This window comes from Ixodes scapularis, unplaced genomic scaffold (assembly GCF_016920785.2).
Source record: "Ixodes scapularis isolate PalLabHiFi unplaced genomic scaffold, ASM1692078v2 PGA_scaffold7__128_contigs__length_106722199, whole genome shotgun sequence".
NCBI classification, from domain to species: Eukaryota; Metazoa; Arthropoda; class Arachnida; order Ixodida; family Ixodidae; genus Ixodes; species Ixodes scapularis.
In genome coordinates, this window is record NW_024609882.1 from 27650483 (window position 1) to 27759818 (window position 109336).

At 47.5% G+C, this 109336-nt stretch overlaps 2 protein-coding genes across 2 annotated transcripts; one reads left to right on the plus strand and one right to left on the minus strand.

Moving 5' to 3' along the window:
- Positions 1–11920: 11920 nt before the first annotated feature.
- LOC8024753 (histone-lysine N-methyltransferase SETDB1-B) lies at positions 11921–87963 on the minus strand (the record flags this gene model as incomplete). The annotated part of the gene is made up of 22 exons (XM_029973644.4): positions 11921–12833; positions 13431–13519; positions 16950–17113; positions 20581–20661; positions 20800–20996; positions 25100–25174; positions 27513–27673; positions 28387–28704; positions 29983–30126; positions 30510–30735; positions 35259–36353; positions 38637–38764; positions 41846–41898; positions 42822–42883; positions 43285–43357; positions 48169–48455; positions 78827–79016; positions 81489–81637; positions 84911–85010; positions 85824–85942; positions 87685–87840; positions 87920–87963. Coding segments are annotated over 22 exons (4029 nt in total), but the record flags the coding sequence as incomplete, so codon positions are not given.
- Positions 87964–94252: 6289 nt separating this feature from the next.
- LOC121833325 lies at positions 94253–97879 on the plus strand. Its single transcript, XM_042286519.1, has 2 exons — positions 94253–95548; positions 96122–97879. Exons 1-2 carry the CDS (start codon positions 94253–94255, stop codon positions 97877–97879), a joined length of 3054 nt encoding a protein of 1017 aa, XP_042142453.1.
- The last annotated feature ends 11457 nt before the right edge of the window (positions 97880–109336 follow it).

The window sequence follows — 109336 nt, forward strand, 5'->3', positions numbered from 1 at the left end:
CAATAATTTTTATTCTGTACACTACGTAAAAGTGGCAAAGAAACCCCAACAAAGCTATGTATAGACTCCGTCATTTCAAACTCTTTCCGAAGACGCTTTTAACGTTCCCGGGACTGGGCTTAAAAGGCGCGAAATTATCGCTGTACGGAATCCCTAAGCGTCCTTGATGCAGTCCTTGTATAGAAGCTGCTAAGATCACCGTCTCCATAGTCTGAGCACCCGTCTCGCTGGAAAGAGACAGCCGTTCAGAAGGCAACAGTCTGCCGCCGCGCGAAAGATTTTGCCTCGGCGTCCCTAGCTACTCCTTCTCTTCAAAACAAGTAAATTCTCGTTCTGTCAACAACAGAAAGGATAAACTCTAAGTTTGGAAACGTTGACGTTCCTACGCTTGGAACAAAAACAAGTGTGTCAGCGGTGGCCGGGTGCTGATGTTTGTTAATTGGAAATGCGACGTTGGTTTGTAAAGGAATAAAATAATTAATTTTACCGTATTAGCTTTGATTACATGAAGAGGTTTATTTTCTGTCTGTTATGTTGCGTGGCGTGCATCTGGTCATTCTTTTCGGAGCGGTTTCTTCCCAGGCAGGTGCTATAAGCAAAATTCAATTCTCCGACTCACTCTCTCGAAGCGTCACATGTCCAAGGATGTACACTGCACATCCTGCCGAGGCCAGAGAAACAAGCAGGGCTAGCTAAACGTGTTGAGGATATACATTATAGTTGTGCAAATCATGCTCTCCAACTGTCACGTGCTCGAGGATATACATTACACATCGTGCCGAGGCCATACAAGCAAGCTGGCCCACCTAACAACTGGCAAGGTTATGGCAGCATTGAACCGTCGCCAGAAAGATGTCACCATCTTTTAAAATCCCTGCCTGCTGTGCTGTTTGTGTGTGCTTCCAATGTATAAACGTGATCTGTACCCCACTCCTCAGCTGTAATGCTCTGGCACTGCAGAGTACAAGTAAATAAATAAATAATCACTCTGAACAAGTGTATTTTTGCCTAACTTTATAGGGGCAGTTTATTCTAAACAGCTGTCATATATTAACAGTGAAACACAAAGTAACGTCAAACTAGCATAAAAATAATGTCCGTTAGTCATGGAAAGTAATGACACCGGTATTTCGTTACACTTACAAAATGGTAACAGAGCTCTGTAACGCATTAACTTTTTACCAAGATTTCGTTACACTTACAAAATGGTAACAGAGCTCTGTAACGCATTAACTTTTTACCAAGATAACGAGTAATGCTATTTCATTACTTATTTTTGGCAACGGATACAACACTGGTCCTTGGTCATCGTAGGCACATACTTAATGCTAAAAATAGACAAGGAATATGATATCCATTTTTTGCGGCTTGTAAAAAACTGTAATATGTTGATTGAAAAAAAAAAAAAAAAAAAAAAGTTGCACAGCCACGTGATTTTAGGTAACTTTCTCCTCCTCTGTATTTCTTCCTCCCCAGTCCAGTTTTGATTTCGAGCAGTTGCGTTTTTTACTTTATTAAAAATATATGTGTTGCTGTAGCAAAATATTGATGGGGTACTTTTTTTACACCATAATAAATCGCCTGGCAAAATATAAAAATAATTTTTGGGGGTGTTAGTATCCCTTCAATGTCCCCAGGCTAGCGGTTGTACAATTGCTCATCTGCAGCAGAGACACCAGACGTCCACTGAGGCAAACTAAGTTCCAGCTGTATAAACATAGCCGCACCAACTTTTGGGAGGCATACGGCTACCCTGTTGTATTTCTTTAGACATGTTTGAAAAACAGGTCGTGCGCACTTGCGCCAAGCTAGGCAGGGTCCTCAAGAAATTTTTGACGTTTCACGTTGTATCTGCGTATATGCTAGCAGATTCTGGGACATTGCACCCATGTTGTGACCACACGACGCTGTAGGGGACCATAAGACGGGGATTTTGTACACCAGCATTGAAAGAATGATGTGAATGCTCCACAGTATATAACCGGAGCCTGCTCGCGATACATAACTCTTTTGGTGAACACAGTTAATCAACAGGAAACGCAGGGCGACCGAGGGATGACTACCCAGTGCTAGCTTCAAGAATTTGATGAAACAGCCTGGGCACAAAAGGACTTGGTCTCTACTGCAAAGCTAGCGGAGTGGTGGAGCCATCCAGGGAAAGTACTTTACATCTGACACTGCGGAGCAAAGACTTATAGAAATTTATGAATGCCGGTGGCACAGGGTCTTCGTGGATAGGTCCGCTTTGGCAAGCTCGCGACAATGCTAAGGAAGCATTCCAACCTGTGGTCGTCTTCACTGTTAAGCAGGACAAAATTTGAGCGAAGAGATCAGGAGGCAAGGGTGCAGATATCAATCTATGTCGCAACTTAAACCTTGGGGTTTTGACGGCACCACTGGCAACGAACCAGCATTGCAGGTTCCGCTGGCAAGGGACGAGCCCCCTGCGAGACTGGAAGAATAGACTATCTGCCAAAATCCCAAAAGGCAGCATGCAAAGCAGACAATAAATTATGGGAATGTCCTGTATGCTGTTCCTTGCCCCTCAGAATTTACCATGTGACACTGAAGAGAGCAAGAAAGAAAAAGGTTAGCACAATTGCTCACCTGCCCTTGCCTTCATCGTCTAGTACATTCGGCTCTGTACAACCAGCTCCCAGCATTCCTTTTAGAGCCGCAGATTGCGCTACATGCTTTACCACAGGTCTGTTGAATCCAATGTTGCTACCTTTGGAGGTAACATTGAAACATTGGTTTGTATGCTGCCTGTGCGACATATATTTACAACGACGACTGTTTGGTGAAGAAAGTTTTTTTAAAAAGCACATAACGTGGCACTGTGGACAGAGAATGCTGCTCGTTACCAGAAGGATTTGAAAGTAGAGATCATAGATTCACAGGACCTGGAAATGAAAGACGGTATGTAGACAGGCAGATGATGGGGAGAGAAGAACGCCGGAATCACGGAGATGTTACAGGTGCCAAGAACAGCATACTGCTGCCTCCTGCAGGTTTTCAATGTGCAGCATAATTTTTGCTACAAAACGAAATGCATAGAAACAACTTGCTTTGCAGAAACACGAATCGAGCGACATTCGTGCTACACCTTATCTGATTGATGAAGAAAGAATATCCGATTCTGACAACAAATTCCCTGGAACTTTGGTAGGTTAATGCGAGCTTAGTGCAAGCACCAAACGCGTCGCCCAAATTCATTGTCTCCTTCATGATTGAAGGTCAAGCCATGGAATTCAAAGTAGACTTGCGGAATGGCCTGTACGCTCTGGTATGTATGTGCCTCGTGGCAAAAAAAGTGTTGAGCACTCTCCTCTCTGCAAGGTCACATTATCAAAAACAGGTTTCCCAAACACAGTATTTTTGCAATTCCAAGTGCAGGTGCAACCCTATTCTGCTGCCTAATGGCAGAGTAACAAGATTCTGGAGACAAAGCACACTGTCCTCGGCCAAGGCTTTTTTGCTCATTGGGGCAATTATCTTACTGTTCCTGAAAAAATTGTCCCACCTGGCGAAAATCGCTGTGGCCCATTGAGAACCGGCTCATGGCCACTGATACGATGGACGTTGACGATGCGTTGTGGCGAAATGTGAACTTTAGAGTGGGGTTGGAGCCAAGACCGTTGGACGTTTGCTCAACCTTCATTGGCTGTCAAACATTCCCCTACACTCCTGGGGACTAAGGAAAAAGGAGACCCCTTAAAAAGGTGGAGCGAGCTAGACTGACGATTGCCATCGGAATGCTTTTCTCACTAGTTTAATTACGTAAATATGCAGTGTTTATTCGAGAGGGACCTGGTGCATGTCGTTTCCACTCGATTCCAGTCCTGTGCGGGCCCAAGCTGCCAGGGACACTGCTGTGTCGCGACACTTCGTAGGGAACACCTGCATGCCAATACAAAATCACAGCCCGTTTATTTATTTGTACATTTACCCTTAAAGGGATTGTCCGGTCGAAACCGGAAGTACTTAAGTTCTTGTGCTCGTTACGTCGAGGAAGCCTTCATATAGACAAACATCATTTTTATTTTGATATATGATCTCCGGTTATTAATTAAACCTTTCATGATCCTATGTACGAAACTGCACCCCGAATTTCGCCAGTGTCAATGGCTGACATCCGTAGGTGCTGCGTGACGTCAAAAAACGCAAAGGTTTGTCGGATGGTCGGGATAACAAGCGTTGGTCGATGGATGTCTTGTATTTTGTTTCAAATTATATAGTCTCCTAGGCAGTACCCTACTGAAATACGGTTCTTTTAATGGAGTTCCCAAGCACGTGCAAAAAAAGTCACGCCTTTTAGCAGGATATTACTCGCAGACAGCCATAAGCTTCGAGCAAACGTATGCTGTTTCGCGCAAACACAACCGCAACGGACGCCGATCGAACTAGGGGCGCTTGCAAAGCAAAGGATGCAGATTTCGCTTCTGAAGCGGCAATTATTTACACGGAGCGGAATCTGGGTACACATTTCGGCGAATCCACTGGATCGGTGATGAGGCTGCGGGTCATTCCCTCAGAGGCGACGTCCGTGGGTCGAAGGCAAACGGCAAACCGTTCAAATGCATGTCGTCACTTGACTTGGACGAGTTTGGTGAATCGTAGCTACGCTCCATTTTCACACGCGGGTCAAACAGATATTGGGCTGCACGCATGCTGAATACAACTTCTGGTATCCTTTCGAGATGGCCAAGCTGTTGGTTTCGGTTTCGCTGCATAATCAAGGTCTGTTCGATTCGGCCAGGAAGTTCTGAACTATAGTCGGTTAGAAGTCAAGAAGGTAGCGGCAAATGCCCCTCAAAGGGAATCTTTGCATTTCGACGATAGGTTCGCGGCATCAGGATCATTTGGCGTCGGGGGAGTCACTGGCGGCAGCACGCGGTCGGTATACCGGTCACCTCGAAGACGAAGGCCTGGCGATAGCGTCTTGGCCAAGACAATTATCGATTGTAACTTTGGAGTCAAGTTGAAGCGAGAATCGGCAAAAAAGAATGCCGATTCTCGGTGTTTTTCCCAGGCCCGTTAGTGGGCGTCCACAGATACCAGCGGACAAAGCATGCAGTATTATGCTCAGCTACGGCGACATGCGAGTGCCAACGCACTAAATCCAAGACCCCTGCAATGTATCGGAGTCGTCAATATGCATCCAAGAGCAACTGAAGGCGGAGACCATCAAGAAGGCAATACCTTTCCCGTGTCTGTAAGTAAGAATATCAACACTGTGGATCCCCGCATAGTATCAAAATGAAACAATTTATGTGAGCCAATATTTCAACACTCACCACGGGGAGCCAAATCTACGCGAGCAGGTGCCTAAAACGCTTTTATAATGTTTGTTAAAACAGAAGTTCGGGCGAGTTGGTAGTTCATGACGCACGAGGACACAGCGCACCCGTAACAAACACTAGGACAACGTTCACAGTCACACCAAAAGAAAGGGACACTTACACAGCGCTGACTTCAACTCTTTGTATATTCCCGCCTTTTCTCTTCTTTCACGTCTAATGCATAACCTAGGCCTCATCTTTTTCTTTCTTTGCTAAAGGTTAACTGTAAAAGTTTTGAGCCAGAAATTGAAAATTAAAAATTAAATGAAAAATTAAATGAAAATTAAAATTGAAATTACTGTAGATCAATGATGCAAAGCTAAGTAATCCAGCTCTTTTTGTGACAGCGCTATAGATGGATTACTAATACACCTGCCGTTTTGCCTGGCAATGTTCTCCGCTTCTATTATTTCCCTTGTAAGCTGGTCTCGGCAACAACGAGACAAAAATGCTCGCTTTGTGTTTTGTGACGTCAGAGCTTCAATGTTGCCAACGAAAGCAGCGTTTATGCTAGAATGAGATTGGAGCAGTATAGACGCTTTCAGGCAGCTGTGAATGGGCGCCGCCATAACCGACCTTCAGTTTTTGTTCCCACTTATTCCGTTCGCTTCACTCCATCATTACCACAGCAGGACAGGTGATTGCCGTTTTAAGTATTGCCACGTCCTTATCCCCAGCATAGGCCTTTGTGGAGACTCGTCAACGCCCGCTTCAGTAACTCGGCATCTCGGTAAGACAGGAAAAGGTCGGCTATGGCGGCTCAATCTGGCGCGCGCTGAAAGCGTCTATAAATTCAATTACTCACGCAGAGGGGCATATAAAAATCGGATATTGCACGTACAATGCTTCTCGAGGCAATAACAATGATATTCAACTATTTTCTCGAATACAAAATTTGACCGGACAATCCCTTTAAAGGCCCTATCAAGGGCAATACATAAAAGGGTGGAGGGGGAGCTGCATGGTTTAAATTGTATGTCTCTCTTCAGTTCGTCATCTTAGCTTGTGGCACTATTGCCTTTGCAGCCCAACTCAGGGCCATTTGAACGGCCTTTTCCAGTGTGAGCGGACGTCTCAAGTCCAACGATTTTGGGAATCGTCGGTTTGAGAGGTTTGGATAGAGAAAGTGTGTGCACAACAGAAGTGCGGGAGCACGAACCTCTCTCGAAAGCCTGTCGTGGTTACTCGCAACTCCGTGGGACGCAAACATGCTTTTCGTTCTAGAAACCCTGGAACCATGATTTCAAGGAAGGTGGGTTGGGCACTGGCAAGCCACAACACCATTCATTTCACCTTTCGTACGACAGGGTAGTCGTGACATCTCTGCCGAGCTGTGCTGCTCAGAACCCGCCATAGAACCCCCGCACGTTCTAGCCCTGGACGTCAATGCATCGGGGGTGGCAGCCGTCCACTTTTGCTGGGCCACCACCTGGAGCCACTGCCTTCAACGAAGCGAGCGAGCGCACCATCAACCGCCGGGGCTTTACCATCCAGAACGTCCATTGAACAGCCTACCGAAGGTCACCTTGGCTCGCTTGCCTACTGGCCTGAACCGCCGCCGAACCTCCAAGACTCGCGCGGCGGATCAGAAGAGCACGTCGTCCTGAACACCATCAAATCGCCAAGGCTTTCCCAGCCGCACGGTGAAGCCTCCGGACAGCACCCTTTGCCCAGGCACTTCTTACAGCTGGTAGAAGTGTCTTGGCAAAAACCCAACCTTCAAGCAACGGTGCTTGCGATGTTGAGAAGACCGCGTCGTCCCCCCCTTGTATATATCATCTCATAATCATCATCACTAGACGTGGCACCGCGGGCCTCCATGGTACGGGCTGTCGCCTTTCCGCGGTGCCACGGCTCTCCTGAGCCAATAAAGATTACGATTACGATTGAATGACCTGCACAGCTAGTGTTTCCCCCGGCACCTCACCCTTTGGCAGCACCAGCGAAGCGCCCAAAGACAAGCGAGCATCGGGGGAATCGCTATCGAGGTGCCGTAGAAAAAAGCACTCGCCCACCATCGCCGACAGTAGCCATGCAGCAAGTAAAACCACAGTCGCTTGCGGTTCGCTCTTGTTCTTCAAGACAAAAGGGCTGTAGCTTGAGTGCATACAGCAAAAGCTCGAATTGCAAAACCCAGAGATTCTGGGCTCAATCCCCCACCCGCTCCTGTTATAATTTGGATGAGCATCGTACCAGCGTGCAGTCGTATACATCACTATTGTGCGAGGCAGATCGAAGAAACTTTAGCAGACTGGAGTCGCGCCGTGTGAATGTCTAGCATCCGATTCGCTTGTTTGCGAAACAAGAGGAACTTGCGTTCTGCGTTTCTTTGGTTCCTAATCTTCTTTTGTCTTAAATCTATTTAAATTAACTCATTATCACGCTTGTACTGCCACGCTTGCCTTGACAACAAAGTAGTGATGCAAGAGACATTTATATAACAGGTGCCCCCTCACTCTCGAGGCACCTGCAACCAGCGAGCACAGGCGATAGCAGCGCCGCCCTACGGGACCTGACCCACTCTGGCCGCGCATGTGCCGAGCTCTGAATTTTCGGCAGAGACTGCGTATGCTCAAGAGTTCATGCTTCCAAAAGCCGCACAAACTGGCAGAAGTGCAGCGGTGTTGGTTTCCGGCGCTTCTTCTTGGTTGTAATTGGAATACAGTAAAACCTCGTTATAACAAAGTTGAAGGAGCGATTGTAATTATTTCGTTATAACCATTAGTTTGTTATAGCCAATGTCCATTTCTTCCCTATTAGCAAGCAAGGGGAATTATGATTGCTTTGTTATATCCATTAGTTTGTTATATCCCATTTTGTTATAACGAGGTTTTACTGTATAAAGTTTGCAATTATGGCTGCTGAAAAGTAATTGAACTACAATTACTTTTGGTCAAAACTAACGAACTACAACTGCAAATTGCTCGGAAAATAATTAAGCTAGCAATGTAAATACGGTATCGTAACTACCCCAAGTATGTATGCTGCTAAAGCATGAAATTCAAAATTTCCCCCATTATGCTCAATATTGAATAGACCATTCGTTATACTAAATAGACGTTCAGTCCTAGCGACTCTATACACCTCTGGAAGGTCTCCCAGAATTAACAATCAATTCGGAGTCGAGCCATACTGTCCAAAACTTGTTTTTAAGTACTCCTTTCTGCTCAAGATAATTGATGAGGGGAGTAGTTTGGATGTGCACCTTTTTGTTACTATCAAAAATTTGGAGACGTTTGAAAAAGTTTTGCTTGATTAGCATTCAAGTGCATCCTTGTTCACTTGAAATGGTGTCGTGGGACAGTTTTGTGTATGCTCATGTCTCCGGGAGATCGTCCGAAGGATGATTGTATTTGTGGTTGTTGGCTGCTGTACAGTTCTTGTTCTTTCTTCGGATTCGGCGGATTCCTCTAAGCACCGCGCCACGTTTTCTTATAGCACATGGTGCTCCGGCGGTGACATCGTGCTCCCCCACTGCGCAGGTACGACGAACTCCACCAGCTCCACGCCTTCGGTGATGGCGCATCTGCGTTGCTGCGCTTTTCTTTGCGTATTTTTATGAGGCGTATCCGCCTTGACCTTGAGCACCCCGCCGACTTCCGTGACGAAGCATCTGATATGACGCATCGCAGCCAATGGGAGCCATTTTAACTGCCGTTTATTTAGATGCCTGGTTTTCGTGGTCACAGCCAATGTCGGCTGTGCTCCATGGGACAGCTAATGCTTTCGCATGTAGAACTGGGGGATAGGCACTCCTTAGGTCAACAATATGTAGTGGTATGTCCCATGTGTATTTTCCAAATGTTACAAAGTCAAGGGGTGGGCGCTTATTGTGGGACGAACGGATGCTCGGTATTTTATGGTAGGTATACATGCTGCACATGCTCGCCTTCTATGAATAGAAGATGCAAACTAAATACCCAAAATAAGGCATTTGTGGGACGCACATGTGAAGTGCCACTTGTTTTAGTCATTTTTGCTTTCGAACAGTCGCTGCTGTAGACGCCAGCACAGAGCAGTGCATTTACCTACTTTCCCAGCCTTCCCTTTGAGGCTTGGGTAATGTGGCAAAAGGTCTACTGAAAAATCTTCATATCTGCCGATTCCTTTTTTTTTTTTTTAGTAATTTTTTTAATATAAAGCACCTGCTCTTTATATAATAGTTTATCAATTTTTTTTACATTTCAGAAGCTCATACCTGCGGTTCCTATGAATGCGTTCTAACCCAATGTCGGTTTTAGCTTTAGCTAAAGTGCCAATTTTTTTTGTTACCTGTATAGTACTCCGTTCACCCCCAAGCTGAGACTGCAGTGGAAGCTACGTCCTCGTTGGAGCAGTCCTACGCCTCTTCTTCGCCACATCATCACGCTCTTGGCCATACCCAGGCGCAGAGAGCCAGGTCATGAGCGACATAAGAGAGTGGCGGCTGATTGGTCTGGCAGGCACCTAGCTCCAGTACAGTCTCGGCTTAAAGGGATACTACAACGAAATTTCGGCGCTCATTTTTTGGTCTATATGTGTTCAAAAGAGCAGTATCACATGGAACATACCAATGTCTTGTTAAAAAAGTCACGAAAAGGAATTTTAAAACGAATTAAACGATTAGCAAAGAGCACCTGGTGGATGTCGCTAACGCCTCGTTTGTAATGCTCGTCTGGGAACCTTGACAGCTAGTGACGGAGGTTGTCTCGTCTCCAGCCACGACGAGAGAAGGGGGGAAGGAGGAACTCCCCTCTTCCCAAGAATCCCTTTTGTGTGTCGCAGAAGTCGCTATTGTCCCCCTAGAAGATTATAGAAGATTAACCCGTCACTCAAAATTCGTACAAAAGCAGCCGCTTCGGTGGCTGGAACGACTAGGCCATCCTCTCGACGTCCGCCTCGCCGTAGCTTTGCTCGTCTTGAGACGACCTACGTCACGATTGCGTTGGATGTCACGTGGTCTCCGGTGGGCCTTCTCCGAGCACTTGCCAGAGTGGGCCGTTTATAAGGAAAATTACAGCCACCAGGCTCAAAATACAAACGTGCGATTGTCTTTTACGGATACTGTGGATCACATTCAACCCATTTTTGAACACGACGGGAATATTTCAAATTTCGTTGAAGTATCCCTTTAAGGGTGAAAGGAGCGTAGTCCAAAGGCATCATCCAAATGCTGGTGGCTTCTCAATTCCAAAATGCTATCTCCTTTTCCCAGATTCATTCTAGTTAAGTAAAAAAGTTGATAATTAGATTGATGCCAAAAAGTAAAAAAATTGGTAATAGATTGATGCCGAAACCTCCATGATTTCTGTTTGCTTGGTTTCTTTCCCATTTTCTCCCTTTTTCTCCCCACCATCCAAATGCGATGTCGGGGGTGGGAAGCTTGCGGGACACTTGCATGATTTGTGACACGGTCTCTAGCTCCGAGGGATAGGAAAGGGGATTGTTAAAACCATTTGAGTTATAATACAAGCCCCCTTCTGGATTCCGGGAACATTGCTGTCAGACGTACACACTTCACTGCTTGTTCTGTGTAGAGAAATGTGTAAAACGGGCAGGAGTGTTGAACTGTGCTGTTGGCGTTCTTTGAACCAGTATGCAATCCAACGTACAGAGGTTTTACACTTTATTTCCTGCCGAGTTTGTTGAAACTAAAGAACAGAATTGAAGCTATGAGCATACTTCCTGAATGGTACATAAGGTGTTAAATGTTTAAAAGCGTTGGGGATCACTAGTGTTTGTATGTGATTGAGGCTAAATAGGCATAGAATGTAGTACAGTTGCTGACCAACTTTTTGGGCTTCGCAGGGACCTAAAAATGTATGAATAATAGAGCAGTCCAAAAAATCAGCAGATTAAAAAACTTGACTTCATTAAGTCTAAGCAGGCTTAAAAAAATCTGTCAATAGTGCCTTATTTCAAGTTACGTCTCCGCTTGCGTTTGGCCACTTTCTACTAGCTTGAGAATCGCTGCCTTTTTTCTTAGTGTTATGGTCAAGTACCTTCCGCACTTCTTAGCAACATTTCGCAGTGGCAGAAGAACAAATGGGGCCATGACGTCCAAGCCAGCGTAGTCTACAAACATAATTCACCAAGACGAGGTGAAAGTCGTAAGTTCACGACTGCAGCAGAATGGCAAAGGAATAAAGCAAAATGGTGACAATGATAATGATAATGATGCACAGCTAGAGAAAAAAAAGCATTTAGCAGTATGATTTAACAATACTCTAGTAGCGATGCCAAACTAAGCCAATTCATGTGCAGCCAACGTAGAACCTAAATAGTGACTTCTCAGTGGTGTTTCCCGCTGATCACTTGCGACAATTTTGTCCGAAAAATGTAACTTTTGGACTTCAAGTTGTCCGAAATATTGGTTGTGTATATATGTTTATCAGGTGGGTCATGGCTCTTCCTTTAGTTCCGAAATATTGAACAAGTCCGAATTATCGGAGTCCGAAAAATCGGTCAGCAACTTATCTGGTATGAAGCTGTTTGCCTTGGAGCAGCGCTTTCACTCGCATCCGGAATTCTATAACACCTACTTTGTGCAGTCCACTGAAGTGCCCTTTTCAAAGAAATAAATAGATAAGGTTAGAAAATCTAAGCAAACATCCTTTATTTACATCCACACTTGCTCCCAGGTGAGATTCACTGTGCTCATAAAACTCCCAAGTAAAAAAAAAATGTAAATACAGTGACGACCAACCACAGAGAAACAGACAAGCTGCCTGCTTATGCACTCACTCGGATCACTGCAAGATACAACATACACTCGCAAAAAAAACGCCTTCAAGCTCGTTTTTGGGCGGCGGTGGTCGTAATCACAATAGGTACATGTATACTTTGTACAAAACCCAAAAATAAGTGGACATCACTGCCCAGACAAAGTGGGTAGAGCGCTATTCAATCTGGCACCGTCCACACAAAGGACTCGGCCCCAGTGGACATGGACAGCCGTCTAAAGTGAACAGCATGCCCGCCTTACCCGCCCCACTGAGCATAGCTGTGATTCCGAAGTGGGTAACACTGACCGGCACTGTGTAGCACTGTCCACTCAAAATGACCAACACTGGACAGCATCTTCCACCCAGTGTGTAGCACTGTCTGCTCCATGTCATCAACACCGGACATCAGTTTCCACCTGGAGTCTGAAGCACTCGGCTAACACTGGGCAGCAGTTTCCACTCGGAGTCTGTGTGAAGCACTGTCCGCTCAAAGCGGCCAACACTGGGCAGCAGTTTCCACTTAAAGTCTGTGTGAAGCACTGTCTGCTCGAGGCGGCCAACACTGGGCAGCAGCTTCCACTTGAAGTCCGTGTGTAGCACTGTCCACTCAATTTGTAGGCAGCACAGGGTGGCATGTCCACTGTTCAATGGCAGGCAACAGAGGAAGTCCTAAATGAGGCGGCCCCTGCACTCCTCGGCACCGCACTGGCAGTACATGACCCGTTCCGGCACACTTCCCACGTCGTAGTTGTAATCCCACGTTAGCTCCATGCCGGCGCGGATGTACCTGCGAGGTGCGGGAAAACTCGTTACATGCTTGATTGGCATCAGTACACGGATGCTGGTGTTTTTTTCTTTAAATCTTGTGCCTTCATTATGCTCTCTCTTCTCCATACACTTAACAGGCTGCACGCAACGACCCGAAACCCAGGAATCGCTCAAACGAAAATAAAGTGCATTTTTTATGCATTTGCTTTTCTACCCCATCGCAGAATAAAGTGACTTTGGTAACTCTAATGATGGTCGTGCATAATTATAAAGATTTGCAACTCAGAAAAAGGGACAGGCAAACAGAGTGCCAACTAAAATGTCAAAAATCAATAGCAGCTCCAGGATGAAATTGCTGTCTGTAAAGTACTTCACTCCGTTTCAAGTTTTCACTTGAAACGGAGTGAAGTGAAAAGTTGTAAAGTTTATTTTGAGAGTTAGTGTATATTTCAACTACCTCACAAGCCTACATTATTGACAGGTACGACAAAAATGGTGAGTAAACAAAAATAATCTTCAGAATAAACAGTTAATCAACATCTGAGCGATAAGCCTGATGAAACCTGGTGTTCCGACTCCTTTGTTTCGTGATGACGCAGCAGGGAAACTCACTCACCTAGATGCAAAAAAGGCCACCCACGGAAACCGCAAGTCATGGCTGTCCACAAACACGTTTTGCACGTACACGTTGGGGCAGCAGCTATGCTGCAGGTGCAAAACGGGAAAGCAGAGTTTGCAAGATGAGGGTGAAATTCACAAATGGGGAAACAAAAAATGCCCGGTTGCCACGTTCCCTCAAAGAATTGTAATGCTCCTGTACCATTTTTGAACGATGCAAGCACCCCTCGATGGCAAGACTAATTGTGTGGCTGCAAACGGACTATACAACCAGCAAGTTGACCAAAATGCGTCTCTTCATGCACGAGGGAGAAGGCATGGAAAAAGTGAGAGGAATTGATCATAATTACGAACCAGCAGTTCGTAATTATGATCAATCCCTCTCACTTTTTCCATTTCCACTGCGTAATTTGAGCGGCGGACAGTCGCTCAAAAACCCAGACACAAAAAAATACACTCACTCAGCACTGTGTGAGTGTATGTATTTTTTTGTGTGTTTGAATTTTTGAGGGACTGTCCACCTGTGAGCTGGTTCGTAATTATGCCTTACCGACTCTCCCAATCAGCAGTATTAACAGGATTGATCATGTGTGCAATCAAGCCCCACCCCCAGCAGACTGCATTATTTTTGGTGGATAATTTAGTTAATGTCTCGCCCACAAGATCTTTGTTTACTGTGGTGCCTCCGGTAAATGTTGGTCAACAAAAACGGTGTGCCTTTCGAAGTATTTAATCTTCCTTTCCTCAAAGGCACAGTCTTCGTTCACAAAAAAACAATGGTTTTCCAACAGTCGCAGAAAAGGCAAGGGAACCGCTGCGACGACTAGCAGACGACGCCATGCGTACAAGCACTGCACCCTCCAATTGCAGCTTGGCACTGTCACCGCTTAGTCTTCTTACGAGGAGCAGACAAACTCGCCGTGCGTAATGCTGACACAATCAGAAATGCAGCTGCAGTCAACCATCTCCAACAAGCCAAAACCTCACCCTAATGTTTTTAGTTAGGCTAATTCTTCCAGTGATGAAAATAAAGATCAACATTAAAATGCCAACTTTGACACAGCAGACTTAAAGGAGCTGAACACCAATTTCAAGACTGCTAAAATAATTGTGGAAGTTGATGCCTGACACTTCTGAAGTGAACTACAGAAAACGGGTTTTGCCTGGTTTTTATTTTTACAAACCAGCGAAAACTAGGATACTAGGGTATCCTAGTTTTTTAAAATAAAAACTAGGATACCCTAGTTTTTATTTTTAAAAAAATAAAAAAGATCCAGGTTTTTGCCACCTCTCGACTCATTCATCGTCATCCGGATCATGTGCGCAGTGACGTCGATGGGGAAGGCGCGGGGTTCCGGTAAAGTTTTCTCTAGAGCCATCAGTGAGCAGCGAGAAGTCATCCGCTCGCGACCGCGTGACCACGTGCTGGCGGACGCAGCGCAAACAATATGGTGAAAGGAGGAAAGTCTCATCCGGGTCTGGCCATACCCGTCCGGCTCTGTCCCCCTCCCCCTCCAACTTGTGGCGGCTGTTCGCAGTAGCAGATAGAACTGACGGTTTTGTGGACCTAGGAGAGATGGCGCCACTAAAACTGTGTAATAAAAGTTTTGTCGATGATACCAGGTTTTTGACACATTTATATTTGTGTTGGAATGACAAGATTTATAGAAAAATTACCTTTTATCGAGCAGGTATTCGCACAACTTGCTATCTTGCTACAAGACCCCCCATTGACATCACGCCGCGTGTTTCTCATTGCTGCCGCTCGCAGCTGCAGGTCGGGGAATATTATAATTTTTGCCTCGCGATTACACAAATCGCAACATTTCGAAGGAAGGAGGTGTGTTTTCTGTCCTTTGTGACAAGATGAACAATGTGAAAAGTAGAAGATGCCAATTCTTTCAACGTTAAAATCGTTGCACAGCTCCTTTAAGAACTCTCCAAGCAAGACATTTTTACACCACCAAGCAGTGGCGTAAACAAGGGACGGGGGACGGGGGGGGGGGGGGGTAACCCCCCTCCCCCCCAAAATCATTGTGTTTGTTTGTTGTTCTTAAAAGGAAGACAAATATTGAATGACTACCGAATTGTTCCAGCCCACCGGGGGTTGGGGACGTCCATACCCGTGAATTGTACAGTATATGTACTACTACACCAGGGGTGGAACTCATGAAATGTACTTGGGAGCAGCCACGGGAGCAGCTGAAACAGCTGTTTTGGAGCAGGTTGGGAGCAGCTAAAACGATGTTCTGGAGCAGGCTAGGAGCAGCTCAGATCAGTTTTCATTGCACTTCAGCTTGTGTTTTAGACAAGCACGGGAGCAATTTCAGTTGTGCTTAGCAGCACAAAAGAACAACACAGATGGTGGTTAGGGACCTATGTAGGTGGGATAACAGTGTAACAGATGCGAAAACTTGAAACCTTGTGAGCCTTAATGAGAACCAAAAAGCAAGTACCATATGTTTCTGCAGATAGTGTCCTTGATATTTTCTGAGTGGCTTTCAGCTGCTCAAAATGCAAACCAGCACTGCTTATGGCACAACTCACACCTGTTCGAGATGGTAATTATATGTGCGAACCACGTGACGTGCGTGAGAAACGGACGTGCAGTTGCGCGGAGGAACAGGACAACAAATTCCGAGTTTATACTATTGTATAACTCAATATTGAAGCAGCAGACTACGATTAACGGAGTTATTGTGTTCTTAGCGATAAGCAGGAGCAAGGTTTGTCAAGCAAGATCTATCGCTCGCGTGAGAGCTGCTGGCCGGCAAGGTTTCGGATCGGACTGCGTTTCAGTTCTATCAAATCACGATTTATCTTGCAGGAATGCGGTTCCAACTTCTAAAGAAGAAGTACTAAAGGAATCGTTTGCTAATGTGTTTTCAACTGCCTGACGTCCGGAACCCGGGCCGCAGAGCCTCAGGTAATCTGACGCTTAACGGCTCTACCTCTTCTCGGCCGACTTGCTTAGCCGCTTATGGTTGAAGAAAAACAATCCAGTCGCAGGTGGTGTAGCACTTGGAATTGGAACCCCGAGTTTTTTCGCGCGCTTCCGACTCGGGAATTGGGATACAAAGGAAGAATAAACAGAACAAAGGATTGCAAGGCCGACCAAGCTAAACGCGCTCATTGTTGCCAATCGAGTCGATAAAAACCGAAACCAAGACAAAATGAAAAAAAAAAAATTGGGCGCACGTTCAGCGATTTGGAGCACAATGGCGCGATGTATTGGCTGTGGCGCAGTTTCCGCGAAATGGCGCAGGATGGCGCAGATAAATGCGTCTGGCGCAAAATGGCGCAAATGGCGCAGCCGTTCCACCCCTGCTACACGCAAAGATGGGAGAGACTCCCTTCCTCCCCTCTTCCCCTCCTCTCCTCCCTCCCAGTGTGAAAGAGCCTAAAAAAAGGCTTTTTCACACTGTGATGATAACTTTCCACACAAGAGACTAAATACTTGTACCACTGACACTATTACCGACAGGACGACGACAGTGACAGCACTCCCGCCACTTACATTGAGGTAGCGGCCAATGTTTCCACAGTTTTTGGCATCCATGATGTAGCAGTATTCCTCGTTGAAGAAGCTTCGAGTGGGCGGAAACCGCAGTCGTTTTCCGCCGATGCCGGGACTCTCGAGTGGCCCGGTCTTCACCTTGCCGTCACCTTTGCCTGCCTTATCTGCAAAGGCGACGTGGCTGCATTGGCTAGTGTTTGAACGGGGCACTGTGCGGAACACAAGTTTGTCTGCTTCTTTTGCAGGAATTGTGGTGACATCAGAATGCCCAGCTCCCATTGGCTTCCTTCGATGGAAGGATAGTGGGTAGATAGACCTCAAAGCAAGCTGCCTTGATGTCAACCCACTATCCTTCAGTCAGCCAATCGGAGCTCGGCGTTCTGACGTCGCCACAACCCCTGGAAAAAAAAGCAGACCAACTTGCACTCTGCATAGCTATGCTTGCAGTGCACAATTTGCCCAAAGAACCAACCAGCGCTATGCAAAAGCAAGCAGAAGGGCAGCAGCTTAGAACCTGTAAAAATGCACTTCCCTTCACTTATAGTTACCTGAATTGCTTTGACCATATATCTTTTGTGGACAGCTAGCGTTGGAGGAGACAGTCTCGAAAAATGCCACTGGCAGGTAGCGTTCCTGGCATCTAGAGCGTTGGATGCTGCGCAACTGATGTGAATGTGAATAGCAGTAGTAGCAAACCCTGCCTTCCCCTAGTGATGTGTAATTAGAATGAACCCCCCCAAAAAAAACGAACAAAAGATTTTAGCTATGCAGTAAACTGCCTACGTGTTCGCTTGCTTTCAGATGTCGCTGTCAAGTTTAAAAGAGACTTTTTTGATTCACACATTACATGCTGAATTCAGACCCATTGAGAATGTGTGCTGACAAACACCAAATTCGTAGAGAACACTGGAGCTGGTGAACTACCGATAGATAGGCCTCCTGCTCTGAAGCTTTGAACAAACTGTGGCGCCCTCATTTTGTGTAGTACAAGTTCACCTGATTGGGCCTCGCAATACTTATGGCATGTTGGCTGAGCTTTTTTCTTTGTGTGGTGCTGAAGAACGGAAAAACATCTTTGGACATCCAAAATCTGCTAGATTTAACGCCGCAAGACAATCAAAAGTGCCAGATTCATGCCACCCCTGCTAGGGTACGAGTCTCTTATCTCTAGGTGGTGACCAGGGTATTGAACCGTGAACCGAAAACTGGAAAAAAACATTATTTTTGCTCGAACCTGAGTTGAACCAGAACGAAATAATTTTTTTCGCTCCGGAGCGGAACCGATATGTTTTTCATGCGATTTTCGGTTCATACGCGAAGTCGGGTCGCATGAAAAGTGCGTGGCGAAAAACATAGTCATGGGCGTACCAACCAGGGGGAGGGGAGCAAGGCATGTGTTTTTCCCCCCCCCCCCCCCTGAAACAGCCGCCACTGGGCAGGGCAAACACTGGCCGGCGGCACCCAAGGGATTCCAAGGGCAATGCCCCCGGGCCTAAAGGGAGAGGGGGAGGTTCACCCCCAACTCAAAAACAAGTTGGTACGCCACTGAACACAATAATTTAAAAAATAAACCGAAAATGGAAAACAACAAAAAAAAAAAACTACTTATTTTCGTGCAAACCGGAGAAAGCCGTGCGCTTGTTAAGAAACTATGAGTCCAATATGTGTTATGTCCCTGGTCAGGAGGCTAGGATTGAAGAAACCAATGCTTGATTGTCCAACGCGGTGGATGTCCACGCTGCGTATGCTCACCAGGCTACTTGAACTAAGAGGCTTCATTGGAGAGTTGCTCTCAAAAGAAGAAAGTTACCAGGTCGACTGAAGACGTATGGGCAGGAGTCGAAATACTTGCAGTAGGTATCACTTCGCCCAGCAGACGTGGCGACGAACAGATTGCAGAAGGAACAGCTTACTATATGAGATTTCTACGGCGCATGGCTGAGATATTCCATGGACACTTCCAAGATATTGTCGCCGTTAGCAATGGTCCAGTCAATCAAAAAGAGGGAGCGACAACTTCTTGACACAGATGTCTTCTGTGCAGCAGTGTACATGAATCCCCCGCTACTGCCTTCTTTTCACCCTTTAGCAAAAGTACCGGGCCACATTTTATTTGACAAAGACTTGGAGGCGGATCACAGCTCTGCAATGCAAGCAAAATTCTACCTTGTCTTCTGAAACTGCGGCGGCTTCAGAAGCTCCGGAAGACGCCATGGAAGAGCTCCTCAAGGAAAAAGGGGTTGAGTCTGGCGTGCAGGTTCGAGGTACCAGTAGCCCACTTTCTATAACATGCCTCCTGGAAATGCTAGACAAGGAGCCGCGGCTTTCAAGGCACGCTAATGTGTTGCAGTTTTGGGAGGAGAGATGGCAGTGCCATCCAGAACTCTGCGCATTGGCGCAAGTAGCCCTGGGAGTGCCTGCGACCCAGGTCAGCGTGGAGCAAGGCTTTTCTGCACTGAGGTTCATTTTATCGTCTCGGAGGTGCCGTCTTTCTCCGGATATGCTTGACGACGTCCTGCTTCTTCGGTCAGTTGCCTGACATTGAACTGCGCTTTCACGCACGTCCCGAGGTGCCCGAGCACTAACTCGTTTGTTCCACACAGTAATCTGAGGCTTTGCTATTTAGATGTAACACTTTTATAAAATATGCATAGTCTTTTGCTGTCGTCAATTGTTTTTGTAGCATATGAGTACGAACCGGTTCGAACCTTTATTTTTTCACTCCAGAGTTGAACCAGAGCTGAACTGTTTTCCCTGGACCGGAACGAGAAACATTTTGGTTCGACACCCTGGTGGTGATGTCAAAACATCTAATGTTTCAATGCTTTTATTATTATTTTAAATTTTTTATTTCTACTTTGGAATGCATGAAACGGCGTCTCTGCTCTCATTCTTAGCGTCTTAGCTTTGACCTGTGCTTTGAAGGCATTAGAATTTTTGTTGTTTGTATGTATTTTCCTCATGATCTCGCATTCCGCACCAAAGCGGGCACGCTTCTACGGTACATGCGTGACAGTTTGAGATGCTCAAGTTTGCACTACCCAAAACAAGTTCTAACAAGTCCCTTGTCGCAGCAACCTCTGGGCAACGCAGAAGGCCTATTGTAAAAGTCCGCCGGAGCAGTAAAGGGGAAAAGACACTCAAAGACTTTTCTTTTCTATCAACTTTTATCTCTGCGAAATTAAAAAAATATACCTTGTTTGATATAAGTTTAAAAACAAGCAGCCCGAGGTTCAGTTCAGTTTTACGAAATTCGAAGTGCAATCTAAGAAAACCTAATTTCTGAAATCAGATCCGTATTATGTGCACTTACTCCTATCTAGTCCTTGATTCTTTTGTGGAGGTAGAATCCAGCTTAAATTTTTGTGCATAAGCTAACTGTTTTCTGCAACCCTATGCAACCAGTGTCCCCACCTCTACGCTGTTTCACCTTGAACAAAGCGGAAGATATGAGAGGGTGTCCCAGCTCGGGCGGGTCACAATGTGCATGCACACTCATGCTAAAAAGAGCTTTGGTCAAGGCAACATGTACATGCTTATAGCTTCGGGTTTGCTCACGTTTATAGTGCAACAAAGCATAACCACATAGAGGCAAGAACGAGCATCGACGCCACAAATGGAATCCACTAACCTGCCTCCTTCTTTGCTGTCTTCTTCACCTTAAGGGGCTTCTTTGGCTTCTCGGACATAGTGCTTGACTGACTGTCATCACCTGGAGGACACGCAAGTAGTCGAGTCAAAACCGGAACCGTGTTACAAGGCATTCCCAAACACTATCTTGAGTCATATCGATAATACCGCATCAGTTGCCTGAAAAATTTGATCAGATTCAAAAGAGGGGCCGTCATACCCGTCTGATCGGCCGACCGGCCATCCTGGCTCTTGGACTCCGAGGACTCGTCGTCTGTGACCTTCCTGGGGCTCTCCTCCAGCTTTGTCCCAAGCTTCCTTGGCTCCATTTTTGGCTTGTCCCTTGGCTTGTCCTTGGACTCATCTGTATCACCGTCCTCACTCTTCTCCTTCTTCTTCGGTGTCCGTTGACTCTTCCTACAAGTGGGCATCCCGCATCCGTTGCAGACTTTCAATCACTCTCTGACTCAGAATGCAGCTTGCGAAAATCATAATAATGAGAGGAAAGCACTAAACAGTTTGTTATCTCTCCATGGCACATTTCCCAGAGGTATACCCCAGGACCCCCAATCCTTAGCGATACTCTCCCCCTTTGACAGTAGAGTTCTTTTTGTCTTTTCCCGAAAGATGTTTCCCAGTGGTTGGGTTTTGTTTCCAAAGGAATAGTATAAAGAAAGAGTCGATGAAGAAGTGTTTTTCTTTCTTGCCTAGCGGGAGCACGTACAGTGCTTGCAAGCTGTTCAGGTTTAGAAGTATTGAATGGAAATATTGAAGGCAACAAGGTGCCACTCCTCTTCCGTTCGGTTTTATTTTGGCGCGTCCGCTTCTGCAACATTCCGGCGGTTTCAGATTCCAAACCAAAGGTAGTTTACGGAGCTTCTCCATCAGATGGTAAGCTTGCATCCTCTGAATTAAATTCTGAGAAGCGTTAAAAGTGGGAACCTAAAGACGCGGCGCTCCAGTCGCCACTATCGCCAGAGCGATAGATGTACGGAGCGACCATTTCGTGCTTATGCTCATAGCTCGCCAAAGATATAACAAGTGGCAACACATGCGGTTTCACGTTTGGGCGGTCATTTTCAAACATGTACTAATCGCAGCCATACAGTGAAACCTGTTTAGAACGAACCCACGTACAGCGAATTACTGTCGATATCGAACTCACGGAAAATTTAAATAAAAATGCAAGTAAAAAGTACTTTTTATAACGAACAACATATTGTCTATATCAAACTTTTTCCCCCTTGGAAGGCTTCCAAAAACGCACAAACAACCGACTTCTAGCCTGTCCCTTCACCCAAAAAAGAAGTAGGAAAGAAAGAAAATTTCAAAAGCTCAAGTTCCGAACAAAATTGAGCGAAGAGAAGCGATTCAGAAGGGGAGGTAAGCTCAAAAATACACTCTGCATGCACGCACAGAAAAAAAACAAAAAACTTTTCACCCCAAAGCGTTTCCCAACAAGAGAAGCGATTCAGAAGGGGAGATAAGCTAAAAGAACAAACTCTGCACACATGAAAAAAAAAAAAAAGCAACTTTTCTGCACGTTGTTACAAGGGGGAAGTGAAGAGATGAGAAAGAGATAGAAGCTCTCGCCTTAAAACGAATGCATCGTGAAAGTTCGTTGTAAATCGTTTTTGCTATATCGAATTGATCGTAACGTTTCCTGCTGTTCGTTATAAACGGGTTTGACTGTATCGCGTTGAAATCGTGTTTTTTTTTTTTTAACTGTCTGAAATGACCATGCGACACCCCTTGGCAGCATGAGCAACAAAATGTCACAATAGCTTTGTTAAAAGGTTGAACAGATACTCAACTTTATTTAATCTACAAATATTAAATTGGAAGAGATAAAAGCGGTGAGTTATTTATTAGCGTTTTCTTTTATCAATTGTATGACACTACATTGTGTAATTGCGGTAAACTATCGGTTTCATACACATAGGAGTTTTCTGTCGTTTGGTAATCATTGTAAATAGGCTGTTCGTCCCGCCGCGGCTCGCATTTGTCATGGAAGGCACTTGTGGAACCTCATTGTGGGTTAGAATTATAATAAAGCATAAAGTGAAGAAACCAGTGTGGATTAGAATTATAATAAAACATAAAGTCAAGCAAAACAAAATAATAATCGCAAGAGGATTCGAATCACTGATTTCTATGACAATTTTCTGGATTGCGCATCCCCGCTTGGTCGCTGCAGCGTGAGTGCGGCAACTGGAAGTTCCGTGAAAAAACAGTTAGGGCACAGGCGAGCTGGTGTAAGTTTACCATTTTTTAGACCACCTGAGACTGGGTGGAAAAAACACGACGACGTCTCTTGAGACGTCGTCGTGTTTCTTTCACCCAGTCTCAGGTGGTCTAAAAAATGGAAGTTCCGTATCGGCCATCTTTCAAGTACTGGAAGTCAACCTCTTAGACCGTTGTGGCGACTGGGCGGCCGCGTGCCGAAGACATGTTTTCCGCTTATTCGCCGTCATTTGCCGAAGTTTTTTTAAAACCATATGAAAACGGTCGTAATTGCCTTTGAGAAAGCGTGAAATTTTTTCGAAAGCGCAGCACCGGAGGAAAAAGGCACAACTCGTCAAACGCAAGTCTTGCAAGGTCATGAAAGCACATGCCTTGGCACGCTGATGTGCCGAGTGTCTGCCTTTGCACGCTTGCATCCTGTTGCATCAAGGGTGGCGCAGGGGAACGTATAGAACTGTTTATTACAAGATCGCGCGGAAGACGGACTGCGTCGTGCTACAAGATGGTGGGGCAAACAACAGTTCTGCACCTCTTTTTGCACGGGAAAAGTCCCCGAGAATACTAGCCCCCTGGTGGCCAAATACAACAGAGACCAATCAAGAATCGTTGCCGTGCAAATGATTCTGAAGGTGTGTCGTGCAACCAGGTATATGTGCCTCTAGAGCAGCGTTTCTTTTTACTCCAACGACCGTATTTGGAACATGCGGCACTCACAGGACAGAAACAAGCTTGATTCCGTGCCGACAGACCAGAGGGGGTACAGTGCGGCGGCGGCGGCAATCATTCTTTGCTGTCGAGATGTTTCTAGCAATCGATTCGAAAGCAGGGAACGGAAATCTATCTTTCTCGATCCCCCCAAACTCCCAGACATTTCCAACGCCCCTGGTCTGTAATCCACACTTAACAGCGTTGCTTTTATCTGCATTTCCATGCGACGTGAGTAGTTCAGATCCATTCGAGTAGATTTCGAGCATTGTTAATAGTGCATAATAGCAACTACTAATCAGTGCAGCTCACTGCAACAGCTGGACGATCCAGAAATCCACGACCGATATGTACGGTATGCGGCAAAGACGTCTACGCGCGACACACTTTCAAAACTTTCCCGAACGGAAGGCTCCAACAGCAGCGCGCCGCTGTTGGAGCGATATCCGACACTCTGGCTTCGCCCATAGAGTCCGGCCTATGTCGCCACCTTGCGCAGACAACGAAAATTCCCTATTAGTTACCTATCGTGAAGTATCTTTAGAACTCGAAGCGAAACGCTCCGGGAAATTGAAATTATCTTTTTTACGCTAGTAAATCAATCGGATGATCAAAAGAAAAGACACCAAATAGCTCTAAATTTTGAAAGGAAAAAAAAAAAAAAAATGTTTCACGACCTTGTTAAAAACACATCCAAATGTATTTGGCGCCCGCGAAAGCTGCCACGGGTCACGTGGTAGAGCTGTGCGTCGCCGCACGCCGAGCGTGGCGCGCTGCGGTTGAACGCGTCTCTCCACGCCACCGCTGGAAGGGAACACTCCGGTGCGCCGCTGCCGTCAATTTCTGCACGGCGCACAGGTCTATCACGTGGTGCTTGCGCTCTTTCAGAAGCTTCTTTTGGGCTCTAAAAGTTACTCATTAATCTTTGTTTTATTGTTACATTTGAAACGAAGTGTCGTAAGTTGGGCGAGTTCTGAAAGACACGCACTGCGTGTCTTTCAGAACGTCCTCCTTTTTTTTTCTTTTGTGTCTAAATTCAGTTGCGAGTCAGCACTTGTGTGTTGTGCATCTTCATTCTCTGTCCTAGTCTTTTTGTGCACTGTTCTGTTCAGTATGACTTCAAATAAAGATTAATGAGTAACTTTTAGAGCCCAAAGGAAGCTTCCGAAAGAGCGCAAGCACCACGTGATAGACCTGCGCGCCGGTCAGAAATTGATGACGGCAGCACGCCAGAGTGTTTTTTCCCGGTGGCGGCGGCGACGTGGAGAAACGCGTTCAACCGCCGATGCACCACGCTCATCGTGCGGTGGCGTCGCACAGGTCTACCACATGACCAGCGGCGGCTCCCAGGGACACAACCTACAAATTCGTTTCGCGCTGTAAATGTAGCTCTATACTTTTTTTCTCTGTTTTATGGCATTCTTTTTCTATCTAGACTGTTTAAAAAAAAAAATTTTCCTTTGCATGTGTTCTTTAAAAGAATGTGTCCTAAACTATTTTTAGAATAAAAATCTCTAAAATTAAGCATTTTGGTAGACTTTCAGACTGAAGGGAGAAACAAATTGACCAACCTAATCTTCCCGTTGGTTTCAGTAGTGTCGGTGTCGCCGTCCGAATCCGACATGTCTTCCTTGAGTTCCTCCTCACTGCGAGAAACCAAGGGCAGAGGAAGATTTTAGAGGTTGGGCAAGACTTGTCTGTTGCACCGAGTCTTACATACCTCGTAATCCACTTCAACAAAATTTCGTTGCTTTTTGTATATTTATTTAGACGGATGCCCGTAAAATGCTGCACAATGTGTCAATGAACCATTGCTCCATTGTCCTATCCTCTGCAAGCTTCGTTATATTTCTTGTGAAGTACGGTTAAGTAGGGTCTACGGTATTTATAGAAGGACGACAAATGTCAAGCTGAATATTATTGTTAGACAAAGTAGAAATTAATAAAAACTGAAAATTAGCTCAGCTCTTCGGCATTTGTTGTTACTTTGTTCTTCGCGCACCACGTACAACTAGCACACTGTTGTAGATACTGGAGAGAGAGTAACGCACTCTTCTTGGGAATCTGCAATTCAAAGAGACTGAGCAACCAGATGAAAAATGTCTAGCACCATTTTCTCAACTTCAAAATATTTTATTTGTCACGATGCTTCCGTGCTTACACCCATGCAGGAGAGATTCAATAAAAACTCCTACAGAGATAAATGCCAACCTAAAACGTAACTCTCCCATACAAAAAAGTTGGCGGTCCCGCGTCAACCCACGGTACGGTCACAGCAAAAGCTACAACGCATCGCGGCAAAGTCGTCAGACATTGACGTCACTCTCACGCACCGCAGGATCTTGACTGCAAGGAGTCTCGGTTCTCGCCAAGCTTCGGCACGTTTGCCGCTTGGGACGGTTCGGGGATCCGCCGACGACGTTGTAGTGCGCAGACACCTCTCTTCTGGGTGGTAATGAATGGATGGGTGCAACTAGACCCTTCTAGTCAGGCGGCAGCTCGCGCGACCCTGTCGAAGCTTTTAATTTCAACGATTGACTCCGAATAAATTGATAATTAATTAAGAACGACGAAGGATTTTCCGTGAAGGGGGAGGGGTGGTCAAAATGCATGTGTTTATTACAAGCGTCGGCTGGATTTCGGGGGGGGGCTGAAGTCCCATAAGCCCCCCCCCCGGCTACGCACCTAAAACACACTGCTATCACCATCACCAATGAGAGCGCCGTACCTCAGTAAATATTGCTCCTTCCTTCCATTGAACCCTCGCACAATTATGTCTTTTTCCATAAAGGTAAATCTGGAGTGCCAATTGCAAGCACAAGCATGCGTCCTGGGCACCCTTCGAAGTAGCCGATCGGCATACTGCCCAGCACTTGTCCTTGGCACCAATGCGCAGGATCTTGCGAGTGTACCATCCACCGATCACTGCATCCTCGCAATTCGCCTTGTAGTTGTGTCCGTATAGCCTTTTCGACCAGCCTCCATCACCGGCTACTGGGATCCTCCATAAACCCTCCTCTTCTTGACACTCACCACGCTGTTGTGTGGTCCTCAAGTGTTTTGTTTTCTCTTCGCTTCCTCATCCTACCGAGCAGTCCTCTACTTTTTCCATGGTGTTTCCTTTTTCCGGGATATAAAAACGTAGCCAACACCTTAGTCGAAAGTTTTCGTAAGGAAACAATTTCGCTCAATTCTTACCCTCTCCGGAAATGCAGAAAATTGGTTTACATTGAGCATGTTGATTATCGTTCCCCCGCAACATTAGTTTAGAAATGTGTACCAGCAAAGCCTATCACTGGAGGATGTTTTGCCACCAGATTCGTCGACAAGATGTCGAGGTAGAACGATTTTCAGCAGAGGCTTTACGAAAAATCAATTATTTTAAAAGGCCAAAGCTTGCTTTGTGGACCAAACGGCATTCAAGCTTTGTAACAAAAACAGCAATCTATAAAACAACCCCCCCCCCCCCCCCCCCCCCCCCAAAAAAAAAAACACTTAATGAAACGTCAGTCTTTGAAAAAAGTGTCACTTGCTGTGCCTGGAGGAATTTTGGATGCACACCGTAATCACAGAAGCAAGAAACCGAAACCTAAGAACAAGAAGGAAACAAAGATGCAACTCCTTTTCTCTTGAACCGCTAGAAGTTCCAAGTACTCAACAACGCAGAGATAAAGACTGTATAACTAGCTGTTGATTGGCTTTCTTGGGCACCACAAAAGAACAAGCAGTTTGTGACGTGGACAGTCTGCCCCACCGGGTCACCAGAAACCGCATAACGCCTAAACTGCTGAACGAAGCAGCCAGAGGTCTGCCCCTTTATATTGTTGTCACCTGTCTGGAATGCTGCCCCCGCTCTCTGACTATTGTCACAAAATTGCCTTTTTCGTTCATAAAATGAGCTCTTAGGCCATAAAAGGAGACTGCCTTTAAATTAGAAGATGTCTGTGACCACACGGCAAGAGGGACGTCAATAGTGGCACTTACTCGACGCTGTCGTCGTCGTAGTCGCTGACTGCTGCCTCTTCATCCCCCTCCTCCTCCTCCTCTGAGTTGACCACGTCGCTCTCGTAGCCCTCCTTTTGCTTCTCCACCACTTCGATGTGATCGAGCTCCGCCAGGTACTCGTCTCCGTACTGGTTGCCGTCCTGCCACCAAGACACATAACGAGCCAGAACCAGTCAAGCCAAGTACTCAACTTCACACCGGTTGCCGTACTACCACCAAGAAGCGTAACGAGCCAGAGCCATTCAAGCCAAGTACTCCACGCTGGTTGCCATACTACCACCAAGATATGTAATGGGCTGGAGATAATCGAGCAAGATGAGACTTCACGTTGCAGCCTTTTGGAATTTCCCATATATAATGACAATAATAATAACAATAATCTTATTTTCTGTGGCGGAGTACGGGACGGAGAAAAAAGCTGCCGTAGCGACTTGACAACGTCTCTGCCCCCTAACAGCGAGCAAGATGGAATGCAGCATGAAAAAACAACACAGAATTAGATAGATTATAAAGATAAGTGACTACAGAAATATAAACCTGCAACAAAATAAGCATACACAAAAAGCAAGTGCAAATTGTACAACAGTAAAAAAAAAAATATTGGGTAATTAAAGAAACAATAGAATAAAAAATAAACGTTCTATATGCATACATATTATACATAATATGAAGGCATTTCCTGATCACAGAGGTCATTTATCGATCTGAGCTGGGTCATAGCTGTACAATAACTGCAAAAAGAAAAGGCTATCTATGGCACTGGAGCAAAAGCAATAGGCGTGTGAAGACAGCCTCTGAGCCGTACAGTAGACACTTCGCTGCATTCCAATATCGCCGAGAGACTGCTGCTCACCTCGTTGGCGCCCTGTTCGGTGAGCAGCTGCCCCGCGTAGATGCAGACGAAGCAGCCCTGGGGCAGGTCATCCAGGCAGCGCACCCCCCAGCCGCGCTTCTCCGTGCGGAACACCTGGAGCCGGCACCGGAGGCCGTTTTGCACCACCCGGTTCTGGCAGCGCTTGGAGCACTTGCACTGGGCGTTGCACTCGTACACCCCCGTGATGAGAGGCTCGTGGAGGCGCCGGAAGCGGTAGCCCGCGCTCGGGTTCACGCCCGAGGGAAGGGCGCCCGTCGCAGCCACAGTCAGCTGCTGACAGCTGCACTTGTCCCGGTCCTGCGGAGGATGGGACCACAACACCGACGGATGGTCAGCAGCTCGGCCGGCCAATCCGGGGAGCAAGTCATCTGCTTCTTGCGCAGGAGTTGCAGTGATGTCAGAATGACGCCGAGCACTGACTGGCTTTGATCGAAAGGATAGTGCTAGATGCCTTGAGGTCTGCCCACTATTTTTTTCAAGCAGCCAATGAGAGCTCAGCATTCTGACGTCATTGGAACCCCTGTACAAGAAGCAGATGAACTTGCGCTCCGCATAAAGGCCTATGACTACGGTGACCGAACGTCCCATCTTGGCCGGGACAGTCTCTTTTAAGAGGTGCATTTCTGCCGTCCCGTCTTTTTGTCTCAACGAAGCCTCGTGTGCCATTTTCGAGGGAACGTGCAGAACAGTCGAGAAATTGGTACAGAGCAAGTGGAAGAAAAGTAAAAGAAAGTTTACTCGATACAGACATATTTTGTAAACATGAGCGTACAATGAAGACGTGACCTCCCACATAGTAAACATTTCTGGCTTTTCCTTCAGTTACGTTGGGCGATACAAACATTGTATGCGTAATGGTGCTTACGGGGACTCTCTTTGTCTTACTGAATTTGGCGCACTTTCATTGGCAACATTTCTTCCCCATTGTTTAAAAATGTGGAAGAAATTATACTTTGTTTTCAACAAAGAGTTCTAGAAAACTGTATATTTTCACAATGGAAGTCAGCAGTAGCACAGCTCTCCTCCCTGCCTCAATGCCATGCCCCCCTCCCGGCAAATTAGCGCATCCGCGTTGCGGTGACCACGGGAACGCCCGGTCAGCCAACACCGGGAGGAGAAACTCGTGACGTCATCGTTCAATTTCGCTCTGGCAAACAAAACGTAAGAATGACGTAGTCATGCCTCTGACGTAGTGGCTCAATGTTGGCCACTCCAACCCCGTCACATTGACTGCGCTGACGATTGCGCCTCACGTCGCACGCTAGAGTTGGCAGATTTCGGCGACTTGGCTCGCTTGAAGGTTTGCCGGCCAGTTTAATAAATATATAGGCAGAATTAGATTGTAATATTTGACATGGGGTCTTCCGATATGACACTGAAGAGGGCTATATAGTTCTCTAAATATCAAAAATGAAGCGGAGTTGCCCTTTAATTCGTTCTTGCTGTTGAATCGGTTTTAGCTGCTTAGCTGGCTCTCATGGCTAAATTGGTCCTCGCTGCTGAACAGGTTCTCCTCGGTGAATTGGTTCTCACTGTTCAACAAGTTCTCGCTGCTGGATTGATCACTCAACACACCTGACAGTCATCCTCGCAGTCGCAACCACAGAGGAACTCTTTGTCCAGGTTCAGCGTCACCCCTTTCCCCGGATACCGGGTCGCGGAGTACTCGATGTACGAGGGGTACTCCGTGCTGAGGCTGTTGATGCACGTCACGGGAACCTGCGGGGGACACGGAGGGAAAACAAAAGCCCCGCGTCGATTCCTCGGCCCTCAGTATTACGCGGTCGTAAGAGGCAAGCTGAAGAGTGTTCTCGGAAGAGTTGCGGCCTTGGTTGAAAGTGGTCCCAAAGCGTCGAGCCGCCAAAGAAACTCAAAGGGATGCTGACTTGGTGGAAACTATTCGAATTGGGCATGGAACGACTTGCAAACTGCAGACCGAGGAAGCCGAGAAACGCACACACAAAGTTTCTCCCACTCTCCAAATGAGGCTCTTTGACGCTCATAATTTGCCGTTTTTATACGAGCGGATACGCTCGTGACTTTAAACACTTTGATGCGATTATTTTGCGATTCTTCGCAACAAAACGGGAAATGCGACTCACGAGTTCCTTGCCGTATGTCAAGTCCTTGAGGGAGCTGAGGACGGTCTGGGGCTCAAAGTGAGCGAAGACATTCACAGCACTGTCGAAGCAGAACTGGTCCACGGTGAGCAGGCACTTCGACAGCACGAGGTACTGCGCCACCTCTGCAATGTTCCGGAGCCGGCGACCGCACGGTGCCGTGTAGAACACTCTCCGCTTGGTCTTCTTGCTCAGTTTGGCCAGTTGTCTGTGTGGCAAGGCCCACCATTACATCGCATCACACGGCCTGTAGCACGGCGATGATTTTATTCTTATTAAACTAAACATATACCTGAAGTAAATTTTCAGTTTAATAAAAGCATATTAAGAAGGTAGTTTTTGTGTAAACCTTAGCTGCCAGACTGGGTTGATGCACACCCTGTACTGCCAGAAAAACGCAAAATACACTAAAAGTACATTAAAGCCAACGTTACTAGAACAGCTCAGTTGAGGAACTGTCATAGAGAATGCTTTGAAAACGTGGCTCCGATCCATACTCGAGAACCGAACTAAAGGTGATCGCAACTCCGCCATTTCTCCCCCAACGGCCACACCAGGAGCTGCATGGCAGCACATCTTGGTTTAGGTCGAGTCGCACAAGGGCTGGTCGCGCCATCTCGCAGTGCCATTTCGCTGTAGCCATATAAATCAACTTTCATGTTTTAACTCGTTGCTAAACGTCAACGGTGTTATCATATTTAGCTTGGTCGCGGTAGAAGCGAGCAGTCCAAGTTTCAAGGGTGAGTTTCCCAAATGAGTGTTCTAGTAACGTTTTAGTTTTAGTAAAGCACACACCCAGCTCAACGCGCGTGGAGCAAAAGCTCGCACTGCAGAACCCAGGGATCCTGGGTGCAAGCCCCACCCCTGCCTGTTTCGATCTGGATGAGCATTGTACTGGCATGCGGTCATGTATCACTACTGCGTGAGCACGTTAAAGACCCCAGGTTAGCAGTCATACTGCACTGGCGAAATCGGTCATCTACAGTGTAAACTAGTGTCGCCCCTACTGGCAGACCGACCTTACGCTGTATAAATAACTAAAAACGTCCAATTTGATTTGGTTTGAGTACACTAAAGCTACACTTTTGAAGTGTACTTTGTTGTCATATAAAAATACAAAAACTGGCATACTTTCGGTAGATTGCATTTTGCCAAGGGTTGGCGTGGCAACAGGCAGAAGCAAATGCCCTATAGGGTCGTGTTTGTTCTACCTCGGTGCATTCGTCTTCCATCGTGCCAAGAAAAGTCAAGATTACGCCCCAATTATGCGAAGTATTCACACAATACAAATGCACCACCTTTGCGAACGTAAACTAGAGCCCTGCACGGGCCGGAATTTCTAGGCCCGGCCCGACCCCGCCCGGCAGAGGCACGGCCCGGGCCCGGCCCGAGCCCGACAGAATATATAATTTCTAGGCCCGGCCCGACCCGGCCCGGAAGAGACATAGCCCGAGCCCGGCCCGGGCCCGGCAGAATTTTTAGACAGAAGTTCGAGCCCGGCCCGAGCCCGATAAAAATGTTTTAAATATAAGCCTGAGTCCGGCCCGAGCCCGACAGTTTATATTCATGAGCCCAAAAACGTTTGCAGGCTTTAACCTAAAGACTGTCTAAGCATAAAGCGAGCATATTTGATTTAAATTTCTTTTGGACTTGGATCGAGATTGTTTGACACAATAAAAATCCCGACTTGGTGTATTTTCGAAAATATTGGCGAAATATGCAGTGTATAAGTGATTTAAAGAAAAAAAAGTGCCGTATTCTTTGTTTATGCATTTCTTGAACAGATATCGGGCTTTTCGTTGTTCGATACGTTTCAGAGAACTTTTCTCTCTACATGTTTTTGTGAAGAAATAATCAGAATCACGCTAATGCATACTCAAAAAGCTGTATAAGCATAAAAATATCTAGTTAGCTTATCTTCGGCGGCATAGTAAGGCTCCCTGCGTAAAAGCAAAATCAAGCTCACGTTGTTCTTCTTGTGTTCAGTTTGAAACGCAGAGAAAAAATACACTCATGTTGTACCCTGCGACTGGAGTGCCGTCGGTTTCTTGACCGTACTTTCCCACTATGGTGGAGGAATCCATACGTTTCCTTTTATCCACGTAAAAGCTTTCCAAGTGCAAAACGTCTTTTTTTTTTAACAGCAGTTTAGTAATTTTGCATTTCGCTTGTTTGTTTTCATTGAACCGAGAAGATCAATGAGCAGCTTTTTTCTTATCAACAATTTAAAATTTGTGGCACACGACTGCCCAGCCACGGCCCGGGCCGGCCCGGGCCGACACGGCCCGGAAAATATTTTTTTCAAGCCCGAGCCCGGCCCGGGCCCGAGAAAATGCGTGATACCCGGCCCGAGCCCGGCCCGCGGGCCGGGCCGGGCTCGGGTTTTCGGGCTGGCCCGGGCCCGTGCAGTGCTCTAACGTAAACTATGAACCAATATCCTCAGTTTTTAACAAAGAGGGGTTTATTTTAGAAACATAAATAAGCAGTCGTATTTTGAGTAAGGCTATCAGCTGCATTAGGCTAGGTTCAGCACGCAAAAACTACCAGCAAGCACTAAAACTCCTACCAAGAAGCAAAGAAGAAAAATTGGTCAGTGTATCGGTTTACTATGCCGCAGACATTTTTGTAGAACTACGACCACAGCTGAACAAACGTCCATGGGCGCCTGCCACACAATGATGTCGGGTAGTGATGGGACGAATCACCGGAGATTCGGATTCGGACAGATTCGGACATTTCCGAACTTCCCGCGACGAATATTCGGAGATTCGTCGCTGGTTGCAGACGACAGCGTGAACCTTGTCGTAAACCTCATGAATGCAGTCAGTGGTGCTTTTTTTATTTTAGGTACTGTTACTGCATATAACCAGATTTCGTCTTCTTTATTTCAACGTACGGTACGTACTGTACTGTCATTCTAAACCCTGACACGCGGCCAGGTCCAGCTGAGCTGATCGGCGTGGTTGACGTAGGCCTAACCAATGCATGGTCTCGGTTTTGCGGTGATCGGTAAAATGTAGCGAAATGCTATGTATTATACATAATGTGGCGCAACGCACAATAAATATATTCAGGCAAGGAAATGTTTCGTCTCATTCTCTAGAGCTGCGTATGTCTGTACGTAAGGCGCGAGAGCGAGATGAATGTTGCTCATCACAACTTTGACGGCGTACTGGCACCGGTGGCGTAAAAAAACTTTGCACTGTCGTTTCTCCGTTCTCGGCAGCAAGTTTTGTATACGTGAAATTTATTTGATGAAAAAGAAGCACAACACAGGGGTGTCCAATGCAACTTCATTTTTCGGAAACAAACACTAACTAAATCTGATATCATTAACCAAAAAGGTACAAATGCAGTACAGAAGACTAATAGTACGGCGCAAGGAGTTTCAGATTGTTTCCCGTCTTCCGATAACAATACCTCTTCAGTGGGCACACATTAAAGATAATTGAATTGAACATACTCACTTGTGTGGTGTGTGCCACTATGACCATAATTATGGGCACAAAATGGGTCTGTACCGAACAGCACGTACAGCATAGATCTCTTGCGGCGATGAAAACATGCGCTTGTATTTCCACACAACCAAGCATGCCTATTTTGGTCGTAATCCGGAACCGAAACCAATTTTCCCGCAATGTCTGGCTACCGTTCTCGACAAACACCCAAAATATTATAAACAAAGTGGAACATCTTATCAATTACTATTATATTATATTACAATATTATTTTGTGCACTTTGTAAAATTTATTGAATCTAATATGAAAAGTTTAAACACTCATCAACGTGATCTGGCAACCATGGCAACGCTCCGAATCTTTAAAAACTTTTCCGAATCGCTTGAGATTCGGCTACTCTTCCGAATCCTCAGATTCGGATGCGAATCTCGATTTGGATAAAGATTCGTCCCATCACTAATGTCGGGTGCACAAGAAGCAAATGCCCGTGGCTTGGAGCCCGACACAGGCAAATGTGCAGCCCCCCGCGCCACCATCTCCGAGTCGCACATGCAGAATTGCGTGGGGTTATTTTTAACGCATAGCCGAGTCGTGCGAGAGAGTCGCATGACCTGCCCATGGCGCAGAGAACACGAGCTCGGTTGCTCGGCCGCTGTTCAGAGCACCGTGGTCCAGAGTGATGAGCGAAGACTGGAATCATAGCTGCTGCACCAGCGTCTATCGCCATTTCAATCGGACCAAAGAGCGTCGCGTTGAAGCAAGCAATGAGCCAGCGGATAAGAGAGGATGCGCGCGTGCACTGTGCGGTTCTCGGCAACAGGCGGAGCGCCGTGTTATCTGTGCGACGTCACTTCCGTGACCAAGTTATTGTGACATTGACCTCCCAACTTTGCACCCCCTTCCAAGCGTGGAGAAAGACATAGTTCTACGTCAGAAAGGGACACAATGCTCTGGTCAAACGGAGTACCTGGTACTTTTACGCAAAAAGCCAAACCAAGACAATGCAGAGCGCAAGTTTGTCAACTTCTTCTACAGGGGTTGCGGTGACGTCAGAACGCCGAGCTCCGATAAGCTTTGATTGAACAAAAGTGGGTAGACCTCGAGGCAGCTTGCTTTGAGGTCTACTCCCTATCCCTCGATTACAACCAATCGGAGCTCAGCGTTCCGACGTCCCCACAACCCTTGCAAAACAAGCAGACGAATTTGCGCTCCGCATTACATGATAACGCCATCTCAGATGTGCAAGAGCAACAGACAGTGCCGGGCACCCACCTCTCCCAGCCCATGAGGCAGGGTATGCTGAGCGGGTTGTGCCCCACCAGCTTCTCCGGATCCTCGGGCTCCACACAGGTGGGCGAACACTCGTGCTCCAGGTAAATCTTCCGTCGGTACGTTGAAGACCCCTCGACGCACCGCAGCTCCCGCGTCCCAGCCTGCGACGCCGCCACCTCCGGCTCTTCCCAGGGCACAGACTTGCGATCCTGCGCTGCAGACTTGCGCGCAGCATTGCGCTTGTCGCTCGCCGTAATTGCAGCGGCTGCCTTCTTCGTCTCATCCCCCTTTGTCGCCGTCGCCGCGGACGAGCTCTCGTCCGCTTCCCGTGTGTACTCGACGAACGGCCGGTGCTGTTTCCCGGTCGCCGGAACCAGGTTTTGTCGCCGCACCCTCCCGCCCGGCGCAGCGCTCTGCTGCGCGGTGTGGCTGAGCGCGGTGTACAGCGGTGCAAACCGCGTTGACCCGCGATAGATCCACTCCGTTCGGTCATCCGCCTCGAACGCCATCTTTGCCAGGCTCGCGTCAACAGTGAGCACCCGGGCCATCCACCACTTGCCGTTCCACTCCGTCTTGACCGTCTGGCCCTTACGCATCCGAAGCATTGGGCGCTCGGGGTACTTCTGCAGGTAGGTCTTGACAAAGTCCCGCACGTCGCGGTACATGTCGTCCCACACGCCCGTCTTAGAGGTGCCGCACATCACAAACACCTTGTCGATGTGCACGTACTGCGCGTAGCCGTCGTCGAAGAACACCAGGTAGCGGTACCGGTTAAGTGGCTTAGGCGGTTCCGCGATGAGTCCTGCGTAGAGCGACTGCCGCTGGTTCCAGGACTCGTCGGTGTATGTTGCGACGACACGGGTTCCGATGGGGAGCACCACTGGAGGCCGGTCGGCATAGGCGAGCTCGCGCGGCGAGAACCACTTCGACTGGCGCATGCCCGCGTTGGGCTTGCGGGCTTCAAACTTGATGTGGTACATTGGTTCGCCGTCGTCAGTTTCCTCCGCGGGTCGCACTTCGGTGATGCGGGCCTTGAAGAAGACTCCCAGCGGGAAGTTTCGTGTGGCAAGGACCCTTGACGAGATGTCCAGCTCCCTGCAAATCAATGCGTATGAGTCGTCGTCGCATGTTTTCAGAGCTGTGTGTGGCTCAATGAAAGTGTGTAAGTTGGTATCATTACTCACACTCTAACTACTTTCTATGTTACAATGAAATTTCAGCCAATCTAAATGGAACAAGGTTAAAACCTTGCAGTAACTTGTAACCAAGGGTTGTTCGGTTACTTACCAAAGTAACATTGGCATCTGCAAAGATTCAGTGATTCACTCTCAACATCAACACTGTAGTGTTTGAGTGCACCTGTAGTAATTATGTCAGTGAAAAAACATGCCAGCAAGAAAGAAAATTGTAGAGCCCATCCACTTCACATGAAGATAGAAAACCAGCAAAGCTGTTATCTTTACAAAAACTGTGCTCGTCCGGGTTGCATGAAAGCCGCCAACGAGCGTTTTCGGCCTCCCGATACTGAGGATCCTGACAAGCAATGTGTTTCCAATCGGCATCGGCGGCCCGATTTTCGTCGGTCATTTTCACTCGGCGACGACATTCACCTTCCCGCTTCTGTTGCCGCTGACACTCTAGACGGGCACGTTCTTCGTCGGTGAGTGGAGGATTAATCGAAGCCTATGGACTCACACCATCGGCCGCACCACGTTGGGCCGCTGCATGTTCGGCCTCTCAACACTTTCGCACACGTTCGCACTGTCGAGAGCGCTGACGACTTTTGTAGGCGCGCTCTTCCTCTTCAGAGCGAACAGCACGCGGCTTACACGTGGCGAGTCCAAAAGGCAAGCGATAACGTCGCTAGGAAATGGCTATGTCAAGAGACAAAAAAACACAGCCATTGGTTGGTAGCTATTTGAGGTTTTACAGCGACTTTACAGCAAATTGCTATATCGATTAAATAAAGAGACATACATACATAAAGGCGATGAGCTCTTTCAATACATGACGTAAGTTCTAAACCCAATTCTTTTAGGCACATCTTGAGGACAGCTTTTCAGATTGATCCCAAATCTCTTTATCAGCATCGCGGAAGCAAAAGAAAAGAAGGTTAGATCGGCACATTCTGTTCTCGGCCTCGTCACAGCGCACTCTTAGCTGAGATAAGTCGGTGACCGTAGATGACAACAAAGAACCAGGGCCTGACTATCTAATAATGCCAAGGAAGGCCGACTCACGCGGGTTGCCCTCTCTTTTTATTTGTGCTTGCCACGACCAATTGGAACAAAGGAGCACCGTTTAAACTGTAGTTTTTTGTTAATATCCATGGACACATTTTTTTCCAGACCCTAGCACATAACAGCTTCGCTGTAAAAACAATATTGTCGTTCTAACTGACGAGTTCTTTCACTGAAATAAATGCTACACTCGCCCACAATCTCGAATGTCGGTACGATAAAAATTAGGCTTATAGGTAGGTAAACATCGGCTCATAGAGCATTTTGATTTCTCCTTTCGATCCAGGTAACGTCCTGCCATACTCATTCTGTCAGTGATACTGAAACACGGCAGTCATACAGACAGTTTAATGGAAACCAAATTATTGCCACTGTCTCCTGCATAATAAAATTAACCATCGGCGTGCGATTACAGTATGTAATTGTAACTAGATACTTTCGTAAAAATGTGAAGAAGCTGAGACTCCTGCTTCTTGCAGCTGGCTTCCTTTTTATCAACCTTGTTATTCACCTTGCACAGTACTGGACATGTAATTAATAATTTCAGGATATACAACGTTCGTGAAGGGGAGCGTTGGAAAATGCCGTTAAATCGTACCAATTACGGGTCCTAAACGCTAAAGCATAATCTTACACTTGTCCTAAATAAACTTTGGAAGAATCATTTGACAAATATTGGAAGACTGGATCTCGGTACAATTAGACATTTCTTTCTAAATTAAAATTTTGCATGCCTTGTGGGATTGAGTGTTCTGAGTATTTCCTTTTGCAAAACATATATTATCTTTACACTGGCTCTCATGTGTCTATTGTATTTTGTAATCTTTACTAGCCTATTAACTGTAATATATTAGCACTTAAAATGTCAATTCAAATCTTTTTTTACTTTTTGCCCCTACAGCCTATATCAAACTCTTGATGTGTAATAAAGTACTGATTGATTGATGGATAATATAGAGGGGAAGGCTGAACAAATAGTGAGGTAAGTCATTTGCTATTTCAAAAGCTTCTATTGGTTTGTCATCTGTCAACTGCCACTGTGGAACGTTCAGAGCCTTTCAAAAGTTTTTTATAAGGACAATGAGAGTTATTCTTTGAATGTGCATTAATTTTGCATATGTTGGTTTGGGAAACTCACTTGCGCACTATGGGGCCCTCTGGGGGAAGGTTGGGGACTTTCGGGGTGAATTTCCCCACTGGAATGATGTCGTCGGAACTTTTCTGGGCAGGTCGAGGACTGCCCTTCTGAGCAGGACTTGTCCTTACCTGAGGGGAAAGACACACAAGAGAAATGAAGCATGCACGTATTTCGTGGCTCTAGGAAACAATTATATTCCGTGTGAAACTAAATATATATATATATATATATATATATATATATATATATATATATATATATGTGCGTGCGAGCATGAAGCTTATCACAAGAATTGTGAAGAATAAAAATAAAAATGACTTAGATCGTTATTTAAGTCATAATTTAAATTGCACCGATTTCACAATAATGATTTGAATGAAATGTTTCCCTCAAAAAAAAAAAAATCCATTCAATACTTTTCATTTACATTTTGTCTATCACTTGACACTTTCTATATGCATTTGTTTTGTATTTATAGTAAAAAAAAAATCAAGCAAAAAATATTTTAAAAAAAACGGGACTCTATTAAAGGGCAACTCCGCTTATTTTCCAGTAGTGCAAAACTATACAGTTCTTTTTGTTATCATCTACAAAGCCCACATGGCAAATATTACGACGGAATTCCGCCTAGAAGTTCATTAAAATCGCTGTCAAAGTTTGACAAGCAGGAATCCGCTGATTTTAGATGAGACGTGCGGACCAGACAACACTGCCCGGCTGCATTTCCGCTTCCTCCAAATTCCCTCTCCCGGCACATCCGTGACATCATCAAGCATGCACATTTTTTTTTTTTTTTTTTCTTGGGGAGAGCATGGGTGGCGTTAGCGCCGTGAGAGACGTGAGCGACGCGCTCGGCCGGCTCGGCGCTCGACTATTAATACCCCACTGATATGCCCATCGCCTTGTTGAGCGCAGTGTGTGTCCAATGCGTATTGACGAGTGACGACACGTGCTTTGCAGACGACGCGACGATGACTGCGAAGCGCATGTCCCCGTAATAGATCACGTGGGTGTACATGCTTAGTGATGCCGAAGATACAATGTTGTCCGGCTTTGCCACCGTTTCGGTTTCGGTTTGCGATCATGGCTAAAATGAAATTGCACGAAAAATATTTTATTTTTTGCGAAACAAAGGATTGGAGATTGTTTTTGAGTGCTTCAAAAAGCAAAATCGGCCACTATCTCAAAACTTTTTAAATTGAGCGGAGTTGCCCTATAAGGTGGCGATGAAGGCGAGTTGGTTTATGACTAAACCGAGAAAAAAGGCGCAAAAAACACAAAGATGAGTAGGAGTGGACGGGACTAGCGCTGACTGACAACTAAAAGTTTATTGAAAAACACATAAGAAAACCAGGCACAGCAACCACCACTAAAATTATAAGAAAAAAAAAACGCTTAAAAACAATAAGATAAAGTCCCCAAGACGGCACGCGGGAATGACAACCTAAAAGACGCAGGAGGAGCACAGGACCCTACAGTCGCTGAAAAATGATGGCATCTTCGATTAACTTGCACCGGAATCACCCTGAAACCAGGGTGATTCCGGGAAATATTTTCTCATTTTTGTCTTTCTCTTATGCATTAAACAATGAGTTGTTAGTAAGCGCTTGTCCTGTTCATTCTTTGTTCTGTCCTTGTCCTTTGCGCTTTTGTAATTAAGCTGAAACCAGAACAGTGCACAGCGCTCCTTGGTCATGCAGCGTGAAGTCGGCGCAACATCGAGGACAAACTGCACCGCAGCAAGCGCCACCATGCGTCGCCTTGCGTTTTGTTAGGTGTTTTTTTTCCTTGCGTACATTCGTGGGCAGTGCCCATTTGCTGTCAATTTCTTCCGGCTTTAGACTCGCGGATTTAGCTGTCCCACCCAAATGAACATCGTGGACGTGATTGTCGATGGGGTCACGAAGCGGGTGACAATTCCACGAGTATATTTTGCCCATCATTGTTGGTTCAAGAAAGAGTACCACCAGATCATAGCCATACCTCGGTGTCATCGAAACGCCTCACAATGCTTTCGACAAAGCCCATCACTTTCGGGCGCTCCTTGCCACTGCAGCAATCATCAGTAATCGCGGCAATGGTAAGAAGCTCATCATTTTCACTGTCAGAAGAGCTGGGGAATTCATTGAGTGCCGCCGCGACGCGTGTTCGTTTTTGCAAGATCGTTAACTCGATCAATTGCGGGACGTGCATCTGCTATTTCCGCCACCTCCGTAATTCCCGCTCCTGGCCTCAATGCATGATGAGAATGCACCCTGGCACATTGTCGATTTTGTTGGTGCACGTTGGGGCAACAAAAAACCGCACCGGGAGGGTGCACTCTGTTGATCGAGGACGTCCGGTGCACACTGGTGCACTTGATCGAAGACGACGGGGCACACACTTCTGTGCCCTGGTGCAGACCGGTGCAGATGATCGAGGATGCTATCTAAGAAACTCGATTTCCTTTGAGTGCAGATCAACAGACGTCTGGCTGACGCAGCTACAAGACTCTACTAGGCAAATCAGAGCGTTGAGCTAACTTTCTGCTTGCCCCGCCCTTTATTCGTCAATTACGTCGTGTCCTATTGTAAGCAAATCGGAAAACAAAAGAGAAAGCACATAAAGCTTTTTCACCAACTAAAAAAACCAAGCTGCTTTTCTAGTATGGAAGGGTTTACATCAATGAAAAGTTGCTAAACTAGTTTAAATTTCCAGTATTTCTTTCTTTCACATAAATTTCAGTGATTGCACAGACTGATCTATCAATGTACATGTTTAAAATACATCTGGTGATAAAAGATCACTTTTCTTAGCTACAGTGATTTAAATAAAATTACATTGATTTATATCAAATAGATTTTGTTTCAGATAATTTCTTTTATTATTATTTCTGTTTTCTGTTTCCACTGTTCTCAAGATATGCCAGAGAGCTAGCCTCGCGTAAGATATCTTCTTGTTTCTTTCTAATCTTGGTGAAAGATGTTAATAACCGAAGTCATACCTCCAAGCTAGCAGATATCCTGCACAACTTTCACCATAAAACAGTCTTTAGCTTCCACTATTGCAGTTCGCAAGCATATCACATTTTACAATATAAGTCAAAGCAGCTTGCAAGTAATAAAGAAATATATGAAGAAGAAAAAAACAAGAAGCATTGTGTTCAATTGCAGGATTACCATAAAAAAAACTGGGAGGCGGTTTCACAACTTCAGGTTGGCCGCACTTACCACTGTGGACTGCAGAGCCCTGTTTGGCGACCCTGGCATCTTGAAGCGTGAATCTGCACAGAACATTAACGGCAGGGTGACCACACACTATATATTTCTGCAAACAAGCAGATAAGTGACCTGAAAACAAGCCTGAAAAGATCACATTTGTCGAAAGACCAGAGAAGTAGAAAATCGGGCGAGTGAGAAGTTTGCATGACCTTCAAGAAACTACTACAGCAGGACGGCAATGATGGAAGTGCTGCACCAAACTGCGCCATTTGAACAAGTCTGTTATATCTTGCGCCAAAGAGCCATTTTTGGTAATTGCGCCACACCTGCGACGAGACAAGCTTAAGCAAAGCAAAAATTAAAAATATTTTATTGTTGGTCAAGCCTAATATTTAGAGAAGTGGAAGGAAAGCAAAATGGTACAAATATGTACTTCACAGCGTTTCTACTTGCAGTATAGTTTATTTCATCTTAGGTCAGAGCACAAACAAAGGCTCAATCCACAAACACACACTAAAAGTGCAAATCACAGGATATTCGCGTCCCTTGGTTGGGCACTTGTAGCAATTATGTCGGTGAAAAATTAAGTCGGCGAGAAAGAAAACAATATTGTCTTTCTAACTGACAATTTCTTTCACCGCAATAAATGCTACAGACGCCCACAATCTCAAATGTCGGTACAATAAAGATTAGGCTTATAGGTGGACGTCAGCTCGTAGAGGATTTTTGTTTTTCCTTTCGATCCAAATAACGTCCTGCCGTCTTCATTCTGTCGGCGATTACAGCATTACACTCGGTCTGCTTGATTATGTTAAAGCGTCGAAGGGTGTGAGCTTGTGCATTGAGGGAAAAGCAACAGGAAACCTTTCACAACTGAAAGGTACTCAGCTACAGCCTCTCGTATCAAGACAGCATTGGCATGCATTGTTTGGCAAACAGGGATGAGAAAGAACTCGTGAGACGTATGACTGGAAGAAAGGCCTACCATTGATGAAGACATCAAAGAAGTGGACCTCCGGGATAATCAACGCATCTGCCTCATCCTTGCTGCAAAGTACAACATACAAAAAAGGTGATTTGCAACAATGAAACTCGGTAGTAGCTACTTGCACTTGTCAGAAGCGACATTACTAAGCTTCCATCGAATGGTTTGTCGCAGCAATGAGATTGGTCCGAGTGATTCCTGCTGCACCTTTGAGGGCAACCAAAAGTACATTTCGGAGCAGTGAAAAGGACCCTTAGAGTGCAAGCATGTGGTTAATTTTCAATCATTCCGCTGTAAATGCTGCGTTGAGACTTGCGCCTTCACCTGTCCAACTAAAGGAAGGTGTAAAGCAAAGTGCAGAAAAAGGCCCCAGAGTCGCTTTTTAAGGAGCTGCATGGTTCTGCAAAGGGTAATGAGCACTTATATAATAATAGAGTGCACACTGAACGACAACTGGTCTTACCTCTTCTTCGCCTTGAGTTTTTCAAGATCTCTTTCCATCTTGTCGAAACCAATGTCGATTTCTAAGAATTCCCCTGGAAGAGGAAACAATACAGGAAATTTCTCAGGTCAGCACATGCAAGCAGACAAGCAACCTAAAGACTGCATTTGGTCCTAGGCTTGTCACTTTCAGTTAAAGAATGACGTATACTTCGCCTTTTCTACTTATTTATTTACGAATACTACAGCCCCACACGGGCCCAAGCAGGAGAAATAGCAATCATAATAAATACAATACAACACTACACACAGCAAAACACAGGAACACAACACATACATATATAAGTCTGTCTAATACAATTTATCGTACAACATAAACAACACTCTGTAACCGGGATTATACAAATGCAAACTTAAACAACAAAAAAGTGCAGTTGGGGCCAAATAGAGGGGGGGGGGTAGCATGAAAAACATTAAACAGTGGAAAAATAAAATGAACAAAAGCGTCAAGAGCAAATAGGGTGTAATGTGATGACAGTGCTAGTTTGTAAGACTTGAAAGAAAAGTTCTCAGTTTCGAAAGACTCGTTCGGTACTTTATTCTAATTTTTGATGGTTCTAGGGGAAATAGAATTCTTGTACCGATTAGTTCTTGCAAATATAGGGGTTAAGGTGAGTGAATTAGAATGCCTTGTCGAACATGTGCCAAATAGTGAGATATAACTTTGTGGTTGAATGCCCAGTCTAGGGAAATAGAGGGAGCAAAGAAATTTTAACCGAGCTATTTGTTGTTGAGTAAGAGTATGAAGGTTGGACAGTGGTAGCGTGTCTGTCGGAGAACCGAGTCTATTAAACCGTCTGTCAATAAATCTCAGTGCTAAGTTTTGTATCTTGTCGAGATGTCCTATATCTGTCTTAGTGTAGGGATCCCATACATACTATGCTAGCATAATCTATGGCGGGTCGAACTTACACACTTGAGGCTGTTTTTATGTGACAATGGGACAGTAGCAACCTTAAACGTGGTCCCCGGGAGGGCTTCGGCCAACCTGAAAGGGCTAAATGTCGCCATCCTTGAACAGAAGGAAGTTAAAACCTTTCGCGGGCGTCAGGGTGGTTGGTCTTTGAGGGTCATTACTTTCCTTCGAGTACCCTGTCCAGGAGAGCTGCCTTCGAGCTACCATTAGCACTCCTGAATGGGAAAGGCTACGTACGAATTACCAACTTCGAAAACCTTTTGTTGCCATTCCATTCAGTGTGGCCAAGCCTACCACCTATTCACACTGAATGGCGACAAGCAATTGAATTTGATTCCTGGGATTTTTCATTCGAGTTTGTTTCTGTATGGTGTCTGAACCGACCAAGTCTTGCTTGCCAGTTTCGACCTGATCGGATGCATCACATGCACCGCAGCAAAATTTGTATGCCTTTTTATATTGCCTTTTTGCCTTTAACTTATTTAGTGCTTGTTTTTCTGGTTATATGTTAAAACAACCGAGTCGGGGTAAAAGTGTAGTCGGGACATAATTTGATAAAATAATCGAACTTATTGTGTAGGCCTTATTGTACCTCGCATTCTGGTGTAGAGATTTTTGGCAAGTGTTTCGTCACATAATAGCCGATGCACAAATTTCCTGTGGTGATCTCAAAATCTGAAATTTATTATGAGGATCTGAAAGAGATGTTTCTAATTGAACTCGATGCCAGTAATCAGAGGTTCTGTCGCACATGAGTAGGGTTCCGTCTTTTCGGTAAATACTAAACAACCCGAAAATTAACCTCTAAACTGGTTTGATCAAAATCAAAGAAAATGTGAAAAACCCAAATTGGAGCTGCCCTTAAGCATTACAAACCCAAGATTCATGGGAAGAAAACCTGTATACAGCTTTATTTTGTTTTGAACAGGAACACCGCCCGCACTGAACTGTCCGTGAGGCCTGCTTCTTCCTTTGGACTCCTTATTGCCTTTCTTTCTCTTACTGGTGGGAGATTCATGTGCCTGCTCCATTGGAGGTAAGGGAATCCTATGCCCTTTCTTCTTCAACTTAAGTCCTGATAAATTCTGACTTTCCGTGTGTCAGCCTCCTCCAGAGCGGCTTTTAGCTAGGCCAGAGCTTTCATTGCTTCGAGCGTGTCTCCAAGCGTTGGTACTGCCTAGCTCATAGGTTTGGTAGGGTCTCAAGTTTTCAGGGTTCATTTTTCTTGGGAGTTTGTGGATGCTTTTTCGGGGTTTATTTTTTCCAGCAGATTTCGTGTACTTCGGTGATAACTTTCGGTGTGTAACGAAAAAACAGGGTTTATTGAAGATTATGTTGTAGAAAATGGGGCATGCGAACCTCCGCAGAACATTCACGTGACCAAACTAATCTAGAGACATCTCCATACCGACAAGGAAAAGAAACGAGATGTTGGGATCCTGAGCAAAAACCAGCCTCGCAGACAGTTCATTGGAGGCAGTATTTTGTGCCAATAAAACTGTACACGCAGATTTTATTCCTGCAAAGGTTGGGATTTTCTTATTCAAGGACCGATTTTGATAAAACCGACTTGGGGGTTCATTTCTTGTGGTTTATCGGAATTTACCGAAAACACTAAGCCATATAGCCCTAGGTCATGCAAAGTGGGCACAGAGTTAATCAAGATTCTGTTATCCCCCACTTCGAAGCGGGAGACATCACAATCATGTCTTGAATTGCGATACGCTGAGAAGGAAAGGCCTCTCTCTATTATTTATATGTGTGTTTGAACAAAGATCCAACATGCAATGAGGTGTGCAGCAAATGTTCCCTCTCTGCACCCCCCCCCTCTTCTTTTTTTTTTTATCCTGGGTCTCCCCTTGAGGGCTCCTCTGGATCCACCCCTGGGTGCAGTGTTCTTTTAAGAAACCAGGACCAGTTGATGGCATATGCAGAAAAATTAAACACTACCGAGTCATCAGACGGCAAAGTGAGGGCGGAGTTCTGAAGTAAGAAAATCAAAACCAATGTCGTGCGAAGCCAGAAACACATATTATACATCCCTGCTTCACAAGTAATGTAAAGAAGCCATTATGAATGCTGCCATCACAAACATTTCGTCTACCCCTGCATTTTTGCAGAGTTTAACCCCTGTCATCACTATCAAAACGGCAGAAAAGATTTCATTTCCGAAATCCATTACACATATTAGGTGAGGGAAGCACTGTCAGGTATATTTTCTAAGGAGGCTGCAGAACAGAAATGGGTGGCGGAAACCAAATCACATCTTTTCTCCTGCATGCGATTATCTCGTTTTGGTACTTCTAGGGCCCCCTGTGTTCAACATATGACAGTCTCAACTATGGTAGGAATTCCAAGAGAATTCCTTCCCAATCTGTTTCGAAGAAGCGAGCCGTTTAGTCGGGGGGGCGGGGGGGGGGGGGGGGGGGGGGGGGGGGGCGGGGCGGTTGGAGACAAAATGCATGCAGGCCTCATAAATGCACCTCTTGGAAAATAAGACTTCACATCTGTAAACACTTATGAAAAGCAGAGTATGTGAACAAAAACCTGTTTTACACTTGTTAACATGAAGTGTATTCTGAGCACTGCTAATTAGCCCACATCAAAACTTGTTTCAAGGTCCCTTTAATTACTAAAGCATTACTTAAGTGAAAAACTTCCCTCATGATTGCTTTAACTAATAGCTTACTATAGTTAGCTAAATAAAAAGCTTGCTTCATTCTCCCATGAACTACTAACACTATAGGTTAGCCTAAGTCAAGAACTTGTTTCATGGTCCCTTCAACTAATAGTCAAAATTAAAAGGTTGTTTCATGGTCCCTTTAATAAGCACTACTAGTTAGCCAAAACAAAAACAAAATGTGTTGCATGGTCCCTTTAATAGGCACAACTACCTAGCCAAAACAAAATAAAACTTGTTGCATGGTCCCTTTAGCAGTCAGCACTGCATAGTTATGTTTCATTGTTTCTTTAGCTTATAACACATGTTAGTCAAAATTAGAACTAATAGCAATAGTTAACCAAAGTAGAAACATATTGCACTACCAGTTAGTCAAAGTGAAAAACTTATTTCATGGTCCCTTGAACTTAAAACATTACTAGTTAGCCGAAGTGAAAAACGTAATTCATTATCCCTTTAGCTATTAGCACTACTAGTTAGCCTAAGTAAAGCTTGTCTCATGGTCCCTTTAGCTAACAGCCTTAGTCAGAACTAATAGCACTACTAATTAGCTAAAGTGAAAACTAATAGCATCACTATATACCTGGCCAAAGTGAAAAACTTATTTCCTGGTCCCTTCAACCGAGAACACCACTAGTTAGCACAAATGAAAAACTTGTTTTGTGGTCCCATTACTTAACACTACTAGTTAGTAGAAAGCAAAAACTTGTTTCAATGTCCCTTTAGCTATTAGTACTGAAAACTGAGAGCACTACTAGTTAACCAAAGTGAGAACTTATTTCATGATCCCTTAATTAAAAGCGCTAGCTCCTAGTTAGCCAAAGTGAAAAGTTGTTTCATTGTCCCTTTAACAATACTAATTAGCCAAAGTGAAAAACTTGTTTTGTAGTTTCATTTGCTAATAGCACTGCTAGCTAAAGTGAAAGTCGGTTTCATGGTTCCTTTTATCTATTAACACGACTAGCCGGTAAAGTAAAAAAACTTGTTTCATGGTCCCTATCACCAAAGAGTACTCCTAGTTGACCAAAGTTAGATCTTGCTTCATTCTCCCTTTAGCTAATAGTACAAGTTATGTCAAATTAAAACTAATAGCACTGCTTGCTTCACGGTCCCTTTATACTAGCTAATGTAATATTTTGTTTTCATTTAATATAATAAAATATTGCTTATTTCCAGCCAAGGTTAACCATTTGTTTCATGGTCCCTTTGACTACGGGACTCTAGACGTCGCCACGGCAGCCACCACTCACGTTCCAGATCTTGGAGCACTCCCAGCCGCCGGGAGAACTTGGCCATCTCATCCTTCCAGGCCCGCTCGAGCTCAGAGCCGCCGATGACCTTGTTCACCGTCGCCGCGATGTCACAGTCGCAGACCACAAACTGCTCCTCCTCGAGTCGCGCGCACTTCACGCCGGAGGGTCCCTCCCCGTTGGCCCCTTCAAGGCCCCCCTCACAGTCCCCGTCCCTTTCCAGAGCAGACAGCGTCATCCCGTCACCGCCAACGGACGCCTTTGCTCCCTCGGCTATTATCTTCTTTCTGCAACCGAAAAAAAAAATTGTGTTGTTTTGTATGTTTAAGGTTTTAACCTTGACTGCTTCATTCCACACAATCAGGTTCACACGCTGGTTAATCCCCTCTTTATTGATGTAAAGATCAGTGATTTGCCTACACACCCCTAGGGGGGGGGGGGGGGGGTGTACAGGTGTACAGCCCCCCCCCTTGTTTTTCTGAAGCCTTAATTCACGACTCCTTTATTCTCAATGCCCCCTCCCCCCCTAAAAATTAAGACCCCCCTTAATTTTAATTTCTGGGGAAACCCTTGGTAAAGATCTAGCTCGCAGTCAAGCAAGACTTCAACTGAATTTACCCAAGCAGCAAGAACGACGAGGCAAGAGGTGTGCAAGGAGAGAAAACAAATGCGCATATCGGAAGGCGATGCATGTTGTGTTAGGTTGTGTGGCGGATGGGCCTGGAATGTCCCCGAGGGTTTTGCTGTTTGAACGTCGACGTGCAGTGGAACATTGCTCAAGAGCAACCGGCGCGTGCCCAGAGCCGTAACAGGCCCACCACAGCTCGTTCGGCCACAAACAGCTCCACACAGAATGCAGACCGAATTAAATTTCATGCTGATCATGGAGAGATCGCGGAGCAGAGAATATTCGACCACGTTTTTGCAAACGAGCTCAAAGATTCCGAGAGTCATAGAGGTTCCCTCTCCCATTATCATCGTACCCTATAAACCAAAGCGCAATGTGCAAACGCGACCGCAAGTGTGGGCACCACGCATGCGCAGAACCAAGATTTGCGCAAAATAAAGTGCACGCCGCATCGGCAGCAGAGCCACCGCAGCAATGGCATAAGTCATTACGAACAAGAATAAGTCATGATGTACTGCTCATCCTTCGTCTGTTTTTGCACTGTTTTCAGTTAAAAAAGAAACTGGAACAATTTTCGTACTTGGCCAATCAATTAACTGCGAAAATTAAAGAACATAAAACCTTTGTTTTTTATGCATTAAATAAAAGGTTGGAGTATCCCTCAACTCTCACGCCGTCTTTCGAGTGACGTCACTGGGAGTGCCACCTGGTTTATTGTTGGGTTCCGTGCGATCGAGACAAAAGGCGGTTAGCCACAAAGCTGACAGCGTAGCAGCAAAGGGAGGTTGACTTCAGTGCACTCCCTATGGCACTCCCAATGACGGAACACGGTGGTACCCGTAATCAGCACACACGCGTCATTGGCAGATCGGCAAACAATGCGTCGTTGTCTTTACGATATTACGCAGCGGAATCGCACCATTGCAAAAAAACGTTGGCGCTTTTTTTTTTTTTTTTTTTGTGCTTATAGATAAATTATATAAAAAAATTGTGAACACTTTCGCAACTCGTAAAGTGAAACACATCGACAGCTGAGGTGTGACGTCGGTGCCGCTAAGGTGTCATTTCGGAGCAGATGGACTCAATGAACGGTAAAGGTGCGAGCTCACCAGACTCCACATAGGCGTTTCGTTTTGCACGTCCACTTGAGATTTTTATTTTCCTTTTTTTTTTTTTATGTAATGTACACCAGCGGTGTAGACTTTCCATTTTCCCCGGGGGGGGTGCTGCTGCTGCTGCTGCTGCGCGTTACCTTTTCGCCAGAACTGGAGATTGGATCTAACGAAAGCACGCTGGGATTCCATTTCCCATGTATTTTGTTAATAAAGCAACGTGGGCGTTATTTTGTTTACATGCCTCTACTAGAAGCTCGTTACATGGCACGTAAGCAGCGTCTCGGTAAGGATCATGGCCCGGGTACGGGGGGGGGGGGGGGGGGGGGGGGGGGGGGGGTACGAGCCCCGATGCCCCCCCCCCCCCCAAGTCTACGCCTATGATCTACACACAAATGAATCGTACAAAACAACCTTATATATTGAAAAAGAGTTTTCACTACGAGAAAAAAAACAAATGCGCGTCGGCCCTGTTCCCACTGCGGACTGCAATAGTTCCCAACTTTGCGGTTCTGTGGAAGCCAGCAAAGAGTAGCACACCAAAAATTTTCTCGTTTCCTATAACGCACCAAAGTTTGTCAACCGCATGCAATTATTATGTCCTCTATGAGCTAAAAAAAAAATTGTAACTTTAGATCAGGTAAAACAAATACACTAATTTTGAGGCCAAAAAAAAAAAGCGTTAACGAGTTCGAAAATCTAAAAAAAATCCTGCAAAATATGAACTTCCGATAAAAATATCAGCATAAAAAAAAGTATTTTGAAACATCACATTTTCAACAAAAAAATACCCATATTAAAAAAAATTATCACTTTGGGGTACAACTTTCCTTAGGCCAGGCAATGTATTGCACCATTTGCTTGGTACAAAAGTTCTGACCGGTCAAAGTGGCTGTTACGAAACGTCTTGAATCCGACGCTTTCGCTTCTCCCCGCCGCTGGTCTCTGCACTCTTCGAATAAATTTACTTTTTTTACCTTGTCGCTCCATACAAGTTCAGTCTGATAGTATGTCTTTACACGAAACACCACAAAAGTTAGCGATGCTCCTGCCGCTTAGAACGGGCACACATCAAGTTAAACAAATTGTTGCTGGTTTTCCTGGCTGCCTTGCGTGTTCGAACTAATTTCAAAATGGCACATTCGCTATAATCAGATTTAAAAAGGTTGAATCGTAGCGAGCTCGGTTGCAGCAGTTCCAGCCACCGAGAAGACTTGACCTCACTGTCCATCTTGCGTGCAGATCCACACATGCCACGATTGTATACGCCTGGCACACGTGGCAAAGGTTTCCACTGGTCCGTCTTCTGCCGACGGAACTGCTCGACGGCTGCAACAGGCGCATAAACCAGTGAGGGTGACACGATCTTCAGCTTGTCGGTCAGCTGAGCAAGCACTTCAGGTGCTGACTGGATGAGGTTGGTGTTTCCTGACCTTAAGTTGAGCAGGGATGCGTGATGCTTGATGACCTATACCGTAAGAAGCGCTCTTCCCATGCCCAGTGGCGGAGAACAGCCATTTGGCGTTGACACGCCAAATGGCTGTTCCTGCCGCTTAGAACAGTTGACACGGCACAGCTCGTGCTCGCTGCACCATCGCTAACGTAGGTAACGTGCGTGTAGACGGGCGATGTTTCCCTCAAGAGCTCGTGCACCTTTCCTAGGGCATAAGAGGCGTGCGCTGAATCATGATGCAAGTCATTGCTAATAACGGCAAAGCTGTTAGTTGATTCTTTTGTAGTGACGATGCAGGTAAAGATAGAATGGTAGAACTGTGTTTCAGTCGGGAGGAAAACAGTCCAATTCTCTGCAAAATCAAAATGCATAACAATGCTTGCTCACTGTTCCCATTCCTTTGCCTCATGTATAGCCGCGGCTTGAGTGTGGTGTATGTAATCGTGAGAAATCCATTTGGTCACCCATTTGCCGAGCTCTTTCACAAAGCTGGTTGGGGACACTGTCTTTTTTACTAGGTCGCAGCGTTTCCACAAAATAAATGTAACCTCACCTTCGTCGACCGCTCCCGAACTATCCACGGCAAGGCCGTCGCCCAATGGGCAGCGTTCGCATTGACCCAAGAAACATTTTGTGGACGGCGAGCTGCAAAGGCAAAGCGCTTTCATGGCTTTCTATCGGTTTCTCTCTACCCGCTGTGTTTACGAGTGCAGAAACACAGGTGTTGGCATTGGTGCAGTAGGTGCAGACGCAGACTTCTGGCTGAGGGGCGTGCAGTGCCCATTTTGGGTGCAAAGTGTAGAACTTTGACAGACCAATTGAATTGCGAGAATGAGCTTCTTGAAATATTTGAAATGTTTCCCGTACTGAACGAATCATAAATCTCTTGAGACATACTCTCTTTTGCCATCGACGACGATGACAGAGGACACAACATCTTTTTTGTTCGGGCTATGCCGCGAGCACCCCAGTTCATCTTTTACGAAGTGGTCCAGTGCAGCCTGCACATCCGACGGACTCAATCTTGACCTCGTGTAGGGATCAGAAACTGACCCACACCCCGTGCTTCTCGCGCCAATTTGAGACCTCCTTAGCATGTATTTTGTGACAGCTGGAACTGCCTCCTGAAGTCGTTTCCAATTTTGAAACTTCCTTAGCATGTGTTCAACTGGAACTGCCTCTTGAAGTCGTTTCCCAGGGTAGTTCAGGTGAAAGCAAGGCGAAGACGCTCTTGGTAGGATGTTGAAGCCTCACAAGCTTGTTTAAAATTCCTCAGCCAACCAGTACATATGCCACATTCCTACTTCGTCTGTCCAGGGGTACTGGTGCTTCCATAGGCGGTTCTTAAACTTGAGCATATTTTTGTCAACACTTCCTTTTCAATCTCTGCCTGTTTTCTCTCCCCATAAGATTTTCTAAGCCGTTACCGAAAGGAAGATGTTGGCTTCAACGGAGAAACTTTGGAAAGTTGGACGTACCTGGTCAGGTCATTGACTGCTTTTTCTTCCTGAAGAGATGTTTCGTCGATTTCGTCAGGTGTGCCGGCAGATGAAGATAGGAGCGCCTTGAGGCGCCCAAAGCAGTGCTGGCAGACCTTGTGTGTATTCCGAAAATTACCAGATTCTGGTAGCAGTTTCCGCAGTGATTCAACATCTAGGAGATTGACACTGCGAAAATTTCTGTTGGAAGGTATCTTCTTGTGAACGCGGAAGTAATCTGCGCAAAAAAAAAAACTGAGTGAGCTATAAGCTGCGTGCATTGCGTGCACAACGGCGACGTCCGTCGCTTCTCCCGCTGCTTCGTCTGCGCCGCCAAACCGACTGAAGCCCAACAGTTTCGCAATGCTCTCTCGACCGAGGAATTCCCCCGCTGAAGACCATCGCCAGTGGCCACGAACCAGGCAGAGACAAAGCTCACGTGCAGTGAAGCTCCGCCTCTGTGCCTTTCCTGGGCACACACGCACAAACACACAGCTGTCCAGATGACATCACTGACACGCCGACACCAATTCTTGCCGCCGCGCATTCTAAAAGAGTCTAGCTGGACTGTCGCAGTAATCCACCTTGATGCGCTCAGAGTTCACTGGTTCACTCTCGCCGCGCCGCGCGGAAGTGACGTAGGGATGCCAGCACCGGTTGCTATGATACCGCCCCCGCGCGGCGTCCGTTTTCATCGCTTATGTGTCCCCTGCTGTAGCTGAAGACTGCTCGAGACCCGAGGACTCGAGCCTCGTTTATTAGAGCTGTAGAGAGTAAAGGAACGACGCCTCGGGTGCAAGGGTGAGGGGCGCTTATGTTACGGCGGAGCCAAGGAGGATGTATACATTTGCCCCGCGGTAAACGCGAGCTCAAACATCTTACCAGCTCCTGACAGCGAGAGCGACCGCGCACCACGTATACCTCGTGGTAAACGTAAATAAACCTCCTTGGCTTCGCCGTAACATAAGCGCCCCATAGCCTTGTAAACGAGGCGTCGTTCTTATATTCCCTACAGTTCTAATAAACGAGCCATGCGTCCCAGCGCGATCACGTTCTAGAAGACCTGCCCTGCCAAGACCCCCCCCCCCCCCCCCCCCCCCACACACACACACGCACACAAACACTGGTTTCTCCGAGTAAGAGCCTCGTATTTCGCTTACGACTTAGGACGCGCCGAAACACGAATCGTCGTTTCCTGTTTGTATGTTTCTCACAAATGCCCGGGGCAGCCACAAAACCGATGCGAACTATGCTGGTTCTCCGTGCACGCATGGGCGTAAACTTTCATGAGTGCCCGTATACGCAGCCACAAGCAAACGAAAATCTGGAAACATAGCTTCTCTGACAGCAAGCTACGACACATAAATTTCTTACATGTAACAAAAAAAGGCAAAACTGTCGGGATACAAATCCTACGTAGGCGAGGGGAAAAGCACGCAGGTGGCCACCCTAGTCCGGTGAAACGTCACGGCGGTGCGGGAAGAAGCCAAAAACGCCGGAGTTGAGACGCTTCGCAACCGCCATTTTGACAGGTCAGAACTTTTGTACCAAGCAAATGGTGCAACACTGGTGTTCTACGTTGTTTTTGTCTGGCCTAAAAAGAGTTGTACCCCAGAGTTTTAATAAAATCAAAACCTGGTTTGTTTGTTTTTTTTTTTTTTTTTTTTTTTTTTTTTTTTACGGGTATTTTTTAGACAGTTGTTTCAAACTGAGTTGTTTTCTATATTGGTATTTTTATCGGAGAGTTCATATTTTGCAGGAATATCTTAGATTCCCTGGCCTATATTACGTATAGTTTTCAAACTCGTTAATTCCATATATATTGAGGTAGAAGGCCTCAAAGTTAGTGTATTTGCTTCAACTTTCACCTAATCTAAAGTTAGGAATTTTTCAATGTATTTTTTTTAGTTTATACAGCACATAATAATTGCGTACACTTCACTTAAACTTCGGTGCTTTATATGAAACAAGAGACATTTTTGGTGTACTACTCTTCACCTGCCTTCCAAAAAGTTGACAACCATTGCAGTCCGCAGTGGGAGCAAAGCAATCGCGCAATCTTAAAGCTTTTTTTCGCAGTGAAAACGCTTTTTTTTTTATTTACAAAGTTGTTTCGTGCTATTCATTTGTGTGTATATCGCATGCTAAATAAATAAATAAATAAACATGTCGAATGGACATGCAGATTCAATCTCTCGTGGAATCACCCTAGAGAGCATTTCAGCTGTCTCCGTAAGAGGGGAGCGTGTTTTCGTACGTCACTTCGGTACAAAGAGTCACACGTGCGAAACGACAAGCGCCGAAGAAACAGAGACAAAAAAAGTAGAAAAGACGAAGTGCACTCTCAAATGAAAGTTCATTGAAACAAACGCGCACTAGTAATAACATCTTTCTAGCTATTCATTTAGAACATAAAACTTTATTTGTCAGGTGCATCGACGAGCACTCACGCACTTGCTTTCCCCTCGCTTTCAGATACAGAATGCATCGTAAAATTTAAGGCAGTTTTATCTGCGTATCTTCCGAGATTTGTTGTTTATGCTAATCCTGGGTCACATATGGGCACCTATCCCTGTGCACTGCCAGATTGCCCGGCGGGGACTGCTTTACTGCAGCCATGCATGGTATCATGTTACCATGCATGACCATGCATGTTACGTTGCTTGCTTGCGATCTTATTATCATGTTATCAGCGGCCCTTGGAATGTTTTGGCGGACTGCCGAAAACGGCACGCGTCAATAGAGAGTTTTCGTAGATCGTTTCCGCCGTCCCGCAACGGCTCTCCGCAACCCGCTGCGGGATCCGGGTTTCTTCAGTCAAGGCTAGCAGCGCGCAGGCGTAGTCGCGGTCTCTTCGTTGCGGATAGCTTAGCGGAGGGAGGAAAGCGGTTTTAATTAAAACTCTGTATACTACGAGACAAATTAATTGTACGCCCACTTTACGTTTCCTCTCGTCTTGATCATCAACACAAGGTTACAACCCAGGCGTTAACACAACTACATTTCATTCATCCTTTCTTCCTCGTACATCCCAAGAATGGAACCACCTTCCCGGTACAATTACTTTCATCGAGGACTTTGAGCATTTTGAATCTGCGTTAACTAACCATGTACTTGACTAGTGTGTCCAAACTGTATTTTTGTTTTTGTCGTAATGTGTTCCTGTTCTTTCTTAATTGTATTACTATGTTGTTGCTCTCCCCCTCTGTAATGCCTTCAGGCCCCGAAGGAACAAGAAACAAGTAAACAAATATGGAGCGCTGGCGAAGGCGCGAAACCGCGAAGTGTTCCACTAACAGCTACCGCTGTAAAAAAAAAAAAAAAAAAAAAAAAAAAAAGAAAGTGAGACGTTTACAAGTTTTTGTAAAGCGAAATTAGAGCGCTGCTCTTGAGAAGGGGGAGGGGATGGAGCGCCCCTCCTCCTCTTCATCCCCACTTCCTCTGCTCCTCGTCCTCCCCTCCTCCTCTTCCGTAACCTCCTCTCCTCCTCCTCCGTATCCTCCCCGTCCTCCTGCGTAACGTCCCATCCTCCTCCTCCGTACCCTCCCCTCCTCCCGCGGCTTCCCCGCTAAATTTAGCTGAAAAACTGACGCCACGTGACCTCAACAGCAATTCAATTCCCCGCTAAACTTAGAGTGGGAATTGAATTGCTGTTGAGGTCAGGTGACGCCAAGTTTCCCGCTAATAGCGCGGTTACGCCGAACGGGGACGCCGACACCGCGAAACACGGAAAAAAACGCCTAAAAAAATTGAAGGTCGGAATACTTTTTTTTAATTTTCACGCCGTATTTCGAAGGACATCACTGCACTTTTAAAAAAGGGGGTGGTACTCCACTGGCGTGTATCCATAGCCTCCTCTATAGAGGAGGCTATGGTGTATCATATATTGCTCTAAAAAGGGAGGAAATTTCCTCCTACAAAACGGGGAGGAAATTTTCTGCCTTAAGAAGGGAAGAAAGTTGCCATCTATTATTACTCGTGGAGAAAATTTCCTCCCCTAAAGGGGTATTCACACGAGGGAGAAATCCCGGGGATTTCTCCCCGGCACGCGCGCATCACGAGACGAAAACGCGAGGCTTTTGCACACCGCAAAGCCTGACGTTTTCGTCGTTGCATGCGCGTGCCAGGGAGAAATCCCCGGGATTTCTCCCTCGTGTGAATACCCCTTAAGAAGGGAGGAAAATTGCCACCTCTTTTTGCCCAATCGAGGAAACTTTCTCCCCTCGTGTAATTAATATAGCTTCCACCAGATGGCACTCAAAACGAAAACAAATAATGTGTGTGTGTGTGTGTGTGTGTGTGTGTGTGTGTGTGTGTGTGTGTGTGTGTGTGTGTGTGTGTGTGTATATATATATATATATATATATGTGACGAAGAGCAAGAGTCGACGACCGTTTTTATGTCCGCACTGTTTAAGCATCCTCGTCTTCCTCGGCCAACATGCTGAAAGACGATGAAGGAGACATCGTGAAGTATACACGTCACAATTACCCCCCCCCCCCCCCGGGGGGAGGGGGGAAGGGAGAGGTGGTTGGGGGCGGTGTCTGGGTGAAGTAGGACGCAGCGAGCGTCTTTATACACAGGAAGGCGGTATGGGTGTTTTGCAGTTGTATGGTGAGGAGCATCTCGGAGATTAGTGCTTGAGAGGGGTTGGCTGGGGCTGAGCGTATTTCTTTAGCCGATTTACATGAATAATGTCGTCGTTTCGGAAGCGGGCATCGGCTGGTGGTGAGAGCGGTTCGACATGGCATGTGACTGGTGTCGTTTGTTTGATGACGCGATATGGCCCGACATACTTGCGTAGGAACTTGTCTGCTAAGCCTTGTCGTTTGATGAGTGTCCACACCACGACGAGGTCTCCTGAGGCCAGATTCACGAAACGATCTTACGCCAAAAATGTGCGTAAGACAAAACTTAAGAACAAATCCGTATTCACGAAACGAAATTTTCGTAAGTTTTGCGCAGGTTACGACGAAATCCTACGACAGCTCCGAAGCTGTCTTACGCACTTCTTACGATCAAATCAGCATGGCCGACAGCGTCGCTCAGTTGGTCGCGACAACCAACGGATGTTTATTTTTCTACGTGCGCTTCTCACGCGTCCCGACTTCAAGCAGCAAGAAACAAGTAAAAAGTACTTGAAACAGACCACGACGAACGAACAAGAACGCTGGATCCACAGACACCCGGGAAAAACTCCAAGGGCCACGAGTACGGACTCCGACCGATCGGCAGATAGGCCTAGCGGGCACTCCGACTCGGCGCAGCGATGATTTGACGGTCCTTGGCGAAGACCGTCTGCCCACGACCGGCTGGCGTGCTGAGTGGAATATGCCCGCGCGACCCTTGTGAACCCTTCCCGTATTATAGTTTGATCGCTGACCTCAATTCTAGATTAAGAGGTCAATCTCTTCCTCTTGTCATCTCCTTGTTTTCCGAGGCAACGGTGACGAACGCTGTCGTCGAAAAGGGGCTCTCATCGATTCTATCTCTGTTTTGTGTGATATCAAGCTCAAATAAACGCCGTATGGATTACCTTCGCAATATGGTATGTACATACACTTTGTTATTAGTATTCCATTTTATTCTGACACGACTGCACCTCACTGTCGATCGCTGCAACAGTTCGTGGGTCGCAATGCCGGTCCAACCTTTCTTCGCCGGGTGTCACGTCAGCATAAGCGCTTATCAATTCGCGGTCCAACAGCGCAAATCCAGCACTTCGATCAAACACGCGCGTCCGCTCCGTAGTGTGAACAGTCATTTACGTGGCTCTTGCTTACACTGTCGTAGTTCAAACGTATCTTCTTTTTTTTTTTAACGTCGGCTCGCTCCCGCATCTCCGAGGCCGCAAAAAACGCTGCGGCGATTTGTTCCCATCTACGTCGCTTTGCAAACGACTGCGGGCCGTCTTTTACCAACGATGACAGCTGTGTTGACTTGATAGCGATTGAGTTCGTAGCAGTCAAAGGGGGTGGATACGCACCCCGGCCTCGGCATTCTGGCGAGTTTAAATCGTGTTAGCGTCGACATATCACTGCACGGATACGAACCCCAGACCAGCGGTAGCAGAAAGGCCGCCTGTGTTTGTTATGAAAAATCCACGTGCTCCGAACGGCTCCGAACAAATGCCGAGCTCTCCGATTGGTTGTTCGTGCTGCCGAAGACGCCGTCGCCATAGCAACAGCACCGGTAAGTTTTAGTTTTTCCGTACGACAACGTCGCTTTCCTCCTCTCACTTAAGAACGCGTTCGTGAATACCGATTTCTCCTCTTCTTACGATGTTCTTAACTTACGAACTTCTTAGCTAAGTTGTCGTAAACTAAGAAGCTCTTCGTGAATCTGGACCGTTTTTATGTCCGCACTGTTTAAGCATCCAGCGCGCCTCTGCCCGCGCATCCAGTTCAAGCGCACGCGGGCCTCGTCTTCCTCGGCCAACATGCTGAAAGACGATGAAGGAGACATCGTGAAGTATACACGTCACAATTACCCCCCCCCCCCCCCCCCCCGGGGGAGGGGGGAAGGGAGAGGTGGTTGGGGGCGGTGTCTGGGTGAAGTAGGACGCAGCGAGCGTCTTTATACACAGGAAGGCGGTATGGGTGTTTTGCAGTTGTATGGTGAGGAGCATCTCGGAGATTAGTGCTTGAGAGGGGTTGGCTGGGGCTGAGCGTATTTCTTTAGCCGATTTACATGAATAATGTCGTCGTTTCGGAAGCGGGCATCGGCTGGTGGTGAGAGCGGTTCGACATGGCATGTGACTGGTGTCGTTTGTTTGATGACGCGATATGGCCCGACATACTTGCGTAGGAACTTGTCTGCTAAGCCTTGTCGTTTGATGAGTGTCCACACCACGACGAGGTCTCCTGGTGCGTAAGTAGCGGCTGTATGCCATAAATCATAGCGAGTTTTTGCGGTATGCTGCTGCTGAGCAGTTCGAAGTTGGGCCAGTTGGCGGCACTCCTCGGCATGGCATGTCAGTTGCATGAGAAGGGCGTCCTGATCGCTCGCTGAATAAGGGAAGATAGTGTCCATGTTGCACGATGCTTCTCGTCCATAAAGAAGGAAGAAAGGAGAAAAACCAGTCGTGTCTTGCTGTCCGGTATTGTATGCGAATGTGACGAAGGGCAATATAGTGTCCCAATTGCTATGATCAGAAGCGATGTACATTGCTATCATATCCGCGAGGGTCCTATGGAAGCGTTCAGTCAGTCCGTTAGTTTGAGGGTGGTAGGGAGAGGTGGTGTGATGTACGACGTTGCAAGCCTTTAGGATGGCCTCTACGGTTTGGGATAAAAACTGACGGCCTCTGTCGCTTAAAAGAAATTTCGGTGCACCGTGGCGTAGCATGATGTTGGTACTAAAAAAACTGGCAACAGCTTCAGCGGACGCATTTGGGAGTGCAGCCGTTTCAGCGTACCTGGTAAAGTAGTCGACCGCGGTGACTATCCAACGATTCCCTTGGGAAGAGACTGGGAATGGTCCGAAGAGGTCAATGCCAACGCGGTCAAACGGACGATCTGGGCAAACTAAGGGTTGGAGTAATCCTGTGGGACCGCTTGTGGGGCGCTTGCGTTGCTGACATTGGAGACATGACTGTACGTACCTAAAGACAGTGTCATAAAGTTTCGGCCAAAAATAACGATGTTTGATACGTGCGTATGTTTTTGCAAATCCCATATGGCCAGCCGTAGGGTCGTCATGGAAAGCGCGAAGAAGGCCAGGCCGGAGGTGCGTTGGAACAACGAGAAGCCATCGATTGCCATCTGGAGAAAAATTGTGGCGATAAAGGATTCCATCGCGCAATGAAAAGGACTGCATTTGTTTTCGAAGTGTCTTATTTAAGAGATTGGTTGGTCGTTCTAAATACCCAGCAATGCCCCTAATCCAAGGATCTTTCTGTTGTTCGGTTGAGAATGAGGTTGTAGTAATTGAAGCTAAGTCAGAAGCGTCATCTATATGATCTAGGCGTTCGTTTGGACCCTCGACAGGACAGCGTGAGAGTCCGTCTGCGTCCGTATGCTTCTTACCAGATTTGTAAGCCACTGTGAATGTGTATTCTTGTAATGCCAGTATCCATCGACCGAGACGTCCCGTTACGTTCTTAAGTGAAGAGAGATAACAAACGGCATGATGATCGGTGACTATTGTGAAATGGCGTCCATATCAGTAAAATCGAAATTTGTTAATGCCCCAAACGACGGCCAGGCACTCTTTTTCTGTTATTGTATAGTTATTCTCTGCTTTGGAGAGGGAACGGCTGGCGTAGGCGACAACGTACTCGTGCGACGTTTCGGGGTGACGCTGAACTAAAACGACGCCGAGCCCATAGCCACTGGCGTCTGTATGGAGCTCTGTTTGTGCTGCCTCATTAAAGTGGCCAAGTATTGGGTCAGACTTAAGGGCTGTCTTCAGGGCACTAAACGCGCGTTCACATTCTGGAGACCACACAAATGAGACATGACTTTGAAGAATACGAGTAAGAGGGGCAGCTATGTGAGCAAACTGGGGAATAAAACGACGGAAATAGGAACACAACCCAAGAAAGCTCCTGACCTGTTTGACATTGCGCGGTGTCGGAAATGCCGTAACAGCGAGTACCTTGTCTGGGTCAGGTCTGATGCCCTCTTTACTAACCAGGTGACCCAGAATCTTAATTTGACGAGCAGCAAAATGGCATTTCTTTGTGTTAAGCTGCAATCCTGCCGTTTTCAGACATGTAAGAACCTCGACGAGACGGTCTAAGTATTCCTCAAAAGTACGAGAGAAGACAATATTGTCATCCAAATAACAAAGACAAGTTCGCCATTTCAGTCCCCGTAGCACGTTATCGATCATACGCTCGAACGTAGCAGGTGCATTACACAGGCCAAACGGCATGACATTAAATTCAAATAGACCGTCAGGTGTAACGAAAGCCGTTTTCTTTTTATCTTCTTCGTTGAGAGGAATTTGCCAATACCCAGATCGTAGATCAAGAGACGAGAAAAATTCTGCACCCTGCAACGTGTCAAGTGCATCATCAATTCGGGGAAGGGGGTACACGTCTTTCTTTGTGATAGCGTTAAGACGCCGATAATCAACGCAAAAGCGAATGCTACCATCCTTCTTCTTAACCAGAATCACAGGAGAGGAAAAAGGACTGGATGACGGTCTAATGATGCCTTTGTCCAACATGGCTGTTACCTCTCCATCAATAGTGCGTCGTTCGGATAAAGACACACGATAAGGACGCTGACGTATGATTTGTCCTTCGGCTGTTTGGATGGCGTGTGAGACACACGGGGTTCTGCCTAAGGTTGACGTCTGAACGTCAAAGGAGGATCTGAATGTGGAAAGGACTTCAGAAAGACGCGACCTTTGGTGTGAAGTTAAATGCTTGTCAATAGTCTCTAATGAATTCTCAGTCAATGTAGAGGGTTCCGCGGGAGGCAACGTTGTTGCGCACTGAATGGAGGCTATATCAAGTGAGTTATGAGGCTCTGCTTCTGCAATTGCCATCCCGGTAGGAAGTAGTATGGGTTGAGATGTGACGTTAGAAGCTGCAATGAGTATCCTTCCTTTGTGAGACATGGAGACGCAGTGCGGAAGTATTACACCACGAGGCAACAAGACGCGTGAGAGGGGCGTTACGAATACACCTCCCGATAGTGGAGTCTGAGAAACTACTGTGACTACGGACGATGACAAGCCAGGTACAACCACATCTTCTGAAATACGGAATTTTGTATTAGGGATTGTTAGAGAAGCCAAACTATGTGTCGCGTTTCCCAGTGAGAGTTGTGGAGGGTCACAGTGGACTATAGCATCAGCCGACCGCAGAAAATCCCAACCAAGTATTAAATCGTAGCTACATGACGGCAATACTGTCAACGGAATGTGATAACGAAAACCCTGAATACAAACACGAGCTGTGCAAAGTCCACTGGTGCGAATGAGTTCAGATGCAGCACCACGTAGTGTATGAACGAATGGAGGTGTTCTAACCTTACGAAGCTGAGTGCATATAGTTTCCCGTATGACAGAAATTGCGGCGCCCGTATCGACCAACGCGTGTAAATGGAGTCCTTCAACAACAGCTTCTACAACATTCGGTGGTCCAATCGTAGGGTGTCCGGTGGTATTACGTACCGCAGTTGCCCCTCCGAAAACTGCGCCGGCTAGTTTCCCGGGTGGGAACGCTCGGCTGACCTTGGAATCATAGGAGAGAGTGAGCGGCGGTGTGGAGAAGGGGAGCGACGTCGAGGTGAGTCGGTGGGCGGCGGTCGATATGTGTCCGATGACGGCGAGTGACGGCGACGCCTGTCTCGGAAACCGTCATCATAGTCCCTGGAATTGTCCCTTCTAGAAGAATGCTGGTAACTCTCGTAGTGGTACCGAGCCTCGTTATCTTGACGTCGGCGCCGACAAAGGCGAGCGACATGGCCCATGATGCCGCAGTAATAGCAGACTGGTCGCTGACGGTAAGGTTGTTGATAACTTTGGTCCTGGCGCCATGGGGCCAAAGGTGGTCGGAGGCTGGAGGATGAACAAGGTAAAAGCCTCTTCGGCAATTCCCTTGAGGAGGTGGCGACAGCGTTTACCGCGCTGTCATTTACCACAGAGGTGCTGCTGGGTGGACGGGAATACTGTCAACGGAATGTGATAACGAAAACCCTGAATACAAACACGAGCTGTGCAAAGTTAATAAAGCTAGTAGTATTTACTAGGTAAAAGTAGACTGGGGCAAGCACAGAGGTACGGGGATAGTTACCCCGCACCTCCACCAATATGTGACGAAGAGCAAGAGTCGACGACCGTTTTTATGTCCGCACTGTTTAAAGGGGCGGTGCAACGATTTTATGATTAAAACAATTTGCATCTCGTCATTTTTACGTTGTTTATCGTGTCCCAGAGGATAGAGAAAACACTTCCTTTATCAAAAATGTCGCGATTCCGCTGCATAATCGCAAAGCAAAAGTCGAGCTTTTTCCCCCACCTGCAGCCCCAAGCGGCAGCCGAAGGAACTACGGCGGAAAGATTATGTGACCTCGCTCGGCTCTAAGCTGCAGCATAACGCCCGCTAATGGACGCAGAGAGAGGGAGGGGAAGCGTCCTCCGAGATAGCACACGGGAAGCTACACGGCACTCCGAATGACGTCACTGGGAGTGCGACCAGGTGTGACCCTGAAGACTGGGAGTGAGTTGAGGGGTGCCCGAAATGCCAATCTTTATCTTTTTTTTTACGCAACAACTAGGACACGCAGGCGAAATCGGTTTTCTGTTCTTTACTTCAGAAGTGTCAGGGGGCAACTTCCAGAAATCTTTGACCGAAGTCCGAAAATCGTTGCACCGCCCCTTTAAGCATTCAGCGCGCCTCTGCCCGCGCATCCAGTTCAAGCGCACGCGGGCCTCCTCTTCCTCGGCCAACATGCTGAAAGACGATGAAGGGGACATCGTGAAGTATACACGTCACAATTTATATATATATATATACTCGAGAACCGTTAATTTGTTTTTCAAGTTCCCCCGACTTTTGGACGTTACATGGTAGATACACATACATCATTGAACACAGAATACACGGAACACAAGGTCCGGTTCCTATGCTCGAGGCCTAGCCTCACAGCCACAGGATACTTGCGGGCTGCATCCCAGGGGGTCGCGGGCCACATGCGTCTCGCGGGCCGTGTGTTTCAGACCCCTGAATTAGGCAACCGCGGTTATTTTACCGTCTGTGAAGGCTGCCGAAGACTGTCCCAAACAGATTTTGTTTTTCCTTTTTTAAACGAGGTAAGTTGATGCGTCGATATTTTCATTCTAAACTTTCACCACCCAGCAGCACCTCTGTGGTAAATGATAGCGCGGTATACGCTGAGAACCCTATTCTTGCGGGCCGTCTAAAGTGGGTTTGACGCGTTTGTACATGCTGTAGCTTTGCCTCTACCCACTGATCATTCCATACAGAGCTCGGCGCTCCGCGTGCTCTCGTCTCCTCAGCTCCCTCGCTCTTGCCCGCTACGCCACGTCCACGTAACTTGATACCAAGACAACTCTCGAACCGGGGATCTGGAAAAAGGTAGACGTACCACCTCCCCCTTCTAGCTGGTATTGTACCGCCCCACTTTCCCGTATTAGGTACTAGCCCCAGCAAACACGTGTATTTCCGTTCCGGACTACAGATAGATATATTGTTCGTCGTCGTTTGCCGATCAGATCCAACAAGTGTGCGGTCTACATATTTACAATGCTGCATCGCCCTTTCGTACGACGGCCACGAGAAAGCAAACGAGCCAAACGTTATCGAACGCGCGGCCTGCTGGCAGCCACAAACGTTCAGCAGGACTGTGATTATCCGGCACATCGAAATATATTTATCTTTGGTTCCTAGATAAAGCTTTAAAAAAAAATTAAAAGCGGCCGCGTTTTTGCGTTGTTACGCTACAGGCTATGTCGAATTAAAGGGGCCATGAAACGAATTTTGGGTTGGGATGAATGATTTTAAATTGGGACTTTACTAATCGCATATCGTTTAGTTGGCCAAAAGGAAGAGGCTAGAAAGTCAAAAGCCAGCTTTTCGGTACGAACATTTGAAAATATAGCGGATTATTTTGTACCTTCTTGCCTTCGAAAGCCCTCCGCCTTTTCACTATGATACATCCGCGGTTCCAAAAGCGCGTCACCGGCGCCAAACTGACGTCAGCAGAGCCCAGCTGACGCATTGGACACGAGAACTGCGTCACTCGGACGTATGCGCTCGTCAACAATTAATCCGTCGACGAATATTTGGATTCGCGCTCGTGGCCAATGAGTGCCCTCATGGAACTTATTGTCACTGGGGAATGACAAGTTCTATGGCGTGCATTAAAAGCACGGTGGAAGCTAGGAGTCATCGCACCGGTGCCGAAGGAATGTCACGACCACGTGATTTCACAATTCGCATTTAAGTTGAGGATTAAAGCTAAGGAGGAAGAAGTAGGAAAATCGTTTCGTGACCCCTTTAAGGCTATATTCCGCATCTCCTCTGTAGTTCGCTTCGTCTTTGCGAGGTAGGGCGAAAAAGACTGAGGCAGATCTATTGAGCGCCTCGTCCCACGACACGTGCATGCGAGCAAGGAGGACTCCATAAAGGGTCAAATCGTATCTTGATTACTTTCCAAGGGAGGGTGCGAAAGAAATGTTATCGTATTTGGAATCACCTACTTGCGCAAATGCTTTATCCTCGCCCGAATCGACCGACGACGACTGGGGAATCTGGAAGGTTTTAGCCTGCCCATCGCTTAGGGTTGCCTGTAAAACAGAAGGGACCATCCTTCAGATAAGGCCAGGGGTCTCAACCACGCGGCCCGCGACACTCTCGGACGCGGACCGCAAGTGTCCTCGAGCGCCGCATCCGCCATAATTACTGAACTCTTGTCATCCTTTCATTTTCACTGGAAACCTAGCTCTCCTCTTATGAAATTTTAACATATATCATATGGCACTAACCTGTTTTCTTTCAGATCGAGGATTGTTCCCTCTTATATACCATACCGTGAAGACAGAAGTACTTTCTTGTAAGTCAGCTATAAAAATCGCAAGAAAGCAAAAGAACTAACGTACGAAACGAATTTATTTCCAGACAAATTGAACTCGAACACTTCCAGAGTGAAATGAGCGACATAATAACGATTCTGTACTTTGTTTCTAAATGTATCGAAAAATACCAGCGTGCTAGCTACATAATAATATTTAAAAAAAAAAAAATTTAATCGGTACAAACTTGAAGTACACTCTTAAAAAAATAATAAAGCTAGTAGTATTTACTAGGTAAAAGTAGTAACCGCTTGTCACATAAGTTACTCGGTACCTTGTAACCGTAGTAGTAACGGTCAAGCTAGAACGTTTACTAGGTCAAGCTAATAACGGTTACCAACCAACCTAGTATATTTTACTACATATAGCTATAGTCGGTTACAAGTGAAGACGGTACAAGAAGCACCTCCCAGAAGCGTGATAGGCCCGTTTCAAATCCCTCCGCGGTCGAAAGAAGAGTTCACTGGAAACGCTCCTTGTTCCGCTTCAATGGATAGGGTGGTGGCGGCAACTTGTCTTCGATCCCCACTTTTTAAGAAAGCGACCTTTGTATTCATCGGAGGGGGAACCGAGCCCCTGAAAGTAGCCTTTGTATCCATCGGAGGGGGAACCTAATCCCCGAAAGTCGTATTTGTTTCCATCCGAGGGGGAAAACTCTAATCTCCCTCTCGTGGCTTCCACGATGCTAAGTCAAAGTCGAAAGATAAATCAAATATCTACAGAAAGGCAAGACCCTCCTCGCCCGTTGGCTGCGACGTCACGGAAACGATGGGACGCTATTGGATACGGAGGTGGCGGAGGGATATATGATTCCCTTTGAGAGGCATTTGCCGCTACGTTCTTGTAACCTACTATAGTAACTGTCGCTAGCTCTCACAAGACCCACGAATTAGTCAACGTCCAATTAAAAATTGGCAAAATATTATTGTCGCTGGGATAGGATTTGTTTTCTTTTTTTTCACGCTGCTTACATTTAGATTTGCACGGCATTTATTTCACATTTGCACACGTATTATACATTTAGCACAGACAAGGAATTGGAACATAGAAGACCCTCACACGCACAACATACACGCTATGACAGGCTAACCCAATCGCTGCCCGCAATGGCTACCAATGCGTCTTTTATACTGATTCTTTAAAAGAAGTCGGTTAATCAGTGACCACCTCGTCAATAAATGATGTTACAAATATGGTGCTGCGTTCGGACCAATACTGTTCTCTCATACTGTTGCTAAACATTGATTTAAACATTCCAAGGAATGCATCTCTTAACTAAGAAGTAAAGGTACAGACAGTACTTATTTGCGACACTCAATAAAACAGCGTCCCCCTTATAAGTTCCCAGCAGCCATGTTCTCGCTTCCCCGAGGGAGGCACTCACTTCATCGAATGACGTTTTAGCGAACGCCCACGTTTCACCGAATGACACTTTAGCGAATAGTCGGACGCCGCGAAGCGGCGTTTTCGGGTGGGCCAAGTGGGTTCACATTTTTGTAATGAGCCGCCGCAGACTGTCGCCGCGAAGCGGCGTAAAGCGCAGCGCGGCGGATGGGTTAATGCGCGCCCCGGTTATTCACTAAAACGTCGATTCGCTCAAATGTCGCTGTTCGCTAAAACGTCATTCGCTCTTGTGATATGGACCCGCTTCCCCGCATAGACTGCCTCCTTTGCGCATGCGCGTCTCTGTAGCAACAGCACTGTCTCTACGCCGTATTTCCGCTTCCTGCTCGGTACTTTACTTTTTTTACTGCCACTGTCACGAACGACCAGTCATCCAACAACCGTGCCCACACAGACCACGAAAAAAGACGTTCTCAGTGTCAACTTTCAAATAGAAGCGAAGCGCTTCAGATCGCAGAAATGAACGTCTCGCAAACTCCGACAGGTCCAAACCTGCTTGTCGTATAATGTTGTCAAACGTCTCTTGCAAAGAAAAGAAAAGAAAAAAAAGAAAGACTGTATTATTTTTGGGAACATTCTTAGCACATGCTAGGTGGCTATTTTCATCCTAGTTAAAACCAAACTAAAAATATAAACGCTCCCAAAAGCATGCGAACGGGAAGAAAGGTCAAAAGCCGCAAGGCCATTGCATCAACGATGGCTGCGCTCACGGCAGCGATGGCTTCCACGACGTGCTGGAACGGAGGCTGCGATTTTAATAAAGTCATCTCCAACCCTTAAGCGCAGACCGCATGGCGCGTTTTTGCTCGCGATTCAGGCGCGTCGGCGTCAAACTGACGTCATTTCCTGCGCGCGGGCGCGCGTTTTCGCGGGAGCGTTGGTTTCTGGCCGACCCAGAACAAGACGCGCGCGCCGAGGCGTCGAAGCGGCTCTCGCCCAATGAGGGTCGGTCGAACTATCACGTGCTCCTGCACAGTACGCGGTTTCGTATTCAGCACATTTCAGAGTGTTGAAAAGCATTTTTATTTTCCATATAAAAATTGAAAAGGTGTTTCTTTTGACACACAAACCCGTTTCATTTACTTATTTGTTCATTTAATTCTCATTTGTAGTATTTGCGTCAACATTTACATCGCGTGTTGAGAATTCTGTTATCTGGCAACGCTGATAGCGCGCGGCCGGCGGTGCTTGGCTTTGTCTGCATGCGGGTGCCCCCGCGTCAGCTTCCGCGCGAGCGTTCATAGCGCGTCGCGTTTTCGCGTGCAGAAAAACGCGCCATGCGGTCTGCGCTTTAAACGCACACCCTCCTACAATATTTGATGTTACGATTGTGTGTGGATACCTCCCCCTGCGTTCCGACACAGTAACCCTGCCACACTGAGGCAACAGTTAAGGCTTATTCACACGATGCATCTTTTCAACGCGCCACAGTTGAGCGAAACCAAGATTTCGCGAATTCGGCCTGTTCACACGTGGAGTTTGACGCGCGAAACCTGTCACGTATTGACTCACGAGAATTTCGCCAAACCTTGTCATCTGCACCGGGAATACCAAGCGTTTCGCATCAAATTTGATATGAAGTACGCACAGTGTGAAGAGACAGTCTGTTTTATTAACACCACCATTCACTGAACTTCGTCAAATTCGGCTCACTGGGTTTACTAGTCCTGCCAAACCAGGGAAAAACCGCGAACGTCAAAAAACAGGCACATCATCTCGAAGCATTTCGGACATTTTTACACCGCTGATAAAGAAAGTTAATCCCAGCCATCATGTTTATATGCGGTGCTTGCACTCGTCGCGACTGCTGATGAATCTGCACCGCGCCACCAACCCGTACTGTAAGCCAGGCACTTAGCCAGAATTTTGCTTCGGGCGGGGGGGGGGGGGGGGGGGGGGGGGCCGCCGTTGACAAAATGCTGTATGAGGGGGAGGGGGGAAAGGAGGTCCCAGCAAAATGGAAGATTTCGGGGGGGAGGGTATCCACACACAATCGTAACCCCCCACCCCTGGCTGCGTTAAAGTGCCTAAGGCACCCTAGGCTACATGCCTCCTGTAGGCGACGTTCACACACTCGCCCGTACGCACCGCTTCTCCGCTTGTCGCTCGCCATGTTTCTTTGTTTTCTTTCGGCTTTGGCTCGGATACGGAATCGGTCAAAAATCAGACTCCTCCAAAAGCTCGCTCCTACTCGAAGGTCAGACGTCATAGCGAAGTCGAGCGCCCATGGGCAGCGTCCGCGTTTCTGCTTCGGGTGATTGACAGGCCTCGGTGAGGTTTCAGCGAAAAATTGCTCCAGAAGCGAGGAACACACGCCACCTTTTTCGGAGGCGCGCCACTTTTTCGGTCGCGTTATGACGGGGAATCTGTTTCCCGAAACCTAGTTTCGCGACACAAGATTCGCCAACAAGATGTATCGTGTGAATAGACCTTTAGACAACTCTATCCGGCAACACGAGGAAATCGTGTTGCCGGCGACCCTGTCACGTCGCGGCAACAACAGTCGGGCAACATGCTGCCGTCGCCCGGCACGCGTGTTGGCAGATTTGTTGTCCGATCACCCTGTCACACCGCGCTGACAGCGGGACCAAAAAGGGGAACACTCCGCCATCTTGGTTGTCTACCTTCCTTGGTCTACGGCGCGGCGATGCTGGAAATTGGAGTCTGTACAAAGTGCTAGTGCGTTCGAAGGGCCGGAAATTACCACGAGACAACCTCCAGTGACTGTGATTAGAAAACTTGACACGGGGAGTATTTTCCATCCTTTACTTTATCAAAATGTTAATTCGCTGACAAAGCCGATAGACTTAATTAACCGAGGAAAGTAAAATCGCTGATGTATTTTCCGGGATTTGCGCCACCGTATGAAGTGTTTCTGTCCGGCTCTTTCTTCACGTCATTTCTATTTCTACTGTAAAGTTGAGTTAGCACCGGCAGTACCACGAAGTGTCTTTTGTATAGCGTGGTGTGGAGCTGCACTTACACGTGCTTAAAAACTGCGACACTGAGACGATCGGCCTTCATAACAACCGGTGGAATAAATATTTTTCAACGCTATCTATTTGCCTACCGTTGCCTGCTATGTGAGCGCTTCACTCTTCAAAACGTCCTAACGATATCTGAATCAATCCAGGTGTTTGGTAGTGGCTGTTTCCAAGTTGCAAGCATCACCAATAATGATCAGACCGGTCGTTTTAATAGGTCTGTTCGGTTCGGCCAGAAAGCTTTGAATGTCCGAGTTCTGACGAGTGCAGGAGTCGTGAAGGGGCGGCGGCGCAGAACCAGTGCAGCCGCCGCGCTAGGACTGGCGCTGTGATCGGCTTTCCGAGCGGAAGCGCAGGGTGCCGTCTGCATCTGTTGGCTCTTGTTTCTCCACGCCACGTTGTATGCTACGTTTAATTAGTGGCGGTTTGATGAGACCATTCGTGTTTCCTTATTTTTAAAATATAATAACGGAATCTTTTCTGTGAATATTTTTTATTCGAGTGTCCTAAAAACGTTTTGTGCACGAAATGTGTTTCTGTCTGCATTCTTAACGGCCGTTCGGTTCCTGTCGTTTCCATAAGCGTTCGTGTCCTTCACATTCATTTCGCAATAGTAGATTCATTCCAAGTCTCTCGAGTTTCGCATTTCGACGATAGGTTCACGGATCAGGATGACTTTGCGTCGGAAATCACTGGCGGCAGCGCGCGGTCGGTAGCGGTCACCTCGAAGACGAAGGCCTGACGATAGCGTTTTGGCCAATACAGTTATCGACCGTAACTTTGGCGGTAAGCTGAAGCGTTTATTCTGATTCTCAAGAAAGACCTGCAAGGAACTACCAAGCCAATGCCGATTCTCGGCGTTTTTCCCAGGCCCGTTAGTAAGCGTCCACAAATACTAGCGGACAAAGCATACAGTATTATGCTCAGCTACGGGGCATGCGAGGGCCAGTGTACTAAATCCCAGACCTCTGCAATCTATCGGAGTCGCCAGTATGCATCCAAGAGCAACTGAAGGCGGCGACTATCGAAAGTGCAATAGCTTTCCTGTGTCTGTAAGGAAGAATATCAACACTGTGGATCCCCACATAGCATCAAAAAGAAACAATTTACGTGAGCCAATATTTCAACACTTACCACAGGGAGCCACACCTACGCGAGCAGGTGCCTAAAACGCTTTCAGAATATCATAATCCATCAAATCTCTACCCTCGGTTATGATCTCGATTCCGCGTCCACCGCAGGTACGTTATTATCATAAGTGGGAGGAAATGCAACCTCCGTATCGGCGCAGACGTTTGAGCAAGAGCTGCGAAAAATGGCATCGCGAGCAGAGACGGACGAGGAGCGTCGTCTGCTATCGCCGTCTGCTCTTGTCGTCTGCTTCTGCACGGACGGTGAACTGACTCCGGAGCCGGTGCAAGATTTTGAGGAACTGAGTCTGAACTTGTTCAGAACTGGGATGAATCGAACGCGCCAGTGCAGCGGCCGCGCCACTTCCGGTCGAATCGAATGCACCAGTTCCTGCAGTGCTGAACCAGTTCAGCCAGTTCAGGCGAATCGAACAGACCTAATGCTTCGATTTTTAAATCTTTCCTTTCCTGGATTCTTGGGTCTTGGGCTGTTGAGGGGCACCGCAAAAAAAATAAATAAATAATAATTATACTTCATCAGCGGGTGAGTAGGCATGCCATTTTATTTCACTGGCGGTAATGTAAACTGGTCTCTCTAAGACAAGCTGAAGAACCAACACCAGGCGGCTCTGACGTCATGCCGCTGCGTTGGCGGAGACGCTTCACTTCCCGCGAATCTAGGTTCTGCGCATGCGCAGTGCCCACACCTGGTGTGGGCAAACGCGATTTGCTTGTAAGCAGGGCGTCGGTCTGCCCCCCGGCTCCGCGTACAGAGCGTGGTCACGTGGCAAAGGATAGACGTAATGACTGGTTCCAACCACAGCCTCCTCTATACTGACAAAGCCTGGCAGATCGCCACGAAACGCGGCCGCCGAAAGTGAAAAGGTAGAGCGGCAGACAACGGATGAGAGGAGAGCCACGTGACGGGCGCCCCGCTGCGGCGAGACGCCGAAATACACTTCTCCCGAGCGAAGGAATGTCCGCTCGTGCTCCTCGCGTTCCTCGCGCTACCTCGTCTTTCCTCGTCGGGTTTGAAATCCATGTTACGGGTCCTCGCTGCTGCAAAAGCTGTGCGCTGACTACAGGCTTCCCAGGGAATGCTCTGTGCTACCAGAATCTCGCGCTCCAAATCTGCGACCGGGCCACTCTACGACTCCGTCGTCGAACTGCCAGGCTTTGTGAGTATAAAGGAGGCTATCTTCCAACACTTCCAGTGCACTGTCAGCGTAGGGGGCGACATATGCGCAAGAGTTGAAAAGTTCAGTGTTCATCCCGTGGTGCGAAGACCTATCTTAAGCTCACTTCCGAAGGAAGGTCGCCAAAGCGCTTTTAAGACGCGACTACCAAGAAACGTCACATACAGGCACGTAGCCAGAGAAAGAGGGGGGGGGGGGGGGGGGGGGAGCCGAAATCTAATTTTGCTGGGACCTCCTCTGCCCCCTCCCCCTCATACAGCATTTTGTCACGGGCATTTTGTCATACTCGCGCGAGCAAAACTTCGCGGCAGTATAATAATGCTGTGGGTTTTGCGAAGGGCAACTTTCCTTTACGTCCAGCCGTAGCCCTCCACGCCATTATTATTTCTTTATATGTCTCACCGAATCCAAAAATGCCGCTTGGGCATTTTTGAAGAAGCATGGCGGCGACTACAAAAACATGGATGATAAGCATCGAGCGTTCCTATCAGAACAACTATGGGAACGACACAGTTTGGAAAACGAACTCCACAGCGCCCTGCAGGAGCTCGTGTACTCAAACCAAGCATGCCATCGATGCACAAGCGCTTGCGCGCTCAACGCTTCCACGCCGCGAGAACTAGCTTAGGGGCACGTGCGGGATGGCGAACTTTATTCCGGCACATGAGCACGAGTTTATGGTCAATAGACAGAGGCGCTTTGGGACACGACTTGCGCGGACTTCCTTGCGCACCCCCGCGGCGTCTGCTCTTTTCGTTGTTTCGTGTTTGCAGACGCGCACGCGCAATGGCGCCTTCCGCGGGGAGCGCTCGCGCGGGAGTCTGGTTTCGCCGCCATTTTCCTTTCTCATGCTTTTTGGTATCGCAGCGTCTGCGCACAAACATATACAAGCGCTCTCTCGCTGTGTGTGCGTGTGTCTGTGTTCGCGCGCACTGACAGCTACCGGTTTCCTTTTAAGAATAACGCGGGTGCCCTATTCGCGTCATATTTTCGTGAAGCACGTGAAGATCGACTTACGATCCGGAGGACTTAAAAGCGCAAAAAATACGGACGGGAAATACACACAGGGGGATCGGTGGCCGAGTCGTCTAGCGCACACCAGCTGGGAGCACGTGGAGCGAAAGCTCGCGCTGCAGAATCCAGGGATCCTGGGTTCGAGCCCCACCCCTGCCCGTTTCGATCTGGATGAGCATCGTACCGGCGTGCGGTCCTGTATCACTACTGCGTGATGCACGTTAAAGACCCCAGGCTAGCGGTTGTGCCGCGCTGGCTAAATTGCTCATCTACAGCTGGGAGACTCGTCGCCCCTGCGAGGCAGACCAAGTTCTAGGCTGTATAAACACACACACAACTCAATTCTTTTAATAGACACATACAACATGGACTGGCGGCGTGTTGTATCTGTAACTTCCTGGTCCGTGTTTCTTGCGCTTTTACGTCCTCCAGATCCCAATGAAGCAACTAGCCCAATCTAAAGTTCTAATTCGACTTGCGGCTCGAGCCCTTGTCTTTGGCCGGTGCTTCGACGCCAGTTTCGCGCACGCTAATTCCTACGTGCTATCGAGGTGCTGTCGAGATAGGCTACCACAACGTGCATCAACATAAAAAAATAAAACCTTAAAGCGCCTTTTTTTTTTTTTTTGTAGTTGCTGTGTGTTCTTAGCATGGGGCACGCACTGCGAAATGTTCCAACATGAAAACTATAGAACTTTGAGACAGCATATTAGAGTGTTTGTTTTTTTGTAGTAAGCCGTGTGTTTTCCTCATCTGAACGCTCTGCAAAATGTTCGGACATGAAAGGTTAAACTTTAAAACAGCCTAACAATAAACTCGGTGTTTTTTTGTTTTTTTTGTAGTAGTAGTGGTAATTGCGTGTTTTTGGCATCGCTAAGCACTGCGAGTGGTCCAACATGAAAATTTAAACTTAGAAACAACCTGCTAAAGTTCCGCGTGGGTTTGGCATTGACTTCTACGAAGTGTACCACCATCAAACAAAAACTCTGAGGCACCCTAAGAAGTTTGTTTTTGTAGCAACCGTGAACTATCGGCATCGGGTACCACAAATAATAGAGAGCTTTAGGGAACCGTTTTTGCGCATCGGATACGGTACGGTGGGCCCTCCGGTATACGAACTGCGCATGCGCCACTGGAAAAGACCCGCACATGCGCAGTTCCTACCGGAAGGCCCATCGTATACCGTATCGGATGTGCAAAAACGGTTCCCTAAGACTCTCTAATGGCACGCACCATAAGAGGAACACTTCGAGCCCACAAGAACGCCTTTTGTTCCAGGACTCGTGCAGCAAAAAGAGCACTTTTAAAAGTCACCAACCGGCGCGCCATCATAACGTGGTATATACGACTCGTAAATCAATTGGGAGAGATGAACCACAAAGTAACCAGCGCAATCAAAGTATAGACGTTTTCTGTTTCCTGTTGTTCTCAGTCACGTGGGTTCCGTATAATCTGGTACGCGGGACGAAAAAATAATAGAACATTTCCACCTGGAATATGCGAGAAAATATAGGTGAGGGAAAACAAGAATGTGTGACAATGAGGCATTTTTCGTAAAAACCTTTCAGCGGCGTGGAGAGATCAAAACGACGTGTTACCGTATACCAGAAGTGACGGCATTCAAGATGGCTGCGCCCTTCTGGAAAATTCCAAGCAGCAGTCGTCGTTATCTCTCTCCGTCGCCCCGCGCCCTCTCAACGTACTCGGCGAAACTACCCGATCATGAAGCGCGAATGAAACCGTTCCGCCGGAATGAACCTTTTCCGAGAAGCGTTCCGCGCACGCGCGAGCGCCCGATGCCAAGCGGGGGAAGTCGGCACGAAAAATCCAGGAAATTCGGAAGGACACTGAGGGATCAGCGAGGTAGAACACGTAATTGCAGCACATATAAAATTGTGTTACACACAAAAAAATAATAATAATAAGGTGGACGGAAAGAAAAACAAGACGTTTGGGTGGACGCCTCGGATTCCTATTTTTAAAGTCGCGTTGGGCACGCGCCGCAGCTCAGAGACCGAAGAAACTGGCAGCGGTAGCTCCCATTATCCATTGGTAGCGCAGGTAGGTCACTTCCTCAATTTTTAGTTCGTGCAGCCACCGCCCGGTGCCGTCGGTATGTGGAAAAGGTCCGTTCGGAAACCTGGTAAACCGATTCATCTGACGACCGACAGGCGTTTCCGCCACTAAATTGCAAACGACCTCCATGGTTTGGAGTTGCCCCCTCCCTTAAACGTAGGCTCTCTGGTGTTACCTGAGTAACACGGGGCCTGACAGACTACCAATACTCCGGTCCGCTTCAACAGGCGTAGCCAAGGCGACCATTGATTATACGGTTTTATACCTTCACAATCGTCACGACAGTGCACGCAGTACCAGACTTAGTGTCTTACAGAAGTACTCACGCTATCGAAGTGCACTTCAATATACATGTTCAGAGAATCAGAACTGTGTGTTTGGATAATTAGACACTATCGCACGGAGCAGGCCGCGCCACCCACCGACCTCCGAAGGCGCCCATGCAGCAGCACGACACAACAGTCACCAGACGCACACAACCGATAAGCCTCCGGCACAGGGGCTGCCGAGAAGCGAAAAATCGGCATCGCGGGAAAAAAAAAAAAAAAAGAACGACAGGCTAGGCGGAACTAGCCGATAAAGAAAACCTGCCACTTTTTAAACGGCGCCACCGTGGTATTCTAGTAGACCATAACCGTGGCGTGGCGCCTCTGAGCTTGAATGAGTTAGCGAGTGTTGTAGTTCACCATTAAAACAATAATAATAAAAACAGTAATCTAAAATATACAATCTTTTTTTTTTAACTTTTTCGCTGTTTCGAGTGTAATAGTAAAAGCGTTGCCGTTGTCGTATCTTCATACAGGCGACAAACATACGGGGGGGGGGGGGGGGGGCCTTCAGTTTGTCAAACGACGTTTTAGGGAAGGCCGACTTTTAATGGAAGGACGGGTGACACCAGCTCACACAACTTGTGTGAGCTGGTGTCACCCGGTGTGGAAGAACACCCGATGCCCTGATCTGGCCGCCTCCAAAATCACAATTTAAAGGGACAGTGAGTTTTCACCCGGTTTGTCTACAGCACACCGTTTCAAACTATCACCGGCTCGCACCAACACCTCATCCGATCCCGAAAATCAATACAGTTCAATCGAAGAGGCTATGTGTGCCCTCCTCAGTGCTTCGAGCAGCCATCGAGCAAATGAGTGCTCCATTTCCTTTTCAGTCAGTCACTGATTAGTATAGAATATACCACCATTCATCAACCTAGGGTGGTTTGCAGACGTGGTAGCCACTCCACAAGAAAAAAAAAAGTAAAATGCATTGCAGATGTACCCGAGAAATCGGGGGAAAAAAACAGTTTCAACGATATATTTATTTAACTATTTTTACGGATTTCAAGTTTCTCCTTTATTTTTTTCTTGTCCTACCGGTTAACGACATCCTTCAACGAGTCACACAGATCGTACCAAGCATTTACACACATTTGCGTTTGAGTGCGACACGTTCTGTTGCGGTTGCCAACTGCAGAACACGGTTGCGTTGAAACCAGTCGACCGAAGAGCCAATAAGGAGTTTTCGTAGATCGTTTTCGCCGTCCTGCAGCGATATCCGCAACCCGCTACGATACCCGTAACTCTAGAGTCAAGGCCATCGGCGCGCAGGCGCAGTAGCGGCTTCTTCGCTGCGGAGGGCTTAGTGGAGGGGAAAACGCGGTGTACGAAAACTCCTTATACTACTGCGCCTGCGCGCCGATGACCTTGACTGTAGAGTTACGGGTATCGTAGCGGGTTGCGTAGAGCGCTGCAGGGCGCCGAAAAGGATCTACGAAAGCTCCCTAATAAGAACGCGCTATCGTCGCTTGCAGCTCACCAATTGCACGCCAAATCCACGAAAACATGGCGGCATTCGGCGACAGCGTCGAGGTGGCCGATATGTTGGGACGATCCCGCCGGCTTCTGCAACTTATGTCCAAACTAAGGGACCCTATAAGTGTCTAAACCTGCTGCACCCGTGTCCCTCCACCGCTCCCATCTAACAAAAGGGAATTGTAGTAGACTGTCCTTCGCTACGGTATCCCTGAAAAAAACGCCGCAGCTGCGCATGCGCGCCGCCAGCTTTATCTGCATAGTTCAAAGTCTTGTGGCGGATTACGGAGCGCTATCCGGGAGCTTAGCGGGCTGCGGAAACGGTCTACTACAATTCCCATATTTCGGAACGGGAACCCGGATCCGCTTCGCTGAAAGGCGCGAGCGAGGACGGGAACGTTCCCTTTCTTTTCTCGCCTCCTGATTGGTCTAAGCCCACAACACTCCTTACAGAGAACACACTCCGTGAGCTCCGCGAGAGGGGAGTTCCTTCTTCAGCTCTTCTCTAGTCGTGGCCGGAGGCGAGACAGTTACCGTCACTACCTGTCAAGTTTCCTAGACGGGCATTACAAACGAGGCGTCAGCGACATCCACCAGGTGCTCTTTGCTAATCGTTTCATTCGTTTTAAAATTCTTTTGCGTGTCTTTTTCAACACGAGATTGGTGTGTCTGATGTGATAATGCTCCTTTGAACACGAATAGACCGAGAAAAAAGCTCCAAAATTTCGGTGTAGTAAAAACAACAACAAAAAGAAAACTGGCGATTGGCAGGCAGTGTTAACTGTGCTGCGCTCTGTCGATGACACGGCATTACTCGAGAAGCTCACCTCTGTGCTTCCTTGAACTTCTTGAAGCTTGCGATAGGACCCTTCTTGTACTTCCGTGCTCCGTACTTATATCTCTTCGGTTTCTTCCGGTAGACGACGCCTGCGAACGTTTCCAACAGACCGGTCGAGCGAAATTCGTCCTCGCACAAAGTTGCGACATCCTCCACATGTGACCCGAGCCGCTGTATCTCTGAAAAGCATTGCGGACGGATGATAACCTCAACGGGAGGAGGTTGTCACGGGACAGACATGCTTCCAGAAGCTCAATCCCCAAACTTCGGGTAGCCCGAACGGTCGGTTAGGCTACCTATAGACCTAATGCCAATCGGCCGCAACAACCAGCACCACGGCAGCACGTGAAAGCCTGTTCGAAAGCGAGCCCTTAGAGGGAACTGTCATTCTGCGCTTGTCCCTGCTGTCTCTCCGGAACCTGGAGAGGTGGCCACAAAACAGATGTCGATCTTCGCTCGCTGGACAGCACTCCGTTAGTATCCGACGACCCTATATTCGCTGACAGGTTAAAGGGATACTGAATCGAAACTTGAAATACACCTATTATGGTCAGAAATAGGTTTAATATGATTAATGATATCCGTAAATCATAATCGCGCGTTTGTATTTTGAACGGATGGCTATATTTTTCACACTAAGGAGCCCGATTGGGCGCGCGCTCAAAAATCAGCCATTGGGGAGCGCGATGCGTCTTGGGACATTCCGCACATTCGTGAAGTCACTTGTGCCCGACGGGAAAGGCTACGGCGTGGTGTTGTAGTTACGAGCGTTGCTACTTGGTAGCGCGTCGACGATTTACGACCTGTGACAACGTGGCCGTTTGAGATGTGCAAGGGCTGCACGCACGCTGCACCACGGCAAGTCGGCAACCACGGCACTACTGACAAAACCAGCTCCGTGGCCGGATTCTCAAAGCGAACTTACGACGAAAAAAGTGCGTACAACAAATTTGGGAGAAAACCCATATTCACGACAGAATCCTACGACAGCTCCGAAGCTGTCTTACGCAGCTTTTACGATCAAATCAACATGGCCGACAGCGTCGCTCAGTTACTTGGTCGCGACGGCCAACGGATATTTATTTTTTTACGTGCTCTACTCGCGCGTCCCGACTTCAACCAGCAAGAAAAAAGAAGGGAGTACTTCAAACAGACCACGACGAACAAGAACGCGGGATCCACGAACACCCGAGAGCAGCTACAACGGCCACGATTCCACCGACCAAGCGAGCTTGGCAGAATATAGTAGGCCTAGCAGCAACACCGACTCGGCGCACCGTTGCTCCGGCGGTCCTTGGCCAAGACCGTCTGCCCACGACCGGCTGGCGTGCTGAATGGATTATGCCCGCGCGATCCTTGTCGACCCTTTCCGAATGAATAGTTTGATCCCTGAACTAAATTTCAGAGGTCAATCTTTTCCCCTTGTCATCTCGATCTCCTTGTTTTCCGAGGCAGCGGTGACGAACGCTATCGTCGAGAAGGGAATCTTATTGATTCTATCTGCTTGTTTTGTGTGATATAGAGCTCAAATAAACGCCATACGGATTACCTTCGCAACACGGTATGTACACTCTGTTATTAGTATGCCATTTTTATTCTGACACGACGCTACGTCACTGTCGAGCTATAGCAGTTCGTGGGAGCTATGCGATGTCTGTCCGACCTTTCTTTGTCGAGTGTCACGTCAGTATCGAGTTGCGATCGTAAAAGATCGGTCCAGAAGCGCTTACCGAAACGCGGTCTAACAGAGCGAATCCAGCACTTCGATCAAACGCGCGCGTCCGCTCCGAGTGTAAACAGGTATTTGCGTGGCTCTTGCTGACACTCTCGTAGTCCCAGCGTATCTTTTTTAACGTCGGCTCGCACGTCACGACTCGCAGCAACTAATATCGGCCGTGCCAGAAGCATGCTCGGGACGTGTCGTGCAAAGAGCCGCAACGAGAACGAGCTCACTGTGGCCAACTACGCTTTGGCTTTCTCCGCCAAGGCTTTGCAAACGCGTTCAGGCCTAGACTAATCCTGCCGGCACGCTGTATTTCCGCAGAACGGCGCTGCTCCTATGCCACAAGTGATGTCACGAGAACTTTCCCACCATCCACCAGATGTGAATTTCAAATCGTTTAATTAGGTTTAAAATTAGTTCTCCTGTGTTTTACAGCACGATATTGATATCTTCAAGGTGGTGCCTGTCCCTAGCCCATATTTATGCAGAAGGATCGGCGCTAAAATTTCATTTCCGTACCCCTTTAAGAATTCGGGGGAAAACTCCTCCCATCCCTTTCTGCTTTAGCAGAGCAAACGCCGAATGGGAGGTCGCGTGCTATGCCGCGTTCGTGCTGCTGAAGTGGGGTGGAAGAAGCTTTATATGAACTCTTAACCTGTCTCTGACTCTCTGGCTGTCTTGGTTTCTTTACGAACGCAGAATAAGGAACCATAGAATAGGGGGCCGCAACTCTTGGGGGCCGCCAAAGGGCTTGGGGCGGCACACTGCGCAGGCGCAGTTCGACGTTTCCGCTTTTAAGTGCCAGAACGCAACAATTAACTTCGGGTCGAAGCCATTCAGCGGAAGCTGTACCTTCGCGGCGCTTTTCTGTTATACATTAACTTCACTTATCAGCCCCTCCCCCCTGTTATTAGAAGGACTGCCTTACCTCCTACTTCCTCAATTTTTCCTGAAATATCTGAGGCATCTTCAGTTACTGCTGCACCCTCAGAGGCATCCTCAGTGCCTCCTGCACTCCGGGAGACGTCCTCTTCTGCAGTCTGAGTGCTTTTTGAATGGCCGATCGACTCAACTTGGCTACAGAACACAAGAAATGAAAAGCGACTGTCAGTGATCCAACGTACGTATCTGCAGTGTCTCAACAAACCAAAGCTTCGGTTAGGAGAACATCTGACTGAGGATCTCAAGTCCAGTTACAACTGGATACCACTCTCGCCAGCACTCAAGCTAACAATACTATACCTTTATAGACACGGGAGCAGGTAGTTTCCACAGAAGTGACTAATCCTGTACGAATAGTCCTTTTTTCTTCAGGTAGTTGTTGCTTAGAAAATTTAGCATGGGTATATGCCGGCAATTCGGCTTCGTAGGGGTAGGGGGGGGGGGGGGGGGGATGGTTGGTCTCGATTAATTGGGCGGCGGCTTGCGCCACCTAGCCTAAGGGGAGGTCAAACGTTCGCGGCTCTCGGGACTAAGTAGATACCTAAACCCATGGGGACAGCAACAGGAATTATATGTTTATGTTTCTGACGAAGCGCTCAGCTGACGAAGCCAAACTTACGTCAGGGAGGCAGCTTGCGCCACCTTGTGTTTAATTAGTAAAGCTCCAATCGAACACGAGTTCCCAGCAGAATGTTGACTCAGCAGGCCCGTCAGAATTTGGTGACTCTTCTTAGGCATTAAAGGAGCTGAGAAACAATTTCAGTGCTTTGCTTAAATAATTTGGGAGTTGGTGACTCGGCCTTTCTGAAGTATAGAACAAAAAACCGCTTTCGCCTGCATATCCTAGTTTTTATTTTAAAAATGGACAAATATGGAGGTTTTGGGCACGGTCACGTGCGCTGTGACGTCATTGGGGGTCGCGCGGGGTTCCGTGAAGTTCACTCTCTAGAGGCATCAGTGAGCAGCGAGAACATCATCCGCTCGCGACCGCGTGACCACGTGCTGGCGCAGCGCGAACAATATGGTGAAAAGAGGAAAGTCTCATCCGGGTCCGGCCATACCCGTCCGGCCCTGTCCCTCTCCTCCTCCGGCTTCTGGCGGCTGTTCCGCTGTTCGCGGTAACCGATGGAGCTGACGGTTTTGTGGACCTAGGATAGATGGCGCCACTAAAACTCCGTATAATCAAAGTTTTGCCGATGATACCAAGGCTTTGACGCGTCTATATTTATGTTGGAACGACAAGATTTATAGATAAGTTACCTTTTATCTAGCAGGTATTCGCACAACTTGCTACCTTTCTACAAGACCCCCATTCATTGACGTCATGCCGCGTGATTCTCATCGCCGCCACTCGCGGCTGCAAGTCGAGGAATATTCTAATTTTTGCCTCGCGATTGCGCGGCGGAATCGCAACATTTCGAAGGAAAGATGTGTGTTTCCTGCCCTTAGTGACAAGATAAACAATGTAAAAAGTAGAAGATGCCAATTGTTTCAACGTTAAAATCGTTGCACAGCTCCTTTAAAGACTATTAATATTATCCGTGACCCGCACTCGATCCAAAGAGATGACGTAAAGAGCCCAGTCCACCGGCTTTGTGTTTGGTAAACATCGACCTCTAGGGAAGCAAGCTGGGCATCGATCTCCTCGGCAAGACTAGGGAGCCTTCATGTGCGCTTTGCTAGGGTGGTGCCACCCTTTGTAATACTACTCGCCGACAAAGCAGCAGCCATTTTGGTCTCGGCGATAATCCGTGGGGCTTATAAACCGAAGCGCACATGAAGGCACCCTACCTTAGGCAAGACAAAAAGTAGAAAACTGCGGGACTGGGGCTCGAGGGTGAAAAATAAATTGCCCGCGGAATCCGTACTATTACAAGTCCGGATGGAGCAAATTACCCCCAGCTGCAGATTCTCGGTTTTCGCGCGCTAAGAAAATAATCCCATCAGCGCTTTACGCTCGGATTAGGGCGCAAAGCACCCTTCTTTGTCCTAGGGGTCCCAAGTCTGTCGATGGCGCCGTGCATCGAGAGGAGACAGAATCAGCAAGGGGAGGCGGGGCCGGAAGTAAGGACGCGTCGGCCAACTCGATGATCCTTCCAAGAAGGTCACGTCGTTCCCGTAAACCAAGGTGCGTTGGCGACCCCGAGGCGCCTCTCGCTTTGTCTCCGGGTGCAGCTGACCGTAACCACCCGGCGGCGATGCTCCAGGGAGTTCCCCCGTGCGGGTCGGTTAGGAGGGGCAAGGTCGACTCCTGGGGCCTTTCGCAACACCATACATGACAATCGCACGTTTGTATTTTGAGCCTGGTATCTGTATTTTTCGTTATAAACGGCCCACTCTGGCAAACGCTTGGAGAGCAGCCAGCGAAGAGCACGTCACATCCTCCGCATCATGACGTAGTTTGTCTCGGGACATTATGTCCGGACGCAGCGGACGCTGCGAGCTATTCCCGCCAATCCCCATCTGTGCAAGTAGCCCGTGGTACGCTTTCCGCCCGTCACTGTGACCCCTCTCTAAGGTCATGTGACATTCACACGGCCTTGGATAGGCTCCGATGGCTCGTAGCATCCAGTGAAAGCAGCCGAAGCACACCAGCCGATGGGCCACCGCAAGTAACCCCAATGCCGTCTTTGGACGAATTTTGAGAGAAGGGTTAATCTTCTATAATCTTACTTCTGGGACAGAAAAGAGAGTCTAAGTGGAGAGGGGAGTTCCTTCTTCATCTCTTCTCTCGTCGTGGCCGGAGGCGAGACAGTTACCATCACTACCTGTCAAGGTTCCTAGACGGGCATTACAAACGAGGCGTTAGCGACATCCACCAGGTGTTCTTTGCTAATCGTTTAATTCGTTTTAAAATTCCTTTTCGTGTCTTTTTCAACAAGAGATTGGTGTGTCTGATGTGATAATGCTCCTTTGAACACGAATAGATCGAGAAATAAGCGCCGAAATTTCGGTGTAGTATCCCTTTAAGGGAAAAAAAACAACAACAACAAAAAAAAAAAAACTGGCGATTGGCAGGCAGTGTTAAAGGGAAGATGGGGCACTTCTACATTTGAGAAAAAACGCTTGAATTGCGTTCATTTGGCCTTTAGAATAACAGATATCAAAATTATATTTCAATGCGACGCGCCGGAGAGCCACAAGAGCAATTTCAAAATAGGGCTGAAGCCCCGCCCCCCTAGCCTTGGGCAGCCAAAAGAGCCGTCAATGACGTCATGGACAGCGACTGTCTTTCGCGTTTTTCTCGCGTTTAACAATACTTACGCAGCAAATGGTTTGGGTATTCGGGTTCACGGGGTAAAAATACACTAGAATTCACTTCTAACTCATTTTTTCCAAGAAGCTCCGTAGCTTCCCTTTAACTGTGCTGCGCTCTGTCGATGACACGGCATTACTCAAGAAGCTCACCTCTGTGCTTCCTTGAACTTCTTGAAGCTTGCGATAGGACCCTTCTTGTACTTCCGTGCTCCGTACTTATATCTCTTCGGTTTCTTCCGGTAGACGACGCCTGCGCACGTTTCCAACAGACCGGTCGAGCGAAATTCGTCCTCGCACAAAGTTGCGACATCCCCCAGATGTGACCCGAGCCGCTGTATCTCTAGAAAGCAGTGCGGACGGATGATAACCTCAACGGGAAGAGGTTGTCACGGGACGGACATGCTTCCAGAAGCTCAATCCACAAACTTCGGGTAGCCCGAACGGTCGGTTAGGCTACCTATAGACCTAATGCCAATCGACCGCAACAACCAGCACCACGGCAGCACGTGAAAGCCTGTTCGAAAGCGAGCCCTTAGAGGGAACTGTCATTCTGCGCTTGTCCCTGCTGTCTCTCCGGAACCTGGAGAGGTGGCCACAAGACAGATGTCGATCTTCGCTCGCTTGACAGCACTCCGTTAGTATCCGACGACCCTATATTCGCTGATGGGTGAGAATTCGGGGGAAAACTCCTCGCATCCCTTTCTGCTTTAGCAGAGCAAACGCCGAAGGGGAGGTCGCGTGCTATGCCGCGTTCGTGCTGCTAAAGTAAGGTGGAAGGAGCTTCCTACGAACTCTTAACCTGTCTCTGACTCTCTGGCTGTCTTGGTTTCTTTACGAACGCAGAATAAGGAACCATAGAATAGGGGGCCGCAATTCTTGGGGGCCGCCAAAGAGCTTGGGGCGGCACACTGCGCAGGCGCAGTTCGACGTTTCCGGTTTTAAGTGCTAGAACGCAACAATTAACTTCGGGTCGAAGTCATTCAGCGGAAGCTGTACCTTCGCGGCGCTACATGAACTTCGATTATAAGCCCCTCCCACAATGTTATTAGAAAGACTGCCTTACCTCCTACTTCCTCAATTTTTCCTGAAATATCTGAGGCATCTTCAGTGCCTCCTGCACTCCGGGAGACGTCCTCTTCTGCAGTCTGAGTGCTTTTTGAATGGCCGATCGACTCAACTTGGCTACAGATCACAAGAAATGAAAAGCGTCTGTAAGTGATCCAACGTACGTATCTGCAGTGTCCCAACAAACCAAAGCTTCGGTTAGGAGAACATCTGACTGAGGATCTCAAGTCCAGTTACAACTGGAGACCATTCTCGCCAGCACTCAAGCTAACAAAACTATACTTTTATAAACACAGGAGCAGGTGGTTTCCACAGAAGTGACTAATCCTGTACGAATAGTCCTTTTTTCTGCAGGTAGTTGTTGCTTAGAAAATGTAGCATGAGCATATGCCGACAATTCGGCTTTGTAGGGGTATGGGGGGGGGGGGGGGGGTGGTTGGACTCGATTTATCGGGCGGCAGCTTGCGCCACCTAGCCTAAGGGGAGGTCGAACGTTCGCGGCTCACGAGGGCGAAGTAGTTACCTAAACCCATGGGGACAGCAACAGGAATTATATGTTTGTGTTTCTGACGCAGCGCTCAGCTGACGTAGCCAAACGTTACGTCAGCCTTCGGCTTAAGCTTGTGGATGGATAAATGGATGCTAGCTAATGGCTGAACCCTTTACAACGGGAGGTAGTTTGCGCCACCTTGTGTTTAATTAGTGAAGCTCCAATCGAACACGAGTTCCCAGCTGAATGTTGACTTAGCAGGCCCGTCAGAATTCGGTGACTCTTCTTAGTCATTAAAACAATTTCAGTGTTTTGCTTAAATAATTTGGGAGTTGGTGCCTCGATTTTCTGAAGTAAAGAACAAAAAACCGCTTTTGCCTGCATATCCTAGTTTTTATTTTAAAAATGGACAAAGATGGAGGTTTTCGGCACGGTCACGTTCGCTGTGACGTCATTGGGGGTCGCGCGGGGTTTCGTGAAGTTCTCTCTCTAGAGGCATCAGTGAGCAACGAGAACACCACCCGCTCGCGACCACGTGCTGGCGCAGCGCGAACAATATATGGTGAAAGGAGGAAAGTCTCATCCGGGTCCGGCCGTCCGGCCGGATGAGTCTCACCCGTCCGGCCCTGTCCCTCTCCTCCTCCGGCTTCTGGCGGCTGTTCCCCTGTTCGCGGTAGCAGATAGAGCTGACGGTTTTGTGGACCTAGGATAGATGGCGCCACTAAAACTCCGTATAATCAAAGTTTTGTCGATGATACCAAGGTTTTGACGCATTTATATTTATGTTGGAACGACAAGATTTATAGATAAGTTACCTTTTATCTAGCAAGTATTCGCACAACTTGCTATCTTTCTACAAGACCCCCATTGACGTCATGCCGCGTGATTCTCATCGCCGCCGCTCGCGGCTGCAAGTCGAGGAATATTCTAATTTTTGCCTCGCGATTCCGCGGCGGAATCGCAACATTTCGAAGGAAAGATGTGTGTTTTCTGTGCTTAGTGACAAGATAAACAATGTCAAAAGTAGAAGATGCCATATTTTTCAACGTTAAAATCGTTGCACAGCTCCTTTAAAGACTGTTATTATTATTCGTGACCCGCACTCGATCCAAAGAGATGACGTAAAGAGCCCAGTCCACCGGCTTTGTGTTTGGTAAACATCGACCTCTAGGGAAGCAAGCTGGGCATCGATCTCCTCGGCAAGACAAAAATAGAAAACTACGGGATTGGCTGTGGCTATAGAGGGCTCGTGGGTAAAATATAGATTGCCCGCAGAATCCGTACTATATTACAGAGACGGTCAACTAACCGGGAGTAACGTACAACAGGGCGTGACACTACAGCACGTATCGTCGTTTAACTCACTGACCCTGCTAGAGCAGTCACGGTTTCCGGCAGCTGTTGCTCCGGGGAACTAGACCCACGCACTGCGAACCCGGGGTCAGTCCGTTTCCCCAAAGAAGGCTGCACGGCCCTGTCTGTCCTCTTCGCTCGGCCCGAACGCTCTGCCGGCACGTCGCTGTCTCTATAAATGGAGATAGCGCGCAAATACATTAACATGAATAGGTGTGTGCACTTAATCAAGAGAGTGTTCAGTGACCAACCCGAGACTCGCTTCCTCTTCCGAGCCGGCACGCTGAGACTCGCTGTTTCCATCCGACGTTACAGAACCAGAAGCTTCATCCGCAGGTCTGGGAACCAAGTTGAGCATGTCATCTATAAGGTGTACACCTTCCTTGGATACTATACGTAGCGATTTTCTCATCCTCGCCACGGCTGACTGTCAAATCCACTGATCTCTATGACAATTGCTGGATCGCGTTTGCCCGCTCCGCGAATGCGGTCACTGGCGGCCATCTTTAGGTAGAGTTATATCACCTCTAGCCAATGTAAGCTGCTGCAGCCGCTATCATCCATCCATGGCAGATAGCGTTTTGGCAGGTGGGTTGGCAGGCTGCGGTCAAAATAGCGTGGGGGTGATATTGCGTGCTTGATTAAAATTATTTGACGAAACATGTTTTTGAAACCCGGCGTGAACAGTAGTCCGGTTTTTGAGGACCTGGGAAAAGTTTCAAGAAATCGCAGCACCGGGAGAAAAGCAGCACAGCACGTATCGAAAGTCGCATCGAAAGAAGCATCGAAAGCAGACGACGGTACGGAGTCTGAGGCCAGATTCATAAAAAACCTCTTACCTACGACAACTTAGCTACGAAGTTCGTAAAGTTACGATCATCGTATAAGATGAGGCGAGAACGGTATTCACAAACGCGTTCTTAAGTGAGAGGAGGAAAGTTACGACCTCTTACGGAGAAACGATGACTTCCGGTGCTGTTGCTATGGCACCGGCGTCTTCGGCAAAACGAACAACCAATTAGAGAGCTAGGCATAGTTCGGAGCACGTGGATTTTTAATAACAAACACAGGCTAACCACTCGTTGATAGACAGCTCCGTGTATGTCCTGTCCTGTCTGTGTAAATGTGTAGTGTTCAAGCTGATTCTCATAAACACGGGCGACCTTTCCACCACCGCTTGTCTGGGGTTCGTGTCCGTGCAGTGGTATATCGACGCTAACACGATTTAAACGCTTCGTTGGCTGCTACAAACTCGATCGCTACGAAGTCAACACAACTGTCATCGTTGGTAAAAGCCCCGTGCCAGTCGTTTGCAAAGCAACGTAGAAGGAAACAAACCGCCGCGGCGTTTCTCGCGGCCTCGGAAATGCAGGAGTGAGCCGACGTTAAAAAAGTTTGAACTACGAGTGTGTCAGCAAGAGTCACGCAAATACCTGTTCACACTCGGAGCGGACGCGTGCGTTTGATCGAAGTGCTGGATTCAGACTGCGTTTCGGTAAGCGCTTCGGGACCGATCTTCTACGATTGCAACTCGATACTGACGTGACACTCGGCAAAGAAAGGTTGGACCGGCATCACGTAGCTCCCACAAACTGATACAGCTCGACAGTTAAAAATGGCATACTAATAACAAAGTGTACATACCTTGTTGTGAAGGTAATCCATACGGCGTTTATTTGAGCTCTATATCACACAAAACAAGGAGATAGAATCGAGGAGTCCCTTTTCGACGACAGCGTTCGTCACCGCTGCCTCGGAAAACAAGGTGATCGAGATGATAAGGGGAATCGGTTGACCTCTGAAATTTAGTTCAGCTATCAAACTATTCATACGGGGAGGGTCCACAAGGGTCGCGCGGGCATATTTCATTCAGCAAGCCAGCCGGTCGTGGGCAGACGATCTTGGCCAAGGACCGTCTGAGCAATGCTGCGCCGGAACGGGTCGGAGTGCCTGCTAGGCCTATATATTCTGCCGAGCTCGCTTGGTCGGTGGGATCGTCGCCTTTGTTGCCTTTTCCGGGTGTCTGTGGATCCAGCGTTCATGTTCGTCGTGGTCGGTTTCAGGACTTCTTCATTTTTTTCTTGCTGCTTGAAGTCGGGACGCGCAAGAAGAGCAGGTAGAAAAATAAATGTCCGTTGGGTCGTCGCGACCGAGCAACCGAGCGACGTTGTCGGCCATGTTAATTTGATCGTAGAAAGTGCGTAAGACAGCTTCGGAGCTGTCGTAGGATTTTGTCGTAACCTGCGCAAAAGTTACGACAATTTCGTTTCGAGAATACGGATTTTCTCTCAAATTTGTCGTACGCATTTTTTTCGTCGTAAGTTCGCTTTGAGAATCCGGCCTCTGCTTTTGATGCGAGCTGCGCTGCTTTCCCCCGGTGCTGCGCTTTCGTAGAACTTTTGCCGGGTCCTCAAAGATGAGGCTACCGTTCACGCCGGGTTTCAAGAATCTGCTTCGTCGAACAACTTCAATCAAGCACGAAATGTCACCCACGGTACAGTGTACTAGATCTACGGCTATTTTTATGGCAGCCTGCCGCCATTGCGCTGTCCGCCATATTACTATGATGGCTAGAGATGATATAACTCTACCTAAAGATGGCCGCCAGTGACCGCATTCCGGTCCATAGGAGGAGCTGGTCAAACGCGATCCAGCAAATAGACATAGAGATCAGTGGTCAAATCTTAATGGGCCCATTGTAATATATATATATATATATATATCCGGAACAGCGTTAAACTCACGTCGGGTAAACGTCTAACCCGAACGATTGCGTTAAAAGTTATTGCTTTATGTTTTTGTTTTTTCACGATCAGACACGCAGGACGGTTATGAAGCATATACGTTCCATTCAATTAACGAGCAATCAAACCCACCCGCACAAAAATAACGTTCCGTAAAAATAATAATAATAAAGAACAAAAAAAGAAATTAACATATGCCATACATAGAATTCGGCGTTTGACACGAATCGTTCAGCGCGCCATGTCTGATCGAAACTTCGCGGGATCGGCACGCTTCTACAGGGCCAGTGCTTTTGTCAAGATCCCTAGTTGACCAGCAGTGCCAATCCAGAAATCGTTCTATAGACCTTTCCAAGAATCGCCTACTGGTCGCTGCCATCTTTGTCTATTGGGCTATGGAAGGCGTTTTGAGCGTGCGCAGTTGCTCTCTTCCCCGAAATATGAGACGCTGCGCATGCGCCCACAACCAAGTGATTCAGCATCTTTCGCCTGCGTGATCAGCGCTGGAAAGGTCTATAAGTCCCCGAATGTTCGAGGGGGGCGCGGGTAAAAGAGAGCTCCGTATTCGCTCACCTCCGGCGTCTTGTGGACAATAAATTCAGGGCCAACCCGGCCAAGTACTTTCTTCTTCGTTTCGACCCACGCCATTTGAAGCGCTTGGGACCCATGGCACCAACTGCTCGCTCGTGCGGAATCGCAGACGGGGCCTTCCTGCGCATGTGTGAGCACACAACTTTCACGGATGGGCCCGCGCCCGCAAGATGAGCAATCCACTTTTTTTATTTTAATTTTAATGCGTTTGCACAAGTGCTTTGGTACACGCGCTCTCGGACTGGTTTGGAGCACATGTATGTAAAGTTCCCAACGTCCCCACGGGATAGCGCCACAGTCCTACTGGCTTAGGGAGCGACGCCGTGACGCAATACCCAGCAACCGAAGATGGCCGGCGACGTTCCCCTTCGACAATTTCGGCGCCGCGCAGTGGGGGACGTGTCCACGCCGCTTCACGGCGACAGTCTGAGGATGGCCCATTACAAAATATTAACCCACCTTGGACTAGAGCTACCAGAGTTGTGCGTCTCTTTTCTACGTGCTGCCGTGGCGCTACTCGTCAATATCCGATCACGTGAGGAGCAGACTCAAATGCCGTGCAGGAAAGTAGACGTTGCACACACCATAGTTCGAACGCGCGGCGCCTCGAACGCGCGCCGCGCTCAATCGCCGAATTCAGTCACGCGAGGAGCAGGATCAACATGCCGTGCAGGAAAGACTGCGCTACGGGGATGAACACGCAACTCTGGCTCCAAACTTTGGGCCACCCGTACGCGCCACCTTGCGGCGCCCCGCCAGCGGACAAAGTACGTCCCCGCTGTCCCCCACTGCACCTCGACTCATAGGTGTTACGCGACGCCGTCGTTCTCTATAACCATAAAATCTTGTGCGGCCGCCGTTCTTCACGCACACGCTAAGTGACCTGATCTGCTTGCACCAGGGAGAAGAGAGGTTTCGGGAATGTTCATCCCGCGTTAACGTGCTGTGAGGCTGCATTCACTAATGCTTAGTTAACCGCAGCGCAGCTCATGTCGGCCGACTGTTTTTCCAAATAGATGCCGCCACCTGGGTAACCCGGGTTCGAGATTGAGGGGCTACAAAACAACGCGCTCGCGAGGCTTCTCCGACCTGATCGACCAAGCTAACTGGGTACACTCGTAACCAAAAACTAAAGCTATCCTTCTGTTTCACCTTACGATGTAGGGACGACGACGAAGTGTCCTTTGGCGTGCAGAACAATTTTACTGCTCCTCAATTTTTCTGTATATAATCGTATATAACAGAAGTCACCACCTCTAAGGCTCCGGTAGGTGCGCCTGCCGCTGCGGCATGTCCTCGGCAGACGGGGATCGACCACCTGCGCAACCACAGACTGCACCAGACACCAACCTAACTCCGTCTCCACCGGCGCCTGGTTTATCCCCACCAGCTGCATCACTTAAAGGCGAGTGCACCAACGTCCCCACATCCTCAGCTTCGGAAATCAACATGGACGTAGCGTATTTGACCCCTGGGCAACGCCTTCATGATATCAGCGACTCGGACAGCATGGGCACGACTGACGATGAGGGCTTTATTCTGCAGCTGTCCAAGAAAGCCAAGAAACGTCGTCATGGGGCCCGATCAACGTCATCGAGCAGCAGTACCATCATTTCCATCGAGAACAAGTCTCCAGCACTTACTGTTATTTATATGCCCATAGACCAAACAAAGATAATCACAAAGCTGAACGAACTGAAACTAACCGAGCTGCTCGAATCACACGCGCCTGCGTCAGTAATTCAAATCCGTCCGAACTACCGACTCAACTTATTATCTGTTGACACTCGAAACATGGCTGCATCCTCCTCGCTTCTGAAGGTGTCATCACTACTAGGAATTCCGGTTAGAGCTTTCGAGCCACGATCACCCGCTCAAGCAACAGGAGTCATCAAGGGAATAGACGCCACTATCAAGATCGACTCAAAAGACACCATAGCTCAGCTTAGATCGAGTGACAACACGCCGGTGATATCTGCACGTCGGCTCGGTACGTCCGCATCTGTCGCAATAACATTCGCATCTCCAAGGCTTCCAGACTACATATTCCTAGGGCTTGTCCGGCACAAAGTGGAACTTTTGTAGAAAAGCCGATACAATGCCACAGATGTTCTCGCTTCGGACATATTGCATCTACATGCCAACATGCACCAACATGTTCACGATGCTCTGGGCCACACCAGCGAACACAATGTAACGCCAATGAGACACCTACACGATGTTGCAACTGTGGCAAAAACCACGAGGCCTCATCTCACCAGTGCGTCATATGGAAAGATGAGCTTGAAATACGTCGCATACGTCAAGTCAACAATGTCGACTACAGAACAGCTCGCAGCTCGGTCACAGATGCCTCCAACTTTCCTGCCCTAGACCAATCTATCTCCCAAGAGAACCTGAGAGCCTCTCGCTCCACCACTGCTGGACCTTCAAGCACTGCACAAAAGGCGGACTCCACTCAAATATTGGACATCAAAACATCTCAACGAAAACACCAACGAGAAGAGGCACTTCCCCAAAACCAGACTTCTGTCAAAACACCGGCCCAGAGCAAAACCCCGAAACAACATTTATCACAAAGACAAGATTGCACGGGACCATCCTACAGCCAGATACTGACCACAAAGAGGTGCAATGAACAACATCCTCTCCGTATTGACCAACCATTTGACCGTTCGCAACCAAGCTCTGGAGTCTGGTCTGCAATCATACTTATGGCAGAGAAGCCCATACGTGATTTCCTTTCACAGTTTTCGTCTCCAGTTGCTCGACTTGCGCTACAGGCATTTGAATTTCTTTTCCCTCTTTTAGTTGCTCTTTTCAAGTAATTCATGGCACAATACCGATCCACCTCTTCAACACGGGAGGTGGGTGAGCCGGCCCGTTCACAACCCTCATCTTCACTTTCACCGTTCTCTTCTCCTTCACAATACACAGCTCCCGTCATGCGCGTTCCAACTTTGCATACATCATACGCCCAAACGATTCAGCGTCCCGATGCATCCCGCACAGCAGGGTTCGCACCGGAACTCGCAAGTATACGACGTCTTGAACACACCTTCGAGCTGCTAATTAATGAGGTCGCGATCATTCGTACCATACAAAGCGAGATGCACTACGTGAAACACGAATTCGCACGCACCGACGTAGTAGTTCAACAATTAGTAACCAATATGCAAACGATGGCTGGCCCGCAAACACCCAGACTTATTAACATCGAGGAACCTTTATCTCCTACGTTATCTCAACATGGCATCCTCTAATAGTTCGCTAACAATTTGGCAGTGGAACTGCCGCGGTCTCCGCAGAAAGAAAGGGCTTCTCCAACAATTTATCCATAAGCAGACAAACAAACCTGACATCATCCTGGTTCAAGAAGCCAACGGTCCTATTACATTACCTGGATACGATCACTTTATGCAAGGCAGCATCACCAAAAACGATAAACGAACCCCACAAGGAACCCACATACCAGTTACTACCATCACGTACGTAGCTAGGCATATCCCAGCTATTCAAATCGACACCGCCTCTATAAACAACTCAACTCAGGAGCAGGTTATAGTACAATGTCGCCTCAACAATCGAGATGTTATCATCGCCAACGTGTACTGGTCTCCAGGACTCGATTGGCCATCTGTGAGGTGGATAGACGCGTATACACAGCAACACAAGCACATGGACATCCTCCTAGCTGGTGATTTTAATGCGCATAGCACATCCTGGGGCTATACGCGCACCACCAAAACCGGGATGCGTCTCGAACGAAAAACTCAGGACAACCGATATACGCTCCTTAACGACACAACGGACCCCACGCGACAGGGTAACAGCGTTGAGCGAGATACTAACCCAGACCTCAGCTGGCACCGCGGTGTGGGAAACGTCACGTGGACGAATCTTCACGAAAACCTGGGCAGTGATCATCACATCATCGAAATCAAGCTAGCTGATCCTCGCATCAAGCCCCGTCCCACTCACTCAGGCCCAAAAACGCACCTCACTGACTGGCACCGGTTTCGATTAGACCTAGACCATGTACACGGGCCGACAGATCTACAGTCCTGGGTCAACGCCATATGTGAAACGAAATCAAAGCACACTAAAAATATCACACGCACCCCTGAACACCCGCAAATAGACTCTCATCTGCTTAACCTTTGGAACAAGCGACACAGACTAGTCCAAAGATGGAAGAAACAAAAAGGAAATCGTGGCCTTCGCAAGGCCATCCGACAAATCACGCTAGAAGCTGAAGAATACGCTCAACAACTTTGTACTGAAAACTGGCTTGAAACGTGTGACCAGCTAAATGGTCAACTGCACACTCCTAAGGTGTGGAAAATTTTACGCACGCTTCTAGGACAGGGCTACACACGACACACAATGGACAAAATTATGATGCACTCTGGCAAGACGCGAGAACAAACAGCAGAAGAAATTTACCAAACGTTCTATCCCATCGGCCCGAGTACACAGCAACTTCCTAGCTATCCACCCGAATCACTCGACCAAATGGACACAGGCATCAACAGCAACTTTACGGTGGGTGAGCTACATGCGGCCCTATCTTCGCTCAAACGAAACACGGCTCCAGGCAAAGACGGTATTACTTACACTACCCTCCGTAACCTCCCACTTCCACAATTAGAACAGCTTCTTGAATACATAAACACCGCATGGGAATCTGGCACCCTTCCACAAGAATGGAAAGCGGGAGTGATAATCCCAATCCCTAAACCCGGCAAGCCCCCCAACTCTATTACCAACCTTCGTCCGATATCCCTCACATCATGTGTAGGCAAATTAATGGAACGCATGGCCCTCAACCGTCTCAATTGGCACATAGAAAGTAGTGACGCTCTCCCCTACACAATGACAGGCTTCCGATCACACGTCAGCGCTCAGGACACCATGCTCCGACTCTCGGAGGACGTGTACCAAAATCTTAGCCTAGTCCAAACCCGAACAATCGCGGGTGTAGACATACACAAAGCGTTCGATAACGTACCACATTCAGCCATCCTTACGAACCTTCTGACACTACGACCAGGCGCTCGCCTCTACAACTATATAAAAGCTTTCTTAACTGGTCGTTCTGTACAAATCCAAATCAATGGAGAGCTTTCGACACCTCGAGCACTAAATACCGGCGTCCCTCAAGGTTCCATTCTTTCCCCCACTCTCTTTAATATTGCCCTACTTCACCTACCTGCCCAGCTCAATTCTATATCATACCTGCAACACAACATTTATGCAGATGACATTACAATCTGGTGTTGTCAAGGATCCCTTGGACAACAGGAACACACGATCCAGTCAGGTCCGGATGTCATTCAGAACCACCTGAGCAGTATTGGCCTCAAATGCTCTCCCACCAAATCTGAATTCATTGTAGTTACCAATCAAACAGGTCGTAAAGCAGAAGAGCAACGCGACAGCATCAAGCTCCACATTGACCACACCCCTATTCCTCGCCGCTCTCACATCCGAATACTGGGATTCCTCCTACAGGACAATGGCAAGGCCCACGTATGGATGGACACGATTCTCCGGCAGCTCAATCAGATTTACCACATGCTAAGTAGAGTAACGCGCAGACAAAGAGGACTCAAGGAACAGGAGCTTCGCAGGATTATCGAGGCCCTTGTGTACTCCCGTGTACTGTACCAGCTTCCTTATCTATCCATTACCAAGACTCAGCTCTCCAAATTGGAAGCAGCGCTCCGAAGATACACCAGACTAGCCCTGGGAGTACCACGATTTGCCGCAAATTTTCTAGTGGCCTCGACCGGTCTTTTTAACACACTTGAAGAACGTACCACTATTTGCCGCCAAGCACATATTGCAAGGCTTCAAACATCCCCCCAAGGCCGCAAGCTCCTCGAGCATCAAGGCTACGACACCACCACCTTGCCTCCTTTTCCACCACCCCCACCTCCACCGTGGGAGTCCCTACCCCGCGTCACAGTCATGCCCATACCTCAGCATATGCATCCGGACAAACATGCTGCCCGACGCACACAACTAGTCCAACGGATAGACCGCGAGACACCAAGAGCGGATACCACATATTACTACACAGATGCCAGTCACAGTCCCAGCAGAAGCACAACGGCTGTAGTAGGGCCTGGCTATGAGCATATTAATGAACACAGCAATGTCCCGACCGCATCCGCCGCGGAGACCCTAGCGGTTCTTGAAGCCATCACTCGACCTCACCATCCTACTCACCACATTTGCATTCGAACAGATAGCCAGGAAACATGCCGCAGTTTTCGTGACGGTGCGCTACCCGGACATATCCACAGCCTTTTGCAACGTCACCTTGACGCGCATCCCTCCCTCCATGTTACCTTGCAGTGGATCCCCGGACATCAAGGCGTAGAGGAACACAACAGAGCTCATGAGCTCACCCGCGTTACGAATTTTCCGGGTCCTCCGTGCCTCTGGCCGTCCGACTACGACCCCAAGGAACACCGAAAACTCTTGCACAAGGAGCGTACATCCCTATTAAGAGAACTACGCGCTAACACCGCCACAATTATCGCTCCCCCCCAATCCCTCTCGCGGGAGGACAGCGCCATTCTCCGCAGACTTCAAACCAATTCGATCGTGACTCCCCTTTTTCGCCACTATATCCAGGGCCTTGCCGGACGCCCGAAATGCCCCAACTGCGGCGAATACCCCTCTCTAGAACACTGCCTGTGGCAATGCTCCTACATTCAACCTACCCTCCTATCCTCTCTTTCCTCCCTATCCCACAGTCTTCAACCTCACTCATGGACGGACTGGCTTAGTCCACCAACCGATGCCCATATTCTCCTGCCGGCGCTCATTCAGCACGTGAAAAACGTGTTGGGTGAGGACTGGTAGGTGACTAAATACAACTGAGCGCCGGACCTTGGCGTATAAATAAAGAAAGTTTTTTCTCTCTCTCTTACGATGTACCGCGATGAACGCAACGAGCTACACGAGCCGATCTATAGTTCATAGCTTGTCTGGTCACTTCGCGCTTTCCGCGCCGGTCCCCCCCACACGTGACACCTCCGAGCTATGAATTGGCTCCGGTAGCTCGTAGCGTCCTTTGCGGCCCAGCGTAAGGGGGTGAAACATAGTGTACATCCTGTTGACCCATTTCGCTATTGTGCTCATTGTGAATTACCTTTCCTCTCGCGGCAGACCCCGGAAGCTCCACCCAAGAAACAAAAAATGGCGGCGCCCATACGAACGGACGTCACGTGAAAAGAGCGGACAAATGAATGCGGTCGCGGCGTAGGGCGCGATGAAGGGCAAGCGGGAAAATAGACTGAGTGACAAGAGTGCATTCAAGGAAAAGTGATAACTGTCGCCCTCCCCTCCTACATTACCTTACTATGTTATATTACCAATAGACTAATCACAGCTATGGACTATACGCTCTTTCTCGCGTGAGTTGATGAAAACTGGTGGCGCCAGTGGAAATGTTTATACGCTTTCGGTTCTGAACTAGACGGCGGGTCTTCTAGTTTTTGCGAAATCAAATTTACGCGCTATCTTCAGGAAATAACCGCTGATACACTGTCTTGATGAAAGAATTATGAGTGAAAAATTAGGAAATACACGTGAACCGGAAGTGTGCACGCCAGTGAGTGGCATCATCTATCGGGAAGTATTTTTTACCAAAAAAAAAAAAAAGAATTAAGAATGAACTTGTTTCAGCAAAACAATGGAATTGATTCAGGAAAAGTTGTTGGGACACCATTTGCATTCTATGGACATTTTTCACTTACTAACATCCCCAACCGCCTGGTAAGCATATCCGGTATGGACGAAAAAAAAAAAAATAAAACATTTTAATTTGCAGATAGTGAAAGAAATAGAGGGGAGACAAAGCGAGAATGGGTGACGGTTACGCTTATATCCTAAATGCGCTCTAGTAACGTCTGGCGTGGCGACGGCAAAACATTGTTTTCGCCCATGCTGGAAGTGATGATATTTCAAGATGGCGGCGCTCTTGTGAAAAGGGTCTATATTCTGGGCAGACGAGTATTTATAGCTCAAGGACGAACTTCGACTACGAGATCGGTCACACCGAAGCACTTTCACGTTACAGCTGTGAGAAACTTTCACGTTACAGCATGTACAGCCGTGAGAAAAAATACGCTGGTCGTGAGCATAAAAATGGCCAGAAAAAACTGATTCAGATTGCTTATGTGTAGGGTTCCGTGTTTTTAGTAAATACCGATAAATAACCCACGAAGTCCTTTTCTTAGAACCGGGAAAACCCGAAAAAACCCCGATTCGGAGCTGCCATTGAACAGGGAAATCCCCGGGTTTGGGGAAAAAAAATTATCTTGGCGTATAGTTGCTGAGACCAGGACCAAAAGGTTGACATTATGTCAGTAGTCGTGTTGCAACAGCCAAATTTTCCCTCAAGACAGAATTCTAAGTGGACAGAGCCAAACAAAATTGAAAGAAAAAAAAAGTTCTTTCCAACCTTATTTTTCAATTTTGTTTGGCTCTCTCCACTTTGCATTCTGCCTTGAGGTAAAATTTAGCTGTTGCGACAAGACTACTGACCTGATGTCAACATTTCGGTCCTTGGTTCCCTCAAGGCAGGGTAACTTTTTGCTGCATAGATATTCTCACAACGAATTCCATCTTTTCGTACATTCACCGCCCAAGATAACGTCAAATTAAACCGTCTCTAAAAAGCAAAAAAAAAAAAAAGATACGGAAAAAATTAAGAAAGAAGGCACAAAAGTAAGTAGTGGCGCTCTAAAGCGCACCCCTACCAGGCGAAAGCAGACAGACAGAGATAAGCGCCACATACAGACGAGCCGGGCAAAACCAACCGATGATCACCGACGCAAAACGCCCCCGCTCGCAAGCTGCGTCGCCCGCTTGCGCAGAACCGCGGAGGCATCCATTTTACCGATGCCTCCCATGTGACCGAAGCTCATTTTCGGCGTACGCCGGTTTAGAGACCCCCGTTTATAGAATCCCTTTATAGAAAGACACAGTTTGGAGAAAATAGCGATGAGCCTTTTTTTAGCGAATTCGGCCGCCGCGAAGTGGCGTGTACGGGTGGGCCAGGGGTAACATTTCTGTAATGAGCCGCCGCAGATCGTCGCCGCGAAGCGTCGTGAAGGGAGGGGAGGGGAAGCTGCCACGTTTCCAAAGCTAGTCTGGCAACCATGGGTGCAAACCGCTTTGTTGGGTCATCAGTTTAGGGCAACCGCGGACATGCCTTTGCAATGCTTGATTATCAGACGGATTGTGTTTGATGGAAAATAAAAGAAATTAATATTATTATTATTATTATTATTATTATTATTATAAGCTCCGACGTCCTACCGTTGCGGCGGCGCTGCGGTTAGCACAGTGCATGCGAAGACTCTTCGCCTCACGCGAACCTGGGCCATGGCTTGCTATAAACAGTGTCACAGCTGAGACCGGTGGAAAGAAAGCACTGGCCAAGCCAGCGCAGGAGCTGAGCCGGACTCGAACCGCGTTTCATCAAGGTGCTCGCGCGCGCCAGCCTTTGCAGTGCTTTCTTTCATCCAGTCTCAGCTCAGACGATGTTCTAGCAAGCCGGCCCTGGTTTCTTCGCGCGCAGAATGCCCACTTCCGGGCCCCGAAATACAGCAACGTACCCATGAAATTGTTTAAATCCTAGAAAGGTGGCGGTCACCAGAAACGTCCTACTTGAACGCTGGAAGCATATAAGCCCCTCTGGCCTATAGACTGAGAGGTGTACTTCGACATAGTGAGACAATAAATGATGTATGGTAAACGAGGTCTGCTGAAGGAAGACTGTGTAGTTCACAAAGATTTTTTTTTTTTTGTAACTTAGCGAAAAACTTTTATCGCTAATTCCCTATTAAGGCATCTGACGTTAAAGTACGGCACCGAAGCCCACCTTTCTTGCCCAAATTACAAACGCAGGAAAAAAAAAAAAAAAAAAAAAAAGGACACGAAGATGTTACACACATATAAATACCAGAAGATATGCAACGCAGATTTAAGACCTATCCCAGTCAAAATACGCATATATGCAGGTTGAAAGGTGCACTATCCACGCAAGAAGAACACTAGGCTCATTGGCGTATCCTGCAAATAAAGTGAAGGTGGTGGTCGTGGACCCGTGGTGTTTTCTGGCGCCTCATAAATTCGCGCCGTGCAACGAGTCCTACACCATTGATAAAACTTATGCGTGCGCGGCGAAAACGAAGGGAGGAGAGGACACAAACGTGTTTTATGAAATGACCAACCAACTAGCCCAAACGGTCACTCTCTTTACACCACTGAGCTCGACACACGGGCCGGATCGGTTGGACCGGAAAAGCCGCGCCCTTTTGATTCGCTTTCGTTTTCAGGCCTCTTACCTTGGGACCGTGAACATGTTCCGGTGCTAACCGGGCTGTATAATGAACCGCGCTGCTGTACCCCGCTACTTAAGATTATATGGTCAAATCAACCTCTTAGAGCGTGAAGAACTGTGCCTCGCATGCCACCGTCACTACGCAGCCAAATTCCTTCCTGACCAAGTGAACGCGCGCCGCCAACAGCGCGCTGCGTCGCATTCCAGCGCGATGACTTCCCCACCAGTTACTCTCTCTCCATCCACCACCGTTCCCTATAGGGCCCAGGTAACCCGGTAACCGGTTACGGCGACGATCACACACCACAGGTACCGTAAGCTAGAGCATTACGGGCCCTATACGAAAAGAACTGGTTTCCGAGGCCCGTACGGGATGTGCCGCAGGCAAGTGTAATAAAACTGTCGATCGCTACGCCTTCACATACAGTACTTACCAAACGAACGAACAAAATTAACAAGGAGACCGGCCATAAGCAAAAAAAGAACGAAAAAGAAAAACGAGGATTTAATGGAAATGCAATGCAAACGATAAAATTCGCTAACAAAAACGCAAAATTTATATGATTTTATATGTTCGCGCGGGGGAGGGGTCTGCAGATTTTTATTTGAGGCTATCATCCACCATTAAGCTTGAGTAGCAGTAGTTCATGTGAAAGCGCTACAACAGATGTACGATACAGGATGCGCCATAACATTCGTATATCGAACGGAAACCTCAGATCGGTAACCGTGCTGTAGACTGCAGATTCGCATCACTACAGCAAGTGCCGGTCGTCACTTCAACTTCAACTTTATTGTTTTTCTCCAGGGGAGAGGGGGAGGAAGAAAAAAAAGCAGACCGTTGTCGCTTGACAAAGTTTCTCCTCCCCACCAGCAACGAGAGAAAACTATTTCACATACTAGTGACCCGTAAAACAAGGTTTACATAGGATCAAAACACACAGCATTAAACAAAAAAAAAAAAAAAAAAAAAAACAAGACAAATCTGACGTACTTTACGAACATTTTTTGCTGGTCGGAGGTTTCATCAAGAATAGGCACAAATAACACTAGAGAAACAATGAACGAATATCCTTTCTGCTCAAACCCATCCAGTCTGTGCCCAGTCTGTGCCCATCACAGTTCCCAAAAAGTCAGCCTACTGCAGCTGGGATCCTTGCAAGACAAGCAGATCCAGACGAATTGAGGTGTGCTGAAGTGCGGCGTCTTTTTCAAACTTCATGTGGTTCTCAGATTCCCTCAGTTCCCGTCTATTGATGAACGTGATACAGCAATGCATAACTTACGACAGAAAAGGATTGTTTACACACTTAATGCCCGCGTGTTTTCGGGATCTCTGAAAGGCCGTCAGGGAAGCCTTGGGGAGGTGCGCCGCCACTGCTGCCGACCATCCCAGCGGTGTTTGTCCACACCGCTTCAAGCTGTGAACGCCGTCGAGGGTTGGGTCCGAGCCAGACTTGTGCCCGTTACTCCAAAAAAAAAGCTTTTTTTTATGTTTTAAAGGATTTAAACAGGTGCTAGAGATAAACGAGCCTTGCGCTGTCCAACCGGGACAGAACCAAATCCCATGAACATACGACGAATTCACTTGGGCGGTGGAGCCACGCACATCATTGGAATTATGGCATCGGCGAACTTCACAACACGATTCCCCCAAAAATGTAATTTTTCTATGGTTCCTACATGTTGACTAAAAAGGGGCTGGTTTATAAAACAAACTGGCTTTGAGACTTAGATGCAGTACCTGCGTTTGGGTACATTTCAAAGACTCCTGCTTGATGAAGGTTGTTATCCGACCTTGGACCCCCTTGGTCTTCTTTCTTGATCACCAAATTTATCAAAATTCAAAATTCCACACAAAATATTAATGCACAATATTTCAGCTGAACTGATTTTGCCATTTAGAAATTATTAAAAAAGGACAACTGTCAGTGAACAGTAGGTTTCCGTGTCTCTCGCGCGTTTACAGCCCCCTACGCTGTCTCAACTTCAGTATCCACATCAGCCACTGTTTATTCTCAGAAAACTCCCCGGCCAGCTTATTACCTGCTGTCGAAAGTTATTGTTTAAACTGACAGCAAAATTGATGCTATTTTTTTTACTTTTTTTTTTCCTTTAATTAACTGCTTTTATCGCACTTTTCATGTTTCTGCTTTACGTATCCGCTAGTGAGAAGTCAAGTGACAGAAGCTACATAGCTGGTTGGTCCATCCAGTATTTAACTTCAACAGCGCTATACTGATGAGCAGGGGCGAGGTATCATTACAGCTTTTTTCTGTGTTTGCGGGGTGGGCGTGTGTAGGCAAAAATATCGACAAGCAAAGGACGGTTTCGTGTGACAACAACAACAAAAAAAATGCCGATTGGTTTTTGGGGGACAAAACGCAGAGGGGTGGGAAGGAAAGGAGGAGGGGGGGGGGGGAGGGGGGGGGGGGTAGCGGACGTACGCACCACGGTCAGTGTCCGCGGTTCTACTCAATACGACCGCCACGCGATGGTTTTGTGGGCCATTAGTTTTCTGCTCTTTTATGCGCTTGAAGCAATCCGTTCGTCTTCCATGAAGTGTAAGCCTACCTTTATACAGACAGCCGAATCCTTCCAGCCTGGCTGACCGTACGAGCGAGTTTAGAAACGGGCTCTGGCTGGGCTGTCGTGCTTTCCGTGAATTCCTTTCCTTTCACTCGCCAACACTTTCTTCGCTAGGGAACCCCAGCCTTGTGTCGCAATGCTAAAAGCGTGAAGGCCATTGCCCCCATCGTCTTTCCACTCTCTCTCCTTTTGGCGGGGCAGAAGAATTGTAACGAGTAATTTCAGTAACTCGTTACTGAAAGAGTAATGGATTTTACATCACAAGTAAAGGCTCGTTCACACTCTTGCAACCGAGTACGACCGAGAGAGACGAGACCGGTTTTTAAGCCTTTTGCGACTTCTTAGGACCGGGTGCTCTGCAGCGGAGCTGTCCTAAGAGATCGCAAGAGGCTTAAGAACCGGTCTGGTCTCTCTCGGTCGTTCTCGGTTGCAAGAGTGTGAACGGGCCTTAACATTTTTTAAGAAGTAACGTATTACAAAATTACAGGAAAAGTAATTAATTACAAGTAATCCCGTTACTTGTAACGGATTACTTCCAAGTCTGGTCCCAGCTGAGGTACGGACCAAATCACGGGACGGTCGCCAGGCGGAGCGGTCGCTAGCACCAAGCCGGTCCGTCATCGCCCGGTTTTCACTCAAGAGTCCCTCCTAGATCCCATCGTCCCCCCCGTTTTCCCAGCTTCCTCCACATTGGCCCCACGGCCGCCGCGCCAGACAGGCCGGAGCCTTGGGCTCCAACGTGGGCGACCTCCCTCAGGAGGACGGCGCTCTCTGGAAGAGAGCCCACAATGTCCACCGCTGCCCTCGCCATTGTCCCTTTGCAAGGTCGCGCGCGGGACAGGCACCAAAGCTCGTCTTTGCCATGGAGGCGGCCGACGTCAGGTCTCCAGGAGCCGGTGACAGTCAGGTCGTTGACCCGACGGCGGGTAACGGGACCCCACATCTCTCACTCATCTGCTGCCCGTAGTACATATCGTCTACGGTGGAAGGTACTACTCCATGGCCGCAGATGAGTGAAAGATGTCCACCACCTTTAGCAAAAAAAAATAGGCGGACTTCTATTTCTCCTTGCTTTGGGAGGGGACAACGTCCAGTAGAAGGTAGAAGGCTTCTTTTACTTCGAGGCAGCATGTGATAATCCACAATGGCGACAAATGTGATTTTTGGCTGGGTTCAACCAGGTCCCTGCTGCGACTCTGTTGCCGCGGACAGTGGGTGCTCTTATTCTTAGCCGAATGTCCTCCAAATGATAATTCGGACAATGGTTCACATGGGGATCGGGCCAAGATAACGAGCGATTCGATACGATGCGTGCGCGAAGTTGGCGGCGGAGTATCGGGCATCGTTATCGGAGTCGGCGGACCGATCTCCTTTATCTCTCGAGTCTCGATACCAGCAAAATTGGCTTCGGAGCTTGTGCCAGAGGACGTTGGAGCAAAAATAAGTATAGACACTTGAAGAACGGACAGCTTCCTGCGGATTAGAAACAATCGCACTCGTGCGGAGAGCTAAAAAAAAAAAAAAGACGGAACTAACATGGACATTACTGCACCTTTTATTGGAGGAACACGCTCCACCGCCGGTCGTTTAACCCAGCATAAGACACCCACTAACTCGACATCAGGGTTCACGTGTCAGCATCCACAACATTCCTTGAGTGCAACCAAGTTAGCCACCCACCACTGTGGTTTGCACTCTGCAACATCCTGCGCAATACGTCCGCAGCTAGATAATGACTATTTATTTGGATTATGATGGTAAAGGAAGACAGTCCTAGAATGTTCCATGTGCACAGTTTCGGAGTCAATTCAATGCAGGCACCTGCGATCGAAATTCATATACACGTATGACGAAGAGTGTCCTCAAAAAGCAATGGACTCTCGGGTGTGGTTCGCTTGTGATGGTGCCTGAAGCGCGTAGATAACTATAGACTGCTACGCCTGCACATAACACGCTTACCAAATAAAAACATAATCGCGAAGGCCATAAGCACAAGACAAAGAATTGATTGGAGCTCTAATGTAAAGAATGAATTTCCGTTGTCGTAAAAAACGACAACGGAAAACACAAATTTAGGTGGTGGTGGCGGTGGGGTTGGGGGGGGGGGGGGGGGGGGGGGGGGGGTGTTGTTAGTGTGGTACACGCACACGTTCAAAAGCAACACCCAGAGATCTATGGTCTATTTTCTAAGGGACGGGGCTGCATCTGGGGAAGGGGGGGGGGGGGGGGGGGGGAGCAGCGTAGTATCATTATTGAGAACGCGATGTTTACAGGAAATATACGAGACCATCCTATGGTAATATCATGCAAAACAGAATGACGCAATAATTGGGATAGGCACAGTTGGGAATGCATCATTTCGTGTTTTAAATATCACGTGATTCAAGGTGTCGCAATAGCTGCCCAAGTTTCAATGCAAACCCGCTGCGTTCCAACTTCATCAAAGTCAAAATTTCCCTCTTTAATGTCTGCAAACTTTGTTCCGGCCAAGCAATCAAATTTGTAAATCATTCAATTTTTTTTTTTTTTTTTAGCTATAGTCGGTGGCAAATTAAGGAGTTCAGGGGAGGTTCCTCCCACCTCTTTCCACTTTAGCAAAGCTAAAGCTGAAGAGGAGGTCACCTCCTCTCCAGCATTCGCCCCGCTAAAGTGGAAAGAGGGGAGAGGAGCTTCCCCTGAACTCTCAACCTGTCAGTCGCTGTAAATACGATTGGTTTATTTTTGCCTCACCCGCATGAAAGCAAAGCTGGTATACACAATGAAGACACTTATCAATATCATTTGCCAAGTATGTCATCCGCCTAAAGATCGTATAGATTCAAAATTATCACAACGTTATCACTAATAGTCTCATAGCAAACATCAACAAAATTCAGCGTCTTACAAAAAGCATACGCACCCCCCCACAAACACAAACACACACACAGACCGTTTTATCGTGGGTAGCGCCATTTTGAATACTGTGGCTCCATCTAGCGAGCGTCAGGTTCCGCGGCCATGCTGAGTGGTTAGAGACGTTGGCGAAAATCCTTTTCGGGCGCCGTTCCCGCGTTGGGTGCGCTGGATGGGTGCTCCAAAGTGCTGGCTATTCGACTTACGGCGCGTCTTTTGTTCTTGTGTGCCGCTGATGGCGTTTTTCAACTCGTTGGGACCGTTTCTTGCCCCGCATTATGGCATCCTGATCTAGTGCGGCGATGCCGAAAGGTGCGGCACTGAACGTGCCACCGATAGAAATCGGAGGAGAGCACTCAAAATTTTGTATTACTTAGCAGCTATTGAACTCCCCTTAAGGTTTTTTGTCGTTTTAGACCATGAATACTTTTGGCGCTTCATGCAGTCCACAACAGTGAAATATAATGTGAACAAAGAGACACGAAATAAGAGCATTGCAGGGAACGATCATAGGCAGCTCCCTCCGGCTTGAAGTTTATAAAAGTTTTATTTGAGGATTCCGTGTCCCTTAACAAGGGCCGAGTGTATCCCTTGTCCAGAACTGAAAACAGCAAAGTCGAGATGGGCCCGTTGCCGAAACGAGTCGATCAATGACTCAGCGGTTCAAAATCGATGCATGAGCGTGTTTCAGCAATAGAAGTTGAACTTTTCTTTTCATCTACGTTATGTACTAATTTTTCAAAATAAGAAGAATCCAGTCGCGTTATGACGGTCAACACAAGTTCGCGGCTCTATAGTATCACGCAGGAGATCGCCGATTCAAGAAAACCGATAGAACTAACGTTTCTACAATTTTCAGCCACACCGGGCGGCGGAAATGAGCCTTCAACTAAGTGTTGTAGATGATAAAATCGAGTCACGTCAATGTCGCCACTGCAAAATATCAGCATTAAGATAAATTAAGTTACGAAAAGTTGCGAACTGAAACAGCAATTCACGCGATAAAAAAAACTTCCACGCACCTTGCACGCGATCGTACCGCATGTTCATCGACGGTACTGCGTCAAGTTCGGTGCGCGCTCCATTCACAAAATGAATTCAGATCACACTCGAGAGGATGGCGTTAGTGAAAAGCCATTTGGGTTTATGGGTGCCAGCCACCTACGCCGGAGGTTTTGGTCATTTGGAAAGCGATGGAGTTTGAAGACATCGAGGCCGCAATTTTCTTGTCGGATCCCCTGCGCGATACAGGAGCCCTCCGATAATATTCTGCACTTTCGGTTGTTATTCGTGCAGTTTTATCATTACCGAACAACGGTGTCCCGATGACCAGGTGAGTGTCGCCATTGAATGCGCCAGCTCTAATTGAATCCGGAAGTGAAGAAATGCAGGAAACCTCAAAGAAAACAAGCGAACAGGAGCAACACGCATTCATCCGGGCCTTCCGCTTGTTCCTCACTAAACAGCAAGGAGGAAATCACCGGTAGCCTTTTCCCCTTCTCTCTCTTGCCCTCTTTCAGTAAAAACGGTCATCGCACCTTTGTCGGTGCAGCCAGAAGTACCCAATCAACCGGAAGTACAAAAGCACCGAGTGCACAGAGTCCCAATCAATAGAAAAAGCGCCAGGTCGTTCGTGCAATAGTGCATCGGTACTGACAGCGAAGGGTCATCGATCGATTGTACCAGAGTTACCCAAAGTCAGGCTGCTGGAGCCTGAGACCTTCACAACGCTCCATTGCAGAGCCGGGTGGACTCAGGCCGGCAGATGCCACGTGGTCGTTAAAGAGATCTGCTTCTCTTTCGGGCCTTCACTCATCCGCGGAATACAGCACCCCCCTCCACCATCTAGCGGAAATGCATGTTTGAGAGTAGGACTGATTTTCCCTTTTCTCCTCAGACTGATTGACAAGAAGGGAAGAAGTCTTATATGCAAACTTTGGGGCCAACGATGAGCCGCGGTGGCGACAAAATACATTTTTGGATGAGCTCGATCAGGTTCCCACAGCCCAACGGCCGGGTCCAGTGGGCGCTCGTACTCGAACCAAATAACCCTTCAACTGATTATTCAGACAATATAAGCAACGAGCCATTGTGGCTGCCACAGCTTGACATGTCATTAGTTCTCGAATAGTGATATGAACCGGAGGTGGTGGCGAAGGACGTTGAAGCAAAATTAAATAAACAATTGGAGTATGAATACTTTCCCGCATGTTAGTAGCAACGCTATACTCACGTGCGAAGAGTTTTCAAAAACCCGAAACTTACTCGAAAATGATTGCACACTTCTTTTCCCGCGTACCCCTTAAATCAACATCACTGCTCCTGTCCGCGTCCATGACATTACTAGAGCGCAACCAAGCTACCCGCCCACCATTGGTTTTCGCACCCTATAACGCTCGTCGGAAAAACGTAAAGCCAAAAAGACGACATGATGACTATACTTTTACATTTTTATGGCAAACTGATCTCTTTCGTACAAAAATCAA

Bases quoted from the DNA above. Each gene is read 5' to 3' on its own strand.
- LOC121833325 (XM_042286519.1), top strand. From the start codon at position 94,253: ATGGCATCCTCTAATAGTTCGCTAACAATTTGGCAGTGGAACTGCCGC. The intron at 95,549-96,121 runs GTGGGTGAGCTA...ATCCAAATCAAT, and splicing joins GCATCAACAGCAACTTTACG to GGAGAGCTTTCGACACCTCG.